This window comes from Chlamydotis macqueenii, chromosome 3, assembly GCF_036417535.1.
Source record: "Chlamydotis macqueenii isolate bChlMac1 chromosome 3, bChlMac1.mat, whole genome shotgun sequence".
Classification (NCBI taxonomy): domain Eukaryota; kingdom Metazoa; phylum Chordata; class Aves; order Otidiformes; family Otididae; genus Chlamydotis; species Chlamydotis macqueenii.
The window spans coordinates 63,923,135-64,066,717 of NC_141558.1; the positions used below are offsets into that span (position 1 = coordinate 63,923,135).

The 143,583-nt window shown below is 43.7% G+C and overlaps 3 protein-coding genes across 6 annotated transcripts; 1 reads left to right on the plus strand and 2 right to left on the minus strand.

The window, feature by feature from the left end:
* The first annotated feature begins 17,361 nt into the window (after window positions 1–17,361).
* On the plus strand, window positions 17,362–43,217 carry HECA (HECA ribonucleoprotein granule regulator). Of its 4 annotated transcripts, XM_086744908.1 has the most exons (6): window positions 17,362–18,112; window positions 31,878–32,918; window positions 36,025–36,179; window positions 38,867–39,566; window positions 39,651–39,800; window positions 42,973–43,217. In XM_086744908.1, the coding sequence occupies exons 1-4, from the start codon at window positions 17,875–17,877 to the stop codon at window positions 39,029–39,031; spliced, it is 1,599 nt and encodes a 532-aa protein (XP_086601034.1). In that variant the 5' UTR covers window positions 17,362–17,874; the 3' UTR covers window positions 39,032–39,566; window positions 39,651–39,800; window positions 42,973–43,217. The 4 variants fall into 4 exon arrangements, with proteins under 4 accessions (XP_086601034.1, XP_086601033.1, XP_086601031.1 ...); XM_086744907.1 differs by lacking the exon at window positions 39,651–39,800 and having other exon boundaries at window positions 38,867–39,576; XM_086744905.1 differs by having other exon boundaries at window positions 39,651–43,217.
* Window positions 43,218–57,887: 14,670 nt separating this feature from the next.
* On the minus strand, window positions 57,888–92,713 carry TXLNB (taxilin beta). The gene is made up of 10 exons (XM_010123377.2): window positions 92,625–92,713; window positions 87,442–87,858; window positions 85,400–85,491; window positions 81,268–81,438; window positions 74,545–74,739; window positions 72,767–72,886; window positions 69,464–69,538; window positions 64,400–64,492; window positions 63,667–63,762; window positions 57,888–62,430 (listed from the first exon to the last, which is right to left on the minus strand). The coding sequence occupies exons 2-10, from the start codon at window positions 87,842–87,844 to the stop codon at window positions 61,615–61,617; spliced, it is 2,061 nt and encodes a 686-aa protein (XP_010121679.2). The 5' UTR covers window positions 87,845–87,858; window positions 92,625–92,713; the 3' UTR covers window positions 57,888–61,614.
* Window positions 92,714–108,377: 15,664 nt separating this feature from the next.
* CITED2 (Cbp/p300 interacting transactivator with ED-rich tail 2) lies at window positions 108,378–111,275 on the minus strand. Its single transcript, XM_086744502.1, has 2 exons — window positions 111,113–111,275; window positions 108,378–110,446 (listed from the first exon to the last, which is right to left on the minus strand). Exon 2 carries the CDS (start codon window positions 110,437–110,439, stop codon window positions 109,696–109,698), a length of 744 nt encoding a protein of 247 aa, XP_086600628.1. The 5' UTR covers window positions 110,440–110,446; window positions 111,113–111,275; the 3' UTR covers window positions 108,378–109,695.
* Between the last annotated feature and the right edge of the window lie 32,308 nt (window positions 111,276–143,583).

Genomic DNA, 143,583 nt, shown 5'->3' on the forward strand with positions numbered 1-143,583 from the left:
GCAAGACGGGGCTCTGCTCCAGGGCCACAGCTCTCTCCCATCTGGGAGACACGTGCCTAGCTCCTCCTCGCTCGGTGGTCTGCAGTGTGAGGGGTGGGCGTGCTGCCTCTCCACCTCTTGTGGCTCCGAGATGTGGCTTTCTGGGTGACTATCCAAACAGGTGGCTATCTCTGCCCTCTCTGGAGAAAGTAACGTGTGACTTTGTGTCTCTGTAACAACAGCAATTTTACAGGTTTCTATTTTTTTTTTTGTTTTAGTTTATAAGCCTAGGGTAAATATTTACATTAAACAGAATTATATCTCTCCTTGCTCTCTTCCATCCTTTAAAGCCCAAGCAGCATACCCCTACCTGTTATATCACAAAATGTCTTTGCATTACAGGTAGACAAAATAACCTCTTGAGAGGTCTTAGCCCATAAATTCTAGGCAAGCCTTTTACACAGATCACAGAGCCCATCTCTGTGGCTTGCCAGGTAGCACCAGGGCTTTTTGGTGGAAACTCTCCAGAGTAAGTATTGTTTCTTTGAATTTGTCCATGCATGCTATGCATCACTGGATGCATCACTATGCATCCAGTCCTGACTGGAACATGTGCTTTACGGATGTAATTGTGCAAATGATGGTATCTATGCAAATCATACATTTAGTAGCTTTCCAAATAATTTTTTCTTGTTGGAGTTAGTTTGCCACAAGTAGAGCAAAAAGTTTTTAAAACTTCCATCTAAGACATTGTTTTGCACCAGGGGTGGTGGTGAGGTGGGAGAGATGGAGAGAGAGATGGCGCAGGGCTCTTTCTGTCTTTCAGTAAGAAAGGCCCCACAACAAATAGATGAATAAAATAGCCATTTTAATAAGAAGGAGTAAAGAAGGAAACATATATAGTGAGCCACTCTTATCTCCCTTCAGATGCTGGGCACCCCATGTTTGCGCAGCATCAGATAAGCCTCAGATGGATTTTCCCATGGCAGATCCCTCCAAGCAGAGGTTCCTCCTTTTTGGTCTTTTGAGGTATTAAAGAAATTCCTCACAAGAAAATAACTCCATTTCTAAAGGATGTTTGGATGACAGCTTCTTGCAGCAGTTTCAGATAAGGGCAGGGCCGGGCAAGTGGCATAACCGCTGGTACCAAGCAGGAGGTGCCCACAGCCTCCTCTGTTATAACAAGGTGTCTGAGTTTGTCCCGCAGCCAAGGGATCCGTGCAGTGCAGTGCAGGCTGGAGACCACAGCGGCCGTGCGGCACGGCACGGCCCAGGCCTGGGACTGCTCAGGTTTGCTGTGATGTGGATGACTGATGCCTCAATGCACAGCTGTCTCCCGATCAGGATCACTACCCAGATGCTTTCAAATCTTTAGTTAAGCTGCTAAGCTACTCCGTGGCTCCCCTCCGAAATGAAGTCACTTAACATGCCGGTGGTAATAGGAAAAAAAATTGGGAAGTGCTTTATGCTGTTGTTTTCAAGTACAGTAACTGGTCTCTCAGAAAACTTGGGTGCTTCACATGTTGGAGTGGAGCTTAAAAACTGTCCTAAGGGGAATTTTGTCAAATGCAATTTTTTTTTTGTTATGGAAGAACTGTATCATATCACACAGAGTTACGATGTTAACAGGTGCCTAATCCTACTGGGTGTCATGTCTGTTTGTCTGCCTTCCTATTCTTACAAAGACTTGCTCTCTTCTGTTTTTTTCAGAGCTGCCGGGCACTCTAATGTTGGCCCATGACCCGCACACTTCTTTTCCGCCCTGTCATGTCTAAACTGTAGATTCACTGTCAGTGAAGCAGACTGAGGGAACTGTGGTTACAGTCAGGGAGGAAGTCTGTAGCAGTGGCAGGGACACGACTGAGTTTTAGTTTGCACTATTCACTTGCTGTATTCGAAAAGACATGCTCTCTCTTGCAGTCTCTTGCCTTTGCTCTTTGCAGAAGTTTCATTTCCTACATGGTGGAGCAAATGAAGCAAGGAGCCTCGTTACTTTCCAGTCTTGCTTCTTTTTCTTATTGCTGTTCTCACCATATGATAAGATCCCTGTGGAAAAAAAAAAGAAGAACATCTAATTAAAGGTTATCGCCCATTGCACATACACAAGGAACCGAATTAAGGCTGCATGGAAGGTGTTATTTATCATTCCAGAGTGCTTAACCTCAGTCTAGAGCATATTATGTAAGTGCTGTATGTAAGAGCATATATACATATTGATAAGCGTATCTCCATATCAATAAGCATATATATGTACAAGTCCTCCGTGAGGAAGATGGATAAGCAGAGTCTCACTCTGGATCCACATATGAGTTGTTCCTGGTACCACACTCCATCCTCCCCTTCAAAAGGGCTCGGGCTCAGTTATTTTGGCAGGATCTTGGCAGTCCAAGTGCAGATGGCAGAACGACTGCAGCAACCTGAAAAATGCTGTTTGTCATCCAAGCTTGAATGGAGCTCCTTGGAAGGCAGGCAGAGCACTTGTCACCACTCCCTGCCAGACTTGCAAAGGCTTGCAATGAGGCAGAGGTAGCAACCAAACTCCTCCAAAAAAGGTCAGATATCTTTTGCAATAGCAAGTATTATTTGAGCTAAATATGTACCTCCTCGCAACCTGCACCTACAAGCCCAATTTGCTCTCTCATACCATCCTTGCTGCTGAACTAAGTCATGGAAAAAGGCAAGGAAACTTAGAAATTTGGTAAACTTAGAAATGTGTTTCATTCTTTTCTCTGTGGATACACAATGGCTTTTAGAAGCGAGTGTAATGTTTAAACTCATCCCATCTGATCCAATGTCACTAATTACGTCTTACTGAGCATCACCAACTGACAACTGTTTGTTCCTAAATCCTTTTTAGAGCTTTCCTTTCTTAAAATTTCCTATTAGCACAGTACAAGGTCTCAGACAGTGCAGGACCAGCATAAATAATATGTAAACTGGATGAAAGCTGTGTTTTCCCTCTAGTCCTCAAGACTACCTGTGAGCAAGGTTAGAGGACAAGATGGTAAAGATGATAATGTTTTCCTACTCTCTAGCTGATGTTGCTCATAAGACTAAAGCTGCTGCGCTTCCATGCTTTTTTTACTTCCAATTTATGTAACTTCCACAGTTTTGTGGGTGCTCTTCGTTTCGCTGTCTTTTTCTGCTTCTCATGGTGATCTCATGAAAGCAAGAACATTGTCTCTCCAGCTTCATTCTCCTTGCAGAACAAAGCATTCTTTCACTGTGGCTTTGCACCACACAAAGATGGCAAAATGATGTACAGTTATTACTAGATCAGAAAAGGTGTTTTATGCTCAGTTTGCACAACAGCAGGTGATTACGCCAAGTGCAAACTGCTGTACAATTAGGCCCAACGTCTCTGAGTATATGCAGAGCTAGAAAGGGTAAGTTTTACTGGAAGTTTTCCAGCAGAAAGTATTTGATCTTGCAGCTTGTACTTTGATGTTTGTTGAATACGTCTCAATCAGCGCTGTAGGACTGGGCTCAGCACATTCAAAGCGATTTGAATCTTTCAAGATCACGTCTTTTTTCCATTTCCAAACCCGATGGTTTTAAATCATCACATTCCACTATAGCTGAAGTGATTTATATGTCTTAGCAGTGCTGCAAACGGCAGTCTTCTAACCTGGAACTCTCCCCGCAAAGTATTAGTGCTCCCCAATGATTTCAAATCACTTTGCACACTGTAAAAAGGGTGATGTGATTAACACCCTTGAAAACTCCTTATGTTTGGCAAAGATTTACATTTAAATCCCAGGCATGCAGAAAGCCACGCTGATAGAAACCACAAGATGTATTACTTTGTACATTCAAATGTGAAAGGTATTTGCCAAGCTTTTTGCTCTATCTATTGAGCTAAATGTGTCAGAGTCTGTAAAATTAGTCCCTGCCTCTTAGATTCAGCAAGTTCTAGTAAAAAAAGCCAAGAAGATGGCTAGAAGATGGTAGATTTTTTTTTTGTCGTAAAATGCAAACTCTGCCACTATTATATTATGCTTACCTAAACTATATATTGTCTCTGTTTCTCACTACCCTTTCTTCCCTTTTTCTTCTCCCCGGGCAGTACAGAATCGCCTGTTCAGCACGGTGTATTGTTTATATAGACATGGGGGTGGGTCAGAGACCATACAAAGCAGATCCAAAGCCGCATTCAGGGATTAGAGTAAATATGCTGGATTTTTCCCTCCTCCTCCCTTTCTATGATCTGGTAAAACGAGAGGGCATAGAGTAAGAGCATGTGAGGTTGGATCAGTGGGTGTTGGTTGGAAGCAGATGGATCTTCCAGATTTGTTGCCAATGGAGACAAAGGTATTTGCACAGGTGGGGTAAGAATTTCCAGTGTGGAGATTCTCTTGTTTCCCCCCTTTTTTTTTTTTTTTTTTTTTTTTTTTTTTTATGCAGAACAGGGTGTCCCTTTCACTTTCCAGAAAGAAAAGGGCAGAGCTTATTGCCTTCCCTACCCAGCTGCAAGTACAAAATCCGCCCTGTCTATCCTTGTGCATACAAACACCACCTTCACTCATGTTGGGTCTGTCCGAGATGGACTCCTCCAGCTAGGTTCAAATCCTTGTCTCTTCCTCATATTCCTTTTGCTCTACCACACGTCTACCCAGTGTCCTAGTACAATGTCCTCCTTGAGACTAGTCTCTTGAGTTTGGATCAGCAGAGTTTAGCTATTGAGCTGTAATGTCCACAGAGACCTACTCCTTGGTATTAGCCCTCCCGAATGGAAGTGCCCGAATCCGTGTGTTTGCCTTATCCCATCAAACTGGGGCTAAATCCTGCTGTCAGCACATCACTGCCACATCGCTCCAGCCAGTCCCATTCACGAGTATAACAGAAGGGCAGTATCAGCCACGTACAGTACTTGTGGTGCAAAGAACAAAGGTTTTTTGATAAAAGGATCCCCTCCTAAGTATGTGGCATGGGGATTTCAGCACCAACCCTGAGAGCAAATGAGCTGAACCACATAGTTCTTCTGTAGCATGGAGAATTACTGATGTGTTAGGAGGGTAAATCAACTTTCAGCTCCCCCAGAGAACTAGGTTAGGCCAAGCATCTTGTTTTTTCTGCTAAGTTTGATGTTGGGGGGGTTCAAAATGATTTATTTATTTATTATATTGTCTTTCTTTGTTCTGTTGTGAGAGGAAAAGGCTGCAGGCTGAACAATACCTGCATGCTTATTTCAAGACAGGTGGTCTCATGGGCCTCCAAGCTGTGAGTCTATAGGATGAACTGAGTTTTAACAACAGGAGTGAGAAGTTTGCCTTGGTCTGCCTTTGAAAAGGACAGAGTCAGCTGTGGGACCTAGGAAGCTTCTATCGTGATGCCTCTGAGTTTAAGGAAAGGCAAGGCTGCTGGTTTTATTTTTTAATGAGAAGCATTTAATCTGCACCTGTGTTTGTATGCACACATATGAAATGTTGAAAAATAAACAGAAGTGAAACATTAGCTGGTTTTCAAAGCTTGCAACTGTTATTTTTTGTGCCTGCTATTTTGCTACTGTAGAAGCAACCAGAAGCCCCTGGAAGTACTGCATGGGGCTCCTCAAGACCCCAGTTCCTCTCAACAAACAAAGAATAAGTTATGAGAAGCCAAAAGTTAGGAAATGCAACATGCTTCTGGCACAGAGCAGGATCCCGCTGCCCGTGATGGTCCATGGGACATCAGGACAGGTTGACAGCTGCATTCCCCTGTTGCAGAGGAGCCAGCTTAAGTCTGACTCTGTGGGAAATTGATTTTATTGCCTGACAGAAGCAGGGCGAAGGCAAACTGGAGAGTTTGGAGACCTGTTTTATGGTCCTGGCACTGGTCCCAACTCTTTCTATGATATCTCGATGTCTCGTTTTTCCGGGACGTAAGACGACAGTAGTAGTACTTACTTACTTGGCAAGGTGAAATGATGATTAATTGGTCTTTGCTTTTGCGGTCTGATGTGTGATTAGTTGCAATGTGTGCGCACACACCCCTGAGCAGGCTGGTCAGTGTGGGCATGAACCCCAGCAGCTGCTTTCAAGCCCTCCTGAACAAGGGAGGGAGGTGCCTGGATTTTCCCTTCCTCATTCCCACACAAAGACGGTTGTTTGTCTTTTACTGGAAGGCTTAGTGCAAATGTGGGTGTTTTGAAACCACCTTGTTAACCATTCCCCAGATTCTGGGCTGGTGGTGAAGATCCAGTGGATGTGAGCTGGCAGCTGTAGGTGGCAAATTGCATTACAGGTTGCCCAGGAATATCATGCTTGCCCTTCAGTGAAGGCGATGCCTCCCATGAAGACAAATTTCAATCTAATTGTAACAATATTCTTTGAAAATAGTGAAGCATAATACAAAAAGATTGTGATGACAACAATATAAATCAGCACAGCAGTTAATGAGAAAACCCTACAGGCCATTCATGCGTACACTCCCATTAACTGGTCTTCGTTCTGTAACTTCATTTTTTTTTCCTGTTTCATTGCGAAGGATTTACAGGTCTGGACGTTAAATCTATTTGACTTCTGTAACAGAGTAGTGAACAACACTGCAATCTAAAGCTAAACCAATACCTGACAGAAGTACTCTTGTTCATTAGAGATGAGGGAACTTAGAAAAATAAAAAAAGCTCAGCTCTTCCAAGAAACTTCAGCTGTTCTCAGTGTTTCCAAAGACTGAACATCACCTTTACTTTCTCTGCTCTTTTGATCATGTGCCTGGGGCTATGCTCCATAAATTCTCTATGGAGTAGCTAGAACTGCTGGAGCTCACGGCATCCCTACAGGTTCCAATGCCAGCTTCTCTTTTCTGTAGTGCAGAGGGCTGTACCACAGAAAAGAGGGAAGGAGCCTTAATGATCTACCCCAGAGCCCACAGCCTCACTTGGAGAAATCAAGGAATGACAGCAAATTAGATAATGAAAAAGACCTCTCCATTTTTTTTCTAGTTGCTCCTTCCTGACTGGTAGCAGATTTTTTGCTGCTGGAAATTCAATACATACTACAATTTCATTATTATCATTTACACTGAGTTCATGCATGTTTCCTGGTGTGAGAGTCTGTGATACATGATCCACTTTTCCTTGTACTTCTTACAGCAAGAGAGACCTTTCAGCCTGTGACAGGAATGGCAAGGAGTTAAGTCTGGCCATGACGGCTGTGCCAAGCGGAGATATTGTTGGCATCTGTGTACCACCTTTGTGTTGTTATTTATTGCCTTTATCCATCCCCATCCTGCCTGACTATATTCTTGTGGCAGAAGTGTACTGAATTGTTACCTAGTGGAGTCTGCTCCTGAAAATCGCCAGTCTCAGATATTCAAAGCAGAAGTCTGGCCCAGAGTAACAAATGCCCTCACATTAATGGCATTGGAGGTTCTCTTGTCTTCTCCTTTTTGAGCTTTCAGATTGCCCTGAGAGCTTATGTCGTGGTTTTGTTAGTGAGGGGGGGCCTAATGTGGTAGCTTCTGTAGGAAACTGCTAGAAGTCGCTCCCCTTTATTCAGGGGACTCGGCCGGGCCTAGGGCAGACCCGCTGCTGGCCAAGGCCGAGCCGATTGGTAGCAGAATGTCCCGTGATAACGCCCCTGCGATAACGTATTTAAGAAAGGGAAAACAGAAAAAAAAAGAGAAGAGAAGATGTGAAGAAGCTGAGCGGGGGCAGAGGCGCAGAGGGGGAGGCGCAGGCCTCATGGGCCTTGCAGGCCTCACCCTCTGGCCTCTCACCAGGCAGCCGACTGGGCCCGAATCGGTTTGGCCCGGCTGCAAGAAGTGGAGAGGAGATGAGAAGTGAATAAGATGTAAAAAAAAGATCCTGAGAGACATCTACCAGCCTGTTGTGAGGAACGGCTGCAGACGCCAAGGTCAGTGAAGAAGGAGGGGGAGGAGTAATGCGGCTCCTGGCCAAGATTCCCCTGCAGCCTGTGGTGACGACCATGGTGGAGCAGGTTGTCCCCCTGCAGCCCATGGAGGTCCATGGAGGAGCAGAGATCCACTTGGAGCCCGTGAAGGACCCCGTATCGGGGGAGGTGGATGCCTGAAGGCAGCTGTGGCCCGTGGAGGGCCCGCTGGGACAGCTGTTCTAGAGGGACTGCACCCGTGGAAGAGATGACTCACACCGGAGCAGTTCCACGAAGGACTGTGGCCCGTAGGAGGGACCCCACGATGGAGCAGGGGAGGAATGTGAGGAGTTCTTCCCCCGACCATGAAGCAGTGGCGTGAAACAACATGTGATGAACTGACCGCAACCCCCATTCCCTCTTCCCCCCTGTGCTGCTCGGGGGGGGGAAGGTAGTAGAGATAATGTTAAGCTTGGGAAGAGGGAGGGGTGGAGGGAGGTTATCTTGTTCTCTGTCTCATCATCCTGCTGTTTGTAGTAATAAATGAATAGTTTTCCCCTAGTCGAGTCTGTTTTGCCCATGACGGTAACTTTAAGGATTTCTCCCTGTCCTTATCTCAAACCTCGAGCCGTTTTTCCTTATATTTTCTCTCCCTGTTCTCTTGGAGGGTGCGGAGAGTGAGAGAGAGACTGCGTAGTCTGGTCCTGATCGGGGCTGAACTACGACAGCTTATTTTCAACTGTTCTCTGACATTGTCTGAGGCGGACTCTGTTAATTCGATGATGCGCCCAGCAGCGGGGGCTTAGAGGGACCTCAAGGTGCAACACTCGCTGCCCAGATGGTGCAAGCACCCCAGAAGGGAGGACCTGTGAACCCAAGAGGTGTTACAGCATGAACAAGCATGGGGAAGATGTTGCTGGGAAAAATCTCCTGGGATCTTGCTGAGCTGAGTGCTGGCAGCTGGCCATGCTGGACCCCCTTCTGTGAAGCTGTCTCCAGCTTGCTGGTTTCTGCCTTGTCGAAGGAAGAAGATTTTGTACAGTATTTGTAAACAAGTGGAGCTGTGTCACAGACACCTGCCTCTCCCATCATTAATTTATCTTTCTAACAGAAAAAGGTTCACCAGAACCTTGCATTTTGGCTATGCTATTAGGATTAAAACACAAAAAGAAGAGGAACAGTAATTTAAATACACAAGGTGTGTCTGATTCTCTTTAAGCTTCCTGCAAGACTAATTTTATTTTCCTCCTTACCCCTATTCGAAGCATCCATTGTCTGTAATGCAGGATTCATTCAGGAATGTAATTTCTTTTGGAAGCCATCCTTCCTTGTTATTTCTGATTACTTTTTTCCCTTGGAACTTGCCATTTGTGGGAAATATTAATAATTCCTGAGTTTGATACAATTTAGGCCAAAACTTAAAATGAAAAAAACAAAACCACTAATTGTCCATGAACTGGGAATACGGCCTTTTCAGACAGTTTTATCTAACTAGAACACTCCTGAATTAATGCATGCATTTTTGTATAACTTCAGGATAGCATTCTGAGGCTCTTAGAAGTTGCTCTGTAAATGCATACTGCCGTTGATTTTTCAGTGTAAGGCTTGATTTCATCCATAGCTTTAAAGGGATTTTAAGAATGACAGCCATATCATGGTCCTTATTCTAATGAACAGTAGATTTTAAACTAAAGAGGGGGGATGATTTACTCAACATCACACCGTAAGCCTGTGAAATGGCTGGGAAGAGAAAGCAGATTTCCTGGAAGGAAAGTCCGTATTCACAAAAAATGGCCAGCAGTCCCCGTCTCTGTATCTTAGGGTGAACTACTGGTTTAATTTTCTATGTACACGATTTTGAGTCACTAATACAGGGTTTATTGGAATTGAGTCTATTTCTGAGTGACCTCTTTCAAAGTCTCATTTATTCATGGGTTTTATTACTGTATTTACAATGTCCCTTTTGTCTTATTTTGTTGGCCTGTAGAAGAACAGAATGTGCCATTCTGCAGACACCTGAGTCTACATGAAGAACGACAGACTATCGGCAGATAAAACTGGAAAAATATGAAATAACTAAGCTACCTTTGGCATCTACTGACTCAAGTTAGATTAGTAGAGAGAGAAAGGTCAAAGTACTGGCAAATTCCTCTTCTCAGCTGGAGGGAAGTGAGCAGAAATCTCAGAGGCAGAAGTACATTCCTCAGTGGGGAATTTTGACTGATAATATAATAGACTGAACTGGGAGAAGAAAGAGAGGAAGGAAAATCTCCACTGATGCAAGTTAAACGTAACTATCACAGCTAAAGGACAGTTGGGTTTGTCTCTATTTAATATTAATGAAAAAGGTTTGGAAGTAACTAGTCAAAAAATTAATTTAAGTACAACTAGTTGGAAGAGATCTATGAATGACATCATCGAGGCTAAGAAAATATTTTCCAAGTTTAATTTCTAATTTTTTGCATTGTTTTCATGCAGCTGCAAATTTTATCTCCTTCTTTGTTACAAAACGTCTTGTTCAAAGCAATTTTTAAAAACCTCACAGATAATGTTTTGGTGAACAGCAGAAATTTAAACCAGAACCAGAATTTCACTGAAAACCCGGATAGTCTTGTTTGCTTTTTAAAAGGGAAATTATGGATTTCATACTCCTGAAAGCAAATGACTGGGGCCTGAATCCTCAATCCAGGCTTCCAAGGCCTTGTGACATTTAGTAAGCGAATCTTCTGTTCTTTCCTGTGCCACGATTTTGTTATGAACTCCTTAACAGCAGCACCCTCTCCTTTCCTCGCCTGTCCTCTCCTCGCCTTACCTTGTTTGGGGGTCCATGTAGCCAAAAAGCCCGAAGTGGCATTGTCTGGGCCTGTACTCTGCCTGGTGTAGACCAACTCCTGTGGAGCCAAGGAAACGGGCTCCTTGCTGACTCTGGGGTGTTTGTAGAGCTGAGATGTACTGCAGGCTCTTCTTTGGCATCCACTCATTTTTTTTCAGGCACCGGACTCGTGACTGCTATCGCTGGTGGCTTGAGTCATGATTTAAGCCATATGCTGGGACACAGAATTCAGGGGACGCCGATAGCAGGGCAGCGATTCACTACCTGGCGTTCCCTAACCGTACCAGTCCATCCCCAAAAGCTCACACAGACCTATAAGCTATTCCATGACAGATTTAAAGCCTGGAATATGCCTTTCTGTAAAATATACACACCCCTCACTATACTTAGGCACGTTCTCAGAATGATCAGTCTGGATTAGCTCTTAAAATAAAATTAAACTCACAGCAGCAGCAGCCGTAACAGGGTTGTCACCAGCAGGACCCGGGCTCGGTGCATGCTGAGGGGAACAGCTGGTGCGGAGAAATGAATAGCCAGCCATTGTCCTTGCACCTGGCCAGCACCGGCTCCCGCAGCCCGAGATGATAAACGGGGCGACCACGGAGACAACTGGTGTATTTTTCTGGAGAGGCATAAATTAAATGATAATTGTGGCAGAAGTATATGATGTGTAAGAATTATGTACAAAGGAGATGTGATGAACATGATCTTACCCCTACCCATCAATGAAAGCTTTTTAGCTCTCTTGTCTCAGGGAGAGAAAGACATATGGGGGGGTCCTTTCATAAAAATGGGAAAGTGGGGAACAGCCAGATCAGACAATGCAAATGAGCCTCCCGGCACGCTGGACGAGACTCTAATCCTCATTACTCTTTGTGGACTCAGGGGTGATTTTGATTGTTGCTTTTGTCAGCTGAATGCAACTGAGACATGACTTGTACTCAAGGCCCATCTGTTTGTAAGCACGAGGATGGTGGGAGAACAGCAAGCACTGAACCCAGCCTGCCCTGCTGCTTACAGCGGAGAGCGTATGCAATTATTACAAACATTGGCGACGTCTTCAGACATGGAATATGGAGTCACTGACTGTTAACCACCACGCAGGGCTTTACTTTGTGACTAGGAAGAGACAGAAAAGGCTGGCTGTGCTCAGGACGCTGGAGAAACGCTGTGTCTGTGCTGCAGCCGCAGCTGCCCTGGTCCTAGTACTGGCAAATAAGGTCTGGAGCGGTGGAAATGGGTTCAGCACAAGCTGAACATCATGCTCATGCTTTGCTGGAGTCAGGGCCTTCACCTTTGATCATTAGCACTCAAACTCACTTGAGCACAGGGGACTGCACACACCACCACTTTCCTTAATTTCACGTACAGCTCTGCGGTGCTTTGCGGTTTTCCTACTGCAGATGTCTAAACCAATCTTCCTGTTCAAATGAGTAATAGCAATTAGTAATAGCAGAACCCATCTCCTGAGATCTCATTATAAATCCCCAAACTCAGGCATTTACACATAGTTAGCGATAGCAGGAGACTGTCTCCTGCCTGTTGCTCCCCTCGATGCAGGAGACAGATCGCGGGGATGGAAAACGCTTCCCCACTGGATGTTTGGAAACTCAATCCAGTTTTTCAAATGTAAACACCACAAAAGTGATACAAAGATTCCTCCACCCCTTCTCCTTCAAGAACTGTTGCTATATCACCTTCCTACAGACGCGGAGAAAACTTGCCTGTGCGTTGCTTGGGGCCTTTGCAAAAAATAGCATCCATTATTCAAACAATGAGTAACAGCTCACAGATTACATGTTGTGTTTCCTTTTTTTTTTTTTTTTTTTTGTTAAGAAATGCCTGGAAAAAATGCTAACAACTTATTTGCAGTAAACACTTATGGAGGACTAGAAAAATTTCCAGGTTGTGGACAATTTTGTGGTTTGCAACTTCCCACAAAACAGGTATTTTTCACAGATGCATGATACTGCCTTGGAAAATCTGTGCACTGCCTCTAATCTTGGCAACAATTACAGTAAATTGATATAATTTCCTTTACCCACTTCTGAATAGCAGCAGTGAAGGTAACAAACACCACCAATTTCATCTCTGTAGCTGCAAAAGCTTCAAATGTGTTGCTCTGGAACCGAAGCTCCCAGGACTTGAAAAATACTTGGGGCTTCGCAAGAGTCTCTGTTCAGCCAGTTGCCACAAATAATTTCTGAGCTGAGAAGCTCACATTTTCTGATTAAACCACTTTTCCTTGGCAAACTTCACTGACCAACTGTGACAAGAACAGCGTGCTCGCCATTATTCCACATTAAGGACAGAGAAAGATGCTTTGGGAAACCCAGCTTTTATTGTCTTAAAAATTGGAAGGATTCATATGACACTACTTTTTCACTGAATTGTAAGTGACTGGTAGGACCGAAACTACTTAGAAAGAGTGGGCTGAAGAACTAAAGTCACTTCATCTCTTGCTTTCTGAGTTCCAGCCAAAGGCACCGAGGAGAGGGGGAGCTGCAGTGTGGATGTTCCCGGGCATTCAGCTAGGGGCTTTAGTAACAGAGGACGGGAAACGAGAAGCCACTGTGGCACCACAGATGGGGACCCTGAGCGAGAGGACGAGGGCCTCATCTCTTTTCTGAGACAGTATTTTTGAAAGATAGCTAACTGGAGGCCAGAGGTGAGTTTTTAGTCATCTTAAGTAGCTGGGCAAGCAGCAACCTGTTATCAGGAGAGGTGACAGTAATAACCAGCAGTAAAATAAACCAGTCAAAGCAGTCTATTTTGTCTCCTACAAAGGATATTTTATTGTTATTTCTCAGTTATGGGTAGTTCTATTCAATCAGCTTGAAACTGGACTGAATGAACATTTTAAGGTTGTGCAGAAGAACTGCAGAGGTCTGAGTTTGAGTTTTCACTGGTTTAATGCAATTCTTAATTTTTCACCCTATGCTTCCCTGAAAGTACCTAAATAGAAAGTTTGTAATACAGGATATTTGTATTAAATATTTCAGACAGAAAGATCCCCAAATGATTCACAACCTCTTCTCATCAGCTCTCTCTCACGCATGTTGACAGCCACAGAGTGGAATATGGCTCGCTCTCTGTCAGCAATTTAAGTAAAATGGCACTATTTTATCTACTCCCATTTCTTGTCAGTTGAGTCTCAGAGTATGACCCTGATTTCAAGTGTCTGTATCCACTGAGAAAGTCTTGTTTGCTCCTATACCATCACACTGATTAGGTGCAGTCATTTGTTTCTGTTTTTGATGCTTTTGGGTAATTTTTTAACCTCAAAGGAGATTACACCAGGAATGAAATACTGGCCAATACTGGTAAAACCAGAATATATTGCTTCTGGGAATTTTTCTTCTCTGTCAAAAACAGTCTTAGTACATTTTCTCAAGGTCTCTTGATCCTTTCTATGTGCATCTCTTTTGAAGTATACAAATGTGGTGCTGTTTACGCTACTACAGCTGGGTGTTGAGGTGCCTTTTATGTTCTAAATCGTAATTCAGTGGGATTGAACAATTTCTGAACATCTGCAAGTCGAGTCAGCTAAGGGCAGCTTTCTGAGACCATTGCTAGACCTTTGTATAGGGAAAGAAATATCAAAAAATATGAACAAATAAGAATAAAAGACCGTGAAAGGTGGCTTGTTTTGCTAACATCTTCCTTGTTTATTTATTAAAGGAGGAGATCACATCTATTCTGACAAAGGAACTCCTGAGAAAGTATGAAAAATGGAAAAGATCCAAGTGCGAACAGAAATCCAGTTAAGTTTTTCAAAATTTGTGGGAATAACACAACTACATACCTGGCTTTTCAAATAACTCACTTCAGAGTGAAATGGTCACAACTACTCTGTGCACTATATATATAGAAAGAAAAAGAGATGCTTATTTTTGAGTTTTGAAAATCAAATTTTCTGCAAAGGATTGGACTGGAGAGAGAATTTGCAGTACTGGTTGGTGCGGACTCATTGCACTCGTCAGAAAGATGCATCTCCAGGACAAGTCCTGGCTGATGATGTGCAGTGAGGACCTGCAGACCCAAGCAGAGCCACCTCGCTTCCATGGGACGGGGAATGAGAGGGCCTTTGTGGAGAGGCTGGTGGAGATCCCTCACCCTCACGCGGGGGGATCCTCATCACCCCACAACCAACCACGGGTCTAAGTAGGAAAGTGGATCTACCAGGGGACTGTGGCAGCCTCGTTCCCCTGCCAGACCAGGCAAGGGAAATTAGGCAGCGTACATTGTAGCATCAAGACAGTTGAGTTTCCCTGTCCAAAATCAGCGTGTACCTGGAACTTTCTCCTGCCCGGTACGCCTGCCCCTATTCACTCCTCCTCCAAAAACTTGTCCTACGTCACAAACCTGGATCACGGCTAGCTTGGAGCCATGGGAATCCTTGAATTGCCTAGATGAAGGCCACTATCTGCACTACTCCCTTTCTGATGCCACAGGGTTTTTTCTGGTGCTGACCACTGACACACCATTAATGATGCCCAGTTTGTCTTTACCAAGTCCGCTTAGAGCCACCATACCACTTCAGAGAGGAAATTTCACCTCGCTGTGAATACCTAGGGCCGCCCTCCGGTCCTCCTCCTGCTACCCTTCTGCTCTTTGTTAGCTGACACAGGTCTTTGCTTCAGTGAGTTTTGACACAGAACTACAAATCTGTCCTTGGCAATGTTAACGAGAGGCCTTCCATTTTTATATGCATTTAGTAATGGTGCTTCGTACCCATAGAGGGCTTGTCACTGTTTCGTTCAGTAGATCTGAACAAGAAAAGCCTGAGCAGCAGACACCTCCTCTGCGTGAGCCAGCAGGTACTTGCCACACTTGTGGAAGAATTTTTCACCCTCAGAACATTATGGCAGATCTCCATGACTACTGAAATTGCCAGGAATTACCTGATCTCTGCACCACATATTTCTATGATTTCACCCTGAGAAGGTCTCACCTACACACTGCACAACCCTCACAGAGCGTAAAGGCTGACTGGACATTACTAAGACTGGACCCCGGCAAACCAGGAAGCTTAAATTTTGCAAAATTGATGTTCGAGACATTACCCTCTTGTATGCAGCCACGCCATTTAAGCAGCTACTTTCTTGGCTCAAACTGGACCATTTAGTCCGACACGCCACACCTACTCCAGACATGAGAATCAGGCCCCTATTTTGCATTCATGGGGTTTTCACTGTTTTACAGGAACATGAAGACTTGAAAAGATTTTATTGGAAGCCTGACCCTCTGTTATTGCAGGCAAACATGTTTACAAGGCTGTGAGCACAGTAGTGGAAGGAATAATTTTTTGGTTTTTTTTGGTCTTTGAAATCCAAAGAAGCAGGGGTGAAATGCGCTCTTGCCAAAACAAATGGAAATTCTGCAACTGAGATGGCTGGGAATAGGATTTGCCCAAACTTGTGGCCTCAGAAATTGGCCACGCTTTCTCCGTTCCTCTGGTTTCTAGAAAGAAATGCAACTTAGAAGCTTCAAAGCTGTGAACCAAGGTAGGCAGGGCATTTAGCTATGGGAATGCAAGATACTGAAAAGCACGTCATTTCAAAAGGTTTCCACCGATACAAGAAACGACTTTAAAATCTCTCTAAAATGTTGATGTCTGCAGGCAAAGAAACTATGCCATGTGACTCAACATCTTGTGACAGCTGCTTCAAAGAGTACTTGAAAATAGAGCAGCCAGTTTTCTTGGAAAACTAAGGCCCTGGCTACAGGTACAGGACGATGTCCAGTCTCCAATAGGAAGAAATTTGCGAACTGTTCCAGTCAAACAGTTTGGCCAGTTGCTGTAGATGAACTGTAACTTAGAAAATGCAGCACCTTCCCACAATCCAGACCTCACTTAGGACAGGCTTTGTCCTACCCACTTTGACTTGACCTCAGACAGCTCATGCAAGCTCTTGTCCTCCCAGCCCGGACTGGTCACAGACCACTAACTGTCGCTGCTCTACGAAGGTGCATTCTTGCACGCTTGGTGTACTTCTTCTGTAAGGAAATCATGGAAACCTAATCTGCAGGATCTAGGTCAGAAAGGAAAAAAAAGTTAATTTATGTGCAGGGAAAGCATGCTAGGCTCAGAATAACTGCTCAGCCTGGGAGCTGGCGGGCTGTTCTTGGGGCAGGTTGTGTTTTTTATTCCCAAGTTGGATAAACTGGTAGGTACCAACGTGAGCACAGTGGCAGGCGACACTTAGGAACGGGGAGCCGAGGCTTGTCGGCCGTTGCGAGTGCTGCTGTTTCGCAGCTGACTGGCAGCATCGTGCCTCCCTGGGTGTGGGAATCCTGTGAATATTTGTTACCGATTTTCCACAGAGCCTCCCACCGAGCCGAGTCCCCTGCAGAAGCCGAGGCTGCCGCCCCTCCACAAGGCTTCTGTTGAGGCATAGTGGCTTCCAGCTCTGCTCCAGGGGCACGCAGCAGTTTGGCAGTTCTCACCAGACCCCGAAGGTTCAGCCTGGCGATCCATCACCCGCGGAGCCAGCCCTACCGGTAACTCCGTGAGATGAGAAAATCCCAAGTCAGGGCTGTAACGTTGTCAGGCTTTTTGCTCCTCCACCCGCCCCCCGCAACACACACAAACCGCATTATTTTGATTCTCCCCCCCCCCCCCCCCCCCCCCTTATTCCTGCGCCTGCGGGTGACATTTTCCAGCCGCTCCCCGCTCTTCGGACACTCGCACCGCCTGGGCTGCCGAGGCGGGGGCGCAGCCCTGACCGCACGCACCGGGGCCCCGGCGAGAAGCGCGCACGGAGACCCCCGCCACCCGCCGGGCCCTGAACCACCGTCCCTCCCGCACCCCTGCCGCCCTACCCCCGGGGCGCGGTACGGCCCACAGCGGCACCTTCCCGCCCCGCCCCGGCTGCGGGGTGCGCCGGCTCCGCTTCCCGCTCCGGTTCCCGTCGGCGGGGCACGCTCTGCCGCCCTCCCGCCCCCGTGCCACCGCCGGCGGGAGCGGAGCTTTCCCTCTCCCGATAAGCCCCTCCCGCTCCCCCCGCCCCGCATCGCGCTCCGCTTCCCGCTGCCGCCAGCGCCCGCGCCTGCTCCGGGAGGAAGCGGGGTGGCGGCGGCCGGCCGAGCGGGACACGCCTTTCGCCCTCCCTCCCCTCCCCGGGCCCCGCCGCCCAGCGCGGGCGCGGCGCAGCGCAGCGCGGCCGTCGCGGCCCCGCCATGAGCTGGAAGTAGCGGCGGCGGCGGCGCCTTCCGCAGCCGCCGCCGCGGCGGGCGGTCGGGCTCGCGATGCCGAACCAGAAGGGCGGCAAGGGCAAGAAGAACAAGCGCGCCAACAGCAGCGGCGACGAGCAGGAGAACGGGGCGGCGGCGGGCGGCGGAGCCGGAGCGGCGGCAGCGGGCGGCGGGGCCGCGGCTGGCGGCGGAACAGGAGCGGCTGCGGGCGGCGGCGGCGGCGGCGGGGCGGGCGGCGGAGCAGGCGGCGCGGCGGGCGCGGGCGGCGCGGCGCCCGGAGACGTCAAGAGCGGTGAGCGGCGGGCCGGGCCCCGCGGCCTCCCGCGGCCGCCGTGGCGCTGGCGGCGGCTGGGGGGCGTGTGGGCGGCGCGGGCGAGGGGCCCGGCGGGGCGGGGGAGCGCCCGGGGAGCGGCGATGCGCGGGGCGGGCGCCTGGGGGCGGCGGTGGGGCCGAGGGCGGAGGGGAGCAGGCCCGGGCGGGGGCGAGCCCCGCTGGGCGCCGCGCGGGGCCCTGTGCGCGGCCGCTGCCGGGATCTCCCCCGAAATGCGCGGCGGGGCGGGGGGCTGCTCGCCGAGCTGTCCCCGCCCGGTGACCCGGGGGCCTCCGCGGCGGCGGGGTGGCTGGGGGCGGGGAGGGGGGTGCAGAGCGCATCCCGGGAGGTGCAGCGGCCGCCGGCTCCGGCCGGGCCTTGGCTTTTTCAGCGCTTGGTTGAAAAAATCGCGACTTTATTTCCGCGCAATTAAAAATGGAGTCCTGCTTTTCGGTCCGTTTTATTTGTCGTTTTACAGCAGTTGGGTTTGTCGGGGTGGTACGCTCACTTTTCATCGACCATTTTATGCTGCCTTTGGTTGGTGGGTTGGTTTTCGGTACAGAGCAATTTTGGTTAGGTGTTTTCTTGCAGAAACTTGCCTTGCTCTCCGTGTTTGGAGAGAAGTCTTGCTGCAAAATGATGTTTCAGGCTAAAACTAAAGGTAGGCTAGGATTTTATTACACTTTTTGCTAAGCCACCCCCCGCCCCTACACACACACATCTTAGTTCTGCTGCTAGGTGTACAAACTGCGGTGCTGACTCTTTCCTCTTGACTTTCCTCTCCCAAGTCGGACTTCGGATTTTTACTCCCTGTGCTTTGGGAAAAGTGGGAGGGTCACTACAACTTTTTTTATACTTTGTGGTGGTAGTTTTGCCTTTGCTGCTGCTAGCCAAAGGTAGTTCTGAGAGTCTTACCTTGGTTTTCAAGATATCTTGATACCCGTCTATTATTTAATGGAAACTTTTCCTGAGAAATATTGGCAATTAATTACAAAACACTTTAGCTCACAAGGTCTTTGCCAGACTGCTTTTATAAGAGTAATACTTTTATAAGTAGTGCTCCGGAGAATCATGGAGAATGCTTAGAATTTCCTTTTTTTTTTTTTTTTTTACTATTTGTTCTAAGTGAGTGAAGAAGGGGTGTGGGGGGATACTAGCAGGAGTTGGAGAACTTCTGGATCGTTTTTATCACGACTTCAGTCCGGTGATGTGACATGCACAACATCCGCTTTGCAGGTGTTGTCTCATACGTGACACTGTTGGCTTGTCTTTAGTTTTTGAGGTGGGGAGAAACAGTGTTTCCAATTTTTTTTGCGAAAGCAGAGGTGCGTTTCTGGGGTGGCTGTTTTGCGTGGGGATAATGAAGCGTCGTTCCTTGTGTGGATGCCACTGAAGGTGATGCCAGTGAACGCTGGCAATGGTACAGCATGCTAGCTGGACAGGTTGTCAGTCCTCTTCAGCTGTAAGACTCCATGTCCCAGGTGCCTGACGTATCCTTCCTCTGCACTGGCAGAGGCCGGCTTCCTCAGAAGTTGAGGCTGCCTTTCCCAGAGCTAACCTGAGATGCTCCTTTATTCTCTCTCTCCCTGCTTCTGTGTGACTTCAGTGGTCAGAAACATCCTCGACACTTTTGTCAAATCCCACCCCCCCGCTCCCCCCTTTTTTATTTTACCTCCTCACAGAGATGCAACATTGGCTTTGGCGTTTGCTGGAAGTGCCTGGTCAGCGCACCTCATCTTTGTCTTGACAGGATTGTTGTGTCTAGTCATATCTTTCGTTTCAGGTAATCATAAAGGCTGGAGGAGTAGATATGGTTTCTAGCTTTATTTTACGTCAACTACTGCCCATCAGATAATCCTGAGCTGGAAGTCTTGTAAATTGTATTCTCACTGATAAGTCCAAAACTTTCAACAGTTTTGGTTCAGGAGATGAAAGGAGAAACTGCTCCTGTCGTGCTACAGAGCTGGGAATCTGGCTTTCATGTGCAAAGAGAAGATTGGATGATGATAATGGATTTCCCCAAGTCTTCAAAACCCATCAATCTGAAATGAAGCTATGTGGTATAGCCAGCGCCTTGCAGGCAGGTATCCCACTGCTGTACCCAAGATGTTTGTAAGAGGCCCTGCACTTATGTTTACTTGATCACTAAGCAGTTTAAGGAGGACGCGGCCTGCTGCAGTGAGTTGTGAGGTTAATAGAGCTCTGCTGTACACAATCAACTCTTGATTATGCATGGGAGATTATCTGGGTTGTGGATTAAGCGTGCTGGGTGCAGGGAAGCTCTTCGCTGTGCTGGTTTTGGGCCATGCAGCTGCATGCTGTGACTTGTGCTGCTGGGGCTCCCCGGTCCTGTGGGTCCCTTGTCCACGGGCTCGCTTTTCTCTCCTGCACCGTCACTGTATGCTGTTCTAGAGTAATTTGCACGTGTCTGGTATTATCTTTCTCCTACTCTATCTTTACCCTGGAAAAGCGGTAGATGATAATAATAACCTGGTTTTTTTTTCCATTAATATGACAAGACACAAGTATGCAGAGATGAAAGCAGCAGATTTAGTAATTGCAAAATTAACACCCATTTAATTTTTTTTAACAATGCAAACCTTGGCTTTGTGTCATGGTGTCAGTATGACAGTCTTAATTACGCAGTCCCGTCAGAACCCTCCTTCATTCAGGGATGGGATAGGGGTTCAGATATTTTTTGGAAGTCTTCACAGTTCATTATGTGGTCCGTGTCTTGTTTCTGCCCCCCCCATCCACATGCCATAATGAAACAGAATTTTTAATTTCCTCTGGGCTTCTCTGTGCAGCTCTGACCGTGTAATACGGAACTGCCGTTATAGCACCTCTTCACTCCATTTTCTGCATTAAATTAGGCATGGGTCGTGGGTGGTGGGGTTGGACTAATTTAACAGTACTGCAGTGTACAGGGAAACTGAAATTTGATGTCACAGAAACTCTGTCTTCAGAGTGATTGAATTATATTCCTAATTTTAGTTTTCTAACTCATTTTCTGGGTTACTTTTCCTTAATCAAACTGGAAAATCTGAGCTGTCATCATGTAAAATTATATCAGCAGCTCCATGGGATTGTGCACTTACCCCACTGACTTGTGGATTACCAGTGTTCCCAGTGGCAATAGTTGATTATTTTAATCTGCAGGCATAAACAAGCGTGAGGGGGCAACACATTTTGTGGATGCTTTGCCTTGAGAAGCAGAAGAGGAAGATTCGCAGAGTTTAGCTCAGATCTGAGGGCTCTGAGAGGCAAAATCCTTCTCTGTTTCTGCCTCTCTGAGCCCTAGCACTTTTACATTGTCAGCTCCAGCCGTTTTATCCCTTTATCCTATAAACTCCTCTCTCTGGTCTCCACATATAGTTGTTTCTGACCTTAAAATTCTTTCTTCCGTCCATTTTCTTTGCTGTGTTTCCATTCTTGGTTTTGTCATCCAGTAGACCCAAATCCTCTTCCTCCTCTTGATGGTCGCTCTCTGAGCATCTTGCTGCTTCATCCCCTTGTCGTTGTCACTCTGGTCTGTCCAGCGTTGGTGCTGTGAGATGAGAGAAAAGGAGAAGCTTGCTGTCCTTATCTGTGCTTTTCCCCATTAACATTCATTACAGCCAGCTAAATTAAACTAAAAAATCACCGGCATAATTGTCTTTAAATCACTGTCTTATGGTGTGTTGGCCACCTGTTTTAAGACCATACTTTTTCCCCTTTGGCAGAGGAGAGCCCTTGAATTGCAAAAGTGGGAGAGGTGGCAAGTTGCTGGGTTGTCAAGTGGAGTTGCCAGAGGTCAGATTTGTACAGGGCATGAGAGTCCTTCAAGGAAAAAAAAAAAAAAAGGCTGCGGGGGAGCTGATGAAGGTGGTTGCTGTGGGTCTCGCTGGAGCTTGGTGGAGTTCCTGCCGCAGCAGCTGAGGGGTTGTGCGAGCAGTGCCCACTGCGCTGGCTGGGCTCTGAGCTTGTCTCTAGTTACCTGGGTTTAAAATGTCCAGCTGTACTCTTGCACGCTCTTCACCTGGCTTTCACAAGTTTCTAAGACTTCAATTTACTTTCAAATAAAAATGCCAATGTAGAACAAGTACATGAAGAAGAAAATCAGTCAGGGCAACAGCGACTAACATACTGAATGCTGTGGCTGGCCAGAAATGAAGATTTACAAAAAATCAAGATTGTATCCTGGAGGTGGCATCGTTAAAGATGCCAGAAAATTTGTCAGTGCAATATTTAATTTAAAAATGTATTTTTAGACATGAGTTGCTGTAGTATTTAAGCATGGATTCATATTTGCTGTCAAATGTTCCCTGCTGCATATAACATTCAGTTCCAGTTTGGCACTCCAGTGATGTTCAGTATTGGCACCTCCTTATTACTTAGCTTGAGGGACTCCCATTGATATCAGTGAGACCACCTGGAAAATTAAGTAAGTTTTTATTCTGTTGCAGTGACTACAAAATTTAATACCTGTTAATTTTCTAAAGGAAAACCATTTTGCTTCATAATGCTGTTGAGTTCTTCTAAGTGCGGAAATCAATTGGATGCAAATTTCACTGTCTCTGTCAATGCAAATCGGGTTCGAGAGGACTTTCATGTTCATTTTAGGATTTTTAAAACTATGCAATTACGTGCTTTTGTAGCAAATGCAATTCATGTTCTGTAACTCTGCAAATTGAATCATGCCTGTGGTATTAGTGAATAAAATAAATACTACCCTTTCATGCAGGCAAGTACACACCCATTTAATTTTTTTTAACAGTTACTTGCTATCAGAATGGTTATCAGTGCCCTGACAGCGTTCTTTGTTCATGTGATTAGTCATTTGCTCAAGTGTAGCGCTTGCCTGAGTAAAGGTTAGGCTTGACATTTGTTAGGTTTCGTACGAGGAAATACGGTTTTGAACTGGTTGCTTTACTTTGTCTATACTCATCCTGTATCTTTCTCCCAGTGATCTAACAAGTAGTGACAGAATGATTTCCAGTCCTTGGGGACATCTGTAAGTTTTCTTCAGCCTCGCTTACAGCCTTGCATATTGAGAGATCCTTTGATATTAAAGTACTGTGATGACTGGCAGACGTCCATCCTTCTCTGCTTTTCTTCCTGCAGCGTATGTGAGGGAAAAAGAGGTAAACCTTGCATCCAGCTCAGGGTAAAATACTCCAGACAATCTTCAAGGTATCTAAATTACAGCAGCATCAGTAGGATATGGGCTTTCTTTAAACAGTTTTGATAGAAATTCAAATAATTTCAGAGAGGCCTCTTGAAGCAGTAATCTAGTCACTGGAGTGGGTAATTCTGTTTTGAAAGCTTGCAGGATTTTGAGTAGAGTGCTAGCATTTCCTGGTAGACTTCAGTGACATTTATCTTGAGAGCATTCACTTTAACCTTTCTCTCTTTCTCTCAGTCTCTCCTGCAATGGTAGAGTCCTCCTTACAGGGCTTGAGAGGAACATTGCTGCTCTTCCTGTCCTGAACGCCTGCTGGGACGGGAGGTAGCTTCAATTAGAGCTGGCTATCGAGTGCGGCTGGCACTCCCCATCTCCACTTCTGTGCTACCGATACCCATTTTGGGAGCAGCATACAGTTGAGGTCTCTGTGTACTGCACAGATGCCAAAGATGGCACACGGGCCAGGCTGGGAGCCAGCACGGCATCGTGAGGGAGATACCTATTGGAACAGACAGCTCTGCACTCAGGAGCTGCTGTCTTGCAGAGGTGCTAGGTACTGCGGCTGGGGTGACTGCATCTCCTTCTACCAGCTTCTTTAGCCTTTAGCGTGGGAAATAAAAATACTGTCTGTCATACTGAAAGTCGAGAAGGGTACTCAAACATCCCTAGACTTGAAACTAAAAGAGGTGCTGATACCACTTTTCTCCTTTTTGTCTTCCCTTCTTGTGCGTTTGGACTGGGTCTGGTGGCTAGCTGGCTCTGAATCTGGGCAAGTCCAGCCTGTGGTGTTTATATCTGTGCTCTTTATTTCTGGCGTAAGTTGGAATTTGCCACTAAAAAATTCCTAGGGCAGGTGCGTTAGTCTGCTTTAGTTATTAGGATGTCTGTTTCTTGAGGAACCAGGGTTAGTTTCCTGTGATGTTTCAAGGTGTTAAAAAACGTTGGAAGGCTACAGTGAGAGAATTTAATGGTGGAAATGCTTTTCTGTGAGGATGATTCATGTGCGGACAAAGCAACAGCCAAGGTTCAAAGCACGTTACTGCCCACCAGTCGAGATAGTCACTAATTTCTGCATTCACCATGGTAGCCACCAGAAAAATCCACCCACAGAGTTATTCTCTGTGTTTGGACGACAGCTATTAAACGGAAAGAAGATGGCTAGATTATAACTGTACAGAGTATGGTGACCTCTACAAGACCGTGTGAGTTCTCATGATGGGTTTCAGCGATGTAGGCAGTTGGTCCAGCCTGGAGCGCGGATGGCTGTGTAAGCAAACTGCAACACTGCTGTGCACGTGTAAGTGCCTGTCCTCCTTAGTCCGTACAGTTTTGCTCTTGACTTTCTAACCTACTTTGGTGAGGTGATGGCTGAGCTGGGAGTGGGTGCTTGAGTAAGAGCCACAGATAGCTGACTGTATCATGGGCTGATGTCGTAAACAGGCACTAGCTCTGTCTGTCTGTAAGTTAGAATGTGTTAATGTGGCAAGTATGAGTTAAGCCTTTCTGATTTGCATGGCATCTTCCCACTGCTGTCTAGTTGCTAGGCCTTTCTCATTTTATTTTTATTTTTTGTGAAGAGACTGACTTCCTTAGAGGCCAGGCGTGAAGTCACATAAGTGAAGCGCGTGGAGATGGTTCTACCACCTACCGAGCCCTCCAGGAGTCCTGTCATTTGAATTTCCAGGTGAACCAAGGTTTAGTAGCTCCAGATTTCCTGAAATCTTTTCTAGGGGAAAGCGATCACTTCATGTGACGGCTCACCTAATGAAACTAGTGACATCTTGCACGTGGGGTAAGCGTGCCAAGTACAGCTGGACTACTTATGACTTTGTTCTCTCTAAGCGTAAATATTGACTACCACTGCTTGGTCCTTGGGGGTAGGATTGAGTTCCAGATTGGCATGTAAGTATCAGTAAGTAGGTGCTTACATGTGGAAAGCTATCAGCCAGATGGCTGTTGCGATGAGGGGGTGTCTGAACTCAGTGGCTTTCCAAGGGTGATTCAGGTAGGTCTGCGCTGGGCATCACGCCAACCTGAGCTCTCTGTCCATTGCTCACTGAAGATGGACTGCTGGCGTTGGCTTCTCTTTCCAGGAACGTAAGAGGGATTCTCGTGATACAGAAGAAAGCCTGTGGTTTAGGTGGCTTACCAGGTACTGCTGTTTTGTTTCCCCCGCCTCCCTCCCAGAGAATAACTGGAAACTTTCATCTTGATCTGTTCTCAAAGATTGCTTAAGAAGTGTTGGAGAGACATCAAGTCATCATCAGTGAGTGTTATCAATACAAGCCGTGAGCTGAGCTGTTTTGAAAGACTTCTCTGACTGTTTGGCAGCTGTTACTTGTTGTTGCTGCACTGAAGATCCAAGCCTGCCTTTTGCATCCACTTGTGAAATGTTTTTTTCCAGTTGCATTCTTCCTGCTGCACTCAGGCTCTTAGGAAGGTGACTGATCACTTCTGCATTGCCATATTATTTGTACTGGTTAACTAGTTATACATATGGCAATACCATTTTGTCACTTCTTGATAATCTTCTGAATATTAGATTGTATTCCAGGGTTCGCCGAAGCAAACACATTGGACAATTAATACAAGTTTGTGTTCAGTCTGTTTTGTTGTTATTGTGGTGGTTTATTTTCTACAGCTGCATTACAGTATTAGCATGATAATATTATATGACTTCAATTAAAATAAAGCTATGCTGATGGCAGAGGAAAGTCAGAAGATTGATGCAGATGGTTGGTAGGGAGTAACCTTCCACAGAAATGACTCAGCTCTGGTTCAGGCTGGCAGAGTGAACAATTTCTAGCTGTGTAGGGTTGTGAAGGGAGCACTGTTCATGGGAAAGCGGTAGTAGACGTTAAAGTGCTTGATTTGCAAAGTGTGTCCCACAGGTACCCTTCTGGCCTAAGTAATGTGCTGGCAAGTAAAGTGTCCTTGGTGTAGATGATGAGGTGCTAGAGTAACAGCAGACCAAAAGCAAGCCATAGTAAGTGTGTTGCAGCTCATTCAGTGCCAAGACCTTACCTTTTTTTAGATAATTTATTTTTCAAGATCCGTAACAGCCTACTGTCGCCTGACACTTGTTTTAAGACGACAGCAGGGCTGCCTCTTCCAACAGCTGCTGCCCCCTTTCTCTGTCCTCTTCCCCCAGCCTCCCATATTTAACACCTCCCTTGAGCTTTACCAGCGATGGCAAGTCTGTGTGATGAGCTGAAACCTACGCTGATGAGTGCAGGAAATAATTATCTGTTTCTGTCCAGTGGCCGAAAAACTGGTGCTTAACACAATGGATAATGTGGGAACGTGGTGTGGTGGGGGAGTAGCGAATTTTGCTTTAGGCGTCCACATTGAGGACTTGGAACAAATAAGAGCAGTCATGAAACTGAAGCTGTGGAGTCATTGCATTTGGCTTGCTGGGTGCATCTTTGGTTTTATGATGAGTACGTAAACAGAAGTAAACAACGTTCCCCTCCATTTACTTCACCAGAGGGAAGTTCCTCAGGCAGCCATTGTTCTGCTGCTTTCATTTGGGTCATAAAACGGGAAAGGTGGTCTTCATATACCCTCTTTCTTTTTTATTAAAATGTAGAAACTGATTAATGTGGGGTTTTTTGTTGAAGAAGATTTATCTCAACTGTCTGTTTCTATTCCTGGCTTTTATTGATGTTTATAAACCTGAATGGAAAAACTGAGAAAAAGCCAAACACCCAAACCAGCTTCCTTGCCGCCTTCCGTCATGTTCTTGTTTTTGAGGGAAAAGTTAATTGTGTGGTAGTTCTGTCAAATGTAAAACATAATATTGTTTAAAAACCAAGCTATCTTTGCTCAAATATACATTTGTTTGGACTATTGTATGATATTTCTGTTTTAGAGGACATTTATGTGCTGCCCCTTGCAACTGTTGTAGAATTGCTGATCAAAATCACTACAGTGGAATATAAGAAAACTGCTATTTTTCATGTAGAAACGTATCTTATTGAAAGAAGCAGCGTGCAATTGTAGTTGCAGCTTGGCAGCCTGTCTGTTACAGCCATGCACTTGTGTCTAAACGTCGGAGCTGTTCTGCTACACAAAAGTGCACGCTGTCTTGTTTTGTTCTCTTAGGCTGTGAAAAGCATCTTGAAACTGAGAGGTAGAATAGAGGTACTTTTGTGGTCATTTAGGCTTTCTTTCAGAAGGCGCTGCTGGAAGGATGGATGCTGCTCTGATACCTGGTAATCTTTCATTTTTCCTCAGGTTCAACTTCATAACTTTGGAAACCAGAAATTCGTTGAGCTGTTAGCTACTTGAAAGCAAATTATATTTAGGTGACAAACCAGCTTGGGACTGCAAGTGTGGATGGGCAGTTTGGCCATGTGAATTTCTGTTTACTCCCCTTTATTGTCTATCTTGACGATAATCGATGTACTGTTATCATAAAACATTAAGACGGTGATTCTAGCTTGGGCTTTTTGAAGAATAATCTCAAAATGCATTTCTGATTAATGGGAAATAGAAGGGCTTGATAACAAGAATTTATAAAGTTTTGTAATTCTGTAATAAGTGCTTTGTCTCATTTATAAAATGATGATTAAATAATCCAGAGCACTTTCAAGGGCATGAATTGATGGGAAGAGCTCTTCTCATTTGCTGATGTGGCTCCCCTACTAAGTGATCTGTAAGTCTCTTTTGCTCCCAAGGCATATCTGTTGCTGTGAACTGGGAAAGTTGCACAAAAAATGGCTTTGTTTTCCATTTTTCATTTATTCCTTATGTGGGAACATGTGACGTGATTATTTTTAACAGGAGACATGAATGGAGAGAAGTCTGTAAGGGATGTTCAGTCCTGCACAGTCTGTTTTGTACAGATAGACCTGCTGGAATTTGAAATATTAGACAGAACCAAATGTTGGCTTGAGGTTTCTATACGCTTTTCAGGCAGTGGAGTTCTCTGCTTTCTTAAATATGAGGATACTACAGAAGTGGTCGTACTTTCTACTGAGATGACTTTCTTTAGCCATGCTGGGCTTTTCAGCTTCTGTTGTGGAGATACTGTAGTGGTTTTATCAAGGCCTTCTCCAAATCAGCAGACTTTGTAATAACAAAGTCTGTATCGGTGAAAGCAGACTAGCATGGCGTTAACCTTGCTGTGGAGTACAGCACAGACGTGTTGGTGGTGTTCTAGTGTTTCCTGTGCTGCTGCAGTGACAGTAGTGAAATGTCAGGTGAGTTCCCAGAAGAGGTGAGTAGGGACCAGCTTCTCCTCTTAGCAGTGATGTTTTCCAAAGTGATCTCAGTGCTACCATTTAGCAATTCAGTGGGGTCTTTTGCGTGGAGAAGGACTCTTGTTCACTCTGTTGCTTTCTTCCAGCTGGTGTAGACCTGCTTTTGCTGTGGTGATTGTGTGACCAGCCAATCCACACTGAGTAGGTAGAAATTCTTCAGATGAACAAAGGTCTGAACGTTTTGTAGTCATCTAATTAACTTAAATGTTGAAGAAGACATCGCTTTCCAGAACTTAAGCTTTTTCTTGCTTGTAGTTATGCAGTGTGGGAAGTTCCTCAGGTAATCTGGCATCTCTAAGTTCTCAAGGAGAGGCTGGAGAAGATCCCATTCCACAGTCCTTCTATTGTCCAGCCAGGGAAAAGGGTAAAAAAATCTGTTGAAAGTCACCTTTACAACAGCCTCTAGGCACCCAGTACATTATCGTAATCAAATAATTGTGGACACGTTCTGTGGAATACACAGGCTGTCCTTCAGCCACTTACTTCATTTTTTTCCACTTAATGAAGAGGCTGTAAACTTCAGAGGGGGCTAGAGATCGTATATTTTTGCATGCAAAACCAAAAAGCATGTTCAAAGGCTAATCAAGGAAACACTTTTCTTTTTTAGTCAGTTAACTGTGCCAGTATGGATGAACAAGTGTAAAGTCCTTATTCTGAAGTGGAGATTTCTGGACTTGTCTGTATAGTAACTTTCTTGGCTGTCAGCTATAATTATACCTGTGACTGTTAGAACATTTACACTCTAAAACACAGAGGAAGCATAAGTGAATTTTTGGCATGTTCTTTCTTCCTGCCTCCTGGCAGTGGTGGAAAGGAATGTGTACCAGAATAGATGAATACAGGAAATGCATAAGTGAGAACTGTTCATATTGGTACCTCCAGTATCTTGCTGCACACCTGACTTCTGATGATTTGCCTTTAATAGTTAACTGGCTTCTCTGAGGTAAATTGCATAAGGATGCTGTGATTGCAAATAAACTTCCAGACCCTAAATATGGTGAAAGAATGACTGACAACGAAGGAAAACTTTGCAGAGATGCTTGGTGTGGCATAGTGTGACTTGGATCAAAGTCTGGGAGAATGGGTGGGAGAACTCTCTGAACTGGTAAACTGACAGATTTTGTTTCAGAGCAGATAAGTTATCATTCACTTTTGCTCTTGGACAGCAATGTTGTACACAATAACACACAGTAAAAAAGGTGGAGAAAAATTAGTCACGGGTAGCCAATAAAATTGATACTTCTCAGAGACATCTCAAAACCTGCATGTGCTTAGTGGGCTCTTCAGAGACCTGAGACAACTGGTAAGAACATAGGTGCCACATGTGTAGAAGGAACTTCCAAAGAGTCCCTAGGGAAAGCCTCTCATCTCTTTTTCTCTCCAATTTGTTAATTAGTTTTTAATGACTGAACAAGTCCATATTTTGAAATCAAATAGGCTTTTTTTTTTTTTTTTTTTACACTTTAAGAGAATGTTTTTGGGAATGTGCTTTGCTTACAGTTTATGGGCCAATCCCTGAAGGAAGGGTATTGCAGAAAATTCTCCTTGCAACTCTGCTGCTTCTGGCATTTAAAATGGAGGCAGAGAAATGAGGTGAAGGATGTGGCATCTTCCAAGGAACGCTTGGGAAATTTTTTTCATGCTTTTTGTGCCCATCTCGTCTGAGTAAATAAGTCTTAAGAGCTACTGTAATCTGAAGATAACCTTGAAGATTTCGTTTGTTTTGTTTGTTTATAGCCTTTAACAAAAACTTGTTGGGAAGGGGCAAAACCAGTAGCATGGCAAAGATTTGTTGTTGTAAAGCGTCTGGTTTGTGTGTTGCTGCTGTAGGACAGGTGATGATGAGTGGTGTCTCTGTTACTGGGAGTCTGAGTGAAAGTGAGCGTAGCAGCACAAAGCCTATCATCCCACTGCAAATTATGTTGTGTTATTTGTGCTAGCAGTGACAAGAACGGGATTATAAGCAATGCAAATGAGTGGTGGCTTTTTCCCTGCTTATCAGATAGAAGTTTAAAGTCCTAAAGAGAAAAACAACCTGGATCATGACAGCCTCTCTCTGCGAGGCTCAGTGTACCTCTTTTGCGAGTCCTGGAGCTCTGGCTGAGACTGGGGGTGTGCAGGGGAGCCATTTACTCTGTTTCGCATGGGGTGAGACAGCGCTTGACCGTGGAAGAACGCTGAAGGAGCCTGCTGGTATTTGAGTGCAGCAAGGCAGGGGTGGAAAGGCAGCCTGCCAGCCCTGCTAGAGCTGTGTTTTTTGGTGAAGTGGAGGAAGCAGGAAGTCAGAAATACAGAGGAGAAATACTTGTGATACTTGAGTAAGCATTTAAAAACTTTGTAATTAGAAACTCGCAAGATCCAGTAGGAATTCCAGCTGAAGATTTCCTGTCCTTTCTGTGCCTCCCAGCTGCAACCGAGCAGCCAGAAATGGGAGTCGTGTGCAGTCTATGGAACTTCAGTGAGGGAGGGGAAAACATCATTGGTCCCTAAATGCAGAACATTTTTTATAGAGCATTTTTGTCTAGAGGCTGATACAGTTGCAGGGAGAGAGTTGAAATAAACTGTTCTTTGCTCAAGGATATAGCAGAGGCTGCTACTTTGCTGATAAAAGACCATGTGGCATGTGGGTTTTTTTTAACCTGTCTGTGTTGCAGAACTATTTGGTTTGTGAAATTCAGCTATCCAGTAAGTCAGTGATGGTGGTGTAGTCTGTATTTGCCTGAGCTTTGTATTTGCCTGAGCCGTGTAATGAAGGCCCTCCTTTCTGCACTAGGAACATAAGCTGTTTGTCTCGCTTTTCAAAGTCCTCTCTTTCCTCTTTCTCTCCCTAGCTGTTGTCTTTTACTCGATCCCAAAGAAAAGATCAATTCCTGCCTCTCCCTGTGATCGCAAAGCCAGGCTGTACTGCCTACTTGTTTTTCAAACAAGCATCTCTGTGTGTTCTCCCCATGTTGCCTCTTAGTCTTCAAAGCAACCCTCCCAAAACATCCACAAAGCTTTCTCCTTACTTCTAAAAGCCTTTGCAACGGTATCCGCAAACCCTTGAGGAGGGCTAATGCTTCTGAGGTGCTTTGGCTTTGAATATTAAACAAACTGTAATGTCATTTTGTTTCTTTACTCCTTCATTTTCCTATCTCCTTTCATGTACTTAACTTTTTTTTTGGCAAAGACTGCTTTTTGCCCTGACCCAGAGCTAGTGTGTGTGGGTCCTTTGATAATACGGTTCACGAGTAAGAGCTCGCGTCCGTATTTGGCACGATGTTTATAGTGCAATAAGTGGGCCGTTAAGTTATTGATGTATCTGTTTTATGTTCCACAGAAGCCCCTTGTGCTACTCCACTGATCTGTAGCTTTGGAAGGCCGGTGGACCTTGAGAAGGATGACTACCAGAAGGTTATATGCAATAACGAGCATTGTCCGTACAGCACCTGGATGCACCTTCAGTGCTTCTACGAGTGGGAGAGCAGCATTCTCGTCCAGTTCAATTGCATTGGCAGAGCCAGAAGCTGGAATGAAAAGCAGTGTCGCCAAAACATGTGGACAAAGAAGGGATATGACCTGGCTTTCCGCTTTTGCTCCTGTCGGTGTGGGCAGGGTCATTTAAAGAAGGACACTGACTGGTACCAGGTGAAGCGAATGCAGGATGATAAGAAGAAGAAATCTGTGTTGGAGAAGAGCACAGGACGGTCAATGGCAGAAGCAGCAGAGGAGGCCAAAAAGGGCAGGCCGGCCAACAAACCGCAGAAAGGCTTGAGTCACGACCTCCAGCGAAGGCACTCGATGGACAGGCAGAACTCCCAGGAGAAGGGCGTAATGGGTGGCAGCTACGCCGTTCGTTCGCCTTGTGTCTCTCCCGGCCAGTCTCCACCCACTGGCTACTCTATTCTTGCCCCCACACATTTCAGTGGCCCTCGTTCCTCACGATATTTAGGAGAGTTTTTGAAGAACGCCATTCACCTGGAGCCCCATAAGAAGAGCATGGCTGGTGGGGGCATGTTCAGGAATGCACACTTTGATTACGGGGCAGCTGGTCTGCAAGCACATAGATCAGGACACTTCGATGCCCCTGTGCAGTTTTTGAGAAGGCTCGATCTATCTGAGCTGCTTACTCACATCCCCAGGCATAAATTGAATACCTTCCATGTGCGGATGGAAGATGATGCCCAGGTGGGCCAAGGGGAGGACCTTCGGAAGTTTATCCTTGCTGCTCTTAGTGCCAGCCACAGGAACGTTGTAAACTGTGCACTATGCCACAGGGCACTGCCAGTGTTTGAACAGTTTCCGCTGGTGGACGGGACCCTGTTCCTTAGCCCATCGAGACACGATGAGATTGAATATGATGTTCCCTGTCACCTTCAAGGTACAGGTTGTCTGTCAGTCATGCTAGGTTTCATTAAATGATGGAACTGCCTTCTGTGCCCTCTCCCTCCCCATTATAGATTTTCATCCCAATTCTGCATTTTTAAGGAGTTCTGTAAAGCTTGAAGTCGCGTCCAAGTTAATCATGTGGATCAGATTGAAACGCTTAAAAAGAATTACAAAAAGCAAATGCTGTGTAGAAAGATCTATGCCTTGTGTTTGGATTTACAACTAAGAGATTTCTCATCTGGTTTCTAGGTAGACCACGGGAAGGCTTTCCAGCCAGTCTTCTGCAGTGTGTGCATGCAGTTGTAACTGTTGTGAGCTTTACTCCAAGATACACATCAACCTTTTAAACAGCCTTTTAAATATAAGCGTGCTGTGCTGCAGCATAGGTGAAAGTTACATTTGTACCACTGGTGAGATGAGATGCCTCTCATCTGCTCTCAGACTAGAGAATAATGGGTTTGTTTTACAGCAAACTTTTTTTTTCTTTTTTAATATGGCAAGGACTATAGTCTGGCCTGTGTTAACACCAGCCTGAAGAGGTTGGGCGTAGTAAAAGTCAGCTTTTAATATGGTGGGTTGAAGCAGCAATGGTGTGGTGGGGTGTTTAGACTAATTTCCAAAATCTTGCCTGTTTGGGCTGCATCCTGATCATGTCCCAGCTCCATGCTGAGTTGAGACCAAGACATTTATTGCTTTTCTCTTCCGAAAGAAAAAAAATGGGCGTGGGCTAGGATGAGCTTCAGCTCTTCTTGAAAACTGTGTCCCAAATTGAGTGATGGGGGTGAGACATGGCAAAACACGCTGCTGTCCTGCAGCCTGCTGGCAGCCAGCATGGCTAAAATAACTCAGAGGAAGTATTTGTAGTTTGGTGTTCAAAACCATAGAATTATACATTGAAAAGGGTGTTGGGAAGAGGTGTTTTTCACATTTAAGTTTTTCTCCTTTCAACAAAATTTGTTATATCTCATGCATGGTCATAATACATATAATGTAACATTCCTTTGCTCAACAAACTTTGTATTTTTTTTTCTCCTTCCTTAAATCACTGTGCATAAAGTCACTAAGCTGTATTCATGCTAACATTGTTGTTTCTGTCTTGCCTAATGTACTTTAAGGAGAAAAAGAGATAGGCAAACATACAAGCTAAAAAATCTCCAGGATAAATAGAATATACGTATGTGAGTTAACAATGCTTATTTGCTTTTGTGGGGAGGCATGCACAACGTGCTTCTGATTTTATCAATACTAATAGCTGGTTTAGTAATAGTAAAACTCGTCACTTGTTAACATTTGCCACTGACAATGAAAGTCTGCAAAATTATTTTTTTAAAAATTAATTGTTCCTTGCCTATTGGACGATACATCTGAAAAACTTGCTCAGACGAGATGCTGTGAGTAATTAATTGTTAATGTTTTTACCTCCTTGTTCTGGGTAAAAGAGTTTATCATCAGAAGTAGTCTTTGAAATGAAACTAAGCTTGCAAGGTACTGCTCCAGGGTGTTATTTTCTCTTCAGTACAGAAAATCACTTCTTTTATTTCAGGCATGTTTAAGATATCAGGTGTCTCATTTCCTGTATAACAAGGATCTTGAAAATTAAACGGTGAGGGAATGCAGTATTTTAATGTGCAGGAATAGTGCAGAAGTTCAGATGGGGAAAATTATTTTATCTTCTTGCACAACATAGAACTTCTGTGCGTGCAATTGTTTGAACTCTGCAGTCTTGAGTGTTCACTTTAGGAACATAATTTATTATATTTGCGCTTTGGTCGCATCACATCACATTTTCTAGAGCTGAACACGCCAGTGTGGAATAACTTATTTTTTACCAGCTCATACTAGCAAATTTATTTTTTATATATATTTTAAGAAGAATATGTTTTATTCTTCTCATTTTTCTGAAATAGTTGGCTTAAACACCAAAACAAGTTAAAAACCAAACCATTAATTTTGAGAGTGTCTGATATGGACTAATTGTAAATTGTTAATATTTTATGGTATAAGATGTGTGTGTGCATTAAATTACAGGTTGTGATGCATTCAGTACTTTGATGCTGAAGAGCACAAGCTACAATCCAAAATAAACATGTTACATGCAGTCCTGTTTTGTAGCTGATCTGTAACTGCACTACTTCTTAGCTTTGGCTTACGTAGCAGTGCAAAATATGGTATATTACAGAATTAATGCTCTGTGTCAGCCCACTTCTAATAGCCAACTATTAAACTACAAATAGATTCAGTCACTACAAATTGGGCATAATCTAGATGCCAGGTCATTGTAGTTTGCGTAGGGCTTTTTCGTTTGTGTGTGAAATTTGCATTTTGGATTTTGCACTGGTTACTTTAGTCACACTTAGAGAAAATATTTCATTTTCAGATCTGAACCACTTGGTTTTTGTTGAAGTCAATGTAACTCTGGTTTTGAAAGTCGTTGTGCATATGGAGCCCAAGGTCGTGATAGAGCTCAATAGATTCATAGTTCTGAATGGCGTGTTAAAGTCTGTGTATGTGTAATATATAATGTTTTTAAATATGCTTACTGTTAATGAATGATCAGGAAAAAGTACATGACAGAAAATTGCTCTTCTGGCTGTTGCTTTTTTTCCATGAGAAATATTAGGTTCTTAGTTCCCTCTTTGCTGGAAGATTTTGGCAAGTTGTTAAGCGAATCTGTACCAAGTGTGCTAATAAGCTTCAGCAGTTCTCCACTTCTTCTGTCAAGTGGTGATGAAGCTAGGGCACAATCCTGGGTTTGGAAGCACTGCAGCTGATCATACAGATTAACCTGGCGTCTGTTCACGGAGCTGAGCAGCAACTTTTGTAAAATATTTTGTTAAGGTCTACCAGCAAATGGAGGAAGGGAGGGTGGACAGGGTGATGACTAATTCTTGAGTTTTACATCAATGGAAAATAGCTTTGGTCAAGCCCAATGTAGTTTCCATAGAGAAGCATTTTTTAATTTATCATTCACTCTTTAAAAAAAAAAAAAATTACTTAGGTGTGATTTGTATCGCTAAAGGGCAGATAATACGTTGCAGGAAATGTCTGTTTTGATCTTCTGTTACAGTCTCCTTAAGAAATGTTTTTCCTGCCCACAGGAAGGCTTATGCACCTCTATGCTGTTTGTGTAGACTGCTTAGAAGGGGTTCACAAAATTATCTGCATTAAGTGCAAGTCCCGATGGGATGGAAGCTGGCATCAGCTGGGAACTATGTATACCTACGATATTCTGGCAGCATCTCCCTGTTGTCAGGTTAGTACCATATGTAAAAAAACATCATAAGGTGAAATTCCAACTGGTGGTAAATAAAGCCTAGTTTGTGTTTCTCTTCTTCCTTCCCTTCTTCCATCCTGCTTTTCCAGCCTGTACCTGTGAGTGCAGTACAAGAGAGCTGACCCTGTCCCTGTCCCTTTATCTTAATTACGAGGCACAAAGGCCTATTGCTAGACAAAAGCTGATGCAATGGTCAGTGGTTAATACTTAGGTTTTTAAATAAAGCCCCTTTAAATGCGTTCACAATTAAATATGATGCTTGGGCTGGTCACTAGCAAGTATGTTTGGCATCAGATACAATTCCAGTAGTATTTTAATAACAATTGCACATTTTTAGCAGATGTTTCATGTATGTAAGTTTCTTTTAGTTGCTTGAATTGTGTTTTATCATGAGATAATTGTAGAAGAAAACCCAAGTGAGTGGAAAGGTCTAAAGAGTCTTTGTGCTCTCCTTAATCTTTGCTGCAGCTGACTCTGGTGATGGTACTCCACCACAGCCTGAAGCAGCTTAGTTTTCATTAAATGCTCACCTCATCTGTACCTTGGGTGAGAAAGTTCCAAGGCCTGAGGTTACTCCAGAGTAGACCTGTGGGTGGTTGAGGCAGCAGGGTCCATTGTCCATGTGATGGGCAGAGCACTTTTGCTGTGTAGGTAAGGGTAGACAGCCAGGAAAACAGCATTTGTCTGGGAATGGCTCAGTGGTCTCCTTGGATGCTCAGGAGCGGGCTGTTGCCTGCAGACATGCAGGTTTTATTACTGGGTGAGAACAGGCACCTGGCAAAGATGCACTCATTCAAAGTACAATCACTTCATGGTACTGTGCATGCTTGGGAGTAATCTAAAATATAGTTTAGTCAATATGAGAAATGGCATTTAATTTTAAATTTAACGTTTTTACCAAAATGTGTTGCTCAAAAGAGAGATAGTGTTGCTGCCACTGGATAAAGTGACATTGATAATAATTATAACTGAAGACAGATATGTTACCTCCAAATTTAGTGCCTCTTGAGATGGTAACTTTTTTTAAAAAATAGCGACTTCTAAAGACAAAACACTGATACTGACTTGCTAGCTCTGTAAAATCCAGCAAATTTAAATCTGAATTGCTTCTGTTGAATGTACAAGACAAGAATTAAGGTCTCGTTATACAAGAGCCTTAATTATATGATTAATGGACAGTATGACAGTACATGGTAAGTAATAGAACTGACTGTGAAATCATTAGCTGCAGTGACTGTGATTGCCAGATAATACGCATTGTTGTTTCACCGTGATTGTTACAGATGATTCTGTGCATACAGGGGAATGACATTTAAATATGGCATATAATTTAACTCTGAATTGCTTTGCTAATTTCTATTTTGAAGAATTTCACACCTTATTTTGAAATATTTAATTATATGTCACAAATGTGCATGTAGGATAATGAACTGCAGCCAGTGTCAGGTTACTGGCAGCCAGCTGATATGCTGGACAGGAGTAAAGGGGAAAACAACACTTTGGTTAAGAAAATCATACACTCGTTAGATTGTATTTCTTAGAATTTCTGCTTTTCAAGCAGAGCAGATGGCTGTGGAGCTGAGGGTTTGTTTCTTTTTCAGTCTTGTCTCAACAGCAATAGTACCTTAATAATTTCTTTCTCTCCTGAGCCCAAGAAAATTCCTTAAAACCAGATTGCCATAGGAAATAACTTTTTGTTCTTTTCAGTGAAGAGCTGAAGCTTTCATTAGCGTATTGGGCTGCGAGGTTAAGCTATGGTACCACTCAGGGTCTCGCTGCTCATTTGCCACCTTTACTCTTAAACTCCTTTATGGTCTCAAATGTCTTCTGCTTCGCTGGAGTGTTTCAAACGGCCTGACGAACTTTCACACCACCTGTTGCTTTCTTTGCATCAAATGGGCTGGGTTTCTCAGCTAGATTTCTTCTGAAGACTTACTTTTTTTTTGTTAGTGCTGAACATTAATAGCTCTGTCTGTCCTCACCGTTGACCTTTAATTATTTCTTACATCCACCCCATTAATGTTGGTCCTTTCTTGGTTGGATTTTGGAGACTAGTTTGTGTGCTTGAAGTCATGTTTAGTTTGTATAAACTAATATGTATAATAAATGTTTAAATAGATACCTAAAGCGATACAATACCATGCCATGCTGATAAAGTAGATCAAGTTATACATTTGTTAAGCCAAAAGATTAAAATGCTGATGTATTTCATAAACAGATCAAACGTCAGCCTAAATGACTGAATTGCATGGTATGAATTTAAAATTTCTCTCTTCATTTTGGGGCTTCATTAATGATTTATTGAGACAGCACTTCTTGTGCTCGGGATGGAGGAATTGGTTCAGAGATTAATGAACACAAATCAATCGTGTTTGTATATAAACTCTGAAATTCTCTACCTCCTGTCAGTCAGAGTGGGAGGTAGCTTACTCTCCAGAATTTGGTGGTGGTATTTCCTGTGAAAAAACATTCTGTGTGCCTGCGAGTCACCAGTCTGGGTGAGGAGATCCTTACCAGCAAATCCCATTACTGCCAGTTTCCTGGCTTACCCCCTCTCCTGCTGGGGCGGGCAGGGCAGAGGGTTGCATGTGGGTGCTCTCTTCTCTGGAGGTGAGTTTGGTTATTTCAAAAGGGGTTTTTTTTGTTTGTTTCTTTGTTTTTTACAGGCTCGACTGAACTGTAAGCACTGTGGGAAGCCAGTAATAGATGTACGGATTGGCATGCAGTATTTCTCTGAATACAGCAACGTCCAGCAGTGTCCTCACTGTGGAAATCTAGACTACCACTTCGTGAAGCCATTTTCTTCATTTAAAGTTTTGGAGGCTTATTGACGAAAGCTTTGCTTTAGTAATAGCTATTTTATGGGTATTTCAACTTTATTACATATCTTTTTATAGGATTCATTCTGTGATGAAATTTAATTTCTTTTCTAACTGAAAGAGCAGCTTCTTTGTCTGTGTACATATTAATATGTATATATAAATGTTGGTAAAACCAGAATCCTCCTGACAAGATCTCTGTGAAGGTTGGAGGCAAGCCAATGTAATGGCCTTTGAATATATCCTGAGTGTGGGATAAAGTTCAGCTAAAAATGATTTGGTTTTATTTTTTTGTATAATTGTAATACAGTTTATAGGAAGGATATGCGGAGACATACAGGGCACAGAAATACGTCGAATTGGAAAGTGGGTAATTATGTAGAGTTGTTGTCCCTCCAGCTTGGTTGAAATGGGAAATCCTTGGAAGGAAACCATCCTGTCACTGTTGAATTCTTTCAGCCTTTCTCATCCATTCCCATGGGCGCAGGAGCTGGCCCCGCGCTGCCAGTTGCCTCAGCAGGCTTTCTTTCAGATTTCCCAAGATGAGGTAAACTAAGGTATTGTGACAAGTGAATGTAAATGTATGCCAGAAAATGCAATCTTCAAATGAATTTTTTTTTTTTTGGCATAGTGTCTTCCTGCCGTGTGTGTTTGATGTGCGTTGCCCTCACTGATGGAGTATACGGCAATAGTGCTGCTTCTAGCGGGGCTGTCATGCACCCAGCTGGATCATCTGTTCATACCAAAACAAGCTGGAGATCTTAAAATGCTTTATTTAAAGGTGTTTCTTCATAGACTTTTTAGGGAAGGAACAGGCTGAGCTGAATGGGGATGTGTTTGTATGTGTCTGCCGCATCTGAGGCTTCGCTGCCTACTGTGGACTGGTGTGACTGGTGTGAAAGGAGGACCGTGAGGTAGGATCTGGGGTGTCAGAGCTGTAAGAGCTGAGAGGTACTGAGTATGAAACATAGCATTGCTTTTTAAAACAATTAATTGCTGCACCTTTGTCTTGCAAAATTGCGTTAAGTCCAGGATCTAAAAATGTGGAGTCTTTAAGAAAGCAAACTTAACATATTTACTTTCTTCATGCCTCTGTCCTGTACGTAATAGGCTATGCGTTAGGCAGTGAGTTTGTATCAGAGGACTTGGCCCAGTAGACTCTGCAGTTGTTGTTTCTTGGTTCCCATTTCTTCCTTCCTTCAAAAAAATTTAAAATAGATCATTAAAGTCTTGCTTGGTTTCTCAAGCCAACTGAGATTTAGAGGAGGTTTGGTTTTTTTTTTCTTTTCTCCATAGTGGGATTACTTTTTGTTTCTTCTGAAGTTTTTTTTTTTTATTTTGCCAAATTAGAATCTTTCTAAAGAGTATATCTGTTGAAATCATGATCTTGAAAATGGCCCTGATACTCTGCCACCCTGGGAAAGAAAACAGAAAAGTCAGAAGACAAAAAAGTGTTTTGTATGCTGGACTGAGAATTATGCTTTCTGCTAAGTTAAGAAATTCATATGCGCTTAAAACTTGAACTGAATATCCATGTTTCTTTGTGCATAAAAATGCCAAGTTCACAGTTTTATTTCCTGGCTGTCTTCACTGCAGAATTAGCTCCTTTTAACATTAGCCACTCTTCGAGTAATACTCGAGCTGCACAGAGGGCTTATGTTGGCACAGATGATTTACTGCTGACTTGAGTGGCAATGTCCTTAGAAGCCAGGCAGCTCGCGTTAACGGTTTTCACATCTGGACTGTCTGTCTTGTACAGTTATGCTGGTGACCGCTGCTGGTCTGAAGGCTGTAGTAGCCTTCATCACTGGCACTCCCCTCTTGTCCTCACTCCTGGGCTTGGTTTTGGGTCTGGAGCGCGTTCTTGGGGTTTTGTGCAGTTGTTCCCTATTTGTTTTGTGAATAACTCTTTCCTTTTTGAAGAGAATTATGGGAAGGAGCTTGGGGGACTTCTAACACTGTCCTGGCATGGCTACCACAAACCAAGCTACAGTGAGCCCACTTGCAGTGGGAGCAGCACTGTCACCATTGCCCATAGGAGCAGGAGCTGGCCCATGCATGCCTGGGCTGGAAGAAGGTGTCTAGCAGATAAAACCTGGTTGGCTGTTCGGTGTAGGCTTCCCTTATGGAGAACAATCAAATCATAATTTGAATTAACTCCTCAGGAAGGGTGAGGCGTTCTGCTTCAATGGTGTGTTGAGCAACCTGCTGGAGTTAGGGCGGCAACAAGGGTTGGAGTTGCATTGCCTGGCAGAACAGACCAGATAGGCAATGGCTAGACTGTTGCAGCGGCCTGAAATCACACAGCAAAGACAAATCTCCTGTAATGAGAAAAATTAAAGGATACATCTGAAACTGTAGTGTTTGGTCTTGAGTGCTAGTCACTCATGCCATGAGTCTGGAGTGTTAATTCCCACATCGGCTACGTGGTGGTGTGTACCCACTTTTTAAATGCACTTGGCAAGGGCAGGTGTCAGTGTACAATGCACGTGGTAGGGGAGAAATGGGATCTGGAGACCTAAATACTTGTTCGTTTGCTTTCCTTAGAGTAGCTTAATTTATAATTCTGTTCTTTAAGTACTTAGATGCCTCTCCAGACATGTATGTATGACAATCAAGAATGAGTAGACACGGAAAAAGGGAATTTGGCCAGCTTTAAAAACACAAGTGTATGAAAGGTACAGTGTATTGAAGTCAAACCCAAGAATGCAGCAGACTGAGAAAATGAGAAGGTGAAAGTATATTTAAAGTTGTAACAGTGACAAGGAGTTATGTACAAATCTATCCAAGAAAACAATTTAGTTCTTCATCAGCTTTTCTTTTTAACTTTACTGTTACGTCTTATCTACTGCTTGAAGAAATGCCTATTTTCTTTCAAAACACGTCTCAACTGGAGGCTAGCGGCACATGTAGCACTGTAAAAATGATCCTCGATGGAAACCAGCTGAGCTGCAGAAAGATTCTTCTGAACTTTCACTCCAAAGTAAATTGTTCCTAATTTGTAGAGAATGCTTTCCCTGCTTCTTGCTGGTACTGAAAACTCGTCTTGGGTTACTGCAAAATGTGGTATTTTTTGTAACATGCATCAGATTCCAGTCAAGCAGTCAGGACCACCCTTTGGACATGAGAGTTTCAGCTGGGCATTGCATTAGAAAGGCAGAGGTAACTTCTTTGGGACCTAGTGGCTAGTTAAGAGGTTAAACTAGACTGCAGTTGGTCTGCTGTCTGTCTGGACGAGCACTGGAAGTAGTCATGAGCTTTTAAAAGTGTCAAAAGGGAAGTGATTTCCCTAGCTAGGGAGCTGCTTGCTTTTCTTGTTTGGCTGAAGTTTGCTCTTCATTACCTTTCATTTTTCTGATGCTGTGTGGCTCTGTGTTGTTTTTAATCTGGCCTGTGGTCAGATTAAATTGTGCCTGAAATATGTTTTGTAAACGAGAATACAGTCCTCTGGATTTGAAGGTTCATTCTACTCTTCTGAAGTGCACGATACTCCTTGTGATAGTAATAGGAGTTGCATGTGCAAATGCTTTTCTTTCCAGTAGTTAACTCAGTTTTCCATAGGAGAGGCTTGCATTTAGATAGACTTCATATTTTGGATGTGTAAAAATGAATTCATCCATCAGTAGGATGTTTAAATTTTGGTAACCATAACTAACACAATGGACATTGTTTACATGCTGATGTGTAATTTGACATCTAACGAGGTGAACAGCCTGAAATTCTTGTTCTGTCTAATGCTGCAGAGTCATTAAAATTATAGTGCTCTCTAGCCAGCCCATGGACTGTCCTGTAGTCTGTTTGCATTAACATCTCCAGTAGTGAGCAGTCTATTCATAATTAATTTAGTTGGGAAAATAGGGAGAATTCCTATGAGGGAGGCATCTAACACAATTTCTTTCTTTCTTTCTTTCTTTTTTTTTTTCCCCCATGTACTCTTCATTTTGCTGTACCAGGTAACCGAGGACAAACATGTTGTTGTAAGGCCACTGGTGAGAAAACCTCAAAAATATACTTGTCCGTAAAGGTTTCTTGTTGAGACATTCTTGGATTGCACTTTTGCAGATGGAAGAATATGTACATAGCAAATGAATGTTGATGAAATTGAAATAATTGGTTATGATATCATTTGTGTGTGTTGTTAGAGAATATTTTGTTGTGACTTCTCTGTATTAAAAAGTAATAAATACCAGAGAGCTAACAGTGTGGGTTCTTCTTTCCCCCTCCTTCTCTTGACTGGTTTGTTCCACCTGCTCTTTATAGAGAGACTTACTGTAGTCTCCTTTACTATTAAAGAGCACAGTGAAAACAGGTTTTCAGTGTCAGTTAAAATGAAGCTTTCATGTAGTCATTTTGAAGACTGCTGTACCGAAAAAGGGGTATGGGGTGCGGGAGCCGTTTTGGGAACACCCATGTGCTGCGCTGGCAGTTGCCAGTGGGGATGGATAGAGGACGGAGTGGTGAGTCCTTCATTTCTGTCTGAGTCTGCTAATGGAAGTATGCCCTCTGGTGTCTGAGAAATACCAGAAGGGCTTCTGTAGGGGAGGATGCAGTACGGTAGCACCAGGCGAAAGAGTTTCCCATGTTGCGACTGAATACTTCATCTCTGAAACCCCGTTGCAGGGGAGGGAGCCTCAAACCCTTTCTTCCTGCGTAAGGTTTTCAGCAGTCTGACTAATCATCTAATGATGCATTTTAGCAAACCTTGCTCCATATGCTTACAGCATGTTTTTTTCAGCCTTTGCATATTACCACAGAGAAGTTCTGGAAGGATGTAAATCATCGCGGCAGTCCGGACTTAAAAAAGGTAACGCAGGTTCTGCTGCGGGGGAAGGAGGGCCACGGCTCGAGAGAGATGAGGTGGGATTTGGAGGTCGGAAGTGCTCTCTGAAGAGCCAACCATAGCTGTTCAGGTTAATTAAATATGGAAGCAGATACTGTGGCTGGCTGGAATAACCTTGAAGCTGAAAAACTGTGTTGAGCTAATTGTGAAAAGCACTCTGGATAGCTGCCTCTTAAAATACGAAGATTTGTTTATGAGGTGGAAACGCAGATAAGCTACCATCAAGTTAAGTGCAAGTGAATGCAGTGGTTGCATATTGATATCTTGCTGAAGGGATTGTAGGTCATGGTTTAAGCCTTAAGCCTGTGGGGGAAAACTAAGTGAGAACTAGTATTTCGGGGAGGCTGTTCCCCCAGCTTAATTACTGCAGTCTTTACCACTTTTGGGGGAGGTATGTGGTACTGAGCACTGAACTACAGAACTTCAGGTTCAATCTGCTGTGGTAATTACTGTGTTGCTGAAAGAAACTGAGTAGCATTGTGAGAATATGGAGGAAAGAAAAAGTCACTGAAAAAAAGCTTTTTAAGCTGTTACATGATATAGTATATAGTTAAAATAGGGGTGGCACAGGCAAGTTGGGTTAGGAGCATGCCTGGGCTCATGTTCCTGCTGGAGGGGTCCCTGATTGTATCAGAGGAGGGGAATGAACTATTCAGGCTGCATATGCGTGTGGGTGTGTGTAGCTAAAAATACATGGCCAGGTTTCACGCAGCTATATTTGTATTTGATTTCTATTCTGCCAGTATTCTGTGAAATGACTTCTGTTCATTCTAATGCTAGTAAAACCAGGCCGTGTGAAACAAAACCTGCTTTCCTCTTAAGGCTGCAGCTGCTGTGCTTTGTCATTGACTTGGTACATGAGTATTTTTTTGGCCTTAAGTATGTGTATTAGTCACTGGGTTTCCTGCGCATTTGCTTTTCATTCAGTGATGTCCAACCAGCATTAATGGGATGTGAAACTACAGTTGCTGGTGTAGCTCCTTAACCCACGGACCGCCTGATGCGATGCTCACGTCAGGAAAGCTTCCAGGGCTCAGCCAGCCGCAGTGGCATTCAGGAGTAGCTCGCAAGCCATGTTCCATGAAGAAATTTGCTCCTTCCTCCGATGAAGAAAAATGTTTCCTTTTTCTAGTTTACCTGCCTGGAGTGCTGTATATTTAAGAGTTTACAGCTGGCTCCATTATATACTGTAACCCTGAAGCTACTCCCTTTTGTTAAACATGCACTGCGCTTGTTTTCTTGTGAGAGGAACACGTGTGCAGATCACATCCATCTTAACTGCTTCTGTGTCCCATTTTCCTGGCTACATACTCACTTAACAAGCATTTGAAAAAAAATAAAAAGCTCCAGCAGGATCTTTTCAAAATAAAAATCTCCCTGGTTATCCAGATACAGTTATAGAATAACAAATCAATGCTGCCTTTGTGTGATGCCAGCATGACTCTTAGTAACACAAGAGTCATAACTTGTGGAATGAAGTCTTTGGAGATAGAAGGTAATCTGGCCATAAAATCAAGGAGACTTAAATAATAATATAAATTGCAAATTGCCAAATACTTCCACCTTTTTTTTTTTCCCTTTTTCTTTCAGTGCCTGAGCTGTTAAATGAGTTTGGCTCCAACCTGAGTAATACCTTGTGTTTGGAATGTGATTAACGTTAGGCTCGGTTTAATTGCCTGGGACTTGTTCTAGGAAACATCGCTGCTAGCTGATTACTTCTATAATGTTTGCAGACCTCCCAGTTGCCACGTGACAAATTGATCTTTTCGCGTTCATGTGTTTAGGAAGCATCATTCTGTTGGCACAAGACACAAATACTCGTTGAGGATACTCGGCAGCTCTGAGCCAAGCTCTTCCATTCCTGTGTCTTCTAGGAGACCTGGAGGCAGACAGCATCTCTGAGATTGGAGGCAAGAGGAAGATCAAGAAACTGAATCAGAATCAAGGATCAACATCTCAATAACAAGGGAATGTTTTCTTTAAAGCTTTGTTTAAATGGTTGCTATGGTTACAAGCTCTGTAACCAGGATACTCCAGTTACACAAATAGTAATTGAGTTTAGCCTGCTTTTTAATCTCAATTTTCTGCCAAAGGATATATTGAACCGCGTAGGAGACTTTCCTCGCCATTGGGCCGCCTTTCCATTTGGTGCAGTCAGCACTAAGTTGGCTGGCTTGGCCGACGGTGGAAAGGGAGCAGGCTGCCGACCGTGATGTACGGCCGGGGAGGACTTGGGAATCGAAGGGTCGGTAGCAAAATATTGCGTAAGCAGTAATTCACTGCTGAAGGCGGTGCAGCAGCCAGGTTGCTTGGGAGTACAAGTCCAGTACGGAGTAAGGGGCGTTTCCTGTCCAAAGGTTTGTGGCTGTTTTTCCTGATGTTTTTGTAAGCCGTCCTCACTTTAAAATTGGCAATGTTTGTACCTTGTGGAATTTAACTTCCCGTGGTTCTCACTGGAAGAGTCCCCATTGCCCTTCTTCACCTCTTCCCTCCGTGCTGGGGCTGAAGGGATGCTCACTGCCTGTGGGGCATGGACCTGGCTCCTTCCAGACCCACCGAGCTGGCTCTGCACCTCAGGGCTTGCAGGTACAAGGTGCAATGCAGGGAGGCTGAAGATGGCCCTAGAGAGGGCCAACATGGGTATGACCGAGCTGAACTATTTTGCCTCTGTGTTCTGCCTTTCTCACCTTGTGACCTCCTTCTTAGGACAATTTTTGTTAAAGTTTGCATGGAAGAGGAAGGAAAAAAGGAACGCTGCTTAGGTGCCTCTGCTGCGATGTGTTAATGGCACAATACATGTTGCCCAGGGGAACATAAATCATCACGAGCTTGCTTCAGTTCCCTGCACCGCACAGATGTCTCAGGAGGGTCCTTGCTTCATTACTCATGCACTGGAAGATCAGCGGCGGCACTTGGTTGTTGCCGTGATGTGACTGCCTGATGTGAGGGGCCGTGCCCGTGGAGGTGGAGCAGCTACGCGGCAGGTGGAGCAGGATAACCCAGCCATCCTTCTGCTCTTTGGGAAGATCCTAACAGCTTTCAGGAGCTGCCTATCTGTGGCTGGAACAAACGAGAAAGGAGTAGCTCGCAGCAGAGCCAGGAAGCCAAGCTGGGATTTTGGCATCGTGGCTGTCCTCTGTCTCCTGAAGGCTGTGGAAATGGTGGTGTGCCTGTTTATGCCAGGAGAGGATTTGTATTAGTGCTTCGGTTTGTGAATTGCTGGGCATCAGAAATTCGGAGCGCAGGTATTGCTGAGAATAAGCACTGTATAAATTAGTCTAGTCATGTGTTTGGCAGATCTCTCATTAGCAAGGGATTCTTAATAAGAATTATAATATTCTTATTAATGAGGAATTACCCTCTAAATCCCTTTCACAGGAAGAAAAAGAATCAGAAATCTGACTCATACAGTAAGGTGAGGACATTTGGCTGAAGACTGGAGGGATGGAAGAGGTGGTGGGAGAATTAACATTTCGCTTCCCCCCTGGAGAGCCTGCAGCAGAGCAGGGTTGGAGGGAGGAGCGTCCTGGCACAGGAGGCTGGGGGAAAGGCGGAATTAGCCTTCTGGTGAAGACAGAGAGAGCTCCAATCCAGCTGCTGTCAAGTACAAAGTGCTTGTTTTGGTCTCCCTTTCTTGTCATTACTGTTGCTAGAGCCAGTAGGAGTTAATACCTATAGCACTGGGCAGAGCCCAATGCAAGAATGCCTTGTGAGGGGAGTCTGTGGGTTGCACTTGGCTTTTGACAAGGGTTGTGTCCGCACACCAGCACTCTCCTCTGCGGGGATGGCGCTGGTGTCATGGCCTCACTGGAGGTTTGTTATTTGTGTGTATTTTGGCATGGTCCAAATCTGTCCTCCTCTGATGAAGATGTGCTGACAGGAGAGGAGCGCAGGAGAGCCCAGCCCCATTCTGTTCCTGGGCTGAGAGCATGGCTGCCTATTGTCCCTTCGCTGCTCAGCTGCCACCTATTTGCAAAAACACACCTCAAGCAGCTTGGATTTTCCAGGCCAGGTTATTACTGAATCCCCTCTCCCCACTGGACTGAGCTGCTGATGAGTAGAAACGTAGTTTTGTGAGCCAAGCCAGAGGGAGTGGGCCAGGTTTTAAGGTGAGTGTGTATAATTTCAGGAAAAATACTGTGTAACTGTGAACTCTCATTTTCTTCTAATTGTTTTGACAGAGGTCAGGGCACAATAAACGTGCATGCGGGAACTTGCACTGGTTGAACTGCATCAATTTGAAAATAGTCAGGCATGAAGAAGACCTGCTTGCACTTTTGAAAACCTGTAGTGTGGTAGCGAGGACTCCAAAATAAGCCTGACTTTCCTCCATAGTACCACTGACTGCCGTAGGTGCACACTGCACCAGCACAGTGGCAGGTACTTCAGACAGGCTTTTGAGTCCTAGAGTCGATAGTGCAAGGGCACAAACTATGTGAACTTCATCGTAGTGTCTTAACCTTGCCCCTGGCTTTTGGGACCAGGTAGTAGACACAAGTCTTTGCAGTAAGTACTTAATCAGCTGTGACGGTGACTTTTAGCTAAGTTGTTTAAGCAGGTGTGTTTAAAACAAAAGTACATATCCAACAGACTTAAAACAGTCATCATGCATTTATTGTTCAGGCTTTGCTGGCTGGAGTGCCCCTGGGAGGTGCCCTGTAGTGTACGTTTCCTGGAGTGGCTTCTCAGTGGTAGGCTGGTATGACAAGACAAAATGTCTCGACAAGGCTGACTTAAGCTTCTTAATGTTTAAGGATTTTTCTAATCCTTTTCTAGACTTCCGCGTGTTCTGTTTTCTCTGGTTGAATGTAACACACATGGGTGTGCTTTAACCAAGTTCTCATGGAGCTACATTTTTCTTCTTACTAATCCTTGTAACATTTTGTCTGGCAAGTAGGAACAGAACATGTGGAAAGTTAATACACCTGTGTAAATGTTATTATTAGCAATTACTGCTCTGCTTGGACTTGGAAAGGTTTGCCAAAGCCTCAGGAGAACTTTATCAAGCATAGGAACCTGAACTTATGGGAGGTAGGGCCCAAGTAGCTGATGCTGCGTCACATCTCCCATTGGATCTGCAGCTGCAGAGGGGTGAGGATGTTGCATTCCCAGTGGACCGGGATGAACCCACCTGTTTGCCAATGGTTGCTCATCTACTCAGCTGGCACAGGTGCCTACGTAGTCATCCCCGGAGCAAAGACAGGTCAAAATTATCTGATTCACTTGAGCATTTTCCTAACTAAATCTAAAGCTGCCTGATGCGTTTTCACCAGACTGGGTTAGGAAATGATCGCACCAGCTGGTACGCTGGTAAAATTGGTGAGGGGTTAAGCTGTGGTGGAGTTCATGGTGAGATACTGGGAAGACTGGGGATGAATGGGGAGTGGTGGCTGCTTTGCTTGGATAGCAACAAAAGATGAGCTGAGGGAGCTGGGTTTGTTGACCTGGAGAACACTTGGAGGGAATGAACTATTGTCTTCAACTAATGATGGGAGGCTATGGAGAAGAAAGTGGTGCACAGCGGCAAGGTGACAGGCCGAGGGCACGGGCTGCACCAAGGAGTATAAGAGAAGGAAAAATATTTCACTGTGAAGGCAATCAAACATGGGAAGAAGTACCCAGAGATGGGCAATCTCTATCCTTGGAAATATTCAAAACTGACATGACCTGAGCAACCTGATATAACTTCAAAATTGATCCCCTAGATGACCTCTAGAGGTCCCTACCAACATAAAGTATTATATGATTATAATTGTTTTATTTTGTTTCATTTTAAATTACATGAAAGCAATTAATCTTACTGAGGAGTAAATGTTGATGTGCAAGCTTGCACTCAAAATAACTCACAACCACATTCACTACCCCAATTTTACATGCAAGAAGGATGAGGCAGGAAGATCATTCATTTGTCTGAGACACAGAGTCCCAAGAGCAGGGATTATAATGCGAAAATTGGAGGGATTTCAGGTATGCAATGCAGTGTCCGCATTATGTGTCTCCCCTGCCATCTGCCAGTGCCAATGGGGTTCTCCAGGGCACAGCGGGGATCCCAGCTCCTCACTGGGGGAGAAGGGCACCAAGCGGAGCAGTGATGTTGTGGTGTGTCCCTGCAGCTGTGGTGTTAGAAAGCTTATACCATTAAAATGCCTTACTACAGCTCTGCAGGGCTATGTGCTTCCTAGCTATAATAGAACATACTACATCAAATGTTACGTGTTACATTAATATGTGTGTGTTAATTCACCGGTAACTGCGGATGAAGCTGTGTTCTATCAAGAATCTCTATTGGCATGTGTACAATAGAGACAGAAACAGATCACAGCAAACATAACAAACTGAAGATGTGGAAGGCCTGAGTGGGTTAGTGGCAGCCACTGTTCTGCACGCACAAGGTAAATGTGATCTTTTACAGAAGGAGAAGTTCAATCTCCTTTCTAGGGAGCTGGCTGAACTTACCATGCTGCTATGTACCATGCTTGTAAATCACAGCTATTTGAATCTGTATTTTAAAGTGGTGTGGGTGTATTTAATGAGTGACAGGTGAAGAGGAATGGGTTATGCTAGGCAGGTGCAGAAAAATGCTGCTGACTAAGACATCTCTTGTGGTGGCAGGTCCATCTCTTCCTGACCCTATATCAAGCTGCTATTTCTGTTGTCAGTACTTTTCTGAACAGACTTTCTAGCTGTACAGAATAGCACCAGTCAAAAGTGTGGTTTTGTGCAGTGGTCTGCTAGTCTAGCAATGGTCCAGAAGCACAAACTTAAGATGTGACTCTGAATTTCAGGAGGTAACACTACATTAACAACCCACAAAAAAAAAAGACTGCTTCTAATAAAAATAACATGGACAACACTTTTTTTTTTTTTTCCTTTCTTTGAAACAAATGCCTCATTTTCTTTACATTACATTCAGCCTCCAGTGTAACAGAAAGATGAGTATTTTGTGTTCTGGGATGCTGTGGTCAATAGACGTTGATTTAATAACATTTTATAGTACAATAAGCAAAGAAAGAAACTCAGTATGTTCATATTGCTGAGGGGATTTGTCATCTACCAGAATGGTCCTTGAAGTCTGAGCAGTCACCTCGCTGCTGGCACACGACCAGTTCTTGTGTGTGAGAACCCAGGGTGTCTGTAGGGAAGTATGAGAGCTTTCATTTGCTTTGTGAGCAGAAGATGTAACGCACAGTTCCAAATGCTGGAGCTGGTCACTATCATTGTGTGTTGGGTGTCTTCCCCATCTTTTGTGTAGAGGGCCAGACTGAGATTTTAAAATACAACTTTTCAAATTCTGTTTTCAGTCCAGGAGATTTCTGCTAAAATAGTCACTGGAAAGGCTACCATTGACTCTGAGAACAGCATTATGCTCCAGAGGTAACATCCAAATGTGTGGATTGCTTTATGAGCAAAGGATGAGTGAAGCTCACTTAGCAGTTACCCTGACCAGGATTCAGGTCACAGTTTCATGAGATACCATCACAAAAAACCCCAACTGGATCACTGCAATGATCTGAGTTAAAATTAGCCCTTCTTGGTGGTGGTGGTGGGGGATATTTTTAACCTGGATCATTTGAGCGACCCAGTTCGAGTGCAGCTGCGCAGCAGCACACTGGCGAGGGCAGTGGGTGCAGTGCCTGGGTGGGACTGATGCTTTCAATGGGGAAACGAATAAGTCATGTTACTGCCAGAGCTGACCTTTTATTTTCAGTTCTTTGGAAACTGGTGCAAACAGCCGGGAAGTAGCTGAGTAACATGAGGACTGGCACAACTTGACTCCCCTTGGGACCTGCTGAAGGTTTTTTCTGTTTAAGATTGCTGGGACACTGGAGGTGTTCAGCTTGCGACTTTGTTTTTCAGAAACTGAACTAGCTGGTAGTTTGTGGGCTGAAGCTTTCTGGTGTTAGCCATAGGGCACCAGGACCACCTAAACTGAGAAAACAGAAATTCCAGAAACCTGACAAATCTGAGCAAGTGCTGATTTGAAAAAAGCTATTGCTTTTTGTTGTTGTGAGCATCGCAATGCCCAACTGCAATGTTGCTGACACCTGACAAATCAGGAATGATAAAGCTAGGAGTGACCTTCAAAGGTTCCCTCTCAGGGTGAGGTCTGGCATGGTCTGTGTGCCCAACTGGCACAAGCCAACCCTCCCAGCCCTGTTTTAATTTTGATAAGGTGCCAGGCCCTGTGCCCAGAGCACGCCTCACTGAGCTGGCACATGGTGATGGGACCTCAGAGGCCTCTCCATTCCGCCAGTGCCTAGACCATGGCCCTTTCTTTAAGGGGGCTGCAAAGGCAGATGCTGCCACGGCCTGCCACTCCGGGTAGCTTTTTTTGGCCTAGAAAAATGTCCGCCTTTGCAAACTGGAAGTGATGTGAAATAAGAGTGATCTGCCAGAGGAGCTCTTCGTGGCCTGAGTGTTACTGATGTGCAGGGGCACAGGGATGCTCAAAAGCCAGCTCAGCTTCTGCGCTGAGTGAAGCACTAGCACCCAAACCCTGTAGTAAGCCAATTTTTGGAGCCACACTAGCAAAAATTTTATTTTTTTTTCTTTTGCAAGATTCGTTTCCTGCCAGGTTAAACCCCATCCAGCCCACAGCTGTGTCAGAGGGGTGCCAGCACCCCAATAGGAGACGAGGCTCTGACACCCAACACAAGTGGAGGGAGGAGGACTCCTTCAGTGGCAGCTAGTCTTTAAAAGCATTAAAATCACCCTGTTGCTCTCGGCAGTCGTCCGTCTGGTCCTGTATTCTGTCTCCAGTTGTGGCAATAGGAAGATCACATTTTAGGTACGAAGCGGTAAGTGAGGAGGATTTTGGCTGACCTCAGCTGACCTATAGCTTGCTGCTGCCAGAAGGACTATTCCCACTTTATCTGTCAGCACTCTCCTTTTTTCCATAGCTGGATTACATTTCTGTTGGGCTAGTGAGAGTTAGATCAGTCCATCAGTAAGCCTGACAAGAACCAGTGCCAGTGCAGAGGAGGATCTGCAGAGCCGTAAGCTGGTGAGAGGAGCTGGACCTCCCCCATCGTGGAGACGGAGCTGCTGAGGCAGCTCAGATGGCATTGTCAGCCCTGACCTAGATCTTGTGTGAAATGAAACCTGAATCTAATAATATTTTGTTCTATTTTTAACAAGGTCTGTCCGGCAAGCTGCAGTGAGCAGAACAGGTTTAGACTCATCGGTGGGTGGGAGGAATGTGAGAAAGAGTGAAGAGCTGCAGGAAGTGGGTGAAGTGGTTGAGGAAACTCTGCTCTGCCTTTCATCCCTTCTGAGGAGAGGATGTGAGCTGGAGCACTGCAATGCTTGGTATTTAGATGAACTGCAAAGCGGAGGCCTTGGACACTTGTGGTTGATAAAGATTACTTTTTTGGCACTTTTCCTAAAAGTACCTTCATTAAATGCGATGTGTTGGCCAAATTTTAATTGAGTAAATCCATTCTGTCTCCCTCAGGGCCCCTGAAGCATCAGCTGGGTAAAATGTTCACTTCATAGCAAGGGATGACTTGTTAATAGCCGAGTAATTCAGCCTGTTGGATGGGATAGTTGTTGAATGTCAATGTGTGGAGCTCAGCTGGCTCCAGAGGAACTACTCTGATTTACACCTGCAAAGAGCTGGACCATTATTTTCTGCTGGTGGCAGTGCCAGAATTATCAAGGCAAGGCACAAAAAATAGGCAATTAGGGAATAAACTGGTCACTGGAAAAGTTTCTTTCTATTACCAGACACTTAGTGGCTGGATTCTGCTCTGAAGTTTTATACCTAGCAAAAGCCTCTGCCCTAACTCTCTGTATTTCTGCAGCGTATTGCCGCTGTGTTACAACCCCGAGCAGGTGGCCCTCAGCCCAAAGTGAAGTCACTCCTTAACATTTATAGCTTGAAAAGCATTTTGGGATCTCTGAAGGCACTCTCTGTGGTCTGTTTCGATAATCAGTGTATAAAGTGATTCATGCAAATAAGAGGGCTTCCTGAACATCCCTTCCCCCCCTTTTTTTTTCCTTTTTTTTTTTCTAAAGTAATTAAAGGATTATTCTACTAATACAGAACTTATTTTTTTTTTTATTAGCAAACATAAGATATTTTCTTCATCTCTTCTTTGTCTTATGGCTCGTGGCCACAAGGTACAACATCTTAGCCTAACTTTAGAATCTTTTTTTTTGTGCTAAGCGTAAAGTCTTCAGCTAAGGCTGCCTTTCTCTCAGGCTGGATTGCAAGTGTTTCATCTGCACCTCGAAGCTGAATCCTCCTAACTTTACCAGAGACAGACCTGTACTTAAGCCTCTCCTTTTTTTTTTTATTTTAAGCATAAAAATATTTTCAATGGGATGAACAGAGAAAGTAGCCTCAAATCAGAGATGCATGGAGAAAAGAAAAAAAAAACCAGGCTCCAAATACAGGGAAATGTAAAGTTTTTGCAGTCTGCCCACAGGGCCAGGGCCAGATACAGCTGTGACAGGCAGGGAGGATGATGCAGCTCTTCCCTCCTTACGGGACACAGAGCACATGCCTCATTAGGCAACATGAATGAGTGTATATGCGTGCCTTCATCACATCCTCAGGGTAAATCCGGGACTGCCCTAGCCTGGATGCATGACTTTGGTTGCTCTGTCTGGGCATGCTTACATTATATGTCTCTGTTGAGTAGGAGCAAAGAGCATTCATTTCAGACCCTTGTGCATGTATATGTGATGTAGAGGATGTAAAATCATAGAATCATAGAATCATAGAATGGTTAGGGTTGGAAGGGACCTTCAAAGGTCATCTAGTCCAACCCCCCTGCAAGGAGCAGGGACATCTCCAACCAGATCAGGTTGCTCAGAGCCTCATCCAGCCTGGCCTTGAATGTTTCCAGAGATGGGGCCTCTACCACCTTTCCGGGCAACCTGTTCCAGTGTTCTATAACTCGCATCGTAAAAAATTTTTTCCTAATTTCTAATCTAAATCTACCCCCCTCTATTTTAAAACTATTACCTCTCGTCCTATTGCAACAAGCCCTACTAAACAGCCTCTCCCCATCTTTCTTGTAGGCCCCCTTGAGGTACTGGAAGACCGCTATCAGGTCTCCCTGGAGCCTCCTCTTCTCCAGGCTGAACAGCCCCAACTCTCTCAGCCTGTCCTCATAAGAGAGGTGCTCCAGCCCTTTTATCATCTTCGTGGCCCTCCTCTGGACCTTCTCCAACTGGTCCATGTCCTTCTTATGTTGGGGGCTCCAGAACTGGACACAGTACTTCAGGTGGGGTCTCACCAGGGCAGAGTAGAGGGGGAGAATCACCTCCCTCGACCTGCTGGCCATGCTCCTCTTGATGCAGCCCAGGATGCGGTTGGCCTTCTGGGCTGCAAGGGCACATTGCCTGCTCATGTTAAGCTTCTCATCCACCAGCACTCCCAAGTCCTTCTCCTCAGGGCTGCTCTCAATCCATTCCCTGCCCAGCCTGTATTTGTGCCTGGGATTGCCATGACCTAGGTGCAGGACCTTGCACTTGGCCTGGTTGAACTTCATGAGGTTGGCACGGGCCCACCTCTCCAGCCTGTCAAGGTCCCTCTGGATGGCATCCCTCCCTTCCAGCATGTTGACGGCACCACACAACTTGGTGTTGTTGGCGAACTTGCTGAGGGTGCACTCTATCCCACTGTCCATGTCGCTGACAAAGATGTTGAACAGGGCCGGGCCCAGCACGGACCCCTGAGGGATGCCACTCGTGACCGGTCTCCACATGGACATTGAGCCGTTGACCACCACTCTCTGAGTGCGGCCATCCAGCCAACTCCTTATCCACCGAGTGGTCCGTCCATCAAACCCATGTCTCTCTAGTTTAGAGAGAAGGATGTCGTGTGGGACAGTGTCAAAAGCTTTGCACAAGTCCAGGTAGATGATGTCAGTTGCTTGTCCCTTGTCCAGCGATGCCGTCACCCCATCATAGAAGGCCACCAAATTGGTCAGGCACGATCTGCCCTTGGTGAAGCCGTGTTGGCTGTCACCAACCACCTCCTTGCTCTCCATGTGCCTTAGCATGGTTTCCAGGAGAATCTGCTCCATGACCTTGCCAGGCACAGAGGTGAGGCTGACCGGCCTGTAGTTACTCGGGTCTTCCTTATTCCCCTTTTTAAAAATTGGGGTTATGTTCCCTCTCTTCCAGTCATTGGGGACCTCACCAGACCGCCACGACTTCTCAAATACGATAGCCAGTGGCTTGGCAACTTCATCCGCCAGTTCCCTCAGGACCCGCGGATGGATCTCATCAGGCCCCGTGGACTTGTGCACCTTTAGGTTCCTCAGATGATCCCGAACCTGCTCTTCGAGTACAATGGGCGGTTCTTCATTCTCGCAGTCCCTGCTTGCACCTTCTACAGCTTGGGCGGTGGGACAGGAACTCTTGTCGGTGAAGACTGAGGCAAAAAAGTCATTGAGAACCTCAGCCTTCTCCATGTCCTGGGTAACCAGGACACCAGTTCCCTTCTGGAGAGGGCCTACATTTTCTCTGGACTTTCTTTTGTCCCCTACGTACCTATAAAAGCTCTTCTTGTTGCATTTTATATCCCTGGCCAGATTCAGTTCTGCCAGGGCTTTGGCCTTCCTTACCTTATCCCTGGCCACTCGCGCAGCCTCTTTGTAGTCCTCCCAGGCTACGTGTCCCCACTTCCACCCTCTATAGGCTTCCTTTTTTACTTTCAATTGGTCCAGGAGCTCCTTGCTCATCCACGCCGGCCTCCTGGCCTTTTTGCCCGACTTGTTTTTCATTGGGATGCACCTCTGCTGAGCTTGGAGGAGGTGCTCCTTGAATATGGACCAACTTTCCTGGGCCCCTCTTCCCTCCAGGGCCGCCTCCCATGGCACTTGGCCCATCAGGTCCCTGAAGAGGCCGAAGTCCGCCTTCCTGAAGTCTAGGGCAGAAAGCTTGCCATGTAGTTTCCTTGCTGCCCCGTGGATCTTGAACTCCACCATGTCATGGTCGCTGCAGCCAAGGCTGTCCTTTAGTTTCACATCCCCCACCAGCCCCTCCCTGTTGGTGAGCACAAGGTTGAGCATGGCACCCCTCCTTGTCGGCTCCTCTGTCGCCTGCAGGAGGAAGTTGTTGTCCATGCATTCCAGGAACCTCCTGGACTGCCTGTGCCCTGTAGTGTTGTCTCTCCAACAGATGTCAGGGTGGTTGAAGTCCCCCATGAGAACCAGGGCCTGTGACTGTGAGGCTGCTCCTATCTGCCTATTCTAGGCTTATTTCTGAACCATTACTTCTTTTGGCTCTTCATATGCCCTTTCTTTCAGACTGTCTCCAAATATAAGAAGGAGTGTGCAAGCTACTCTGCTGCTGTAGAAAATTGCTCACAAATGGCATATACCCTGGCATCTTTCTTTGCCACCCTTCTCCCACGGTTTGGGCTGAAGTGCAAGATCCACTGCTGCTCCTCACCATGCCAGCATAGGGGGAGCTGGCCTGTGGTTTGTTCAGCGGTCAGCAGCCCATGAGCAATTATCGCTTGACTCACTGTGTTGGGTCAAGTGTGATGAGCGGCCGGGGCTACAGGGCAACCTGAGCTGGCAGCCACTTTAAGCTGTGAGCCAGTGGGGACTGTGGATGTTGACGTTTCTGGGTTTCCCCAGGGTTTAAGTGCTGGCCCAGCACTGTACTGCCAGAGCCACAACCATCATCTCCTTCTGCCTCTTTGAAAGGGATGCAATAACTCTTTTCTAAGTAGAAAAAACAGCACTGCACAATAGTAAATCATGCTAGTGCAAAAAATTTAGGGGAAAGGGAGTCCACCAATGCAGCAAACACTCATTTTCCATGTCTGCCCTTCCCTGTCCTCCCAAATCTCTTGTCTGGCTGGCAGGTGCTGTGTTGTGGTGCCTCAGCCGGACAGGCTGACTTGTGGGCAGGGTTATCTCCCTTCCTTACGCTTGCCTCTTGCCTAAGCAAGGTCATGGCTGAAAGTTAGTACAAGTGGCAAAGCAGGGGTAGCGTGTGGGCCCAGGGGAGGAATGAGTCCCCCTGCCCATTTCCTTATAAAGCGAAAAGAAAAGTCTAAAGTCAATACTGATAAACGAAATGATATTCATTGCAAAGGGAATGGGGCGGTGTGAATCTGGAGACGACTGCATATGTGGTCGGTTGCAATCTGATTGACAAAATGAATTTAAAGATGACAGTACTACTGAAGCCTATGATGGAAGTTTCGCTGTATTTTATCATATGTCCCTGTTTCAGGTTGCCTGCCCTACTGCTGCAGTTCTGTCATCTGGATTGTATATTCCATGCCGGTGTCACTTCTGTTCAGTTTTGTGGGAAAAGTTAAGCTGAAACAGATCAGCTGTTTCTTAACGACCTCTCATCAAGAAGATTTATCATTACTGTGGTCTGCCACAGGGATCAGAAATTAGGTGAGAAGGTCATGTTTGTATCATGGATGTGATTTTAGCTGTCATCATGAAAATCCCCTCACATTTGGATAAACTCTGGGTTATTGAAAAATGTTATGTTTTACATGTTCAGCAGGGGAGCTGTTAAAATTTTGAGGTGACAAAGGTCAGATATGCAGAAAGGGAAAATATTTTTCTTCTTTCCTTGCAACTTTTGCAAATAAAGGCTGTTGCTGGTTCAGAAGCAGCACAGCAATGGATGGTTTTAGTAAGGAGAACGTAGCTCCTTATGAGATTACACGTAAACCATCCCCATAGTCTGACTATAAATACTCTATCCAGCCTGGGATCAGCCAGAATTTTCCCTACAGTTTTTTTCTCCCATTGCTTACAAATATGTGAGGCCAAATCCTGGAAGTAAAAGTTGGGAGGGTCGCTCTCCTGTGCTTTCAGTGTTGTTTGCACGCACTGAGAATGAGGAGAAAACTGCTGGGATAAAATGCCGTTGGTAGATGGTACGGAAGAAGAGAAGCAACAGGTATGTGGGTAGAAACTCACAAAGTAATAGGAATTGCAAGTATGTGAGTGCAGTTTTAGATGCAAGAATTAAAAGGGTGAAAATAAGGAAGGCGGAATAGAGTGGGAGTGATTTTCCCAGAAGGCTGTGTAATTATTCCTGAGGGATGATGCTGTAAGAATCAATCATGACTATGTAGGAAGTTTTATCTGTAGGATCCTTCTTTCCCTGCTTGCTGAAGTTGGAAGGTATGAGGCAACAATTACATAAAGATGTGACCAAAATGATTATGCAAAATTGAACCAAGTTAAAGTTGCAAGGCCACGTCGATCATTATTATGTAATTGAATATTTGAATGTATAAGAAAACCTCAACAATTAAAGGCATTCTAAGGGCCTACTTGAAGGAAAAAAAACCCTTGGTTTCATGCAGATAATTACTAAAATGGCAACAGAATCAAACAAGACGAAGAAAGGAAAAAAACATTAACAAGTATATAAATTGCATTAATTTTCAAAGTCACCCTAACAGCAAACAAAACTTGTACTTGTAATGGAAACTATATTTCTACAGACTTAAGTCACTGGAAACTAAAAAAAGTAAATCAAGTGAGTATAACTTTTTATCCTAGGATAAAGATTTGTTATAGGTTAACATTTTCACAGGCACGTAACTGGCTTGGTTTCCAGAAATGGCCGTTCACTTCACTTAGGGCTTTGAATCTGAATGTTTGATGGGATTCATCTTGCCAAATTTAGACACCTATTAATAGCATTTTAAATTTAAGCCAGTTGTCTTAGACTGGCTCTAGAATCAGTGAAGAGAAATGGCATCTCCACATAGAAAGTAATTTCTTCTGTCTTGGATGCCAGTCTTACCATGAGATGACTTGTCCTCGAGAGATGCCTATTCTTCTCCACTGCTTATAAAAGGAGCTTAAGGTAACTAAGACTTGAATGATCTACTTTCAGGTGATTAGAGACATTAAATAAATCCTGTTGGTCTTGCTATCTAACATAAGGCATCAGCATTTGAAAACTGCAGCTGTGATAGCTACTCGTAAGGCTGTATCAAACCAAACTGTTGCAAATCATGCTCTGTATACTCCAGTGGTTAGCTCTTGAAAAGGCTGGACCAAGCAGTGCAGATGCAGACAGAGGCAACCAGTGTGTGGACCATGTCGGCAGCAAGCAAAGAGTCCTCGCTTTTGGAGAGAGGTGTGCCAGAAAGACTCTGTGACCACAGCCTCCCATGGTGTGCCAAAGGTGGCATCTTTTCTCTTGGTTCATCTATGTTTAATTTCGGCTTGAGTGAGCCACTTTATCTTCAGGGGTTTCTTCGGATTTGTCTATTAACATGGGTCTGTTTGATCACAACGTTTCCCTTTCCAGCCTCTGGACATCTTGTTTAATTGCCCTTTTCAAATTCTTAAGCTACCCAGCTCAAACTCCCAAAGGCCTAGACTGAATTCGGAGGAAGGGGATGAGAAACAAGAAATATGCCAACAAGATTTTTTTAGCCTTTTTACAAAAAGCTTTCTTACTCTCCTTGCTTGAGACCACACAGCTGTCTGGGTAGGTCTTCATCTTTGTTCTTCGTGCCAAAATCAACCAGTTTCTGACAAGGTGGCTACATTATTGAGCAGTGGTGTGCCAGCAGGCAGACGGGAAGAGCCAGTCAGACAAGAGAGGGGATGAGAGTGTAGGCAGTCCCCAAAGGTGTCTGAGAGATGGATTCCTGCTTTCCTGGTACCTGTTTGCTTCTGGGCTATTTACTTGTGCTCCACCCTAACGAATGGGGCGACGGGCAAGTGTGCTCGCCCTTCTCCTTGGGAACATCCACACATGGAGCAGGGCCAGGAGGAAGCTGTGGTGAAGAGGTTCCTGTAGCTGTGACTTGGGAGAGATGGGATGATCTGGAAGCATGGGTATCTTCTGGAATACATCCTGGTACCTTCTAGTGTAGCTCCACTCTGCTTTCTGCTCCTGGCCTAGAAGCTGACATCTGCAACCACTTCTGAACTTCTGGCCTCATTTGTGGGCTGGAAATAGCCATCAAACCCTCTGCTGGGCTCATGATCCCAAATAGTGTGACAAGCTAGCAGGTTTCTGTTGGATGCAGAAAGAGGGTTGTGACCCCCTACCTTGGGAATTGCCATCCATTTGGAAATTGCTGTTGCTTTCAGTCATTTTGTGAAGAGTCTAGAAAAGATCTTCTCCCTTCCCCTGTAGTTCTCTTGAAAACAAAAGCTCTTTTAGAGCACTAAGCAGAAAAGACCAATTCAAGGTAAGGCTGAAAACTTGTGGATGGTCAGGCCACAGTGCTGAGTGGTAGTTTACTTGTACAAAAATTCACCTTTTGTTATTGCACCTCTCCTTGGATATGGCTGACCACATTGATGGTTTCACTATTTTACTTTGTAATTACAGATTCCTTTCACCTCATTTATTAAAATCACTATGTGTCCAAGTAGGCCATCTTTTATGCAACGTCATAACAAATAGATACAATTAACTATGAGACTTTAAATATATGTATGTGAATTGCAATGATTTTTTAAACATTTAACTTCAACACTTAAAAATTATTTTGCTGAATGAGATGACTCATTATGCTTGGGAAAAAAGATCCTGTAATTTTGTTGTATTTTCCTGTCATTAAAAAAATATTGTGCTTCAAGTAGATGAAGGGCAGCAAAATTTGCAGACCCGTTATTACTGGATAGTGGTAGCAAAGAGAAGTGCGTTACATTTACCTATAGACAGGTGAGTGTGTTTTAGCACCCACTTTTTGTTTCTTTAAAAAAAAAAAAAGTTATCAATTTAGAGGACAAAGTAGAGCTGTGGTTTGTAGAAGACGAGCCTGGACACACCAGTGTCTTCAGTCCACTGCTTCCATGTCTGTGTCCCCTGTTTGCTCTGCAGACTGACCATGGGCAGATGGCTCCGCTGGGTTATCCACACGTTCTGTGGCTTTTGGTGTACTTTTTGTGGGTACTGCTGTATTCCCGAGGGGAGTGAGTGTGTTTTGTGCGGGTGTTGGCATGTTTTCAGGGGTTGCTGGCATGCTTTCAGTGGGTTTTGGTGTATTCCCACTGGGTACTGGCACATTCTCGGGAGGTATTGGCGCACTTTCTGTGGGTATTGGCACCCTTTCTGGGAGTGCGAGCATGCTTTTGGTGGGCTTTGGCACGTTCTCGGTGGGCTTTGTCGTGTGTTCAGTGGGTGCTGGTGTGCTCCCAGTGGGTGCCGGCACGTGTTCAGAGTGCATTGGTGTGCTCGTGCTGGGCTGCTCGCAGTGATTCCCAGCCTCTGACTGCGGGGTGAGAAGAGAGGGGAGCTCTGGCGCCAGGACAGCATTACATGTTTGAGTGTCACAGGTCTCCGGATTGCTGCTGTTGCTTGGGAGGGACTCCTCTGCTCTGTGGGACACCCTGAAAGCTTCAGCCAGCTCCTTCAGCATGCTCTCGTCAGTAGCGCACAGCTCAATGCTCGCCTGCTCAGAGGAGGAAGGGCTCATATCAGCATCGTCGTCTTCTTCTTCTAAGATGCCACTTCCATTCACCTCTTCAGGGAACTGTGCTTGCTTTATTTTTTTGTACAACTCATTCCTCTCTTCCTGCAGAGCCCGGCAAAGGTTCTCTAGCCTCTGGATTTTTAGCACGAAGCACTCATATTCCTTGGACCTCATGGCTTTCTATGGTCAAAGACATCAGACAAAGGTGCAGACTGAGTTTGGGAGCATGTAATTTGTTAGTAGAACTGGCAATTAGGAAACAATTTGAGATCTGGAAACAATTAGGAAAAAATTTGGATGGGGCTCTGAGTAACCTGATCTAGTTGGAGATGTCCCTGCTCCTTGCAGGGGGGTTGGACTAGGTGACCTTTGAAGGTCCCTTCCAACCCTAACTATTCTATGATTCTGTGATGATTCTATCTAGGCAGCCCTCACAGGACTCTGCCAGGTAGCTGGCTTTCACCAACTCCTCTACAATAACTGTGGTCTGTTGTACTGAAGCTTCAAGAGGAAATTCATCCCTGTTACTGCAGTGTATTAGCATTCTCCGTGCAGATTCAGATTAATTTCACTAAAAAATATTTGAAGGAATACCTGTTGATGATCTGTAGTGGTGGAAAAATATAGTAGATGTCCTTAAAGATAAGCATCCAAATGCATGCCTGGTGGGTGTGAATTTTGGGGAAAATAAGCTATGTTATATATTTCTATTATTTTGCCTCTAGGATCTGTGAGAGCAGCCTGAATTGGAACATCTTCTTGCTTCTACACCCAGTGAGTAAACAAGAGATACAGAAACCAGTAGAAATAGCAATAGCACAGAGCTACAAAGCTAACCAGAAAGACCTGGTCTGAGTTCAGTGTAATCTGGGGTGAAACTTCAGGCAGCCTCTTATTTTATTTCAATGAGTTCCAACATGCTTATGAATTTCCTCTGCAATGCCCCTGTGACAGCGTGTTTAAAATGATGGAGAGCCACAGTACTTGCTTTTGGCTCTTAGAGTTTGCCTACACAGGAAGGCATGAATTTAAAGTTCATTAGCTAGAGCACATTAATTCCCTAGGTGGATGCTCTTATGCAGAAAGAAAGTAGCATGAAGTGAACTAATGCCAATTTGCTTCTATGTGAGAGCATTAACAATCACACATTTTTAGAGCACTTAAAATTCAGTTACATAATTCAGGTTCTTGTGGACTTAATTAACGTCTCTGCACAATCTTAAAGCCCCAGCAGTTGGGATTTTTGTCTTTTTTTTTTTTTTAAGACATGTAATTATCAAGGTAGCTTGAAAAAAAGACCCTTAGATTCAAGAACAAATTTTTCATCAATTTCTGGTGGTTTCAGGTCATCTCATCTCCTAGTGGAAGCATTATGTGGGGGAAGGTGTGCATCCTGGGAAGAAAAAGACCACTCACCTCTTCAATCATATCCAGTAACGCTCTGTTACAGTTCTCAAACCTGGATTTCCATGTAGCAGTATCCTTTTCCAACTTCTTAATTTTCTTTGTCATCTATAGAAGCAGGAGGAAAAGCTGAATCAGAATAGATATTCCACGCTGCAGATTAAATGAGGGCAGCCCCTTTATTTAGGTGTTTGGCTGTACTCATAACGCTGCTACCAGCAGCTGTAGTGGCTGTGCTAAGGAATAATTTGTTACAGGAAACAAGGACACCAGCTGCAAGGAAAGAGTCACTTGGGCTTAATGGTGGGGAGGTGTTGGTGGGCACACACTCCAGTGGGAAGGTGTGTAGCCTGTGTCAACCTTTCTGTACTAGCATCAGTCACCCAGGAGGCTCCGGGCCCTCCTGTAGGCATGGGCTGAAAAATGCAGCTCTGGGCTCCCCCTTCAGTATCTCTGAGGGGTTTGTAACCCACCACCACTTTAGGTTTTGGGTAAAATGTTTATTCTTGAAGGCAATTTCAGTTTTAGCTGAAAGGGAAAGGGAAATGTTCAGCTTGCAGTACTGAAGTCTAAGCAGCTGTCAGTTGTGGCTGAGCATGCCCCAGATCTTATTTGGATGTTGGTGAGATTGTTCTCCAAAATATGCAGAAATGGTCCCATCCCACATAAAATTATTGCACTGAGAAATACCAAAATATAAAAGGAGAGTGTTAAGCACAGAGTTCAAATAGAAGCTGCTACTCACTTTCTCCATCTCCTGTTTGAACGTGGCAAACACTTCATTGCTTTTGGTCAATGTTTTCTGAAATTCTTCAAATCTTTCAGAGTAGAGAGCGATCTGCATTAAGAGGGGAAAAAATAACCACAGTAATTTCAATCTCCAGGATGGTGAATTTCTGCTTTGGTAGAAGATAATAAAATAAGTATTGTGTTTGGACATGGAAATAGCTTCTGTTTGGAGACAGTGAAGCACAAACAACAGGGAACTGAAACTCTCGGGATCTTTTTAGGGTTGCAAACTCTTATGATTCCTCCGTTGCAGAAAGGTAAACTCAGGAAGACTAGAGAGACCCAGGCCAGTGATTTTAAAAAGACCTGGGAATTATGGGTGCCATATTCTCCTGAATGCTGCAGTTATGGTGTCTCTACACAGGGTGCACAGAAGCAAAAGAATTTCCTAGAAATGGGGACTTCTGAAAACATTTCCCTAGGTAACTCCGTGGAGATTTCAAGAGGACAGCGTTAAAGCCTACAAAGATTTCCAGTCCCTACCATTCCTCACAAGCCCTGTATAAGTCACCATGTAGACATTGCCAAACTCCAACTTTAACCTGAGGGCGTAAGTCCTGACAGGGTTTAGTGGAGGAGCTCAGTACAACCTGGCTGCCCAGCTGTTTACCTGCCTTCTTGAATACCTGACACGTCAGGCTGGGAGCTGGGTGCTATCCCAGCTACAAGGCTTCTGATGTCTAAGCGCACTGCGGGGGGGAGGCATCCCCACATCACACTGCAGCCACAGTTTCCCCTCTTCCATCTTTCCAATCTGCACTCGGTGGCTCAGGCCGTGGCCAGAAGCAGCATCAGGCAGCACTTGATGTGCTTTGCTGGACTCCACCACCACAAAGGAGCGTTGCTGCTCCCTTCCTATGTTACCTGGCACGCAGGGTAGCCCCACCACTGAGCAAAGCCCACCCTTTCCTTCATGCCACCATGATCCTACACTGGGTGCCTTCAAGCTGCATCCCTGCGCTATGGCGCTATGAGTGAGCTGAGAGGGCACCTTGTCAGCTCTGTTTTGTAGCCTGCATGTGGACTGCAACTGCGGGCAAGGCCAGGAAAGGCGGAGAAAATAACCCCCCTGCCAGCCTCCTCTGCCAGCTTCACTTCACTTCATGAAGCAAAGCAAAAGAAAGATCTATTGCAACGTGCTAGCATTTAAGACTATTAGGACTCCATATTTTGCTGTCGGTTTACACCTGGTAGCCACATGAAAGTTCATCTGTGACTGTATTTTGTCAGTAAGACATATTTTTACATCTAAAATCTGTGTATGTTTTTGAAAAAAAATTGTTCTAAAGATCTGAAGTTAGTTTTTCTGTAAGAATATCTTGGTTTTTGCTTTTTCTGGGTTTTTTTTTTGTTTTCTTTTTTTTTGTTTTTTTGTTTTTTTTTTTTTTTGGGTAGGAAAAGCACTTTTAAAGCTCCAAAATCATGCAGGATGCTAGACAGATAAAGCATTGTTATCTGCCCTTTGGAAAAGAAGACTGGCTCCCACTCAGCCGCTTCCTTCTGGTGCCAGAGCACCTCCAGCAGTGTTCAGGTGATCGGACATTTCATCTGTCCGGCCTGACGGCTCTCGTTAGAAAAAGAGCAATGGGCATAACGTGCGGTGGCAGAGGCAGAGGGGGCACCAGAGCACCTCAGATTAATGGGAGGTTCAAGAGCAGCCTGCAGTTTTTGGTGTCTGGCTGGAGGCTGGCTGCCCTCTCCGCACTGGTGGGGAGGTGACTAAATGGTGAGCTAGGAGCTGTTATTCTGTGGGATGCCAGCCAGCACACACCATCCCCTGACACTGCTCTTCAGTTACTGAGGAAAAGAAGATTTAGAAAATGTGGCTAATAGTGGGGTGGGTTTCATACGGTTATGTTATGAATCATGTCCATTCTGGTTAGTTGTTGTGATGCCGCTTAGAAAAATGTCGTGGCCATAATTGCATTGTACTGTGGATGTGCCCAAGCTCAGTCTAAACTGGCTGTAGCCAGAGCTGTGACCTGTGCACAAACAGAAACACAGAGAGATTTGTTCTAGCAGCCCAAGTGCCACAGCGTAAGTCGGACACTGATACCAGGTGGGACATTTAGAATAGATGTCATGGCTCTAAGGAGAAGTGCTGGAGCATCCCAAAGCCAGATGAAGGAGCAGAAGTGGGAGCGAGCCAATAAACTGGGGCTCCTAGCCCAGAGCCATTGTCTTACAAAAAGCCTCACTTCAATTCTCTGTCTCTGCTTTTCCCTCCCGACTTTTGCTTATTGTTTAATTAGATTAAAAACCTTTCGGGTTTGAACAGGGCCAGCTCTGATCTCAGCTGGGGCCCTAGGCAGTACCACAGCACCAAGAATAGCTTCTGCAATTTAAATTTGAATAATAAATGTGTATGTTCATAGTGGCTGGGAGCAGGCTGTGAGAGCTGTCTCTCAGTAGAAGCACGCGCTCGTGCTGCTCAGTTAGGGAAATGAGGACCTCTCGTTGCTGCCCACCGCCCACCCAGCTCCCCTGACAGCATGGGGCAGGGAGAGCAGAGGCTGCGCTGCTGCCGGGTGAGAACCTGAAAGTGCAAATCTTTGGGAAGGAGGGGCATCTCAGTATCCCCACGCCCTGAGCGTGCTGCAGCTAGGACGCCCCTTTGGCCTGATTGCGTTCTTCTTGGTTGCTACAGAGGTTGCACTACATCGGCTACTGAAAATTAAAGGCCTCGGCTGGCTTTTATCTTCTTACTTTGTTTCAAATCATGCAGCTAAAAAAGTCCGCCTAAGCAGCGTGCCTGGGGAGGGCGTGCAGCGTTCTGGCAAGCAGCACTGCAGTTTGGGTGTATTCCCTGAGCTGGTGCCAGATCCCTGTCACCATTTGGAGGGCCGATTCAGCTGTCTCGAGTGCGCTGTGCTGCCCAGAGACAGGCTGGCATGAAGCTGATGTCCCCTGGCTCCTTCCAGCTGAAGGAAGCATTGGGTGTTCATCACCTCCTCTAAAATGGAGTAGTATCTCACTCACTAGAGCAGGCAGTGAGGGCTATACTATGGCTTCCCCTTATCTTGTTGGCCAATGTCTTCTCCTAATTTCCTTGCAGTTCTTCCTATTACCTATTTGGTATTTTGTGCTGTTTGCATTGAGGAGCCCTTTATGCTTTTTCTGTTCTGTGCTTGCACAGCACCTTGCACAGTGGCATCTGGTCCATGAGGGAGGCCCTTCAGTGCAACTATACTAGAAATAATAAATAATAATAATAATCCTAGTAATTCCAAACGGAGGCTGCTGTGTAAGTGAAAGAGCTTTCACACTTCAGCAGAACACCTAACTGCGTGTTTCATTTCAGCGAGTGAATCACTTAATTTTCATCTATGCAAGCTGCAAGGGGCACATTCATTATCAATGCCTTTGCAGACTTGTTTGACTGGATTTTTCTAAAAGCACTTTTACAATTTCAAATATATGCTTAATATATTCTGGCTTTTATCAATACCTTTAGTTTCATTAAACTGGCTGCAGAGGTCTGCCCGCATGCAAAGGTCTTTCTAGTTGAACATGAAAGTTTGATTAAAACCACTCTGAGAAAATTGGGAGCAGGTTTGCAGTCAGGACAAGCTCAGCTGGAGGCCTTTGAGGTTTGGTTGCAGAACCTGTCAAACTGATGTCAGCAGCAGTTTATGAGATATTCTTTGGGTGCTACCTGCTTATCTCAGCCTTTGAAAAAACACGTAAAGGACCCAGCATGTTTCTCAGCCTTTGAAAAGCACCTCTTAGCATGTTTCCAGGTTAACACTAGCCTTTCTTGATTGCTCAACAGGGATGAATTAGACCATGTACAAGGGCAGAGCTGGAACAACTTACCAGAACCGTGAGCAAGGAGGAGACCTGCTGAGTGGGGAGTTGGGCAGCTGCAGAGGGGCCGCAGGAGTGGGCCCCCCCCAAGCTCTGCTGAGGGGGACCATTCTCACAGACATGTCAAAGAAGATGAAGCTGTGTGACTGTTTCTGTAAGTCTAGGAAAATCTACTGATACTGTCTCTTTTGGATGTGAAAGTCCAGCACGTCATCTAGTGTTCTCACATGTATTCAAGATCGATCATTGCATTGCTCTGAAAGTGTAGTATATACTGCCTGTTTCTTGGTTTTATGGCCTTTCACTCCAGCCTGACTCTTAGTGTAATTTTGGCAAGTAATTTCATTTTATTGAATGTTTCAAATTCTAACTACTGAAATCCTAGAGGCTCCTTTGTATAAGCCCTTAGTAGGCAGAATTCCTGATAAAGTTAATGAAAACTCTGCCTTCACACCTCAGTCCAGAAAAGCACATAAACTCCAGTTTGGTAAACATGTTTCATAATACAGAGGTACTCCAGTGCTTTGCTGGATGGGAAACTTGCCTGAAGGGTAGTTCTGGTGAATAATCAAGCCAAAGCACCCACATAGATTTGTGGTTGAGTATTGTAAACAATTGTAAATCATAGCACCATAAAATGGTTTGGGTTGAAAGCGACCTTAAAGATCATCTAGTTTGAACCCCGCTGCCGTGGGCAGGGACACTTTCCACCAGACCTGGTCTCTCAAAGCCCCATCTAACCTGGCCTTGAACACTTCCACAGATGGGGCCTCCACAGCTTCTCTGGGCAACCTGTTCCAGTGTCTCACCACCCTCATTGTAAAAAATTTCTTCCTTATATCTGATCTAAATCTACCCTCTTTTAGTTTAAAACTGTTACTTCTTGTCCTGTCACTACAAGGCCCCAGTAAAATGTCTCTCTCCCTCTTTATTATAAGCCCCTTTTAAATATTGAAAGGCTGCAATAAGGTCTCCCCAGAGCCTTCTCTTCTCCAGACTGAACAACTCGCATGCCACAGTATGATTTGTAGTATGGGCATTACCTTACAGTTGGCTTGAAAAGAACCTGTTTCCTTTGCAATAGTCTATGGGATGTAGAAGGAAGCTAGAAGGAATACATAGAAAGTATTTTGGATACTTTACCTGGAATGTGCCTCATGGGTTAAAAACTGGGAAAGAAAGGCACACCATGCAATCACCTCTCCTACGTCACCTGTGCCTGCAGGACAGTCTCTTGCTCCTTTAACATTTTGGCCTGGAGCTTCCATTCCGCAGCTTGGTTCAGCAGCTGTGTTGTGGGCAACAGGGAGAAAGTGGTTAGGTCCCTAGTTTATCAGTTGGAAATTCTCATCCTCCAGCTACCTATGCTTTTGCCGCTGCTACCTTGATAAGGAGTGATCTAACTTTCAGGTGAATGTAGTTAGAGGAGTTAGGCAAGACAGCACTTAGTGCTATCCTGAGATGTGGGACGCAGAATTTGGTTTGCAAAGGCATGTTTGAATAGGAGTTCAAAACCTGCTTGGAATGAAGTGTGCAGTACAGTGGGCTCTGTCTTCATCAGAGTTCCAGAGAGAAGTTATGATATTTTCTGGCACTTTCATTTCAGCACAGCTCCAGCCAAATTCCTGCTCTCTGGTGAACGGCAAAGTCCCTTTTGCATTAATGATCAGGACTTAGCACACAGGCATGGTCACAGTCAGATGTGCTTCAAAAAGATCTGCGAACTTTCAGAAAGGGAATGCATAGTAAATGTCATACATTTTCTGGTGTCTGTTATCTTAGGGCTCCATTTACATTGACATGCCATCATTGAAGAATCCCAGCGTGGGGTGATAAATGCCTCACTTAGATGAAGGAGGCAGCCCAGGAAGAGCTTCACTGTAGTTTCATCCCTGGGTCCTCCTGGGAAGATGAGATTCCCTACTTCAAGGTATTTGGCAAAATGACATTCTGACATGCCTGCTGCAGATGGGTGAGTCGGTTGAGGCTGAATGAATTGTAGGAATGAGGCGTACAGAGACTTTTCCAGGCTGCAGTTCTGAGTCAGCACTTCCAAAGTGCCTAGTAATATTCTAGCAATTGGTTCCATCTGAAAGCAGGAAACATTTACTGAAGTGTTGAAGAAATGTGCCTATCACCTATAAAACATTTATAAAGTGTTTTACTGGTTAGGTCAAAAGTATTTTAGAAAAAGAATGATAATGATAGCTTGAGAAATGAAATATAAACAAATTAATTTACCACATGACTTTCTTCTATTGGATTAAATTGTACTGTTTAAAATAGCACAACTGGGCTCTGAAAATATATTGAAAATAAAAGTACTGTGTAAGTCACTAGATCCTACTCTCATATTGGAAGTGAAAGGTGAGTTACAACCACATGCAGAAAATGTATTTGATCCCTAGTAAAAACTTTTATTCTAACCATATTGTTGGAAATAACACATGTAAACTGCTTGAATATCACCTGCAGAAGAGCTGAGGATATACCCTGCAAATGCTGACTGAACAACATAATGAATTCCCTCCCTGTCTCCAGTTGTTCGTGGCACAGAGGCTATCTGAATTAGACTTGTTGTCCATATACATACATATATATATATGTATATATATATATAAAAGCTCTAGAAAAGTATTTCTTCCTTCAATTTGGCCTTTTGATTTGGACCCACTGAATTTTTACCATCTACAGTTTCCTAGACAAGAATGTTTTACAGCTCAAGTATGTGTTGTATGAAGAAATGCCACATTCTGTTTGTTTTATACCTGCCTTAATATTTATTTTGAGAATTTTATTTGATGTTTGTTTAAAGGGAGATAAGTCAAATTCTTGAGTTTAGATCTTGTTGACTAAAATTTCAAATAGGTTGTGTCATAACCAATAAAAAGAGATGGTATAAGTAGGCCTGGGTTAAACAAGCCTCAGTTCATGCATTTGTTTTCTTGGGAGAGGGTCTATTTTACACACAGAAAAATAATTATTTTTTTTTAAAGTTTGGATAAAATCTGGATTTTTAAGATTCACATTTCTTGATATCTACTTGTTTGGGTTTGAGATTTTATTTTTTTTTCAGGCATAATAGGGTGTCTAGTTTGAATGATTTTAATGAAAAGTGCTTTGAAAACCTTCAGAGCTACGCAGTCTCCAGGCCAGTCATTATTCCAAGAACTGGGCTTTTATCTGTATTGCTTAAATCTCAGCTAGGGTTACCTTTGTGCCTGATATGCCTGGGATAATGAAAAGGTCCCACCTCCCGCACCATATCTTCTGCCATAGCACAAGAGATGGACAGAGAAGGCAAGGAAAAGCTGCTTTTTTTTTGCCTGTTAATGAAATCCTTTTTCTCTCCTATTGACCCACATAGCTTCTGCAGCCAGTAAAAATCCAAGAGTTAATAAACTCTTCTTCTGTAATGGAAGCAAGCCACAGAGAAGCTTGCTCAAATTAGCACACACTCTTATGCAGCCTGAGGTCATCTGCAAACACCAAGCTGGGAGAAAACGAATCAGGAGAACTGATACGTTTATTAATAGGCTATGAAGTGGTAACAAGGAGGCCGAAGTATAAAGAAATTAATAAATATTGCATGTGGTGTTTACAAAGCAGCACTTCACTGAAGTGTGGTGATGTTATACTGTATTATTAGAGCTGTGCTAGCTGCTGGAGGCCCAGACAGTCACATCATGCTCAGGACTAAAAAAAGCCAGTCCTCAAGAACATACATTCCCATTTAATGGCATGGATCTCGGGACTGGCTTAATGAAAATTAAGCTTCCCTTTTGCTACCAGACTCTGCAAATTCCAATGATGTAGGAATCTGGTCAATACCTTCCAGTTATATACTTGAAAGCCACAGAGGCTTTAAACTGCAATTAATTGCACATAAGAGTTTGTATTACAAGTGCTAAAAATGTATCGTATTGAAAGGAAGTCCAAGTAGCGCTGACCAGCTACGGCATGATAGTAAAATTGCGTCCTTAGGTAAAGTTGACCCTTTGGGATTGGCAACACGGTGTGAACTATTGCTCCTTATATAGGGAATAACATTCTTATTTGCACATGTAAGGGAATTGTGCAAGCAATGAGATGACCTGCCTACAGAGATGTGATGTACAGAGGCTGCAGGAGGGGACATCTCTCCTTGTCTGAGGTAAAGAATTTTTGTATAGGGGCAAAGACATCAAAGTGAGCCTCCAAGGAGTAATCAAATAGAAAAAAGAATTTAAAAAAAATAACATCACCATGAATCAACTGTGTAGTAATGGTGAGTTAGCCAGAGCAGTCTGTGCTCTCAACTACCGCTCTGCAGTTTGCCTCAAAAACTGTAAATGCCAATGAAAGCAGCCTTTCAGGGGCTGTTCCTTTATGTCGAGCATTGACAGTAGCAATAAAAACGTCTCTGCTACCATCTCCCAGCTCAGACCTGAAGAACCAGTATATTAGTGAAATAGCATGCAGGGCGTGTTTTGGCCTAAAGTTAGGTAAAAGACAGACAGATTAGAAGGATAGGTACATATTCCTTTTCTTTCTGATGTCGCTCCTCGGCTTCCTTCATCATTTCCTGAGACTGCTCCAACTTGGCATCCACCAGTTTCTGTTGAAGTTCTCTGTGCTTAAATATTTTATCAAGGTGCTGTAAGAAAATAAATTCTGCTGAATGCACAGGTTTAATTATGTACACCGACCTTCATGCTCACACATGTACAGCTGTCTACTGCACGCTCATAAGAAAAAAATACTGCAAAACAGGAAGGCTCCCAACCTATTGCAATTACTAAAAAATTACAGCACTGATAAGAACAAACTGTGGCAGAATTTGCGTGGGAAGGGAAACCTTTTTACGTTATCTAGTTTGATTTATTGTAGGGGGGAAAAAAAAAGCCTTAGCATCTTTGCCAGTTCTATGGTTTGCATACGAAGTCATCAGTATAATCCAATATAACCGAAGATGAAATAATTGCTCATTAATAATAAATATACAGAGGACACACTTTTTTTGAGCTGTTAAGTGACCACTGAGTGGATAAATATGTAAAGACACATTGCACCTGCAGCACCTGGGAGCACAGGCACGGCTCGCGCCGTCCTCTCTGTAAATACAAGCCCCATGTGTCCCCTTTGCTCTGGTCACGCACGCACAACATGGCCTTGCAGGGCCTGGGTGAAAGTACAGGAGTGGGGATGCAGCAGAGATAGCCCAGATGAACCAGAGGCCTCCTCTGGCCTGTAAAACATTTGGCTCCATGGTGACCTTCAGGAGGTAAATGTTGCTGAGTGCTCTTCACTCTTGCTTCATTTAGATAAAATTCACAGGAGCAAATATTCTGAGCACATCCCTCTGCTTTACATTTTCTTCTCACAGAAACCACAAGACAGGAACATACATTTCCTTTGTTCAGCATAAGATTTCAAACATCATGCAACAGATTTGGAAATGCATGCATAGTATCGGGTATTCCAGATTGTAAGGACAGATTACTTATGTTTTATTCAGTATGATAATGTTGTCTGGTTGCACTGAGGCTCACAGTAAATGTAGTTAGAAACAATGAAAGACCCATTGTGATATTTGTTAGCATTTGTCATAAAACAGAAAAAAAAAAAGGTAGTTTGTGATTTTACTGGAGGGGTTTTTTTTTGTGTCAAAATTTTCTGACCAGCTCTAATGTTTACAGAAAGAATAATTTCCCATCTGTCTGTTATCTGCTAGATCTTATCGTGAGCACTGTGCCTGCAAAGATGAATCTATTCCAGTGCAAAGGGGCTCCTTTATCTGTCGTCTTAAATTTCTGCTTCTGGGGAAGGGGCAAAGCATTTACATCAGAGGCCTTCTCAGCAACCTGTGTCTCAAGGGAACAAAAGTATATTTGGCATCACCAGAAGAGCCAGCTGTCCAAAAAGATGGGAGCTGGGAGGTGCTCGGTAGGGACTTGGGGGGAAGCAGGAAAGAGGTGCTGGAGCAGGTCCCCAGTGATTTTGGGGGAGCTGTGAGAGGGCCGGGGGGGCAGCCTAGCAGGCAGCTGGCACACCTTGCTGCTTGGGTGCCTCGGCTCCTCTCCCCACAGCCCAAGGCTGCTGTGGGTGCTGCAGGCAGGGTGCTGGCCCACACAAGGCCTTGCCTGCAGAGTTGGCAAGGTGAAGTCCCGCTCAAATGGCAAAGCACAGTGGGACTATCCCTGTGACCTCCGCAACACAGAACAATAGCCAGCGGGGAGGCCAGGCTGGCAGTGCTTTCTGCTTTCCCCCGGGGTTTGGTGCCGGTCCCCACAGCAGCCAGGGCATTGCTCTCACCTCTTCCCGCAGCTCGTACTGGTCAATGATGCTTTTCAGCTTCTCTGCCAGCTCCGTGTTCTCCTGGCAGAGCTTCATGTTCCTCTCACTTTGCTGCTCGATCTGAGCCTGGATTTCACTCAGCGTGCCCTGGAAATGATTAGTGATTTCTTTCCTCTTCTCGTCTTCCTCCCGTGCCCGCTGTATTGTTTCCTCCTGTTGTTAAATGGGAGAGAATGTGGTCGTGTAAGTAAGATGCGTAATAAGCAGTTCCAGAAAGATACTGTTTCAAAGTAGCGTAAGTCTTCCCTTTGAAGGATTATACGTGTTTGCATTCCTCTTTGGAGATTTTTTTGCTTTCATCTGCTCCAGCATTAGGCATGATTCTAAATGTACAGAGCAAATTACAAAGTGGCCTTGAAAAAATTAGGGAGCTAAGAATTTGCATTTATAAAGACGGATGTAGAGCAGTGTTTCAGATCAAAGCAAGCCTGGAAAAGGGGACATACATGCATGTCTTGATTCATGATACCGCAGCACAGCTTTTGCTGTGGAAGAAGATATTTAGCTGAAGTAGTCGAAAGCTCTTTTATCAAAATTCTTTTTGATTGAATTAAAAAATCACCCTTTGAAATGCCTCCTTTTAACTAGGAATCCTCAGATCAAATTTATGGTATTTGGGATTTTCATTTTTAAGAGAAATCCATCACTTTCTGTAGAATCCCTCCCAATTTCTCAGTTTTCCTTCCCAAACTTTTTAACTGACACCAACATTTACACTAATTTATTAGGTAATGGAGTGAAGCAAAGCTTGTGGGCTGTTTCTTACAGAATCAAAGCAGAGAATCAGAATTTTACCTAGAGAAAGATAGATGGATTTCTTTTTTCAACCAATTATTGAAATTCTGCTTTGGATTTGTTTATATACAATACAATACAGAAAGAATCTGGATTAATTGCCTTGGATCCAGAAATATGGACTGGTTTTATTCCCTGCTCATTTGCTTTCAGGGCAGCTGCCCTTCTGGGGAATGTAATCCTGATGTACAGTGGCTAGGACCATATCAGCTATACTTAAAAATCATGCCAGAACCACGTTAAGAACCCACTCCATAGTATGCAAATGGCATACTCTAGTAAGGCTTCAACTAGCGTGGTCATTTACATAAAAATATCTGATAACACTGCATATGGATATCTTCTATAAATATACTTGAATAAAGCCTCAGCTGACTCTAATGCCGTATAATTTATATCATAAATGTGACACAAAAGGTGTTGATTCGGGCCTTACTCTTAAACTAAGACAGATACAAAAAGACCCAGTTTCTACTTGGCGTGCACAACACAAGCCTGATGTTGGACAACTGCTGTTCAAGGTAGGGGACGTTTGTCCTTTTGCTGACCAGGGAATGATAGACACGGCAATGCCTTGGATGATGGCAGGAACGTATTGCAGCCATTAGTGCTAATAATTATTAGCACCACAATTTCTGTAGTGCACAGAAATCACCATGAAGCCCTGCCATGCTCTGCAGTTTACACAAGAACATGTGTGTACTCTCAAGCAGAGTAAAACAAAACGTGAGCCCAAAAGGACTCTCACTCTTCAGAGGAAGAAAGAATTTCAGATGGAGCTGGGTAAATGACCTGGGGGGTCCTGGTTCTGTACCTGGGTCGGAAATCGGACACACGAAAAATCTGCAGCAAGATGAAAGGGAAGCTCTCTAATTTTTTTTTTTAATTGGTGAGAATGATTTTGAGTCAGCCTGAAACATTTTGCTTGACCAGAAATTGAGATGTGTTCTGTTTGTAGTTATTTTTGTTTAACCCTTTTTAGTACAATATTGAAACAGAAATGCTGTTTCAAATGTAGAGTTAAAGCTTTAGCATTCCCAAAAAGGAAATATTTAATTTTCTTTTGAAAGGGGATGTTTACAAACAATGCCATCCTTTTAATTTTTGTTAGAAACTTTGCCAAATTTAACTTGAATTCCTAAATAGTTTCAGTCAAATCAGAACTCCATATTACCTCTAATAAAAGTTTGAAAAACTGCTCATGCCTCTTAGTGCTCCATTGTATAGGTGCAGCCCTCAGCAGGGAGAAGAGTGACCAGGTGCTTTCACTTCAAGAAGTCAAAGACAGCATGAGATATTGAACTTGCATTTCTGGAGTCCTATTTCTATGGCTTCAAAACATCCTTCCTCAAAAATACTTTATTGTTTCAGTGGACCAAATGGTGCTATAACACATCACTGCTGTGATGTAGAGGTCTCTGGAGTAATAAATCCAGCTGAATATAAAACAAAAAATTGGTGGATTGTGTGTAAGTCACACTGAACAGTTCTGTTGCAAGGTGAAACAAGGTGTCCCAAGAGTAGCAATCATGCAAATATATTAAAAAACTGAAACCATGAGCATGTGTTACTCAGAGGATCTTATTTCCTGCTCATCCTCTCTTCTGAGGTAGAATAATTATACAGAGCACAGAGACAATACAAAGATTCATGGTTGAAGACACTGAGCCAGGAAGCATTTAGTTGCAGGGCATAGTATTTCTCTTGACCTCTTCTGCTTCGGAGAAAGAGATATTTGAGGAGGATATTTGCCTGGGGGTGGGCTGGGGTGTGTCCCAGGGAGCTCCTCAGAGTCCCTCATAAAATGGCAGTGATTTGTTAAATCCTGCAGATCCCAGTTACAGATGAAGAGTGGGTGTGGGTGAGAGGAGCTGGCTGAGCAGAAAGGTGAATGTGTGGCCAAGTCACAGTGCAGAGACCTGCAGCCGTTGCCCCTTCACTGAGCCAAGGAAACAAAACCCCTCCGTGCTCTGCCGCACCATGGAACTGACTGGGATGCTGACAGTGCCCAGCTGATGTCCGGTCCCAAAGGTCATACGATTTCAATGTCAAAGTGCTCCTGATAATACCATGGGAATAGTGATGGGCTGTTGGAAGTGTCTGTTCTAATCCTGAGCCTTTACTAGCTGTAAAAGCCTACGGCTGAGGCTGCACCTGCGCTGGAGCCAAGGAGGAGGCTGGGTGCCCACAGTGGCAGCACGAGAGCCCTGTGTCCCTGCCCTGCGGGGACATCTCCCCTTCACTCACCTCACCTGGGCAGGCACAGTCTGGCAAACCCCAAATCATCAGCATCACCCAGGTTTTATTATCATAAGGCTACAACCTCAACTCTTTGCTTATACCTGTCCTCTTAACCTGAGAAAATGCACTTTTTTTCCAATAGGTTCCTTAGACCTTCCCATTTCAAGACCTCATAGTCAAAAGTAAGATCCCTAAGTTTTCCCCAAAATTGGACACTTGAAAACTGACTTCTGTTGTGTGTTACTGCTGTTGCAGCTGAAGTAGCTGTGTGGAGTCCATGGCTCCTGGCTGGCTTGGTTGTAGGGAGCAGAGCAGAGGGTGTTTGCAGTGGTGGCTTCTCAGCCCCATCAGCATGGGGAATTCATTACATGCAAACCACGCAGGCCTTGTCAGCTGCTTCACTTTGTGCTTATTCTTTTAATAGTTTTAAATTAAGTGCTTAGTTTCAGAGAGAAAATAAAAATCATTGTAAGTTATTTTTAGATTTCCAGATGTGGAAGACTAAAGTCCAGCCATAAACTACTGTTCCCTTTCCTCTGCCCTTTCTTAATCTTTGCGCTCTATATCTACCCTATCAAAGATAAATTATTGTATCCTACTGCAGTACTGCTATAATTATGTGTTTTACTGCTAAAAATGTAAGAATATATTGAATAAAACCTTATAAAATAGACACAAAGATATTTTGCAGTTTGGGATTTGTCACTAGAATGTAAGATAATTTGCGAATGGAAGGACAGGATTGTCTCTGGTCCTCCTCTCTCTCTGGGGCAAGTCAAGAAGACTGTTGGTCTGCTGAAGTCGTAGCAGCCGCAACGATACGAGTGCAGACTCCTATTTTTCACTGACCCGTTCTCCTCATTACCAGGCACCATGGTCTGAGCCTCAGGTCTGCAATTTGGAACTGAGCCCACAATCAAAGCTGTTGACTGCAGTGACATTTGTATGAAAGTCATTGTTTAATGCCTGATAGCAGGAAGGATGAGGGACTTGAGGTGTTTGCGTCACTACAAGATGCTAAGTAGCCACCAAACTGTCAGATAACTACCAGAACATGAACACAATGCAGAGAAATGAGGGGCTGTTGGTCTTGGCAGAGCTACTTTCTATTGCAGTGGGAACACATTCTGCTATTTCATGAACATTTATTCTGCTTTTCTTGGAGGGAGAATTAAACATCTGTTTTCTGCTGTGAAGTATAACTGCAAGGAAGTAATCTGAATAACTGGACTGTAAGTCAGTCAAATTTTGAGGCCAGTATCCAATACGAACCAGAAATTTTTCTTCTCTGCTCTGCACTGTGGATTTTCAGTGCAGCTCCACATTGCGTATTCATCACCACTTGGCTGCACCTATCTCCAGTTAATGGGAATTCCACACACCAGACGAGTGAAGATGACATTTACATGACATGATGTACATATAATAGCATGATGTACATACATGGCAAGTCAGAGTCGGTTCATGATCTGGCCAGGCCAGGTTTCTCCTTTGCTGTTGGAATGACATAGTCTCCTACAGTTTTTATTTTCTATGCTTTGGGATATAACCAGAAGTGCTAATCCCAAGTGCTAAAAAATTATGAATCAGCTTCTCTGTCCTGCCAAAACCAAAATAAAAATGACTTAAGCATGAGATTTTAAAAATAACATTTGATGGATTCTCCAGTTCTGGGCCCTCTCAGTACAGTCATAAGTGAAAGAAAAAAATTGTACTCATTAAAATAAAGGGAAGATGAGATTCTGGAGATTCACAGGTGTCCAGGAGCTAAGCTTAAACACAAATATTCCAAGAACTATCTTAAAATTCTTAGAGAGACAAAAATGAATAAAGATACTGAGTGCCTTTGTTTATTAGTTGAATCCTCATTCATTCTGCAACTATATTTTGTTTTACTGTCTTATTTAACTTTGCTGTTCTTACACTGAAAGCACAGGAACCAGAGGAAAGCTAGTATTCTGGGTTTCTTGAAAGTTCTCCAAATTCTTAGAAAGACGTGGCCAAAATCTGAACATTTCTTCCTACTACAAGAGCAGTTCAGGTACCTTTCCTGGCTCACCTGACGTAAGTACAGGATAAAAATCAGGACTGAGTCTGAAATTAATAGATTTATTTAGGGGACCTAGTCCTAAAGTGAAACAGTCCAACAAGTGGAAAGATGTTGGAAAGAGACTTCTGTAAATGTCAAGATGAAATGTCTAATTAAGTATTTATATGCAAAGAGAAAGGAAAAATCATGCTCTCTACTAGTGAAATTAATAAGGAAATGATAACTAGGAAATTATGTGAGGAATTCAACAAACCCTGTTCCAAATATGTTTTCTGTATAGAATTAGTTTTTCTCTATACCCCAGTTTCCACTGATTTGTTCCGCCAATATGATTTGTTTGTTTTGGAAATCCCAGTTAAGTCTATGCAAAGCACTGTACACCGCACTCTTAAATCACTTTAAAATTGGCTTGTATTTCTGCTGAAGATTTTGCTCAAAGAAGATTTGGTAAATCAACATGGATTAGCATCAAGGTATAGCTCAATATGCACCAGGTTTGGTACAAATGACAGGCACAAATTTAATTGACACCAGCAGTTTTGCACGGCTATAACTGAGCACACAGAGATCTGCTTCTGATTTTCCTAACTAACTTATTAAGCTGCTTTTGTCCTTCTACTAGTGCACAATTTGAGTTTATATGTGGTTGTTCCCCCGTCCCAGCGATATTCTTCCCAACAGAAAATGAAAGTCAGTGTTATACCTTGAGGGCCCACTCCTGAGCTGGTGGAAATGAATGAAAATCCGTTGCGGTTAATAGAGGTTATATCAGGTGAAATTCTTGCTGATGGGAATTCATATGTGTAATTCTATACATAACTATATTCCCATAAAGAAGGATTTTGACTAGATCAAAGTAGAGGCTTTTTGTATAATAATACCACCACAATCACTAAGATGTACTTGGAAAAAAAAGATGACAACAGAAATATACTTCTTGAACCTAAAATTTTTCAAGAAGCATAATCATATTATAAATCTCACATTTAAATAGCATGATGCACCAAATAATAGGCAAATGTGGCATATGGATCCCAGCCTTTTGACACTCCTGAAAATTTCCTTTTTGGACTGATGCTGGTAATCCAAACAACTTCCACAAACAGTGTTGGCAGTCTTCCTGTCTTGAGGCTTGATGTCTGGAGGCAAATAGCCTGATTGACTAACCCTCACAGATCACTTTAAATGCTCAAGTGCTCAAATTACATGAAAACACCTGTCAGCCTTCTGTGAGTCCCCTGGAGCAAAGCTGATGCTCCTATTACTCTGGCCATGCACATGCACTGGTATCTGCAGTCTCAGGAACCTGGTCCGATAGCACCATTGGTTTTCTCTGTGCTGAGCTCCCTGAGAGAACGCAAGGAGGGCTTACAGCTAATGTGGGCAAACTCAATGTCCAAAAGTGCTTGGATATTTCCAAATGAGGAATAAAGGGGTCTTGGTGTAAATGGGCCTCAAGACTAAAGCCTATATATAATTACATGTTGCACGTGCAGATGCAAGCATCTCTTTGATTTGGTACTAGAACAAGATCAGAAAGCATCAGCATCTTCTTCCCCGCCACTGCTGGGTACTTTGATAAAGCCAACACTCACCTTGAGGTTTTTGTTGTGCCTCTGGAGCTCCCGGCACAGACTCTCCAGCTTGCTACGGGCGAGGATAGCTCGGCTGTGCTCGCTCTGCAGCTGGTCCTTCTCCTTGGTGATCTGGGCCTGCCTCTTCTGCAGGTACTTGAGCTTTTTCTGCTCGGCACGATGTTCTTCGAGCTGTGTGGGGAATGGGGATTAAAATCAAAAGAAGAGGGACAGCAAAGAAAAGAAAATGAGCTCTTTTGGTTTTGGGAAATTCTTCACGCTTTCTTAACCTCTTAGGAAATGTTTTGTACTTATCAGTGCTACTGGGAGAGGAGCGAGCGACCTGGAGGGAGTCCCAGGCCTGCTTGGTGCAACAGTCCCAAGTGTGCGGCCGTGTGGGAGGGTGAACATAATTTTTAATACCCTTGTCACACCATTTCAGCCCTTCCTTCTTTGGTTTGGATTTCTTTGAAGGACTGCTGTGAGGTTTTTATTTTTGCTTCAGCATTAGGAACTTGAGCAGCCGGTAGTGGTTTGTGCAGTGAGATTTCTCCAGATCATGAGGTAACGCAATAGTTGCTCCTTCTGTTTTGCATCTTCCTGACAAAGAAGTGGCTTCCTAGATACCCAGCAACCTGCTGGAAATAGCAACAGCAAAAGAGGACCTGGAGACTAGGGATGCTGTCTTTTTGGGGGCTTTGCTTCTGATGGAGGAGAATGCTCCTCAGGGAAGAGTTCCCCAAAAGACACATAGGCATCTCCTCTTGTCAGGCTCCTCTTGCTTGTGGGTCCGCATGGGACTGTTTGTCAGTTGTGTTTCTGAAGGTCTTGTCATCAGTGGGGATGGGTTATGGTGAATCAAACATCTTTGGGGATCTTCAGCTCCATGTAATTACTGAAGAAAACACGGGCAGTCCCTGAAGTTCACTTGGGAACCTGCTGTTCCTGTGGGTGCGTGGCTCTTGCCTTCCCTAGAGGGCTGGCAGGGCTGAGGGGGTATTTGGAGAGGGGAAGAGGAGTAGCAACAGAATTGCTAATAGCAGTCTCCACACAGGCTGGTCATTTCTTCTGACACGTGTCTATTACTGGCTGTTTTAAGAAAAAATCCTGCACTGCAGATTAACACTGTAACAGACATGTCAGAGAAGCATTTTGGTTCTGAAGCTTTTAAAGATTTCTTCTCTTGTTCTGATGCACAGCAGCACTCCTGGCTGTATTACGGGTGTGCATACATTGTGAGACATTTCTGAAGTCCAGATGTTTTCTGGTTGAAAAACAGCAGCAATGTGCAAACCTTAATAATAATACTTGCTATTAAGATTATATTGGCTCATGATGTGCTACCACCAGTACTAATTATTAACCCCAGTACAACTGGGAAAGTCTGTGAATACATGGGAATGCTGTGCAGCACCAAGACAGTCAACAGGCATCACGTTTTACACTTTCTCTGCCTCAGGACCTGTTTTCTGCAGATGTTTTGTAATTTATGCTTACAGTACAGAGCTCTGTGAATGATCAGCTAGGCATACCACAGAACAATGCCCTCACCAGCCTGCAGTATATTTACTGTTTATGCTCAACTTTCAGCATGTGTGTTCAGTGTTTTTACTCTAGTAGATCAGAATAGGGGCTTTTGCAGTGGCTAGCTGCACTAGTTGAAATAATTTTTCTAGTACTGTAGGGAAAAAAATAGCCTCTCTGTAATTAAGGCTGAGATTTGTTTTCTTTTATAAGCTTGATTTTGGCCCCTTCTCCTTCCCTTTTAAAAACACAAAAAAGGTTCTTTTTGTTTCATATTTTGCATACGTAGCCTGTGCTGAGCTGGTAATGATTTATCCAAATTTTAGGTGATTCACTCAAGTTGTGCTTGAGATAGAATAAAATAGGTTTTAATCGTGATATGAAAAATCTTCTAAGCATTTTTTTCTCCCTTTTCCATAAAAAGGACTTGCACTAGAAACTTGCATTTCAAAATTCTCAGGAATGTCTAAGACATGGTGTTACTTTTGCACTGAAGAAGGGAATTCACTGGTAAATAGGAATGACAAAAGAGCCACCAATGATAAATTTTAAAGAATAATTAATGAAGTATTAGCTAAAATTAACTACAAATAGAAGGAATTCTGATTTTGGAAGGCTGACCTAGAGAGATAAACTCTCAATTTAGGAAAAAAAGTTTTATCTTGACCCCACAATGACAATGAACACACTCATATTTATTTATTTATTAGCATACAGTTCTTGCACCCAGCACTTGTGAGACCCTCAGGATCTCTGAAAATAAACCAGCCACAAGCAATTCTGCAACAGACATTTGTAGGCAAAAGCTGAAGTAAAGCACAGTCTGCTTTACTAACCCTAATCACTGCCTACGCCAGTATTAGTGAATAAAACGTTCTCTGATGGCAAGTACTGTGGCACGGCTTGTGCCCAGATGGCTAAACTGCCTTTCTCCCACGGCCGCGCAGGCATGGCTTCCTCCGCACTAGCCCATGCTCTTCCCTGATGCCTTCCATTTCCTGGTGTACCCACCAGGGCATGTGCTGGCAGTTAAAGAGCACGTAGCGGGGTGGCTGTGAGGAAGCGCTGCTGCTGTGCAGGGTCCTTGAGTACAGGCAGCAGCAGCAGCACTGTCTCATGCAACGGAAGCCGTTGCCGGCACCCAGCTCAGCCTGGCACCATCCCCTGGGCTGTGTTGCAACAAGCACTTCTGTCACCACATGATTCACAAGACCAAGCTGCTGAGCTGGCTAGAAAACAACTCAGCAAAGACAAAAAGTGACCTGAAGTGTGGGATGGGGATGGACAAGAGGGAGCAGAGAGAGTGGTAACTCTGTCTTGGTGGAACATTGGAGCAGGCTGCCCAGAGAGGTTGTGGATGCCCCATCCCTGGAAATGTTCAAGGCCAGGTTGGATGAGGCTCTGAGCAACCTGATCTAGTTGGAGATGTCCCTGCTTCTTGCAGGGGGGCTGGACTAGATGACCTTTAAATGTCCCTTCCGACCCAAACTGTTCTATGGTTCTATGATTCTACTACAGACAACTTCTGGCAAGTTATTGACCACAGTACACCCCTCAGCCATGCTGAGTGAGCAGTGTAAGGCTTTCTCCAACAAGCTTTTCATTATATTTATTAAATGATTTATTTCAGTGACATAACACAGTATGACACAACTGAATACTCGGAAAGGATTTAGCACCTTTCTCTTGCATGGTTTACTGGCAATGCAGCCCCTCTTTTATACAGCACTCCAATGATGTTTGAATGTACTGGAGAGTACATTACAGAGGAAGAAGATCTAATCCTTGGACATGAAGTTCCTTTAAGCACAAGCTAAACCATAAACAGCCTGAGCAAAATTTAAGAAATCAGATGATTTTACATGAAAAAAAGGAAAAGCTGAAATTCACGTTGTGATGAGACATGGGCATATCTGTGCATAAAACCAATTATAAAGTCAATGTTCTGCTTGGCACATTTTTCAGTGCTCTACAAACTGTAAAATGCTGCAGCCTTTTCCTTTGTAAGATTTCCACAGCTTATGGTCATAAAGTCCTTCGACTACTTAGATGAAAACACCTGATCTGAAAATAAAACACCTGAAGTGTGGGAAGAACAGAGTCTGGTGGGTGGCATTGTTACAAGGGTGACATTATGGTGGCAGCGGCTTTGACTCTTCATTTCACTGTGTTGTGGTTTCTCTCATGATTAGCGTCAGTTCTCTATTTTTTTTTGCTTCCTAACATTTTATACTAACCCCTGTATTATTTTCATTTTTATTAAATCACCGATATGTAATTTAAAGCAATACCTGCACACAGAGGTATGCAAAACTCCTTGCAGAAGGCAAAGGCAGGAGCCTAGACACTAGTCTTGTGTGTGGGTCTGCTTGGCAGATTCACCTTTAAGTGCAAATATTCTGCCTCATCAACTTTTTAACACAAAGTCCAGCTTGTTTTCCTCACTTTTTACTTTTTTTTTCCTCCTTCTCACTCATTATTGATTATTTAACCCTGCAATTATTTTGAGATTCACTTAACAAGACAGATACTACTACTACATGAGTTTTGACCATACTGCATGGCATCGGTGTTTTTGTACCTTCCTGTATAGGCAGTTTGCACAGAAAAGAACCAATGCTGTACTAACCAGCTCAGCATATTTCTTAAACAACAGGTCCAGCTTCTCCTCTGGAGTATTCAGCTTGTTCAAGCTTTGCATCAGTAGGGTGGCTTCTTTCCCTTAAAAACAGAAGAAGCAGAGATTTGATGGTAGATGTAGTTTGTAGCTGAGGTACTGTTATGAAATTTGTTCTTTGATGCATGAATCTGTAAAAACACAGGGGTAAATGGGGCATTTTGGAAGGAAGGGAGTAATGTTTGCTATATATTTTGGGGGTTTTCTTCTCCCCGTAAGAACAAACATGTTTGAATTTTCATCCATTTCAGACCTCAGTAATGTGCTGTCTTCTAGCAAAAGCATTGGCTGTGAAATGCTTTTGTCCTGTATAATTTGATTTTCATTTAATGTTTTTGCAACATGACTGAGTCACATATATGGCACATTTGACTGAAATAGGATGGAAAGGGCCTGGACCTCTAAGGCTCAGAAGTCAGATCTCTTTGCAGGTGAAAACCGATCAAAGCTGATGTTCTCCGCTCCTGTGCTGCTCAGTAAGGAAGACTAAGTTAGGTACGGAGACCATGGTGTGGATGGAAACAATCAGAGTGGTGGGTACTGCCAGCCAGGTCTGGGCTACATGATCGTGGTGTAAATCAGTTCTCTAACTTGGTGAAGAGAGTATGGATACCAGAGACAATGCTTTCACAGTCTAATAACTATCTGAGTGTGCATAGCTAATTCACTGTGTCCATTTACATATTGCTTCTCTTCTGATACCTCTTGGTATTCCTTTCAGCCCTGAGTATGAGCTGGAGCTTGAACACCGCTTGTTCATTGAATACAAAATGTCCCTGGCATCCCTGGAGATAAGGATGGCTGTGGTGCCAGGGGCTTGGCTGTGTTTTTCCAAACACTCCTCTTTCCTGAGGCTGGGAGAGCAAATTTGCTGTCTGCTTTAGGCTAGACCTTTTCTACTTCAAGCCTAGTGCAGTCCAGGAGTACTGCCTGTGGAGAAAATCCACTATTTCACACTAAGTTGTCTCTACAGCACCAGTATAAATAAGTTGAAGAGAGCTAAAATCAAATCCTGGAGTGAAAACTGTTGCAAGTGCAGCTGGTGCTTTGGTAGGATTTTCACTGGTTGTGGAGAGGTACCAACAACTGCACCAAAGCCAAGGCAATAGAAACTGAGGAACTTTCTTTCTCCTGGACATTCAAGGAATTTGGGGAAAAAAAAAAATCCCTGCTCTGTCCTATGCTTAGTCCCTTGTCTGTAAGAGTGTTCTGCAGTGATTTTTCTATTGGCTTACCCTGCGGTTGGGTTTGGGTTCTCACGCAAAGGAGAGGCTTGATGATTGGCAGAAGTTAAATGTAGGAAGGGAAATAAATTAGGTTTGCTAGATTGGGATGTAACTACATTGCTCTCTAGTGGCTGCCCAGCAGAAAGGACACACTTTACAAAAACTGGCTGAGACTTCGTTCCAGCTCAGCTAACAGAGCCCTGCCATAGCTGAGTGCGCTCCAAGCACTCGGCTTAGAGAGAACACGCATATTGGCTTATTTCATATACTCCGTGATGAGGAGGTCTGCTAGATGAAAAATAACCTGAGCATGACAGTGATTTTGTTCTGCAGATTCCCATGCCACACAGTAGCATCCTTAGCACCGTTGTGACTGGTCAAAAGTCATACCTGAGGAAGCAGGGGAACAAACATTTTACTGAGGCACAAACGAGAGGCCATGTTTTCCTTTGTCTAAGAAGCAGCTTTCTGCAGTGTGTCACCAGATGCACAGCTTTGGCTAACTTGTTTGGGTGGCCCAATAGTACATCAGAATTTTGTGATATAATCCTAAGCTTTTGTCTAAAGGACTAATATCTGATACAGCCTACATGTATCTATTGGGTAATTGCTGAAAATAATTACCAATTAGAGAAAAGTTATATTGCAATTTTCAGTGGCAATTAGAGGTCCCTATCATCCACAGCAGAGCCTTCACGTGGGAAAGAACAAGGACCAGGGAGGTTTTATCTGTTTGCAGAAGGGCTGTGTAAGTATGCAAGTACTTGCCTAGTCCTTTCAGGATTTTCTTCTCCGGCTTTTGCTCCTTGCTGCTGCTGGGCTCCTTTGCTCTGGAAGCATCCCCAGGAGCCAGCTTCTCTTTCTCAGTATCCTCACTTGCATCTTCACACTCTGCATCCTCCACATTGCCTGGCTCTCCCTTCTCTGGCCTGTCTGTTCCCATAGGCCCACTTTCCTTCTCCATTAAGCTCGTGGCAGACCCATAGGTTTTAATAATGTCCTCCAGCTGCCGGCTCAGCTCCTCTGAGATATCACACACGGCTGCTTCGGGCTGGGTGCTCGGCTGCTCTGCGGGAGCTGGAGCAGGGGGCTGAGAGCAGGGGGCAGGTTTGTCCCCGCTCTGCCCCTGGATGTCCTGTCCAGGCGAGGTGGGAGACTGGTCATTCTCCATGCTTGGTGCAGTACCTGCCAGCAAACAAATGGAGGGTTAATTTAAAAGCACGTGAAGTTAGTCTTCTAACTGTTCCCAAAGCTTGGCCAGCACGTGAATGATTTTGTATGGAATTTGGGATGGCAGCTCATCCGTTGGCTCTGTCTTGGTAAATATGTCACACTTAAATGAACAACCAAGGTGATTTGCGTGCAGGGAGAAAAGCAAATTATATACTTTCTAAGAGGAAAAGCCTGCCCAAACGTAATACTTAAAAATCAAAACCTTTTATTCCCATTGCCAGCGATAACACATGAAACAACACATGAGCTGTTTACACCATATCCCTCCCTGAACACACTATCTGCCACATGTTTACTTTTCTCGATCTGTTTACCTGCAGCACTGGCTACTGCTATGGGCAGCTTCACTTGAGAGCTGCATCAGTTTAATTTCCTATTTCTCCCCTGTTGGCACATGTTGAGTCAATAATCACAAAAAAAGGAATATTTCAAATGAAACTGGTGCACTGAAAATTGATGTGTGATGTTTGATCTATGACTGGCCTGGCTTGGTACTGTCACAATAACAGCAAAGAATAGGATAAACAGCTATAAACCGCTTTTCTCTTGTACTTGCTGCGTGCTGCTGACAGCTTGTTTGACAAAGTACAAATACAGAATAAATCAAGTGAAGTAAAACAGACCAGGCGTAACATGGGTTGATAGTCTGTGGCATTTTCTAGGGTGAATGTCACATAATTTGCACCCAATTTGCAAAAGGAAGCTTTTTTTTTCCCCCATGACTTTGAGCAGCTACACTCAGGCAGGTGGATCCAGAGCCCTCGACGTGCCCGTTTTCCTCCGGAGGCTCCTCCCGTTTACCCAGGACCTGGCTATCCGGATGTCAGCGAGAGCATCTCAGTCACCTGCTCCTAGCTTCTGCAAGGTGTGGGCCAGCAGAAACAGCATCTCAGATGGCGCGCGGCTAGAAAACTCAGTGTCGAAAGGCTCCTTCCTTCTCAGAGTGCCAGCAGAGCTGCTGTGACCATTGCGTTGCCCTCATAGCGCAGTGGTGCAAGGTGCACAGCTGGGTCTCACCCTGCAGCTAGCCCCTGCTCCTGCTTGACTACTGGCTCTGTACACTTTACAGCCATGAGTCCTTTCTCTCTCTTTCTCAGGCTGAGTTTTGTTCCTCCCTTTGATGATATGATTTACAATGGTGCCAGTGAGGGATGAAGAGACGAAGAAGATTGCTTTCTTAGTTCTGTTCCAGCCTCTGAGGCAGCTCCTTTCTTATTTTTTAAAAGACAACTTACTTTGAAAACATGGAGCTAACTGAGAAGCATTTTGTTCCCTGTTCGGTTGGCCATAACGTGTATCTTCTATGGTGTCTAAATTTCTACAGCTTTCAAAATCGTAAACTAATTTGGCCAAAGGCAGTATATGATAAGAGAGATGTAATTTACTGTCATACACGACTCGGTGTTCGTTATTACACTCTCTCCAGTCAAAGTGATGTTTGGAAGTGCAGTGATGGCCATCGCTAAGGCAACATTTTTCAAGACTTGATTGTCTAGCTGTTTGACTGGGCTTATAGATAAGATAGTCAAATATTGTGGTTTATCATCTCTCAAGCTATTGATTGTGGGCCCATAATTGAAAGCTCTGAGTGGGTCTCAGGACGTGCTTGAAAACTGTTAGCTACAAATCCATGCCCCTGCAGCCCTCCCACAGGTACCACTCACCAGCAGGAACAGCTTGGGAAGGTGGCTGGACACAGTCCCACGGACCCTGTCAGACAGACACATTCCATTCTTTCCGTCCTGCTTGTGGCATGGTCGTTATGCTACTGCAAAGCGATTGTAAAGTACTATCCATCTGACTTGACTTCATATTGAGTTTAATCCACATTGAAAGATTAGACCCTGCATGTGGAATTTAGGTAAATAATGCCAGATAGCATGAATGTCAGACTGCAGTCTGTGATCTTGTTTTAACTAGCGTTAATTGACTGCCAATTAATTCAAGGTCAGTAAGATTATTGTAAATGCTAAGCTAGAAGCTCCACAAAATATGTGTTTATTTCTGACATGTTCAGACAAGTTCAGAGTAATGTTTACAATTGTATTCATTAATTTGAGCTAATTGGCAATTGGCAATCAATCAGCTAGAAAACCCAGGAACATCAGCTTTTGTCTAGACAGAACAAAAGTCTCACAGAGTACATCCCCAATTTAAACTAGCTATTCTTGTAATATGTGTGTGATGGGGAGAACAGGATCGCTAAATGCTCCATTTCCAAATTTTAATTTATCTTTTGCCTATTTCTCTCTCTTTATAAGAAGGCATAAGTTGATGTGATCCTTGCTGCATCCCGGCTCTCTCCCTTGGATGCCTCCCAACTCGTCCCTCATGGACTAGCACTGCCAGGCTAAAGGTTTCCTCCTACGTGAATTATGAAGCATGCCTGCAAACACAGTAGGCTTTAAATCAACAGCAGCGATCTATTTATGCATGGTGTTTCTCAGTAATGAGGGAAAACCACGGGTGAATGAAAGAGAAACTGGATGTTCCGAATCAAGGTCACTGGATGTTTAAAAGCTAGCCTTGCAGGAAAGCTTCCCTAACATACATTCCTGGCTAAAAAGGGATTAGGTATGATCAGTCTCTGAAACCATGGCAGTTCACATCTGCTGAGGTTCAGGCCACCAGCCTGGAACGGTGAGCAGGCAGGAACCACAGAAACACCCAGCAACGGACCTTTAACCCAAGGGTGCCCACTGGCTGGGTCATACCAGGGATTGTATGCGTACACACAAGTTAGTATTTTAGTGTTTTATTCCATTCTTCTTCAGGCTAAACCAGAGGCCTGATAGCTACTTTCAAGCACAAACACAACACCTGTGAAGACTTCTGTACCTTGGTTTGCGTAGCCGTTTGCACAGTGTCACAGAGTTTATATTTAGGGAGGCAGGGCAGCTCTCATCTGCTGAGAGCTGCCCACTTACAGCCTTTGATGCTGGAAGATTTTACTGCAGTTGGCCCCGGTCCTCCTTGTGCTCCAGCCTGTTTAACCTTGATGCGCATCAGGAAATCTTCCTTATCAGGCCATAAAAGACTTACAGTGCCAATCTCAGCAAGACCCGAAGTATTTACATTAGGCACTATCTTAGACTCAGTAATGCCTAAAAATTAGGCTCATGACTGAGCCCAGAAAAGAAATTCCTTGCATTCTCAAGGCATTTTAGATTTGCCCAATATTAGAGTATCCTGTTCTTGAGTTTTGTGACTTCTACTACCATTACTACTCCAGGCACCTGAACTTCCAGTGGAGCTTTATCCTATTTTGTGGCGAGGGGGAGGACTGACCAGTTATCTGACTGAATCTGAAGGTTGGATCTTGTTTACTCTTTCGCTCCTGTGCTCCCAAATCCTGGGCTGGTTACATAGCTCCTGAGATCAGTATCTTTCGTGGCCCTGTTTTTTTGGATGGAAGCTTGATCTCAGACAAAAGGTGTGCTGCTAAGTTCAGGGTTTGTTTGTGTCTGCCAGTATCCCTTCACACTTCGCATTTACGGCATGATTTGCCTTTGCTATGCTTTGAAATCAGCCAGTACTTCCAAAGTAAAAGGTTAGTGGGCAAGCGCCAGTGCCTGATTTAGCAGCGCTGCAGTAGCCATCCCTCTGCTGCTGGGAAAACCGTGCCCCGTTCCGGGCGCCACGTTGGCTCGCCTCTCGCACTGCTGGAGTGGACACGGCTGCCTGGGCACCGTCCTGGCACCAACAAAGCACAAAACAAACGTCCTCTTCTTAGTGTCTCTTGCAGCCTGTCTTGCATACTGTCGCACAGTTTTGTTTATCATTTTTAAACAGAGTGCTTCCCCTTCCTTCTCTTGGGAATTTCTTCCTCCTTCCCTTCTTGTGGCTTGAACTTCTTGAGGGTTTACAAACGGGTCTATATTTAGCTCTTGCCTCCCCATGTATCCAGCAGAAGGACACATGGCACCTGCCCTGCAGCCAGGAGTTATTTTAAGCGCTTCTAAAATGGGTAATGGTATTTAGCACTTTATGCTCAAAATTCACACACACGGAAATTCTCTAAAACAAAGCATTCCATATCATTACACCAGCAAGCATATACTGATGAAACCTGAATTTTTACCTCGACATAATGCCAGATTGAACTGTAGTAACACCTCAAAGAAGCAAACATTAAAAACTGGAATGGTCCACGCTGCTGTAGCTCCAGTTACCCTCCAGAAAAATACAAGTGCCTCGTTGTAGCCTAGAGGCTGTCCTATGCATTACTTCAGAAAGCAAGGATAAAATCAGCTTTCTCAACTACATGCTACATTTGAATAGCCTTATGATTTATGCAGAATTTACTAGTGCAAAAATGAACAAAAAATCGGAGGCTTTGTGGCAGGTTTCTATCCAGGCATGGGAAAAAAACAGACTTTGAGACTTTCTGAAGTCCCCTGCCTCAGCTCTCATGCAGCACCCGAGTCTTGATTACTTCTGGTCATGGAAAACCAGCTGTGGCCCCTAGTCTCACTTAAAGGCAAGCCGTACCAAAGTTAGCTTAAATTTTTTAGATCACTTTTTAGGCAAGCTTCTCTTACTTTCACCAACAGCCTTAGATACTTGCCTGTTTTCCTTACACGTCACACGGTGCCTGGAGTTTTAAGGCTATTCCTAGAAAAACGTGGGCTGACAGTCTCAAAGGGAAAAACTTAGATTAAAGACCTTGTACCATGCCACCAAGCAGTGACAGCAAGGAAGCTGTTCATCAGACTTACCGGAGCAAAGAGAAGAGCTGAGCAGAGAAAAAAAGTCAGGCAGAAAGCTCAGGCAAGGGCACGCCAGCAACAGGACACTGGTACTGTAATCCTGCCACTGAGGAGAGGGACGGGAAGACCAAGTGAAGGGGGAAGGACAGAATGACACAGCAGGCACGAACGCGACTGAGACCAAATGGGCGCTTTGCAGGGGACCGGCTCTGATAGGCGAGCGGGGAGGCTGGCTGCTAGCTGGCAGGGTACGCCAGCTCTGCTGGCTCTTCCCTGCTTTGACAGGGACAGCACCAGAGATTAGAGACTTGGGTCTTCAGAAAGAGAAGCTAAAGGAAGGATTCATACACAGCTGCTCCCCTTGAAAATTAAGTCTTAAGCCTTCAAAGCTGGATGTGTGGTGCTGTGTGAAATTTGTATTGACTACGGATTGGTCAAATTCAGCGTGCTTTTTCTGCCTGCACCAGAAAGACCAGGATGGCTTTCCATAATGTGAGCTCACAGCTATGACTGCCCTTTGCAACCTGGGGTTTGGGCAGGATTTGTTAAAAACCAGACTGATTCTTAATCATAGCCTCACTGGCTGGAAGGGACCACAGGAGGTCTTTAGTTCAACCTCTTGCTCAAAGCAAGCTCAGCTGTGAGCTCAGACCAGGTCTCTCAGGGCTTTATATCAGCCTTAAAAAAAACCTCCGAGGATGGAGACTGCATGACCTCTCTGGGAAGCCTGTTTTCCTGCCCTCGTGGTGAAAAAGTTTCTCCTTACACCCCGCCTGAACTTCCCTTGTTTCAGCTTGTGCCCATTGCCCCCCACCTTAAGATGTCCCCCCACCTTACACCACTATAAAGAGCCTGTCTCTGTCTTCTTGATAATCTCGTAGGTACTGTTGGACTGCAGTTAGGGGCCTCCAAAGCTGTCTCTTCTCCAGGCTCAACATTCCACTTCTCCAAGCCTCTCCTCATGGTGCAAGTGCTCCAGCTCCAGCCACTGTAGTGTTGCTCCCGTGAATCAACCAGCTTCTCCTGTTGGGATGGCAATGCTAACGGAGATGGCTGGTGTACCTGTCCCTCGATCTCAGTAGCTCTCAAACAAACGTTCTCATTGCTGCCAAGGTAACCTGTCTGACCTGCTTTCTGTACGTTACTGTGCTGGCTCACATTGGCCCAAAGTTGTTTGTAGAAAAAAAGCAGCGTGCTCCCCGGGGAGCTCAGCTGCACTCTATTTATCCAGCAACCTGCATCTCCCACTTCTGTGACCCATGAGCCACTCAGGCGGCATCTTGAGATGCCAGATGGCCTGAGGACCATCTGCTGCCCACTCCCTAGAGAGGGATGTAGGTCAGTTTATTGCACAAGTATGCAAAAAACTGAGAAGTGATAGGCTGGTACTGGAAGTGGCAGCCAGGGCTATGAGAAGAGAATGGGACTTTGGCTTCAATGAAAAATAATAAGGCTCAGAACAACAATAGGAGGAAAAACAAATGTATGCTACAATGATCTGGAGTAAGCCTTCAAACTGAACCATTGTTGCATGGCACTAGAGGGAGCAGAAATGTTTTGCTCCTGATTTATGAGGGATATAAGAGAAAACAGTGCTGGGCAGCTCAGTATTAAGAAGTTCTGGCTCAGAAATAGTTCATGTGTTAGCAGCATCTCAGACTTTCACTGGAGAGGACTAAAGGTCCTGCTATATTTGTGGAGACAGTATCTGTGGAGTAGAAAGAACACACTTAAGGTGACTTCTCATTAGTCTTATTTATTTACTTGGAAAAGGCAGCTCGTATTTTCTAGGGATGCGTGTGCATCGTGGCGTAAGGGAAAATCAGTTCTTCGAATCTTCTTCAGACACTGGTGGTGGCTCGGTAGTGCTCCTAAGGAAGTAAAAGATTTAAGGATAATGAAAGGGAGCTTGCAAGGTCAGGGGCTTCTGCTGTGAATCTTTTGGAGGGGGTTGGAAACCAGCTGGATGTGTTTTGAGAGAAGATAAAGCTCTGGGGTGTTTGTGACGGGGCAGCGTGAATGAGCAGAATACCAGTGAAGATAAGACTGTTTGTGTGGGCTCCTTGTGCTCCTCCTGTTTTGACTGGAGAATTCTCCTCTTCCAGTCCCCTGTTCATTATTCTTTTGAAATAAAATCAGCTCCAGGGCTTCTAAGATCAAAATGTACAACTGAGCTACCAAGGAGCTGAGCAGCAGCTGAGCTGCAGAAAGTTACTCCGGCACATCCTCACTCCCTGGCAAACACAAGGCAAGACACGTTCAGCTTTGCTTTCCTTCACTGGGGTTAAAGCTGTTACGTGTTGGCTCATGTTTGCAGCAGCCTGACAGCACGCACACAGACCCTTATCGCAGCTCAAATGATATGGAAGGTTTCACTGGGCAGTTGCAACTTGGTCACGTCCTTGAGACATCAGAGCGCACTGATAACAGGAAATCAGTTGGCGGTCATCATTATAAGAATTAGCCACAAGAAATCCAAAGCTACATGTTCTGAGTTGTTCTAAAATAGGCAAGTAAAGAAAACAGTCTCTGCTACAGTCAAGGAACAGAAAGGGGCAAGTGAAAATCAGTGCTCCTGAGTATGTACTGTGTGTAGCTCTGGAAGATTAAAAGGGATCTGCTGGATTTTGGCCTCTGAATTGAAATGACCACCTAAAGAACAGAAAGGAAAACTCTGAGAAATTCAGAGAAGTATGTTAAAACTGCCATGCAGGCAATGTACATGCTGAGGGGGAGGATCGGCATCCAGACTCTGCGCACTGGGATGGTTGCATCTGGTGAGATGAGGGGAGATCTGGCTGAAAACCCTCTCTGTGAAACCTGCACGGCTCCTCAGGCTGCTGCTTTTGCAATGCTTTGGGCATTTTATGTCCCTGTTTAGGGGAAGAGAAAGAAAAGCTTTATGTAACCCATAAGAAAGAGGAGAAAAGTATCTTCCCCATAATAAAACTAGACCGCTCCTTGGAAATTTGCTGTAACGAGGCTGAATTTCTTTTTCAGTTGTGTTCAGTTGTGAGCTGGATTACATATCCATAGCCCCACACTCTCTTGGTTTCGCAGTGACATTTCCACTGATGCCACTAGTAACATTACAGAGAAATTACTTGTTTCTGGACTAAATGTAACCATCATCAGCATAAATCCACTGAATACATAGACTTCCCAAGGGAAAAAAACCCTAAAAATTAACTTTCTACCTATGTTTAGCACTGGCTCTGTGTTCTACTCAGTGCATTCAGCCTTACTGGATAGAAGGACAAGTTCATCATTAAGTCAATGCTATTGAAGCTTTTGAGCTTTTTTCCTATTTTTTTCTAACATACCTTCTCCTTTCTTTCCCCAGGCCATTTTCCTCAGCTGCAACATTCAGCTCTCACGGGCTTACGCCTTCCTCCCTCCCTCCAGTGCTAGTGTCATTGGCATTGAAACAGTTACTTTCGGGGCTTTTACGTATTCTTTTTGTGTGCCATGGGAAGGTTTAGGCGAAAGACCAACTGTTCAAGTTTAGAGTCTCCATTTCAAATGCTCAAGGGCTTTAAAAATGCAAACTCTGTCTGAAGGCAATACTGCATTGGTTAAAGCCACTTGAAATTTGTTTTTTCTTTTTTCACCACAAGCAATAGCAAGCTTGTATTTCTTTTTCCACCTAAATGAAAATTTAATTTCTGCAGAAGCCCTAATATCCCCCGGAAGCCATACAGACTGATTTGGTCTGCAGGCCAGCCTCTTGGCAGGAGGTGAAGAGTCTGGGGAGGGTCTCTTGCCTCCTGCACTGGCCAGAAGAGAGCCATCTGTGCCCCTCTGCAAATTGTAGCTGCTCTGCTCCATGAGATCCCGCTTTCCAGCAGCATAAGAATATCTGGAGTCAACCATTCCTGACCATGTCACACACAGGCATGCAGACTGCAGTGGACTGCCATGGCCTGCCACTTCAGTGCCCAATCTGTATTGGTGAGAGCATTATTTTTGGATTCTAGCAAGGAAACCCCGCTAAGAACCTGGAGGAGTTCTTCACAGCTTTCCCGCTGTATAGTTATTTGTTCAAGTTTTGAAAGATACAGGTCTTCCAAATTATATTGTACCTGGGCAGAACCTATTCTTGCAATACCACTACTTCAGTTAATTATATTGGAAATAAAATTGATCCATTCTGCTTAAATATGTGCCACAATATACTTATGCCATTACACAATTATATAATATAAGATGATAATATATATAGTAACAAGCAGGTGTGTAAGATATATAATGAAAATACAGCATGTATGAAGGATTTAGAAATGCCTATAATGTACAGCGTATAATTAGAATTTAGAAAGAGCTCTCACAAAGGTCCTGAGACCCAGAAGCATGGTGATGTGTGAGCAGTGGTGCAGAAGTCAGAAGCTTGCTGAGTCTGGCAGTGTTTCCCTGCTGCAGGCAGCCACAACCAAACCAGTGCTGGGAGAGTCCTATGAGGTCCAAATGCAAAGTCTGTTCAAGACTGATCTCCACTGGGTTTAATTTACTTCTATAGAAATATTGGAAACATCTGGATCAACCAGACATTATGCATGGTGACCTCTTGAGAATCGTTTCTCTCTTGCTTAGTCCTGAGCCAATTAAAAAAAAAAAAGGGAGAGAGAAAAACCCAACATATTTGCATTTATTTGCATACACAAAGCAGGTATTCACACTGCATCAATTTTCTACAGATTTCCTAGCTTCAAATCAATCTCACAAGGGTTCAAAAGTTATGATTTGCCTTCTAACAAGATTTTATGGCTTGAAGGGTTTGTCATATACCTAAGGTTTGCCAGGTTTTTTCTTCTACAGCTCAAAGATCCTGTCCACCAATAGCGGTTAATAATGCAGCCAAATTAGCTGACACAGAAAAATCCCAATAGGCAACAGACTTAACTATTTTAAGCAAATAATTTAATTCTTAATTGACATCAGTAAGAATATAATTTCTGAATTTCAGCAAGGAAACCACTCTAAGAACCTGGAGGAATTCCCCACGGTTTGCTACTGAAGAGTTTTTGATTTATTCTTGGAAAGATTCAAGTCTTTTGAAACCTTAAGAGCAAGCAAAATCAATTATCAGAGTTTCAATTTTCTCCAGGCAATTTCCACCGCTTCAACTTGCCCAAGAGATAGACTCTCCATAAATACATTATGCTGCGTGCTATTTGAAGAATTTGGCAAAGTGGAGAATAGCTTCACTTGAAAAATCACACATAAAGTAAAGAAATCCCTCAGGTGAGGCATGCAAGTCACACCTGAATTATTCTCTGCACTTTGGAAACAATTCTCCAATATATACAGATAATTTATTGGGAAGGAAGAGAGCAGTATGAGCTGTTTCCAGTTATTCTAGTGCTGCAGTGGAGTTGCTGATGATTTACACCATTATAAGCTAGCATTAAATTTAGCATGAAACTTGAAAAAGGTACTGAATCCTGAAACAGTTTATTTTTAATCTAATTTAATTTTAAAACGATGCTCCTCCAGCTAGAAATGATCTTCTGTCAACAGACTGTGGGAACAGAGTGGAGCTAAGTCAACCATCCACCCTGGATGTTTTGTGAACCTGCCAGGGGGAATCTCTGGGCCCAATTTAGGATGTGATCATGCTGTAAATCACACATGAGGCCTAATTTGGAGGACCAACGGCACATTGGTCAAGGGTGAGTTGTAGAGAAGAAGTTGTCTATTCCAGTAAGATAATGTAAACTGACTTGCTTTTTATGAGGTAGCTTTTTGTCTTCCCCTCCTTTTCTAGCCCCTTCCATTTGCTAGTAACATTCACTTGCATCAGTTTCATTATCAACACGCAACTTTTTTTTTTTTTTAGATTGCTGCTAGAACTGGCTTGTAAAAATTACAAATGGAAAAGGCTCGGCCCTGCAGCTGCCGCATGTGTGGAACTGCCATTGATTCCCCAGGCAGCACCTGCTGGCAAGCAGCACAGAGAAGAAAGCGAATTAGAAATGGAAGGCTCGCTCTCGCAGCTGTACGGCTGCACACGGGTGGTAAGGCATCTCGTCGTCGGAGCAAAACATCTTTCTCTGGAAGGGGCAAGGTCCACATTCTGCTGACAATTGTCAGTAAGCTGAGGGAGGCAGAGGGATGAGAAATTTTGAGGTTCTGACTGACCTGTCTAAGACTACAGGAGGGAAGAACAGGGACTGATACAATGGGAATGGCACAGATTGCGATGAAACTTCAACACTTGGAAATGAGAGGAACATTTTGGTGAACGATAAAGACCTGTAGAAAGAAGGGGGAAAATAAAAAAGACGATGCTGAAATAAGTCCTGATGAGAATTTTATTTTACAGGATAAGGACAGAGTGGCTGATGAACTGTTAGTTCAGAAGGAACCACGTGGTGATCTGCAGAGCTGGCAGCACTACTGTGTGATGTCTAAAACTGCTGCTGATGCAAGCACCAATGACCTATTTTAAGATATGCGTGGAAGGAGAATCTCTACATGGAAAACATGCAAAAGGATGCAAAAGTTATATTGGCATTAACAGATCAGACCTGTGAAATAGTGTTATTTGTGTGTGTGGATAAGGCTTCTTTTCTAGCTGTCTAGGTAGAATCACCTTATTAAGTATAACACATTTGGGGGACCAAATGAATACGGAAAAAAAAAAAACCAAGAGATGAATAAAGAATAGATCAGGTGAGAGTGACTTTCATATTTTACTGATCTGAAAGCCAAATACAAGAGATGGCACTAATGTCACCAATTTGTTAGAATATAGGAACTCTTCATTTTGTGTCCGTAAAAAGCCTATGCCGTCATATTTATTGGGAAAGGCAAATTGGCCTCCAATTTAGATCCTGAACTTTAACGGGAGTATATAGATGGATATGTGCATAACATTTAGTCTTAGATATCTTTGTGTGTGTCTCTTCTACTACTATTACTGCTACTACTATGAATTTTAAAAGTTTTTTTCCTCTAATGATACTCTAAAAGAGAGGATGGGTTACATCGCAGTGCTTCTCAATAGCCTCAGAGCAGTTATGTAATTTGGAGACTTTCAAAATGGTTGGAGTATGGGGAATTGCTTAACCATGGAAAAATAAACTATTTAGCACCCCCCTTGGAATCAGAAAGAACAATTCTAGTTCACTCGGATGCTCCAAAATCATCAGCACAGACATCATATTGTCTGTGTTTCTATAGCATTGGAAGACACAACACTAGTTACTGTTTACCTTATTTTTTTTTTCTTTGGCTATTAGTTATGTTTTCTGAGCCCAAAATGTATTCTACTGCAAATCATGGTTATCTGGGGTTAAAATATTTAAATCAAACTTTTAGAATTAAAGATGTAGGAATAAACTTCTGTGGCAGTGATTTCCAGTTGTGTCGTAGCTTGCATACAAGGATCTAATGTAATCTATTAAGCAAGGTCAACATCAAGCAGCAATGAACGGCAAAAAGCACACTATACTCATTATTTGAAAAGGTAAACTGAGACATAAAGTGTTACATGTTAATACACAATAAATAATGACTTGCCCAAGGTCACACAGATGGGAACAAGATGTGCTCAGATTATTTTCTACTTTAATTGTGATGTCCTTGCTTTATACATGAGGACTGGAGTTGCATGCTCAGAGTGAAGGAGAGGTCCAGCCAACAGCAAACAAGGAGGAGATACAGTTTCTTTAAACCTGGCTTGCTCTGTCTTCTCTTTCCTTGTACATCACCAACTAACGTTTGACTAGCTGGTTCCTTCTGACTCTTTATCAATTTCAGTGTCCTATTCTGTCACCCTGTTCTGTCCTAGACTGTCAGGTGTCAAGGATACTCACAGGTCATCAATCTTCCAGGTAACCTTCATCAAAAAGTGGAAGAAGAGAGAAATGCAGCATTTCAGCATCATCGTCCATCTCAGGCAACAAATGCTGAGAAATCAGGACCCGGTAACTGCTGGCACAAGCAGGTATAAGCTGGCAACCTGCCTTTCTAAAGTGAAGTATGAACGACCCCACTCGATAACAATGGATGCTCTACTGGCAGCCTGAATTGGTTGGAACCTTAAATACTATATACATCTCTTTCTTCCCTGTTTTAGGAAAACACCCAGAAAGAGAAAAGTGTATATATCTCCAAGATGTGACATACATGAAAGTGAAGAAGTCAGCATGCTTGTACTTAGGTTTCCTTAAAAAGTAACATGCAATTTCCTCACAATGAAAGAGGCTGGTAAAAGCCACTGACCAAAAGCAGTTTGGAGCTCTTCATTTTTGTGGGGGAGGAAAAAGCAATTAGGAAAATGTTAGTCAACCAGATTTAGCAGAAAACATCTAACTCAGCTTTCCATCTACCTTCCTTTCCTTTTCAGTAGTTAAAGGCCACCTGCTACCAGGATGATGCAAAAAAAATCCCCTGAAACTAAGAAAGAAGACATTTTCAGGTTATTTCACCTTATGCTGAGGGAAAAAAAAGTCATCAGAAAGTTCCACTAAATCATTACCAGAATGTTTATAACAGTAACAATAAACTAATGTCACTGGAAAATACGGATCAGAAAATACCCTTATCCATTCCTGGCCTAAAAACTACATTAAGAATATACTCAAATATGTGATGTTATATTTAAATTAAGTTAACAAGGACCTTGGATAGGCTCCTGGTCATCACATTGACTGTGAATCCTGACTTAATCCAATCTGAAATTATCATAATAGCGTGAGGTGTTGGAGAGGATGGATCACGTCTGCACCTACAGCGCTGTGCTCACGTAGTGCTTTAACTTGTTCAAGCAGGGACTCCAGCAACACCGCTCCAAAGTCTCAAGAAGGACTTACAAGACCTGTGACTGATTTGCACCCCTGTGGTATACTCTGGCCAAGCAATGTATAGTCCTCCTAAAACGAATAATGTGTTCAGAGCACTTTCAGGCCCACTAACACTGGTGGGATGAGTTACGGGAAACTGAAATAACTGTGTTAGACTTAGACTATGCAATGCAGTTTTGGCCTAAAGTACTGCCTGCGCTCCAAAATGGACCCCAAGGGTATGGCTATACTCGATAAGCCAGCAGTCAAGCCTTGATTTTTGACTTGGGCACCACTGGCCAAGCAGTTTACTAGGTCAGAACTAGACCCAGAGCACCATTGATCTAGATTCTGGTGATGAAGCTTATCTGGGAAAATCACAGTTGGATAATAATCTTAATTCTTGTTAATCTTCACACTTCATAACTCAAGACTGCTGCCTTTTGAAACCATAAAAAAACCCAACAAAATGAAGGATGGACCTCCTGAATTTGGCTTACACACCAGGTCTTTTCTTGTTTAGCCTTATCTCCAAGCAAAGCAATGAGGATACCAAAGGGCAAAGCTGATACATACAGAAAGAGCGAGAGAGATCTGAAGGAGAGGCAAGGAAGCAAACTATTCTTCCTTTCTTCCTTAGGCCAAAATACTAACTGAGAGCTCAGCTTTGGAATTTAGAAGCTCTCTGCTTCACTGGTTTCTGTGGAGCCAACCTCCTCTTTTAAACACAGCCCTTGGTAACAGAACCTGGGGCGAAAACACAAAACCAAACCCAATAGGTGTCTATGGAGAGGAATTTATTGCCTGTGATATTTATGTGTAAAATGAACCATGTCAAAAAGACTCCTGGACTAGAAGGAACCCTGTGCATATTAACGTGTTTTTGTGAAGACACTGTGGAGTTGCTGAGATGTAATTCTTGCATTAGGTACAGGCTCTGCTCCATAAGCATCCATCAGTATTCACTCTGACTACCTTTCATTCAATTAAAACATATATCATAAATGAAATTAAAAGGCTGCTCTTTTAATGACTTCCATCATGAAGAAACGCAGGGCTCCAGCTACATCTAGTGGACAAGCTCTGAGCCCGGCAGCCTTTCTGCAGCCTCTCTGACAGCCTGGGTTTATCCGTCCTGTTAAATTACTCCTGCTCTGTTTCAATATATAAACTGTGAATGAAAACTAAGCACCTCCAAGTAAGTCCCAATGATTTAAACAGCTCCTTCCAAAAAGCTCCGTGATGGTCTGTGCACTGCTGTCTTTCCCATAAAATGGTTGATTAAAAGTTCAAGCAAGAGGACTGCGTATCAGAAGGCGAGAGCTAAGAAAAAGAAAATACAGCCACGCGCGGGGACGGCAGGCTGCCCTGCAGCAGGTCTCGATCTGCGACGCCTGGGACGGGGCGAGACGCCCGTCAGAGGTTGTTCTTGTCCTTATAGGGCAAAGTCACACACAGGGTGACTCGTGATAGAGCAGCTGTCGCCCTCCCCTACCATCCTAGGGCATGGCTGCAACAAACCACCGTGCTGGCTGACTGCGCATCCCAAAGCAAACACGCTACCACCTCAAATGCTTTCAACAGCTTGCTTTTGCCCTCAGTAAACCAAAGCGAGGACACGAGGAAGCATGGGCCCTGTGGTGCTTCCTGGCCACCGAAAGAGAATCCCACTAGACAAGGCTGAGATACTGGATTACAGGCAATTTATAAAGAGAGAAGGTGGTTTTTAGAAGCAGGGCTGAGCACAGGCTTCAAGTCCATGTTTTGGCTACAACAGTTTCCAGTGTGGCGGCTGACTAGGAATGGGACTGCTCCCTACTCATCTTCCAGGAGCAAGGACACGGATCCCGTGTCTGTCCTCAGGAGCAGAGCAGCTGGCATGCAGGACTGCAGGCTTTGTCAGCGCCATCCAACTGCAGCTATGCTCACTTACATCCATCAGAGCAAATTCAGGTTTATGTTGTAAATAGCAGTTTGTGAAGAAGGTTAACGCTTCACATTTTCTCAAATTCTCCGCTTCTCCAGTGTGCAATGTTGTGCCCTGTGACAAGCAAAACCAAGCTGTCTCCATCACTCCACAGACAGGCATCTGCTTATAGCTTGTGTATTATGGCTAACTAGTTTTCAGACCTATCCCCTAAAACTTTCTCTGTGATGGTCAGAACTAATGTTTTTCTGCCTACTACTTACAAAGGATTTATATTCTCCATACCTGTGTACGAACATTGCCCTTCATCTCCTTGTTGGATCACAGGCTAGCCTTAGTGCAGCCTGCTGATAAGCAAGCCAGAAGTAACCCAAAATATAACTATATAACCCTTATAATCCTATAAACGACCTAAAATTTAACTACTTAGCTTCTGTACAAAGCAGATGTGTGCAGAGGGTTGGTGTCATTTCCTATTGCTGGAAAATCTCAGGAATCCATTCCTGCCTTCTAATGCATACTTTACTTCATACAAAGTTCATGGAGGACATATAACTGTACAAGGTTTTTAGACAGAGCTAATATCAATTTTTAGACCAAATAATGTAGCTGAAGAAAACAGAAAAGATTTTAAGTAACAAGCCTTTAAATACTTATCCCGGCAGAGAGGGAGAGTGAAATCTGAAGTTCTCCGTGTCACTTCTGTTTCAATAGCAGCAGATAAGACATTTTGTAAACTTCACCCCCTGCTGTGCAGTGCACCAGCATTAGTGAAACAGGCTGCAGCAGAAAACGCATCGTGCAATTTTTGGGAGGCTCTTGGTCAAAACTGCACATGAGTAGGTGCTGCCTCAGCATCTTATTGGGATGGGCGTTTGCTAAGTATTTAGCTTTTGAGCTTGAGAAATGCTGTGTACTCACACCAGTAACAGTTTTAGGAGCTTGACACTTCTGAAACGTAAATATTTTATTTAACTTTATTGCTGATAAAATAGGGAATATATTGCCAAATGAACATGCCAATAGACAGAGATAACAAAATGGCCCAGTGAAAGAAAAAGGTGAGAAAAGTGGTCGGCATTTTATGAAGCCTGATCAGCTGGAAAATCTTTTACGTATTTTTAATATGTTAAATACATCTCTTTCAAAATCTGTTTCAGGCTTGTGATCAAATTGCCCCTCTGTAATGTTTTAAGAGGAGGAAGGGCACAGCAGATGGAGAGGGACTGCAGTACCTGATCCATCTCTATTAAAAATCTGGTGTCGCGAATTTCATTCTAAAATGAGGCAAAGAGAACAACAGAGAACCTATCGTAACAGCGGCTCATCTGTTCAGTCACTTGATGTATCTCTTTATTGTTGCAGTTGCTGAGAGTCAGCTTTATCTTGTGCGCAAGCACAATAGTGGCACCATATTGAAATGTGTAAATATATTTTCAGAAACTATGTAAAACACCTCCTCTGTACTGACAAAATGATGCACTTAGAATACATGAAACCCCGAGAAAACGCTGCTGCCTTGGGTTCCAAATTCCTTTGATTCCTCATCTTAGTTTTATTCCACATGCAGTGTTATCCGACAAATACATTTGCCTGACTATTTAAAAAATACTTTGTCTTATCATTTAAACAGCTCCTGTCAATTTTACTTAGTCTTTGTTCACACTGCTATTCCTATAAGTGATGATACAGAAATAGATGGGGTTAAGGTCAGTGTGCGTAGCCCAGATCCGAAACATCGACATTTCTTATTCCTGTCTGCGGTAGCCCTGCAGTGAGTATTTTGGAAGGAACAAAGGCTTCAAAAAGGATAGTTGTAGGGTTAGGGACAAGAACTGCTTCTTCTGACTTCATTTCCCTCCCCTCCATGCACGTGCCCACTCCGGCTTTGCTGAGGTTTCTAATACGAGGGGTATTGGTCCCTGGGGTACCGGCCTACGCATTAAGCCCTGCTGTGCTGCACAGCCAGGAGTGAGCAGAGGCAGAGGGTAGGAGGAACAGGATGGGAACGGGACAGCTCCTATAGTAAGGTGTTGACACAGAAGCTATCCATGCCCTGAAGAAGTATTATGATGTGGCTCCACAGACAGATGCTGGCCTTCGGCCAAACATCAGCGATTCGCGGAGCTTTGTACCCAACTTCTCTAGCAGATCTGGAGTGTGGAAAACACCTCCTGGGGGGAAAAAAAAAATAAAAAAGAAAAAAAAAGAAAGTAAAAAAAGAAACGAATGAAAGGAACTCCTCAAATCCAGATGTTGGAATTTTCCAATCCCCCTAGCAAGACAAGATAAGCAGGGGATAATCCTCGTTTATGTAACTTTTTTTTTTTTTTTTAATAAAACCTGAGACCAACAGGCACGTTCTCACAAGGTTTATTTGCTTGTTCCCTAAATCCACGCCGAGAAATTTCGCGAGGACCCCCGCTCCCTCGGGCCGCCGTGCCGTGCCGTGGGACCGGGTGCTGGGCGGCGCCGCCGCCCGGCGGGCAGGGGCGGCGACGGGCACCGGTGCCGGGAGGCCACGCGGCCGGCTCCCCTAGCTGCTGCCTGTGCCCTTCCCTTCCCTCCCGCAGGCCCTCGGTGCGGGAACGGAGCTCCCCGGGCTCGGGGGCGGCTCCCGTCCATCGCCGGTCCCCTCGCCCCAGGCGCCCGGCGGCGGCTGCGCGGAGGCCGGCGGCAGGGCGGCGGCAGCGATGGCGGCCGCCCACACGGGGGCGCCGTGGTGCCGCCGGCCGCACGACGCAGGTGGCGGCGGCAGCCGCGCCGGCAGCCGCGCTGGGCCGGGCCTAGCTGGGCCGGGCTGGGCCGGGCCGGACCGGGCCACTCGCACCGCCCCCGGCCCTTGAGTGCACCAGGGGAGTCCTGCTGGTGAAGGGGCAGCTGCCCTGCCTGCACCCACCCGTGAATGCTTTATTCCCGGGGGGAAAAGGCAGAGGAGTGCGCTAATCGGCACCTGATTTTCCACCGAGCGTGTCTTGCGTGGCGGGGCGGCTTAGGGCTGATCTCCCTTCCAAATAAAGCAGCGCGTCTATTTATGGCGGCGGCTTAAAGAGGAGCAGATCTCATGTACCATGTTGGAAGTTCTTGAAAACCAGCCAGAGTACAGAGGTCAAGTTTCCTGTACTGAAAGCAACTTAATGGGACGCAAGATGGCAACGTCCTTCGCGAGGATCTGGCGCTAGCTGGAAAACTGGATTGCTCTGCATTTTTCACTAATCGCTGGGTTCAAATAATAAATTGCTTTAGTGTCTTTCTAAACAGTGTGGAGGCTAGAGAGGATCTGGTTGAAGGCCTGTGACTCCTTCAGCTGTGGGAGCATTGCCAAGGGATTCACGTCGGGAAGATGAGGGTCAGGCCCCCAGTACTGCTTGGTGGGCGATATTATTCATGGGAAAATACGTAGTTGTGCTGCCCACTGGGACGTGACTAGAAATTAAGGGAGAAGGTAGGCAATATGACTGTTTTGCAGATTTTCCTGAGGTCTACTTTTAAGAAGTCGTAAAACTCTGTGGCGATGCCTTGCCCAAAGCCAGTGCTTTCAGTAGCTGCTGTTGTTTAGAGGCAGCAGCTCTCAGGAGTTTTACAAGGAGTTGTACGCAAGGAGACTCGGCCAGCATGCCTGTGAAACTGCCTATTCTTGGAAAAGCTTATATGGAAGGATTTAACATTGACAGACTTAAGTAGTGATGTCTCAACTGTGAAGAAGCTGTTGTTTAACCAACTTTGTGAAGCAAAAGTGCTTGTCATTAAAGTGAGAGTATTCCTCTTTGTTGTAGATCGTGGAGGCTTTAAACATCTATGCAATTTGGCTGCACAAAATTTAATAGTCTGTTTTATAAGAAGTTGATTAGAATCTGAAAAATCACCCTCCCAAACTCCAGCAGAAGAGGGCAATGCAACGTGTGCAGATCAAGCAGCCTTAAAACAGAAAAAGGATTCATATAATGGCAAGTTGGGCAATGGCTCTGAAAACTGCAGCTCTATTCTTCTAAACACTCTTTTATGTTATTGGAGAGTTGATAAGTTATGATTCACTGCCATTTGATGTTAAATTTACTGTCATAAAGCATCGGTGATCACTGGCTGAAACCAGACGGTTGGTTTTTTAAATTCTTGGGTGCTGAGAGTTTTCTAAGACCGGGCTGTTACCACCTGCAGAGAGCATTTTGTCGGCAGCTTTTCCCAGAAGTGTACACTTCCTTTTTTCCACTTTTGCTAATACTTTAATACAAGTTTTTTTTTTTTTTTTACATCCATAAAACATATTAGCTGCTTTATATCTGTGAGGCAAAGAAGGCCAAGTATCACTTTTCTCCCCAGCTGGGACAGTTTTAGCAATAGTAATCAGTTTAATTTCTCAGCTCAGTCCAGAATACTGCTATTTACACCCCCATGTGTAGCAATATCCTTCCCTGTTTACGTGCCCAGGTTTAAAATTTAACTCCTTCCACCGCGCTGTTTTTCTTCCTAATAAATTCAGAAGATGAGGCTGAAAAGTAAGCAAAAAGACAGTACAGTGGAATCGCTCCCAGACTGAACTTGGGAAGCATGGCTAAACAGGATTACATGTATTATTAAGGTCCTGATCCTGCAGTCCTCACCGAAGTAATAACATGTGCAGGAGCTTTGCCGAAGGCAGAGTGGGGGCAGAAGGCTGCAACGGTTGGCACTAAAGGAGCAAGATATCAACTGCCTCATAATAATGGGCATTTTTCTCCCCAAATATTTAAAGTACACCTGTACCAATTTGCCTCCATGGCTTTAGTTGGTAGCAATTTCAGGGAGAGAGGAGTTGGAGATGTCCCACAGTGGAATATTTTAAGGATATACACCCCTTCTCTTAAGTCAGTGGAAATGAAACATCGCTGTGGTGTGATGCAGGTCTGGATTGATGCAGCCATCTCCCGTGTTAACCCTGTGAGGCGAGAGGGATGGGACGACACCCACCACCCTCCCTTCCCAAGTGACAAACATGTGCGTGTTAAAGCACTTCGGTCTTTTTACATAGCTCTTCCAGGTGAGATGATCAACATACAAAAGAACAAAGTCTACTATATAAATGAGAGCAGATTTATAAAATTACAAGTTTAATAGATAAATATAATAAATACTTTATGCATAATAACTCTGGACAACTACATTTAAAGCAAGTATGTTGGCAAGTCACAAAAAAGTTGCGCCTCGGCAACTTTTATTTTTCATAAAACCACACTGACAGGCATATTACAATGTTACGTATGAGGCTCGTATGCTGCAAGTATGTTCAAATCCCGCTCACCTACTGAGTTCACCATGACATACATACCATACGGGTGTAGTGTACCTGTATTTTGGAATGTCTTTTTGCACACCAACATGGTTGTACAGACAGATGTTCTACTTACCAGGGACAGTGGGGAAGAAGCGTTTTGAAGAAAAATACTGGTAAATGACTTCTAGAAAAACTAAAGCATTTCTTAACTTTTTATTGACATTGGCAAATTAAAATAGAATAAATTAACAATATTTTCTCAAAAAAATGTTTTGTACAAAAATACTGTCAAAATTTCCTGAAAAGCTTTCAACACAGTAGTATCTTTTCATGTACTGAATAAACTATATTAGCACAGTGTCAAAATGCTGAAGACAGAAACAAAATAATAATAATTAAAAAAAAAAATCTGTGAAATGTTTGCCACTAGTCAACATTCCATCCACACCATATTATTGTCTGTACATATGGGGGAGGGGGAATGGGTAGCAGACTTTATAAGTAACAGTATTACTTTTCCTGATCTGGAAAGGTTTGGCCCACATCTGTTAAGCTTCCAGTTTAGCTTATTCAGAAAAAAAAAAAAATTCGTCTACACTGCAATGCATAGTTAAAAATTAAGCAAGATGGCAGCATCTGTGCAGTAGTATCTGCCCTTCAAAGTTCATGCGACCAACTAATGCAAATTTTTATCCCTGTTCACTCAGAATTTGAATGCAGTTCAAGTCATTGGAGATCACCGTTTACAAAATCCACAAGATTAAGCAATTTGCCAAGATTAATATCTAACAGTTCAGCACTGTGGGAATTATGGGCACGTTACTGTGAGGAAATTAAAAGAGACCGAGGAGAGGAGGGGGGCCGACCAAACATAAAAAGGCAGAGTTCGCTAGAAATCATTACTACAGGAGAGGACGTGAATGTCGAAGCTACGGAAAAAAAAAAAAAAAAAAGTGGCAGCGATTTAAAGGGGAAGAAAAAAAAATTTATACAAGCGCATAGTTGACTCTGCTTTCCATATTCTCACCTTTTCAAGCCCTGAAAAAGCGAGACACCGCGTCTAGGGGAATGTTTTCATTCGCACCGATAGAAAGTCCTTTGTTTGTTTTAAATGCATCAGCAGCTCACCCTGCTGGGCTGCTGTTTGCAAACGAAGTCTGTCATGAAGTCAAACTCGTTCTGTCCCAACCACAGCTCGGGCAGCTCCTTGATGCGATCCAGCCCCATTTCGATGACTAAGGACATGAGGACCTCCTCGTCGATGAAGTCAGTGTCTATGACATTGGGCGGCAGCATCGCCGCGGGGACGTGGGGGACGGCGGGGGGCAAGCCGCTGCCCCCTCCGCCCCCTCCCCCGCCGTGCTTGGGGTTGCAGTCCCTAAAATGCTGCTGGCCGCCCCCGCTGCTCAGCTGGTGGCTGCCGGGGTGCAAGTCCGGCATGTAGTGACCGTGGGGGTAGGGGTGGTGGCTGAAGTACTGGTTGTTCAGCTTCTGGAGCTGCATGCTGGCGCTCAGCTGCCCTCCCGGGCTGGCGACGGGGGGGGCCATGAACTGGGAGCCGCCGAAGCGGGCGGGGGGGGCCATGCTGCCGGCCGGGTGCCCTCCGCTCACGCTGCCCGGCCCCATGGCGTGCCTCACCCCGCCGCCGGCGTTCATCGTCCCGGCTCCGTAATGGATGTGGTCGCCCATCAGGGCGCTGAAGGCGTGCGGCTGCTGCTGCTGCTGCTGCGGCGGCTGCTGGTGGTGGTGGTGGGGGGTGGGAAACTGCCCCATGCCCATCCGATGCGCCGGGTGGTGGTGGAGCCCGCCGGAGCCGTCGGGGAATCGCCCGTGGTTCATGGCCATTATGTGGTCTGCCATTGCCCACCTGGAAAGTTAGCGTGTCAATACATTAGGAAAAGGTACCCCCCCACACACCTCGGACATCCAAGCCGCCCTCTCTCCCGGACTGGCTGCATCTGCCCAGCCCCCGGGAGAAACCACTTCGCCGGTCCCGCCGTCCTCTCTTCCACGGGAGGAGGAGAGAAAAAAAAAAAAAAAGACAAAAAAAAAAAAAAAAAAAAGAAGAAAAATTCTCCTAGCGCGGCTCCACCACGGAGTACAAAGGGAAAAATAAAGAGGGGAGCCTGCCGTACGAAAATCCCGGTCCCCTCCGCCAATCCGGCGAGCAACACGGCTTCCCGCTCCGGCCGGTCGGTGCCCACCAGCGGAAAGCGCTGCAGCCGCCGGCGGCCGCCGTCTCCCCGAAAGGCGCCCGAGCCCCCCCGGCAGGGAAGGCGGCGGATTTCCACGGCGCGCTCGCTAACTTGCGGGGAACGAGGGAAGAACTGGCAAGTCCCGCCTAGCCGCCGCCAGCAACTTTGGGCATCGAGTCCCAGTTCTGTGGGTAAAAAAGACCGTCGCGCACGGACGAGGAGGTAAAGCCACGGCAGCTGAGCAATACCTTTCCTCGCGTGTTTCAGCGGTCGCGTTTTTCCTGTTGCACACAAAAGGGACACCCGGCACCAGCCACAACGAGAACCGCCGCACTCACCTCCCGCCTTCTTTCTTCTTTTCCTTCAAAAGCTGGCGGTGAAATGGGTCAGGACAAGTCACCCCGCATGGAGGGGGCTCTGCCCCCGGGTGCGGGCGTGACGGGGCCGTGCGCGCTGCCGCAGCCCCGCAGCCGGCGCTCCGCTCACTCCTCAGCGCGGCTCATCGGCACTTGCCAACAATGCGCCGTGTGTTCCTCACCCGGCTTTGGCCACGGCTAATATAGGATTTCAGAAGGGAGGAGCAAAAACCCTTACAGGCAACCAGAAGTAAAACCTGGAGCAAGCGGGGGGGGGGGGGGGCGGGGGGAGGGAAGGAGAAGGAGGAAAAAAAAAAAAAAAAAGCCCAGCACCCAGCGCGCACACATGCACACACACACGCGCGCAGGGAGAAGACACGCAGGAAGGGGTCGGGCGGGTCTGGCGGGCACCCAAGCACTCCGCTCCCCGCGGCTGCGCGACACGCGTGCCCGTGGGTCGCTTGCGCCGCCCCGTGCGCCCCGCTCCGCGCCTCCACCGCGAACAAAGCAGGGCTACGCGGCAGGGAGCAGCGCCCCACGTACCCCACGCAGCCCACTCGCCTCCGGCACGGCCACGGTGGAAGGTGCCGCCTGCCCCACCACGGCCACGGCCCCGGCCGGCTCCGCGCTCAGGCATCGCCGGGTTCTGTCCCGCCTCGCCTGCCCGTGTCGCTGCAGCGCGGCGGCCACGGACACGCGTGGGACTGGGCGCTCCGGTAGCGCTGCCTCGGGCAGGGCGAGGTTCGCCCCTCCGGCTCCGCCGCCGCTGCGGTGCAGATGCCCAGCCCCACCGGCGTGGGTCCCCTGGATCCGCGTGGGCGCCTCCGGGGCCGGCGCCTCCGGGGCCAGCCCCTCTCCTGGAGGCGAGATCCGAGATCCACCTTTTTCCACAGACACGGGTGCCGCATGCGGGAGGTGTGTTTGGGGTGTTGTCACACTCTCCTCCCCGCTTCTATCCCTCTTGTTTGCCCCACAGCCACCCGGGGTGTGCAGGGCCAGTGCCTACCCACGCGTGCCCAGTGGGGGGGGGGGGGGGAAGTTTGGTGGGGTTTATTGGCATTATTTATGATTGTTTTTCTTGGAATGGCAAGGAAGAACAGAACACGCAGAGCGCGGGTGGGCACACCCTTTGCAAGGCGACCGGCCGGGCTGGGCACATGCCTGTGGCCAGCAGTGCCACGCGTGTGCAACACCCCTCCCTCCCTCCCACCCGAGACCGGCCCTCCTGCCTCTTGCTCCAGATCCGCCAGCTCCTCGCTGGATGGTGGTCTGTTTTCAGCAGTGTCTTCACCTGGCTTTCTGCTCCCCCACACTGCTTTCCCCCTCTCAGCTGCCCATGGGCGCACCGAGCACCTTCCTGGCACCCGAGGAACTGCACGCTCCGCTTTGGAGGTCAAAGCAGCCATCATGTAGACTAGTATGGGGTGTCTGCTCTTCCACATGCTGCACAAGGCCGTGGTGGTGCAGGAGGTCCTCCCCGGGAAGGCACAGGCAAGGGCAGATGGGATGCTTCAAGATGCTTCCACATGGCAGCCCGCTCGTCCCCGTTTGGCCCTTACCTGGCTGCAGTGAACTGTGACGGTGAAACCAAAAGGAGGGTTAGCTCCACCTCACCTCCCCTGGGATGGAGGCAGAGCTGGGTGCCGGGGTGCAGTGATGTGCGGCGGATGAGAGGGGAAGGGCGATTCCCTGCGTGGTTGGTGGCAGTGGATGGACACATATGAGATGCCAGAAAAATACCCAGCTGACACCCCCGCCGTGAGGGACAGCAGGGATGGAATCAAAGCCCTGGGAGGACAGGAAGCTCTACAAGTGTCAGAGTTACCTCGAGGAAGTGACGTCATCCTGCAGCTCCTTTTCCTGCAGCCGTTAAGTAGGGTGCCCACCACCATTTCACCTTTTGGTCTTCAAGGGCATGTGAGTAGGTGGATGCCCAGGAGCTGCAGTTGGCCAGGGACGGTCAGAAAAGTGACAGTACCTTTCTGGATATTTTTACTTCTTGTGGTTGTGCAGGTTTTGCAGGGCAAAACAATGAATAATAAGAAGATCCTGTTCCATTTGGCAAGGAGTCAGCTGTGTATCATGACAAGTGGTTTGTTTAATGTCACATATCCATGGTGATACTGGTATGCCTTTTTGCTCTCCACTGCCTTAAGTTTGCGATCCTTTTAAAAGCCAGGCACACATCGTATCGCTGCCCTGCAAATGCCCTTTCCTATTTTCGGCTTTCAGATGCTGGAAGCTGCCAGCTTGCCAAAGTGAGTTATGGAGAACTGGCATGCGACTGCTAGAAGCAATGGTAGGGAAGTCACAGCCTCCACGGCATCTCACTCATACAAAACAGATCGTCAGGTATTACAGCCCACAGACAAAGAATTAGGCAGGACGGAGCTTTCCTCATTGGGGGTTACAATGGTGTCCAGATAAGGCTCAGCAGAGCAGTGCCAGACAAGCCAAGTTTGTCATTGTTTATGGCCATAGCAAAGTGGGAACACAGTCAGTTGGTTGCTTTCCAGGAAATGGCTGGAAAACTGGTGACAGGCAGCTGGGGGAATGTAGGACAAAGCACGAGCCCATCACTGCCGACCTAGCAGGAAGCCCTGAACCTCAGCTGTTTGCCTCTCCTGATCAAAGTCACCATTATTTAAAGAAATCTTTTCACTCCTGTCCTTCAAAGTGTTCTGCATACCTGAGTTGGTTCTTCAGTCAAACAGCAAGAAAGCAGGGCACTGCATATCAGGAGAATGCCCGGAATGAAAGCAGCAGGGTTCACAGAATCGCTCCTCAGTGAAGAATCTGAGTGGAGTTGAAAGCAGAATGTGACTGCTATCCCCATCTAGGAAGAATCACTTGAGACATGTCAAACACGACAACGGAAAAGAAGGGAGAAGATGGATCCTCAGCTGGGTGTTAACATTTTGGATTGGAAGGTCAGGCAGGCACTGAGGCTGGGTTGTGGATGCTCACTCCTTCCAGTCTGGAATGTCTGCAGAATGTGGTGAAAGAAAGGAAAAGAAAATAAAAAAGGAGAATCCCAAGTGGTGTTTTTCCAGGTATTTACTGGAAATGTTCAAGCTGGTTAAATGCTTGTAGTTCCAGGGATGTATCACTGGAACAAGATATACACGGCAATGGATTTCAAGGATCTCAAAGTCCTTTTTTTTTTCAATTCTGAAAGTGTAATCCCTAACTCTCTGAATGTCTGTCCCAGATCACCGTGGAGGTGAGTTTCGATGTGTTCCCTCCCATGCTGACACAAAGCAGTCAGGAACACCCTGTTCAGGACATCTGCTAGGGTTATCTGATAGGAAATTTTGTATTAGGATGATATCCTGGAAGAAATGCCCTTTCTGTAGAAATGATTCAGCTCTGCTGTTGAGAAGACAAGCCATGATTTTCTGGCTGCTCTTGCTTCTGACCTCCTTACAGCTTCCTTCAATCCCACCCTTCCCCGAGGGCACCTGGCATACTTCCCTGGAGGGAAGAGGGAACTGTGGCGCAGGAGATCCCCGGTGCTTTGCTGGTTTCACTGCCCACCCTGAGGAAAAACAATGAACATGACAAGTTTGTTCCAGATGGGCACCCAGGAAGTAAAGAAATCTGTTTCGGTCTCTCAACATGCGCTCCCCCCCCCCCCCCCCCGAATTCCCTTTGTGGAAAGAACAGTGGGGTTTTCTTTGCCTGTGGAGTGAAAATACTGAGTTTTTGACTAAGGAGGGAGTTCAATTTTCTGACATGCTGTACTGAGAGATCTATTATTCTTCTGTGACTGGGGAGGAAGTGTAGACAGAATATTATCCATGGGTCTGGGCATGAGATCCTCTGAGTATCCAGGTGGGAAGGAATTACCTTGGCAAATTTGGCTGTTTGAACAGCACCCAAGGCCAGCCTGTGTCAGAAAACACAGGATTAACTCAGTTCAATTAGTTCGATAGCAGGCACAAGCTTCCCGAAGCCACCACAGCTCCCCTCTGCTGGTCCAGACACCAGCCACGCATTCCCCAGAGTGGAGCATCTGCCCTCCCACCTCAACAGCCTTCTCTCCTGGGGAAGGCTGCTGCTCAGTGAGGTAGCGCACCTGACGTACACGTGGGCAGCCCAAGTGTGGAAGAGGTGACACACCGGGGATTTCTTTCAGCGGTGGTGTATGTTACAAGGAGTTACTGGAGTGATGTCAAAGGAAATCTGTACGGCGTTCCTCACAGCTGGCTGCTGTGGGAGAGCCGGGGGGAATGCAGAGAGAGACAGAGCATGCGCTGTCGCTGTTAGTCAGCACGGGAACTCATTTTTTCGTTTGCCAGGTTTCACAAGGTAATCTATCTGTGTACTGATTGGAAGTGGTGACTCTGCTGAGAAGGGGGATTGCCAGTGTACTTGTTAGCAACAAATCCTGATGAAAAGTAGAGTTCCCCAGAGCAAGGAACTTTCTGAAGCATTTGGGGGTATGTTAGAGGGTTTCATACGCTTGCATCCCTTGTTGGTGTGCCAGGAACCAAAGATGTACACATCAAAGTGCTGTTCTAAATTAAGGAGCACAGGCTATGCAAATTGTATTGCTCTCTCCCCACCCACCTTTTCCTGTTTGTTTAGATGGCTCGAGATAGTAATATGCTGATGTATTTTGTCTTGGTAATAATGAATGTGGCTTTGCACCCTCCATCTGCATCATCTTATTCATGTGAGAATGTCTTGGGAAGGGTGACAAGCTCCATTGTTTTACGCCCTCTCGGCGCAGTGCTTCAAGTCTGTGCAATCACAAACAAGGTTCTTCCTTAAGTGTAATTTCACTGTAAGGTGTTTTCTTTGGAAAAGTAACTCTGTAGAAATGGGAATCGTTATTAAGAACATGATTTCCGGCAGAGGTTCAGGAGGATGTAAATATACAAAAATAAACATACACACAAGTAAATAATTAATCAAGTATCACTCCATTTGTATTCTGACACACATGGACCTTTTCTCTACTCTTCACTTTTGGCTATCAGTGGGACTCAGAAATAACAAAAAGCAACGTTCGGGTGCCTTTGAGAGGGTGGCAGTAGCCCCAGTAATAAACTCAATAATCAGATTCAAACAGAGCAGAGATGGAAAGCCCTCACCAGCTAGGCTGTATGAACAAAATTCTGTTCTGTTTGGGGACTGAGCCAAGTTATAATAATACTGTTTTGGGTCAACAAAGACTTTTTAAAAAATTTCAGGTAGAATGAAATGTTTTATTTAATTAGAAATTATTAGAAAGCAGAGTACATACTTCTAAGTATGTATTAGACCTGGATGATTACACCTAAAGTGTTCATTGCATACATTCTGTAATTAATTGAGCTGGTAGTTGACAAGTAATTTATTTGAAGTCCAACGAATAATTGAAGCTTATTATTAGAATGAATTTGAATGCTCCAAAAAAAGAAAGATTTATGATTACAAATATAGGCCCCAATCCAGGATACATTTATACACACAATTAACAGTCACATTTTTTAGACAGATCATTTCACACAATACCCTACTCTTTCGTATCTGCATACAAATATTCTATTTTAAATCAGTGAGGCTGCGCAGGAAGTAAGATACTTCTCAGTATGACTAAGGCTGACAGAATCTTAACTTCTCAAACCACCAGCTCTTCAGATTGAAACAACTTTAATCCAACAGTTGTCGGTACTTGGGACTGGATTTCCAGGTGGTCGCATCTTTACAGCACAACAGTCCACTTGAGACACTGATCCGTGTGAGTGTCTGGACTGGAATTTAATAATACCCAATCTAAAATGTAATTATATTATTCCATTGATTAAGTCCACATTTCCCCTTTGCAGTTCCAATATTTCTGACATGAAGAAAATGTTAGTAAAATTAACATAATGGTTATATAAGAGAAATGTTCTGTTGCTGTACTGAACATCAATTTAGATTTAGGTAAGCACATGGACATGCTTATTGAACCTAAAGTTATTGTATGCAGCAGAATCTTTCTAAATCGCATGAGAAATACTGACTTCCATGGGTCTCTGCAAGGGTTCAGTGTACAACAAACAAGCGTGTGCCGAAACATTGTTCTAGTATGTAGGAAAGTAGTTCTTCAGTATAATCACTGTGGTCATTAAAGTTTCTCCAGCATCCCCACCACTTTGAATTTTATTTAAATAAATAGGGAAGTAGTTTAATCCTCCTCATCATGATAAAGGGTTGTAAGCAGCTGTGGTGTTGGTCACGTGTCACGCATTGTCAGCAGGCAGTTGCAGTTTCAGTTACATTTTCTCCTTTGATTTGATTATGTTTTTCTCCTAAATTAAATAATTATAATGTGTGTACTGTGTGGTAATGGCAGCAGCATTCATTCCAGGCCTTTACGAATCTGCTGAGGGTTCAGGAGAATTTGTAAGCAATAAACCTTCTGATCTCATTCAGCCTTTTGGGCAACTTATTTCCCATACACCTTCTCCAGTTTGGTTTCCTTTTACAAGTACGAAGGATCTGCAAATCATCCCAGTCTGACCCCTCTTTTTGGTGGATTTTCACTGCATTTTTTTCAGTTGAGAACCTGTAACCCTTTTTACTGCAAACCTCTGTTTTGAGGCTTTGTATTTCAAGTGGGGTCTCGTCTCGATCCAGTCCTTCACGTCCTCTTTCTCTGGAACATTGATAGGTTATCTTTGTTCTCTGTGGCAAGGGTTAATCTCACCCAGACAGCCCATTCTCAGCGTAGGAGATGCCTATCTGTGCTTCTCCCTTCCTGAATGTGGCTGCAGAGGAGGCTTGCTGCTGTCCCTCTCAAGATTAGTTACAGCTTCCCATGTGGATTACTTCCTGTTTTCCCTCAGCCTTTCATTCTGGGTGGCACCAGCAAGTGTTGTTTCCACTTGTGTAAGTAGCTGTTTCGCGGGCCACAGGATTTGGAAGCCACAAACTCCATTTCAGTACGGTTCAAGTTCTGCTCTGAAATATGCACAGTAAGTCAGTTGGACCCCTGAAAAACAGTGAAACGCAAACAAAGTAAATATAAACAGTTCAAAATAGCTTACCTTTCCTAAAACTTGTTAAACCTCAAGTTTTCTAGCCCCTTATTTGGAACATAAAGATAAACTGTTTTCTTATCAGACGTGTCTTGGTGAGTGCTGCAAAATTATGATACACTGATTTTTTCAATTGATTAATTTTGGTTTAAGTTGTTTTTAGGAAGGCACAGCAGATGTATGTGATTTTTCACACTTTGCTGTTCTTATGCGTCAGCCTGATGATATCATACTCAAGCACTAATAATACAACTACTTGCCTTTTACATAAATTAGCACTTTACAGCTTCAGAGCATAATACCAACATTACCTAATTACTCTAGAATTGAGCATGCTCTCTTTTCCTTTTAAAGTAGAGGCTGATGGATTTAAATGGTGATATGTAATCAGAAAGGAAAACAAGTCCTTTAACAGCCTATGTAGTGGTCTCATCAGCAGGCCAGGAGCCAGGGTATTTGTTCTTCCCCCTCTCCCAACTCCAGCAATGTAATGAAGATCGGATTTCAGCACCAAATTCCTTTCTCCTTGTGAAAGTCTCACACGGACCTCAGTTTCTCTTTCTATAAAATGGAAAAACTGATACCCTTCTCCTAGCAAATGCCTAGCAGGGATCTTTTGGGGTAAATGCCCAAGTATCACTAACGTGGCATTTGACATAAAAAATATTTTTAAGCCATCCTAGTTTTCTGCTTTTATTTCAGATGATGAGTGGGACCCTGGCCACCCTAATGTCAGTAGAAATAGTCATTATTGTCACTAACTTCAACGGAGGCAAGGTCCACCCTGGCACTTTTAATCTCACACAAAAGGTAACCCTTCCCATCACCTCTTGGCAGCGGCTTCTTGCAGCGCTCTCTCCCACCTAGGCAACAGGACAAAACACTCCCCTCTCTTCTCTGCCTTCCCTATGTCCTAAATATTCCACTCCCAATGCCTCTTACCTGCCTCTTGCAGGACTCTTTGGAGGCTCTTGCTTCCTTTCTGCTCCAGGATGAATTATCCCTGCAAACTTTCAGTCCTTGTAGCTCTTTTCCAGGAAGATCATTGCAAATTTCCTTCCAAAGAGCCCATTTCCTGCAGCTACATGCAACACCCCCCACCAAATCTCTCACTGGGTGAACAGCAGCTGTCCAACAATGTATTATCCATCACGGTGAAGTTATGTTTTTCAACCACAACCTCTTTGCATAACCGCATCCACAGCCTCTTTCTTCCCTCCAGATTCTGACACCCCAACAACCAGTTTCCATTCATGCAGAAAATGTTAAATCCAACAAATTCCCTCACTGTAATGCCCACAAACGATAAAACAAATATGCTATCGTTTGCTCTGGTATGGAAGGTGTTCAGGAAGAGCAAGAATGTGTGTTAGGGCTCTGACATCCATCTGAAGTTGTCTTCAAGATCTTTAGTAAAAGATTTCCTCCAAGTGTGAGGCTGGCCTACCCTTCTACCTCCTGAGGTTGCCTGCTCTTCAAATGCCCCCTGCCAGTCCCATGCCAGGACAGGAAGAGGATTATTACTACTAATAAACATGTACATATAGCTTTTACTCCTCCAAGAGTTTGAGAAATATCCACTACTCTGTATTTTCATTTACAGATTTTCTAAAAGTCTTCGCATTTAATGACAAAACTCCTGTCAGTTTGCAATATTTTATGAGCATTTCATTCATTGTCTTTCATGTATACATTCTCAAGGCTAGTTGATTGCTCAAGAATATTTATGCTGCTTGCAGAATAAAACAAACAGCTCTATGACTAATACTGGCTTAAATTCAGTGTATAGCTCTGATTAATGCTATTTTTATCTGTAATATAAGGTTCATTGCTGCTCATGTATTATGGTTAGCTATCCCTGGCTCAATTTTTGTTAGCGCAGCACAAGGGAACTTGGTTTCAGAAAGAACAAATAGCTAAAAGGATATCTGAAATTTATTCACACGTATTTTGCCTGAAGATAGGTATTCCTAGCACAGAAAAAACTGCTGCTACACTAAGTTCCCTATCTGCCTACTAACAGTGCCAACACTAATGTCTTCTAAAGAACTCATAATGCATCAGGCATTGAACAACACTGTACCTGGGGAAGGATTCCCTCGTGGCCATACAACTGAGAAGACAAACCTCTAATATAAAGCAACTTGCCAGTTATATCATCACTGATGGAGACATAAATCTGAGGGGTTTCTCTCTTAACCCTGCCGACTCTTGAACATTGGAAGTTGAAGGCTCTTGTAATTTTTATTTTCTGTACAACAGCTGATGAAATGGTACCTCTCTGGCTCGATTACAGCAGTTAATGGACTGACTTGATTTACATGAGCTGGAAGACTAGGTTTCCTTTTTTTTTTTTTTAAATGTATGTTTAAGTCTCCTCTGTTTTGGTGGTAAACTAAGCTGTTTACTATAGTGAGAATTTATAACCAGTTTCCTACAGATTATTTATATGCTGCATTGATAAGCTATGTCCTTTTGCATCTTTCCTTATTATAAGTGTGCCATGTCTGGTCCATCCTTCATTGAACAAACTTTCCTGTACTCTTCCTTTAAAAGCCATCATTCTGCTCAGTTAAGGTGCTGAGAGCCTGGGATGCCCCGTAGTCAGTAGCAGGGGAGGTAACTCTGCACTTGGCAGGACTGACCTCTACAAGGTCATTTGGTTTACTCTATAGGCAAGTTTGTCTTCTGCATCCACCTAAGGTTGGCTAACTGAAACTCTCTATCAATGTTTTATGTAATCATATTACAATATTTTCTGTCAGCCTTTTTTTTTTTTTTTTGTTACAGCTTATTTTCTGGGTTTGACCACTGCAGATATCTTCATTAAGCTGTCCACACTGATGCCTCAATCTTTCTGTTGAAAGGTTACAATTAATTCAGAACCCATCTATGTATACAGGTACTTTAAATCGTGCCTTCCAAGGTGCATTACTCTGCACTTATCCACACCGCATTCCCTCTGTCGACGCATTATTTCCATTACTTAGTGTTGCCAAGGCTTACTGAGGTGCCTCGCCATCGACCAGACTTGCCTCCCCTGCCGCTCTCACGTATCCAGTCTTTCCAGTGGGTCCTCAATAAGTACATTAAACAATGCTGCTGTTTGTATTGATCCTTGAGGCATCCCGCTACTTAAATGCTGTGAAGAGAACTGAGCAATTATTCCTGCTCTGCCCCTGCGTGCTGTCCCTTAACTGGATTTGCATCCACAACTGGCAGGATGCTACCACCTCTCCTCCTCCTGGCAGCTGACTTGCCTTAGTAGCCCTTTGTGAGCAGTCTTTACGCAAAGCCTTTTGACTGCTTAAATAACTTCCTCTGGTTTCCCATTACCCTGCATTTTGCTATGGCCTCACAAAGTTTCTCAAAATCCAAAGATCTGACATCAAAGCCTTCTTTCTTTTCACAAACTTTTTGTTTGTTGACCCAGAAGTTTTTGTTGCTATGAGTGCTGTTATTTCGGTGCGCCGTCCGGGAAGGTGAGCTTCAGGCCTGTTTTACTGCAGTGCTGCTGTGCTGGGGAGCTACTTTATAAACTAAATCCATCCAGCGGGCTGATGGCTTTTGTGCGGGCAGCAATCTCTTCAGAAGCAATTCTCTCAGCCACTTGAGAGCTTCGAAAGTAAAACAAAATTGAGAAATTGTGCTTTCTCAGCAAGGATGCATCCAAGTACCCACATCCCAGTTTGGGGCTGACTGAGGGTTCACTGTTAACCCTGGGGTCCCATGCTTGTGCAAGTAAATTTGATACAGGCTTGTAAGCAGATACTTCCTTCTCCCTCATGAAAGTATCTCACATTTTTGTTTTGCCTGCAGGAGACACTAAGTGAGAGCTAAGAGCCAAGGGAGTCAGTGCTTCCCTTCCCCTCAAGGGTTCCTCTCTCCCCGCCACCCCACAGCCACCTCGCCCCAGTCTCCCTCACCCCTAGTCCCTCTTCTTAGACCTCATACCGCAGCCTCCACCTCTCCTCACCATGAAGTCTTGATGGCGATGTCTGAAATAGACACAGCTAGGGAGCTCCGTCTGCAGCTGTGTACTGAGATCGCTGGTATCGATGGGGTTGCACTGGCCTTGTCAGTCCTGAGAGGCTCCAGAAAAAACACTGGTGCGGACAAGGCCACTGTGCCCCAAACAGCAGACACTGCAGTTTTTGAAGGTCACCTTGTTTACTACTTGTTGGCTTTTGCTAGCAAAAAATAACAGGTTTAAATGTGCAAGACCAGCTGTCGTTCTAGTCAAGATGTGGCCATCATGCCAGCCCTGGGCAGGAGGCAAAGATGGGAGTTCGGTGGCATGGAGGGAAGGTTGGGGTCTATTTTACTGGCTTATACAATGCAGAGCAACTGCACGACAGGGCTGCAGATCCTGTCAAGTAACACGCAGCTGGATACCTTTTTTATTTATCTGAGTAGCAGAAGGAGAAGCAGCAACTCATACCCTAAACAACTTGTACCCCAATTCTCTTCCCTCGGTAGGCACTATACATACTCTGTGGCTGGTACTGTCGATACCACCTTGATTTCCCAAAGCTTTCAGTTCATGGTATTCCCGTTTGGCGGATAAAAAGCTTAACATATTTTTACATCACTTTCACATTAACCTCAGAGTAGACCTGCCAAATCTGACGTGCTGAAAATAAGTGATACTAATTTTGGATTAATTTTAAGGCACTCTTAAAAAGCATTACCCTTCCCCCCTTCTGATAAAACAATTTTGCAGTTGGTTTCAATGATCCATTTAAAATCTCACTCTGCTTTTGAGGTTCTTTTTGTAATCTAATTTAAATTTCTACTGCTTGGAAGACCTGCTAAGAATACTTAATTGGTAAATGGAACAGTAAATATAAAAACAAATGGCAAAGAACAGTAGAAGAGAACAAACCACTTTGAATACAATAGAAACAAGGAGTGACTTTGTTACCACTGTGCCAACAATGTAAACTTTTTCCTTTAACAGCATGCTGAGCGTCAGTTCTATTCCATAACCTTTTACCCTTTGTTCCACATTTAGGACTTTTCTTTTCTGAATTATTTTTGGAATCAAGGTTCTGCAAAATTTGATTTCCTCTTTTCACCCCTTTATTCCTCTCTCAACTTCCTTGAAATGAAGAAATTAATTTCTTTCTTTAATAATTGCAGTGTGGAATGGAGATTGTATCATAGAAATTAGAGATGCAAATGGGCAAGTTAGGTCATTCAGCAGTGCATCTGCACTGCCTATGTGTGATGACTCCCTACACTGTAAGATGTTCTCTAGTGTTTTGTCCAATCCAATTTTGTAAATTGGGTTGACTTCTATTTAAATTGGGAGGCTGTTCCATAATGCAGAGAGATCACCAAGAGGAATGTCCTACATATGTCCCAGTTTAGGGATCTATGTTTTTTTTAATCAAACTTTTGCCATATAAGTTTTTAAAACTTCTTGCTAACACCATATGGGGGAACGTATAGAAGCCATCTAAGAACACTGGAATGGTGATGCAGCTTGTAATCACTTTGAAGTAAAACTGAGGATTAATCTTGTCAATAAGTGCATTATGGGGACTGCTTCCACAGCAGTTCTTCCCACACAAGCGGCCATTGCCCCAAATAGGAGCTGATCAAGTGCAATAGCTGCAAAATCAATCCCACTTTATGTAGCACCCATTGAAGAACACACAAAAAGTGCAGTGTATTATTAGTTTATCTACAGTCTGAAAGTCTCTCAGTTGTTTTTACATTTGAAGTGATGAAGTGCAAAATTATTCTATAACTGCCTAAGCAGAGATCCATTAATCTAACCCCACAAATTTTAAAACGATTTGCCCTAGTTTATTTGCTGGAGAAGGAGACAGGAGGCACAATGTTATTTAGGCACCTTACTGGACTTGAGTGATTTCAGTGTGAGCTGGCCATCTACACAGCTGCTCGGTGCCTTAGACCTTTGTAGCTTTTGGCCTGAATATTTGGCCTCCAGTTCCCTGCTCTAAACACTGCCTAGGACTTCTAATTCAGTAATTTGTCATATGAGGCATTAGAAAGAATAGATGAAGCTTCAATATTTCTTTTGTGTGTGTGTGTGTGTTTTAAATTAATTGGCCATTGTTATGTAGCTTAATGTTATGTTTTTATTTCTGAAGATAAACAGTCAGCAGGTACTACTGGCACTTGGCTGCTTTGGAAATCAAGATTCTTTTTTCAGGTGCCTGAAGCCGTGCATGATGTTCCAGGCTGGAGTAGCAATGCAGTTTTGAAGTAAATTCCCCAGTTGTCTCCATTTACCGAGCTCTGGTTTAGTTTGCAAAGTGGTTTTGGTGTGTGCTAACTAAATTTTTGTTTCCTTTTAGAGAAACTAAACCAGAAGCTTTGCTCTGCTTGTGCACCAAAACCACTTTGACAGCTGGTGATGGTCCAAGCCTGTAAATGAGTCCCTTGAACAGCTCTGAGTCAGCTGGGGGAAACACACGCTCAGTGCAGGGGACTGGATTAAGCCTGGTCTGAAGTAAGCTCCTCAGACTGCAGATATAGGGGCCTCAGTACCAACAACTTCGATTGACTAGTCTGTGCCTATAATGTCATATAATGATGAACTAATGATAAACTTACCCTGAGATTTTAGGAATATAATTTTTGGCCCCTCTGCCTGGCAGTTTGGACCCTTGTGTGCATTAAGGACTCCTTACATGCCTCTTCCAATTCCACTGGAAGAATAAGTCATCTTTCTCTCTGGCTTAATCACTTGGAAACTACATCATCTTGAATTTAAATTGCTTTTTCCTATTTACAAAACCAGGAATGGTTTCTAAGAGCTCTGCTCCTCCCACATCGCTTTCTTTGCCTCTTTTCCAGCTGAGTCCAGCATGATTCCAGCGCTCAGATAACAAAGCACCATCCGCAGGGTGATGAGGATGGAGGCACATTGAGAGGGTGTAACTGCCCCCCACACATTTAGATCTCTTTTCACCGAATCAGGTGAAAAAGATAGTACTTAATGCCTTTAAGAAAGGGCTGCCTCCGTGACAAGTACAAATTATACTTCATGTTCCTGTAATTTGACCAGTCAACACCTGGTCTAAAACAAGTGATATACTGTTAAAAGAGAATTCCAAAGCCACATCTAACACACAGACATATCATTTTCCCTATGAAATAAACAGGCAGTTAAACCCCCATCTGCACCCAACCCTCCCTAGAAACCAGAAAAGCTAACACTCAAAACTTTACAAATAAGATTTTAAAATATGAAGAAAATGTAGGTAATAGCACACTCATGTATATTTACAGACGTGTTCCCCCCCTTTTTAAAGTAATGGCTGTATAAATCAATTTTCAGTTTTTGAATAATTATCAAAATAGAAACATTTTAAGATAAAACCTAGAAAATAAAAATTCACCAGATAGAGTCTCTATCAAAATAAGTATGTTTTATCTTGGCTAGTAAATTTAAGTACTACTTTAGTTTTGTGTATATAAATAAGAACACTGGAGTGCTCAGATGACATTGGTTTAATAACTTCTGCTGAGAATTATTCTTTAAATTCTGTTCACTGCCAGAACCAAGTGTAGGTGCCTAGCAGATCAAACAAAAAGAAAAACAAAACAGTAAATAATTGTTCAAGAAAGTACTTTTGAATTGTAGCACCTGGAGTAATAACAGTTTGGCTCTCTATAATACAATATATAATTGAACTAGCTTGGGGAAAAAAAAAAAACCAAAAACACCAAACCCAAACCAAACAACCCAAACTTGCTGAGAAAGAAGGATGTCTCCCTGCATCAGAAATATGTGGATAGAAAAGAACTGAAGAGACAATGAGGGCTTAAAACCAGGGCAAGGAAGGAAGGAGTCTGCAAGATTCAGAGGCTACCAAGGCAGAAAGGAGTCTGGGAGCTGGTAGTGAGGAAAGTGCACCCTGGTCTGCTCCAGGCACAGTCAGCTGAGTGAGCTCAAACTCCCTTTTTTTTGCTGCCTGAGCAAAATCAGCAAAGCTTGAACAGGCTTGGGACTGACTCCAGCTCTGTGAGGGCAGGGATGTCTGTCAGAAGAGAGAGGAATTATAAAAGAACGTTGGCACGCGTGTTTCCAAATTGAGCATCTGTCCAAGGCATTGGCTTTAAGAAAAGTATCTGTTGCTATGCTTTACATGTGGTTAGGTATGTACTCTTGAGGATGTCCTGTGCCTGGACTCATTGACTGAGGAGTGTCTTAAGCTGTGTTACCTTAGAAGTATCTGCTCCAAGAGATACTGGGCACGAGCCATTCCTCCCGATCCTGTTAGGGCTCCTACTGTGAATAAGGGCTTGTCTACACATAGAGCGATTTCTGATTAATGCCACATGTGGATCCTCTGGCCACACATGTCATTAATAAAGAACAATTAATCAGGAACAACTCCATGTGTAGACAAGCCCAAATTTAATGTGAGGGTGGTCACAGAATGGTGCTCTGCACAAGAGAGACCTCAGAGCAGATGAATAATTGCCTGTCACTTCCATGTGGATAATAACGCTCTTAGCAGGGAACGAATGGGCATTTGAGAATGATTTAATTTTTCATTACCAGGTATGCACACATACACCATTGTCAACAATACCCAGTCCCATGAACACGGGAGTGTGGATCACTAAAATGAGCATCTCTCGCTGTTGCTGCCTGGTATGTGCAGCATTAGGCTTTGTGTGCACTGCTAGACACTTGGAAGCATAGCTGTGCTGGCCAAAGGTCTGAAGAAGTGCATTTATTCCTCTGTCTTAGGAAAGGATAAGCACCCAGAGCTTAACCCTTTGTCACTAAATGGCTTATTTTGCTCAGGGCAAGCTTACGTTAAATTTTCTTGTTTACAGCCAAGTTACTGCTAGTGCAAGGCTGCTGACAAGTACTTCTTGTGTGGGCAGCTTTTAAAGACCGGGGTGGTTAAACGTACCACAGGATAAGCTCTTCCTGTTACCATCATGGGAGTTTCCTGAGCTGGGGCTGACAGGAAACAAGATTATTCTGGAGGTGGGTTGGTATGCTCAGGGAATATTTATCCATACCTGAACTGGCTCCCAAACTGGCTGTTAGTTATTTTTATGTAAACTTTTCTTGATACCATTTTGTGAAGACCCAGTTAGTTGCCTGTGCTCTAGCTTGCTCTGGGTGTGACCAATACTTCTTTGTTCTTTTTCTCCTTCTTGCCTTTTGGTCCTCAGACCAAGAAGTCACTGCCCTGGCACAGTGCCTGGTTGGTATTTCCCAATACACACGCGTGTACCCTCATCGTGACAGATGGGTGCCTTGACCCTGCTGCTCCCTCTTACCTCCCCCCACAACATTGAAGGTGAGATTTCCAGCAGGGATTAGGCATGAGGAAGGGCCGTGAGCAGCTTCATAGGCAGGTGCCTACCTGTTGATCTTCTGCTCTGCCCTCGAATTTAAGCGGTGATTGAAAAGGATCTGTGGGTTGCAGTAATGCTGAAATGTTAATCCGAGGTACCTAAAGGTGGAGTTAGGCACCCAAGTAATTTGTGGATATAGTTCATAAAATCTAAAGTGTGGTATAGCTTCATAATTGGTTTCTGTAATAAGCACTTAATTTTAGCAATAAAAATGTGTTTCATGTATGTATAAATTGGCATTTTTAATTACCCATTTTTCTAATACTCTTGTGAAGATATAATTTATATTGTAATGTCATAGCACTCAAATGTAATTCTAGGAATAGCATTTTTGGTATGAACCAGTTTTTTTTCTTGTTACATTTTACTGAACCATTTAAAATGATGGTCAGCTGAGAGAGCGTGTGCAGCTTTTATTACGAATCCTGTCTTATGCTGATTTTAGATGCAAAATAGTGCCTTGGCATTTGTAACCTCTCCTTCTTAGTAGATTTATGCTTTTACAACCTCATCATTAGCTCAGGGCAAAATGCTCTTCATGGTGCCACACCTTAGAGGCCACCTAAAGCTCCGGCTGAAGCAGAACATACACGTTCTCTTGTGTCCCCTATGCAAGGGTGCTACGTTCCTGTTCTCTGATCTCTGTTGCCTTTTGATACATTTAGGGTTGCGAGGTAAACAGTTAGCTTTAAATCCCAAAGCCATAAATATGTTTTTCCTAGTTAACAAAAAGAATGTCTCCTCTGCATCTGTGATTATACGGAACTGGAGATAGCTGCGAAGCTTGGGCTAACAGTCAGCTGAGGGGCTGGATACAGGGCACATCTGAGGAATCTATTACTATGGAATTTGCTTCCTCCATTTATTGCCAGAGCATGAATCTGTTGACCTTTAGGTTGTGCTGTCTCTTCTACTACATCTCTAGGGGAGAGAAATGAGAGGATTGAACACATGTTTCTTGGAAGACCTTTTTTTTTTAACTTTTTGGAGGGTTGAAGTAGAAAGGTCTAAGTGTTTGGACATGAGTGCTGTTCATTAGTGCTTAGTCTTAAATGGATGGAATACAGATATTTTGACTATGCTTAAATAAATAAACAATATCATAAATGGATACAGCCTTTAAAAATGTCAGCTATCGAAAGTGACTGCAATTTTGGTCACTTTAACTCATGGAACTGGCATTCAGATGACAGATACCCAAGGTTTTGCTGACCTTGGGAACATTACTGAGTAATCAGTCATTAAGTAAGCATGAAGTGTTCTTGAACAATTTAGTCAGTGTCTTCAACACTTAACATACTTTCCCTTGAAAGCACGCAACTTCTTGCTTCATCTTCTATTCCAGGACACAAATTTGTTCTAATTTAAAGGGAACACCATTCTTCATTTTCCTTGTTTTCTTTTTCCTGTCATGTGTCTTCTTAATGGGAGTAACAGCCTTCTGTTCAATTTTTGATTTTGCATATGTCTCTTAATAAAAGTATAACAAAAATTGGTTTTTACATCTTCAGAGAGCAACATAATCTTGAATGTGGAAGGGTTGAGTTCTGCCTTCAGAAGAAAAAGCATAATTCCCATTGAAATAAATGAAATGCAAGCACATATATAGAGAGAATAAAATTTGAATCAGACTGTTTCTTGCAAAATCCTGTGAAGAAGGCGAGCAGAGTGTTATTATACCAATCTTTGCAGATAATCTGAGACAAAGAGGATTAATGAATTGTCGGGATCCATTGAAAGAATCATTAGTTAAAGTTATCACTGGCACTCAGGAGTTTCTGGGCTCTCAGTTGTATGCGGCATCCACTTGGCCATATTGCTGAAACTGAGGCACCCTAGGGTGGTGAATAACTCGCTCTACCAAGAGGTTACAAGGAAGGTTGTTTACATTTTCCAACTTAGCATGCAGACATCCAAATTGGTACTTGGACCCACATGCTTCTTTGCAGTGCATGGAAGCAAACCAGCAGTGAATAAAAGGCTCTGGAGGCCACGTCTGGAGGATGAGATGCACTGTTTGGTGTACTGGGGTGGCACTGTTGATGCTTAGCACGCAGGAGGCGGGACAGAGGGGACAGAGGGGACGTAGAGGCAGGGAACGTCATGACCAGAGAGAACAAGGTGGGAGGGGGAGGAAAAGGAAATGGGAGATATATGAGAGAAAAAGCAGAATGTGATGGAAAGGGATCACAGAGCTAAATTTAACAAAAGCATGTTCATTGATGTCCTGTCTCATAGTTTTAAAAGTGCCCATTATACATATCCATCTGCTTATTTTCTATGCATTATGACAACACTACTTTTGAATATGTATTCCAGGAATTATTGATTGCTTCTGCAAGGCAAACAAATACCTGTTTTAGCCATTGTTAATTTGATTTTCTGGATTTAACAAAGTGTTGTACTTTGTGATAGATTAGAATCAGAATTGCTAACTGAAGCACAACAAATCAAACTGATTCCTGAAAAAAATAAAAGGTTTGCACTTACTCCCACTGATAATAATATCAGATTTCAAACTGACTTTAGTTGAAGTAGGGTAGTGCCCATACATGAAAGCTATGATTTCCTAAGCATTAAATTTTCTGTTCAATGCAATGAGCATCTTTTTTTTTGTGACTGGGAATGGAATATAAATGCCCACATTTTACACTTCAGTGTAAAATCTACCCAGGACCACCTGACTTAATGATTTTATATTCTGAAGTACTTAAGGGGACCATCCTTAAAACTTCCTGGTTAAAAATACACATTTTCTGGTGAAGTGCACTTAACTAATACTCTGAATTATTAAAAAAAAATATGGAAGTTTTTAATTCCCTGATGAAATGCATGAGATCGTTGAGTAAGGGAGAAATGAGAGCTTGAACATGCCAAACATGCCTATACCAGCTTATTTAGGATGGGCACATGACTGAATGTCCGAGATACAGATACATATTTCTCCGTTGTTTCTTTCAGTTGCAGTTGCCCTAAGTGTTATTTTTACTGTTGTGGATACCATATTTGATAGACGTAACAAAAATGTGGTTTTCAAGCTGACCCTTTTAAGGCAGAATAGCCTGAAGGAAATGCACCCATTCTGCTTCAAAGACGATCTGTCAGTAGGAAGGAGGAATAATATGCATGCATAAGTAATTAATAATGATCTGAAGCTTTGATATTTTGTAAGGCTCGGAAAATTACATTTTTACAGGATGTAATATGTTGTTGGGTTAAAAACATATGGCTTAATTCCGTATCCTGTATCAAAATTTCTGTTGAGATAAATAGGAACTGAGCTTGAATAAGGACAGAAGTATCAAAAGCACTGGTGTGAGTGCTGTGTGTGTCCTTTTATTACACCAGTGAATACAGTTGTGAGTATCACTGCAGTCCTTAATAGGATAATATGGATGAGAAAGATCTTCAATATGGAGTATAATGAGGTGCTCAAATAGCCTGACTTTTCACTTAATTTAAAGAATTCATTCCCCTGAAAAGCTCCATTTTTACATACCTAATAGTACAACATGAAATTCAGAAGCCCAGTCTCATTGACTAGATTTTGTTTGAATATGTTTTAAAACACCTCCTTTGAGTTCATTAGACGTCTTTAATGTAGCCATTTGTAAAGTCCTTTTCTTGTATAATAGATTAACTTGCAGAGAGGAACCGGCTGACACAGCAATGCCTTTTGACAGTCCTATTTTTAGAAGCAGAGGGAGGTACAGTCAAATAAAACATGCTGCAATTAATAAGCTAGATATCAAGCGTGGATCATTATGGGGAAATTCTCTTTGTATTTTAACAGTCTTCCAGGGATTCCTGCCCCTCTTGTAACCACAGAGAATCCTACAGATAATTTTTACCTCATGAGAAAGTAGCTGTGCACTTATCCATTCATCTGTAATAGGTGTATATGTAGGTTTGTTTTTTTTTTCGGGGACAAAAGATACGAACCTGGCTATCAACATCCACTTGAACCTGACTATCAACATCCACTAGTCATTTATCTCTCCTCTCATGTGTTGTTTCAGCTGGCCATAAGGACACTGAACTAACAGGTAACCACCCTGTTTATCTGCCATGGCTCTGGCAACACCACTCTGGTACATCACACAACAGTGACAGATCATGGTTTGAAAGCCTGGGGAATATGTTGTTATGATGTGTTTTGGAGTGGCTAAACTGCTCAGGACCCAAATGGTCAGTTATATAGAAACATGGAAAAACCCAGGAGATTTAATACTAAACCTCAAAAGTTTTAGTAAAAGGAAAATTGCAATTCTGGGATCAAAGGAAATGGACTAAGCACAGTTTAGCTTTTGCTGCACTAGTAGCACAGGACCCTTGTGAAGGCAAAATATCTTCCTGATGCCAGACTTTTTGATTAGTTTAATTTCGTGCCTGAGACATGACCGGCAGAGTTTACATGTTGCCTTAATTGAAACATTACACATTTAGAAATTTGAGTAGCAAGCTGATGGAGTTCAAGTAGAAGACATCTATCTATTTTTTGTTGGATAAACAGCCTTTTATATGCAAATCAGGTACTGATTGATTTAGTATCGCCAGAACATGGTTATTGCCATAGAACAACTCTTCATTGAACATGTCTGCCCATTGAAGTTGTCAGGAAAGAAAACATTCAAATCTAGGCTTCCTTGACTAGAAGCTTGGATTGCCAAGGTGAGGTTAGTTAACCTAATTTAGGAATACATCCCCTTTGGTAAATTTATAGGTGTCTGGTGAGAAAGGCTGAAGATCAGATCTATAAAGGCGACTTCCCTGCAGGTCAGCTACCCTCAAGTGCCTCTATTCTTCCAGAGTCTTGTATGCTCCCCCTACCTTTTCCCACATATTCTTAGATAAATTGGCTCCCACAGATGCTTAGATAAATTGGCTGTGCCTTCCCACTGAGCACTGGAGAAAAATGTGCAAAGTAGCTCAGATTAATAGAGGCTAATGGTGCAGGGGACGTGCTCCCAGAAGTCCTTCTAACGCATTGCCTGATGGCGTTACCTTTGTCAGTGCAGGTGCTTGAATGCTATTTTGTAGTATGGCTCCTTTAGCTTAAATGTGGATAACTGAAACATTCTCTAAATATATGAAGCATGCAAGATATTTCCAGTTACCACATATTTTTGGCCATATTCAGACAGCACCTTTCAAGGTCACTAATAAACAACAGAGAGCTAGACAGGCATCCCCAAGGAACTCAACTTGCTACTTCTGTCTTTTGCAATCCATTGTCAGCACATTGACTTTTTGTTTATGCCTATTGGAACAGTTTGTTATCTAATTCTGTACACTTACATCCTACAAACAAGTTATCTATTCTAAGGCTTTGTCTAGACAAAGACTTAAAGGTGTGATGTTAGTGTGTGCAACCAACTTTAACCCATGCTAACCTGGTAGAGCCTAGGCTCTCCATGGGGCTTTAAGACATTCTATTTAGTGTGCGTTAAAGGTAATGTATCTTGTCTAAAGCTTAAGGAAAATATAGTTTGACAAAAGCTTTAGGAAGACAGCAGTGTATATCGCTACTCTCTTTGTGTAGCAGTTTGATTCCATCCCCCCTTCAACTTGGCATCATATATTTTTGTAAAACAATGTGTCTTTGTTTTATTTATAAACCTGCCTATCATTTTGCCTTTGTGGAAGACTCCACAGTTTTATCTTGGACTGACTGAGGCTCTGTGTGCAATGAGTTTTGAACTGATGTCTTCGCAGTCGCATTTAATCTGCAGTGTGGACTTCTAGTTCTGCACTGAGCTAGACAGTTAACCCTCCAAGTAAACGGTACTCAGAATACTGGCTTTTTCACCAAGGTAGTATGTCTACATTAGGTAGTGTTGCCACTGTTGTCTTGTGTAATAGAAATTGTGCTGAATTATGTGGTTGAACTCAAGTGTCCTATGAAATATATGTTGATTTCAGTTTTTCCCAGAGCAACTGTCACAATAGTATCCAGAAAAGCAGATTTTCTGAATGTAGAAATTACCTGTATATAGTTTGTCTGATTCCTCATTTATTAGAAGAGTTGATTGATGTGCAGAATACTTCATTCTGAATAAAATAATACATGTGCATAACTTTTCTCTCTAGGAGTATCTTGGATTTCCATGTTTAAAATCTAATAGCTGAAATGGAGGATTTTTATCAGTATGTAAGCACTATATGACTATAGTAATAAAAAAAAAAAGAGGAAAAAAAAGACTTTAATGTCTATTGACAACAACCAAAGATTTATCTCCCCTGTGTTGCCTTGATTTTTCCATTTTCACAGTTTCATTGGTTTTTTTTTACAGGGAAGGCAAAAATAGGAGTAATTCTTTAATACTCTGATACACACCTTATGATAGCATGTATTATTTGTGCTAACTTGTTTTTTTGATCATTGAATATTGTCTGGTGTCAACTATTTAGGACCAACAGTATTCCAAGCTGTTATCTATTTAGATTCACTTATGTCTTTATCATTTGAGCCTGATGGTGGCAGATGCTATGCCACCATCTTTATCTCTTATTCTCCAATACACTTAAGCCATATTTTAGGACATATTCATTATCTACTTATTTTAATGCTGGCCTTTGTAAAAACCTAACTTAGATCCTCAGACATTCTTATGATGTCTGTCAAGGTCTCTGCTAGTTCTGTTTTAAGTATTCCTACATTATATTATTTTGCCCTGCGATGCCCTTTACACATTTTGTCTCTGTGATACTCCTTATACATGCCCTACATAACTCACTGAGACAAGTCTCCGCTTCATTGTCTTGCCTCTCCTTCACTACCCTTCCACTTTTTATAGTGAATTTGTCTTTTTTGATAACATTATTTACCTATCTGTGGTAAGCTGGTTTGTGTTCCTTCTTGCATTCTTAAAAACCAGGATAAACCTGCTCTAAGCGATATGTAGAATCAAATTCAGTATGTCCCCTCATATCTTTATTCCTTTACCATTAAAATGCTACACTATAGTTGCAGTTAAGCATTTTGAGTGTGTACAGTAAGATCTTTGCTTTTACTTCACATCTGAGGAGTTCTTTCTGGCCTGTCCAGCAGCCAGAAAGCCACACTGTCATGAGCAGTGCTGGTGCTGCCAGCAAGTCCTCAAAATTCAGCATCCACGGCAGTCCTGTGGGATCAGTTCAGCAGCCCCAGGACACATAGGACACATGCAAACCTGCAAACAGTTCTTTTCTCATAACTCAGTGAAATGGAAAGACTGTCTTTTAATAATCCATACTCTGATAAATAGTATTCTTCATTAGCATTGGATTTATTCATGTATTTGATTTCATTAGGCAGCAGGATGATGAAAACTCATTCTGCCTCATAAACATAACTTGCACTAGCCTAGTGTCACAATCTGGTGTGAGTTACATGATCATTGTTCATACATATGTTCTTGGGGCAGGAGGCTGCGTTTCAAGTACAGACAACAGAAATGTGACAGGATTTTGACTTGATGAGAGAAGCATGCAAGTGTCTTGTTATGGACTGGATGCTATACCTTTCTATTAGCAAAGAGATACCATTTCATCCATACCGCGCACAAGCTGTTTTGAATGATAAGGCAGAACAAGAGACTTGGTAAAGGATGGTCTGCTTTTGCCAAGGTGGCCATGAGACTCCTGCCTCAATATTGTTTGTCATTCCCCTGCCAACATATCAGCAATGAGGTAAGGAAAACACTCTAACTCTTCATGTTATAAGATGGAGAAGTTCAACTGGTAATTACTTGAACATTCAAGAGCTGGGCACTTTCTTTTGTGGCAGAGGCTTTGTCTTAGGTGGGAGGTGAGCCCACGTACTGTTTTTGTAGGTCTCGTTCCTAGCCCATAGCACCCCAGTATTCTTGTAGAACAGTGAGAGTACAGAATGATCTGTGGAAGAGAGCTTTGTTTTCCCTTGTGCTGCTCCCCTGAGCAATATAGCAGCAAGGAACTATTTTCTTTTAGAAAGAATAGATCCATAATAAGAATAATGCCCCTTTCTGCACAAAATCTGGTAGTGTGATCAGCCCAAGGTTATAGGTGCTGATAGTGTCTAATTACTCTTGCTTTCTCTAAAGTTCTAAGAACAGCTTTACATTCTTTCATTATCTTGAGACAGGTGGAAACACTGTTCATTAAAAATTTAGCACTCTTCTCATTTATTCAGAATAGATTAATATAGCGGTGCACTATGTAGTAGTTGCATATGAAACCAGTGATGCCGTTACCCTTGAGCCAGACATGGGGCTCGCTCTTAAAAGGATGCTGTAAATGCACACAGTTCTCTATCAATCATGGTAAAGGCACAGGATTTTTCAGAAGTGTCTATTAGTTTCAGGTGCGTCACTTCTGTGGTGCTTATCTTCATAGAACTTAAGAGGAGCCTGATTTTCAAAGAGCAGGTGTCCATCATTTTGTAAAAATCCAGTTATATTAAAGTGTCACTCAACTTGAGGTATCCAGATGTACTAAGCCATTTTTTGAAGTCTTGTTCAAACTAATGTCTTGTGCAAGACTTTGTAGTCTAATTCAGCCAAATACAATGTATAGAATAAAAACAAGATGCGGCTTGAAAAGCGAGAGAGACATCAAAGGGAACAGAATGAAAACACAGAATTTGTCATATCACAGCAGACCATTGATCTGAGGAGGACTGTCTTCTGCTTCCAGCTGTGGCCAGTACGCTGTGATGTAAAAGAAGGGCCAAAAAATGTGATTCATAATGTGCCATACAAAAATCCCCCCAAAGGTTCTTGCTTGTGTTGTTCGCTGTAAATAGATTGGTTAAGTAAGACTGAGGTGGAACAAGAAGCCATGCATGCCAGTTTATAGTTGATGAAGGAAGCATATCTGTGTCTAACACACAGGCAAAATGCTACAAGACTAGTTCATCCTTAGGAAAATATTATCCCTGTAATGCTGCCAAATTCAGTGCCTATATGGTGTATGTCAGCCTTGAACAGAAACTGCTAGGTTTGCGAGGTGAGTTTCTTTGGAATGATGTATCTTAATTTTTTTCTGATTGCTCAGAAAACTTCTATGATATTTCATTCATTTCTCCTTCGTGCAGGAACTGTTGCTTAAGTTGGAAAACATAGCTCACCAGCTAAGGCATTACTTCCTCAAAATGCAGATGTAGAGTTGGGCACTGGAGGTCAAGCTGTGTGTCACATCCTTTTTACTCTTGCATCAGTTCAAACTTGCATCTTCCTCATTATCACATTACGAGAAGGTCTGAGCAGAATCATAGAATGCACTAGGTTAGAGGGGATCTTCAACATCCCCCTGCTCAAAGCAGTGATAACATTCAGTCAAATTGCTCTGGGCCTTGTCCAGGAAAACTTCGAATATTAACAAGGATGGAAGTTTCATGACCTGTTTGTGAGCCTGTTCCTTTGCTTGACCACTCTTCTTATGATTTTTTTTTCCCTTTATATGTAATTGGAATCTCCCATGTAAGTTTTAAGGATTGCCTCTTACCCTTCTGCTGTGCACTGCTGAGAAGCAGCTCTCTCTATGTTCTTGCTGGCTCTTCTACTCTCTTTAGTTGAAAATAGAAACTAGACTCTCATTTAGCCTTTTCTCTGGGTTGAATCAATCCAGTTTCCTCAATTTCTCGTCATATGTCATATGCTCCACTGACTTCAGTTTGTAAGTCTGTTTTGTCCTAGGGAGCCCCAAACTACGCACAATGCTCCAGATGGGATCCCTCAAGTGCTAAATTGATGGGAATAATTCCTTATTTATAAAATAGGCCATGATTTGTTACCCCCTCATCCCTCTACAGTAACACAAATTTAAAAAAAAGAAAGTAAGAAAAGAAGATTCTACAAGGGACTGCAAGAAGGGAGAACAAGAGATGCTGTGGTGCTGTGATTAATTTTTCCTTCTGGTTCTTTCAGTTTTGCTTTTCTTTCTGCATAGTGACACAACTTCAAGAGAAGGGGCAGATGGTGCTACTGATCCCAGCTATCACAGAAACACCCTCTTGGGATGAAGGCAAGGTATAGGTGCTTCAGCCAGTTCCAGCTTAGTCCTGTCTGTTGTCTGGGAGGGATACGCCATCCATTCAGGGATGACTGAGTGTAAAGTTGAGTATTCCCACCGATGTCTTTTTGCAGGCAAAAATGGAATTGTTTTGGATTTTGAGGCTTTTCTGCATTTGCCCATATTGCAGACACTCCACTGCCCCTATAACAGGTAGAATGTGTGTGCAATACCTCAGGCTGGACTTTTGTACCTTTGGCAATGCTGGATGTATTAATTTGTTTGGGAAATACGATGCTTAGGTGATTTAGACATAGGAATTGCCTTTCTAGTTTCTAGGTTTCATTGCAGCTTAGACTGGGGGAAAGCTCCGTGGTGGAGAAGCAAGGCACTTTCAAGACAAAAAGACAGCTGAGTCTGGTAGCTTTCAGGTGGGTTGTCACATAAAGTCTCATTTTAATCATTACAATCCTCTTTAGAGGGTCTAACTTAAGAGTAAAATTTTAGAAGTATTTAGGTAACTAAGTGAACAGATAAGAACATAATGTGATTTAAGGAATTTTCAGGCCTGGCATGCCTCGATTTCCTGTTTGTTACACGGGCATATTCTCTCCTTGCAAGGGTGTTGTGGAGATGAAATTACATATTCAAGTCTGTGGAGTTCTCAGATACTATGTTGTTTGTAGGCCATAAAGTTATTTCACCAGGTGTTATGATAGAGGGGTTTAATTCTCCTCCTATCTCAGTCCAGTCAATCCTCTGCTTTCCTTCTGCTTGTTTGCCTTTTCCCTCCTGTTTTATTGTGATATACTTCTGTTCTTAGAGGAGCATATGTTGATGAATACTGATGGCTCAGCGAGTGTTGTGGAAGAGATACATACGCGTGGATTTCTTTTTTTCCATGACACTTCTACAAAAAATAACTGCAAAGCCATTCATGAATAAAAGCCAGGCACTCGGTATCACTGTACAGAGTATAAATCAACAAAGAGGCAGCCTCATGTTTGACTTTATAATATGGAGCAGAAGTGCCTTCACATCGTCAGATGTTGATGCTATGACTGCCATTCCTAAGTTGTTCCCCCCTCAAGCTGCTGCTAATAAATTACAAACACATTTGCTCTTATTAATCATTCTTTGAAATGGCAGAATAGTCTTTGCTGATTGAAAATAATTATTAGCTTCTCAAAAGGATTAAACAGCCTGTTTAGATTTTCATTTGTATCACCATTTTGATGGAGTGATGTGGGGGTATGTACACAGCCTTTGTCTTAAAAGTAATAATAATAATTAATGCTGTGTAACAAAGAGTTTCAGAAGGACTTCAGAAAAAGGAAGAAAGAAAAAGCAGGCAAGGTGAGCTGTGGAATAAATGTAGGACATAGAACTGAACATAAGCTTGTTTTGGGCAGGAAGCCTCCTACTGTAGCAGAACAGTGATAAACACAAAGGAAAATACAGCATTCTCAACATAGCAGCGGAGAGACTTGAAATTTCTGGCTAACGTTACAATCTGAGCAGTGTAATTAATCTGGAATTGAAAGAATACCACAGATGTTTAAAATTATTTTTTCTACTGAGTCAGTATCCTGCACATTTACAAATTGTAGGTTGTGGATTAATAGCCCCTGAGGTTCATTACCCGATGGGCCTTGCTCCAAGCTTTGAATTTGCACTCAGAAAAGTGTATTTGAATTGAGACAATTTCCTAAACTTGGGCCCCAAGATTTTAAAATAAAGTGTGTTTGCTCTTAAAGTGTTCTGAGGATGCTGGGATGGGAGTGCTTGCTTGGAGGGTCAGAGGTATTAAAAGAACCAAAAAAGAAAAAAAAACCACCAGATAAGTGTTAGCACATCTACATTTCAGAATGAGATGCCATGTGGAGATGCCCAAATAGTATAACCCTATTAATGTCTTATACCCAAAATGGAACACTGCTAATATGATATTATATTTGCCCTGCTGAAGGGCAGGACTTATTAACTAGATCCATGTTCGATACTAATTTGATTGCACTGTCTTGGGACCCGAGCTGATGTATCCATGTAGTGCAGTACAGCTCTCTGTGGAGGTACTAACTGCTTTGGGTTCGTTACATGATACAAACACACCTTATAAGCTGGTACAGAAAGACTATGGGTCATATTCAGAGAGTGTGAATTCCACTGAAGTTCCTATGCTTGATATTTCTTATCAGTGTCTCTAGGCAGCTCTCTGCCTTGTGTCTCATTTCTGTCCTTCAGATGCCCAGTTCTCTAGACACAGCACTTAGATGTAGATGGGGCTGTTAAAATACATCCTTCTGTGACGTGTCCTGTTTCCTTCATCCTCAGTGGTGTGCTTGAAGTGAGTGCCCAAACACTGGGAGCCCAATAATGGATTTTCTTTACCTGGGGAGATGTGAGATGTGGCATTCCAGTTCCTACTCAGATAAATATTTACATATTTTTTAAAAAATGGAAAAGCCCCAGCAAGAAGGGTGGAGATGTGATCTCCTTGGTTTGGAAGTTATGATGGTCATGTAACAGTTGAATTACATCTCTGAAGCAGCGAGGGCTTCCATAGCTAGCAGAGCAGAGGAGAAGCCAGAATTGTTCTTTATGTGCTGCTATTTACTGATTTGGGCTCCTGAGATGGAAGTACAGCACCTTTGTCAATTTTTTTGAGACCAAGTTGTGGCTGGTCATGATTTAGATGGTTGTGCATCTACTCAGCAGCACTTTGTGGGCTTTATCAGTGGAAGAAGGGGATATTTTAAGTATTGAATGTTCAAATGTTGGGCTTAGAAACCTAAAGAGGCACGTAGATATCTTGTGAACCTAACTCCGGTCAGCCCCAGCATTCATTTCCTGGTGGTAATCTTTGAATATTACCGCTTTTCAACGAAAATAGAAATCTTATACAGATACACTAAAGTAGTATATTTTGTTTCCCATCACAATTTATAGTAAGAAACACAATACAAAAGCTTATCTGGATTTCTGGTTGGATAGATAGTTTTGTGCCAAGGGTCAAGGAACCCTTGACTTAATTATTTAACTAGCCTCCTGAGCATTAGTTCTCCAACTGCACAATGGGAATCTTAATTTCTCTTGCACTTTGCTATGCTTAATTAGTGTACAAGGTCTTTTGACAGGTCTAATTTCTTAAAAAGTATGTAAGCATTTTAAGGACCTAGGCACTGAGATCCCCATTTCCACGGAGTGCTGCGGTGAAGCAGATAACAAGATGGGCCATCTGACGGGGTGCATGGCACAGGGTGCTCTACAACTATAAAGTTAAAGACAGTGTCTGCTCTGGAGAGCTTGCAATCTAAATACCAGTGATTTATTTTAGCAGCTGTTTACATAATTCTTATATCAGTGTGAAAATTGTCTACGAAAATATTTAAAAGTAAATGTAATTTATTCTTCCAAAGTTCAGTACCTGGTTCCTCAACCTGGAGCTCTAGATGGAGGTTTATTAGAAGTGTGCTTGCTATGTTACACGTGGCAGTGTATGCTCATCATTTCCTTTTTACAAGGTGTTCGTGTTGCTACATGCAGGTTCCATTCTGAATGTACTCATGGCATGATTTACTAAAATATGTGATTTTACAGAGCAAAACACATTTGCGTCTGCTAGAGACATTGAGAAAGTGGGAACAGACAAGGTAGTATTCTGAACATTCATTCTCTTTTTATGCACTTTTTCTTTATTAACTTAGGTTATCATCTCTGTTTTATTATCAGCTCTGTTTTTATTTTCATATGGTTCGGGCCTGATCCAGTATCTTCTTACCAGGAAAGAATATTCTTAGAATAGGAAAAATAGGATTTTGTCTTTTTATTTGTTGGTTTTGTCTGCTCATTAGAGTTCACTTTTGTTTGAGCTGTTAACAAACTGTCACTAGATCTTGGGAGTCTTCCTGGGTTATTTCTTAATAATTGGGAGACTGTATAATACAACAAATTATTTTTCAAAAAAAAGTACAAGGTATAACAGAAGGTTGCTCTATAATTTGTTGTAATTGTTACTTTGACTCACTTGTCTATTATAAACAAATTTTACTGTGTTATTGTGATTACTGTGTGTCAGAAAACAGTAAAACAAAAAAAAATCATATAACCTTGTATTTCAAGATTATTAATATAAGAACATGAACTTAACTGGAACATTAATAAATAATATCTAGTTCTACCTTTTAAAATCCAACAAAAGTCAAATAAATTGTGTAGATGAACCTGAAGTGTATTTAGACTGTTTTATTTTGCTTGGTGCTAGGATAGAATGTGAAGCTAAATATGTTCATCCAAAGATAACTGAAGTTCCTGCTCCTGTTTAGATTTCATTGTCTGTTAGAAATCTCTTAGGTGATTAAACTAATGCACTGAAAAAGAATAAATCAGTCCTGCAGAGCTCTTTTCTGTACAGAGAATAACTTGCTTGGTTAAGTACTACTGGGGTTTTACTAAATTAAAATCCTATGAATTTTTGTACGTAACATTTTATCTGTGGAAACTGAGAAAAATGTTATATGTGACTCTCAAAATAAATTCCTATGGTAATTAATAAAGAAGATTTGAATACATTTCTGGTAGAGTCATCTTTGACCAATTTAATAACTTGATTTTCTTAATAGAGGAAAACCCTTATCTCTCAAGGCTTGTGGTAACATAGGGATACACCATGAAATTGTTAAGAGAATCAGAGAGTCTCTTCTTCTTTGCTGGGAGAAGATGAATTCAGACTGGAAACTTATCTTTTACTGTTTCAGGTGGAATACGTTCTCAGTAATTACTTAATATTTATATTTATGTTCCTGTGTAGGTTTCAGTAGATCCTTGAAACTCTTATTGGAAGGATCAAGTCTCTATTGTGTACCAGCACATGAAAATATGACCCTGCCTCAAAGATGAACTCATTCGACCCGGGTAAGGCTGCTTACACATGCAAAGCTGGCTCATTTTAACTAGTCACTTGTTTACAGATAAACATGAATATTGGTTTTTTTTGTGTTTCTGGCAAAGATAGGCAAAAAATGTAGTCAGATGTATGTTCGTCTAACATATATATATACACTTGCCTTTTTTTAGTAGATTTATTAAATGTTAGTTATCCCCACCCCCTCTTGGCCTATTTTTTTTTGTGACTGGTATGGCAAGGGGGAATGACAAGAGCTGAAAAAGAGATAAGGAAATGATCTTATCAGTCAGCTCAGAGATGGCATTTCATGAGTGGCATTTTGCGATTGTTGCATGGAATAAAAGTGCAGATATATAATAAATCTGTGTTTTTCAGTGGGGTTTTTTGGAACTCTTGATCTCCAGCTGCAGCTTACTCTTGTCCACTTCACTCAGTCCAGTTGTGGATAAAGACTATATGGAATTAATTGTAATCCAACAAAAGCTTCCTTTTATTATATGACATTGCAATGATGTATGCATTCACTGTCTAATTCAAATACAGTGTTTGATTTTTGATTGTAGTGAACAGAAATAGTTAGCTCAGCTTTTTTTTTCATATGGTATGTGCTTTTCCAGTTTTTAGTTTTCTTTTAAAATTCCATGTAAACATCTTACTGTGCTGCACCTAGTAAGTAGCTGCACAATACACACACTTCTGTAGATTGCTAAATCAATGTTAAATCTGACTAAAATTGACTGAATTGTAAAAAAAAAAAAAAAGGTACACACTCATTTGAATTCAAGAGGAAATTTTAATTCAGTCATGTCTGCTGCCCTTTTATACTTGCTGTTTGTGAACACTTAAGCACTTGATTCTTGCTGCTGAGAATATTCCAGGAATATTTAAGACTGAAGATTTTATGAAAACAAATATTTAATATAGTACTAACAGGGGGAGATTCCTTTGGTCCTTTCATAATAAAGCTTGTGAAGGCATTGGGGAATAATGCTTATCTTCATAAAGAGCTGATTGATGTGGAACTTGATTTGAAAGAGCGCCTTCCTCGATGAAATTCAGTGGTCTTACACCAGCTGGGGAGGCTACTATACTTAGCAGATAAAGCTGATAATTTCTACAGGAATGTTACAAAGTGACGTAGATCTATTTGAAATGGCCCATATTTTCAGGAAAGGGTTTCTTGTGCAATAGCATTTGGCAGG

Coding starts and splice junctions, on each gene's coding strand:
- CITED2 (XM_086744502.1), bottom strand. CDS start 110,439: ATGGCAGACCACATAATGGCCATGAACCACGGGCGATTCCCCGACGGC.
- HECA (XM_086744907.1), top strand. CDS start 17,875: ATGCCGAACCAGAAGGGCGGCAAGGGCAAGAAGAACAAGCGCGCCAAC. Junction 18,113..31,877: donor GCCCGGAGACGTCAAGAGCG/GTGAGCGGCGGG, acceptor TATGTTCCACAG/AAGCCCCTTGTGCTACTCCA. Junction 32,919..36,024: donor TGTTCCCTGTCACCTTCAAG/GTACAGGTTGTC, acceptor TCCTGCCCACAG/GAAGGCTTATGCACCTCTAT.
- TXLNB (XM_010123377.2), bottom strand. CDS start 87,844: ATGGAGAATGACCAGTCTCCCACCTCGCCTGGACAGGACATCCAGGGG. Junction 81,439..85,399: donor TTAAGAAATATGCTGAGCTG/GTTAGTACAGCA, acceptor TTCCCCACACAG/CTCGAAGAACATCGTGCCGA. Junction 74,740..81,267: donor GGCACAACAAAAACCTCAAG/GTGAGTGTTGGC, acceptor ATTTAACAACAG/GAGGAAACAATACAGCGGGC.